This window comes from Oncorhynchus tshawytscha, linkage group LG04 (genome assembly GCF_018296145.1).
Source record: "Oncorhynchus tshawytscha isolate Ot180627B linkage group LG04, Otsh_v2.0, whole genome shotgun sequence".
In the NCBI taxonomy this organism is placed as follows: Eukaryota; Metazoa; Chordata; class Actinopteri; order Salmoniformes; family Salmonidae; genus Oncorhynchus; species Oncorhynchus tshawytscha.
Genome location: NC_056432.1, coordinates 25,963,711 through 26,107,889, shown reverse-complemented (window position 1 = coordinate 26,107,889; position 144,179 = coordinate 25,963,711). Strand labels below are relative to the sequence as shown.

Below are 144,179 nucleotides of genomic sequence, written 5' to 3'. Positions count from 1 at the left end.
GCTCTCTATTCTTCCCTGGGAGAAAAAGCAGTGCTCTATTATTCTCAGTAGCCAGACATGGAGACCATCAATGGATGGCCTGTCACAGCTCCCTCATTCCCTCCATGTACAGCAGGGTTTGTTATCACACATCTAATTAGAACTTGATAAAAAATATTTCCACAAAATCCAGTCATTAAATATAGTTTAAGGAGATGTATGGTCAAATATGTCTTAAAGATCTTTTAATGGCTCTGCTGACTTGTTAAGTTTGTAATTAATGATCTCCTAAATCATCCTGTAGTGTGATTTAAAGAGCACAATGAAATTTTGGAAATTAAGTCGTTTTGGAAATGGTGTCTGGGGATATTGAATAGTTCTGCTCAGACTGGTTCTCTATGAGGAACTGTGAAGTATGCTTTAGAAATGGTCTAACGCATCGCCCTCTTTACAAACATGGAGTCATTTGTGTGTTTGTGAACATGGCAAAGGACCTGATTTAAGAAACAGTTCCAATATGATTGGATCAAAGTCCGTATTATACTCTTTTTAGGAGAACCATGAACATACTTTAAATGGTTATACAGTATACTGTTCGTTGCCCGTAGCTTATGCTTACCCATACCATAACCCCACCACAACCATTGGGCACTCTTTTCAAAACGTTGGCATCAGCAAACCGCTCGCCCACATGACCCCATACACACTGTATGCCACCTGCCCAAACTGCAGTCATGGCAAGACCCTGGTGAGGATGCCGATTTAGCAGGTGAGCTTCCTTGAGATGGTTTCAGGGATGTAAACAAATTTGTGCACAAAATTACAGAAAAATTATATTTTTGTGAATATGGAAAACTTCTGAGATCTTTTATTTCAGCTCATGAAACATGGGACCAACACTTCACATGTTGCATTTATATTTTTGTTCAGTGTACAATGGACTTTTCATTGTAGCATTTCAACTGAATCAACTGTTTTGTCTCCCCAACACAAAACACTATAGGCCTCACCTCACCCACATACAGTATACTGACCTACACAGTGACGTGTATGAGCATACTCCGATGTGTCAAACTATCCAAAAGGCCTTAACTAATAACCATCACCTGTTTCACCAGGAGAGTAATGGAGTGCTTATTAGCATAATGAATGACAAATGCTGTGTCGGCATTGGTGGATTGGTTTTAGGGGGATGATGAATTGGTTGAGGCCCGGGTTAGTGGCTGCCAAGGAGGCCTCTCTGGCTGTCATCCCTCCTGCTTCCGCGCTGGCACCGCTCATTACTCACCATGTGAGGTGCCACTTTACATTGCCTGGTACTGTGAGCATGGAAAACTTAATAACGCCACCAACAACCTCGCAGGGTCTGCTGCTCTGCCCACAGTCCAGAGGGCAAGGCGCTCTGACAGGGCTAGGAAACGGTGTGAGCAGTACAGAATGGGGACCACCTCTTACTGTATTGTACAGCTGCTCTGATCACAATAGATCACACGTCACTCTCTGATCCTCTTCAGATCCTCATGGCCATGTGACCCTCTCTCCAGTGTTCTGGAGTGTACCAAGAAAGGTTTTTTGGGCACAACACATCCCTTGCATGATTACAGGTTAGTTTTCCCACAGATCCGCTAATTAAGAGGATTTGTGTAATTGTGCCTTCTGCTGTGTCCCATCCGGTGCATGCAATTTATTGTCAGCCCTCTGCCAGCTTTTACACTTGTCCAGAGAGGCGTTCCCCATTTATACAAAAATCCTGCTGCACATTTACCAGCAACCACAGCTGGGGCTCAATGATGGTGCCACTGTTAAGTATTTAAAGACAATGTGCTGCTCATCAAGTTTTTATGTTTATTCAATTCCCAGACTTGTGCTATGTGGTCCTCGTTGTTAGCCTACATTGGAAATGTCAAACTTTAACAGTGATGTTTGACTTTGTTGTGCAATTACCAATCACAATATATACAAGCATAATGTGATTGATCCAAACATTTTAATTGTAAAAATAGCATTTGTGAGAAGATAGGTCCTCTATGCATGATTGATCATTATGCCTTAGCCTCCATTTTATAGAATTCTAGGTGTCTCTTGTGTCATCATGTGCATTTAGTGTCCATTGCAGAAATGGAAAAAATATGGGCCCTCACGTAGGAGGAATCCTCTGAAATTAGACTGCCGCTCTAAATATCCACTGTTGTGCTGGAGTGTTTGTGGCCAACTCACTGTAGGTGTTGCTCGCTCTGCCCACTTTCTGGAAGACTGATGGACCAGCACCCTACTGGGACTGCCTCCTGGCTTCCAACCCAGAACCAGATTTCAAGGGCTGCTTGTCACACAGATGGAAAAATAACTCCACTCCCTCCTTGCTAAATGCTCCTCCATTTCCCCTGCTCTCTTTCTCTGTGTAAACCTGGGTGTTTAGCAACCCCACTGCTGCCCCTGAGGAGTCTACACAGACACTCATATAATCCACCTACTGTATACTAATGATCAGCTGCACTGAGACAGAGAACCATGCCCTCCAAACTATCTGGGCTTGCAGACCTCTCTGTTCAGTATAGGAATTGGCATTTCACAATTGTCTCCATTTCATGAATGTTTCTTTGGAATCTATTTTTGTTGACTGCATCTATTTAACTGTTAGGAGGGTTGCAATTCTGAATTAGTAAGTGCATTGAGCCAAATGCCATTTTGCATTTACAGTAATCATTCAAAATAGCACTTTTTTGCTTCTCCATGGGAGATTTTCAGAATTGCTTTAAGGAATTTCCCGCCCGATCTCCCCCCATGCAGCCTGGATGAAGGAAAAAAAGAGAAAGGAAAAAGAATGGAATTCATAGAGCCATAGTCATTAAAATGATCTGAGAATAGCAACGCGCCATCATCTGTTCTCATAGCACGGGTCAGGAGCTTTGACATCTCCAAAATTCCTCCTGTCAGGGTAGGGGGCCATTTGTATTCTCTCTCATTAGGCAATTTGACTAATGACCTGCCGTGGCTGCAGAACTACTAAGGGACCCTGCGCCTCACGCCCTCTCTCCTGCAGCAGCCTGAGCACACAGCCTCTATTGGAACGGCACAGATGGCATGCCCGGACGACAAAATAAACTACAATATGTCTCAGAGATGCTTTCGGGACTGGCCACTATTTCTCATGGCAGAGTCTGGGTAAGGGCTGTGAGTGGGCAGAAGAAGTCCTCCTCCACTTTCTTTATGTGAATCCACTCTCCATTTACCTTAAATGAGGCAGAGAGCATGGAAAGTAACCTAGAATAGAGTATTTGGACACTGGTGTGGTTGTGCACAAAGTTTATATTGTAGTGTAAGGATCAGAAAAATATGTCTAAAGGGAAGTCCAAGTGCTTGAATGGAAAGTGGAAACTCTTTCACAATAGAGTTAATAGAAGTAATAACTTTTACAAACTGAGTCTGTGATAGATTTTGGCCAACGGGGAAGATTCAGTTGGTTTTTCACCATCATATTTCACAAACTCGCTCCCGCTGTCCACTCACTGTATCTCAGCAGAATTACCACAGCAGTGGTAGTGTAACCCAAACATTACTGTACATGGATTCATAGTCACTTTCAAAATAGCCACATGCATATAAGATTGTATTGAGTAAATATTCAGTACTTACACATGATACAGGAGTCAGCCTGATTCAGTTGATAATTACACTGGTCACAGATCAGTGTAGTTATGTTGAATCATTTTTTATTCAACTTTTATTTAAGCAAGAAAGACCCTTGAGGTTAGAAACCTCTTTTACGATGGGGACCTGGCACGAGGTCAGCAGGAAGTTGTCAGCATGTACACATTACACAAGAGCACATTACATAAAAATTGCAATGGTCAACAACATTTTCTTCTATCAGAGCTTCAATCTCAGACAGCAACACCCTCTCCTCCAGTTGTAAAGTATTTTGTAGCTCATTCCAATACCAAGAGGCATTGTAGGATGATTTTTTTGCTTATTTCAGTCCTTGTCCTTGGAACTGTGAATTAGAACCCTGACTGAGAGTGGAGGCTGTAGGATTGTGATGTTGTTGCTAGCAAAGATATGTGAGGAGTAGCCCAAGCACTCACTGCCTTGTGCCAAAATACGTGCCAATGCCTTCTGGTAGGAAGGGAGGGCCACTTCACCATGTTGTGTAGTTCAGTCTGGCATTGGTTATGAACAGCACCGTAAAAAGGCAAAGCCCATAAAATGGACCCTTAAAAGATTCCTTTTGTTATCTGTCGAAACTCTGATTTCATGCCCTCCTGTGCAACACACTGGGTTCTGTCAGAGGTAGTTTTGGAACCAATCAAAAGCTCCAAAAATAAAATAATGTGTCTAACCTATGCAGCAGCAGATTCACTTCAAGTATGAAAGAAAAAGTTAATCAACATTATTTTGTTGTTGATAAGAATTGTGGTTCAAGTTGTATGAGGTACACTACTGTATAGTGTATGCTCGATCACCCACACAGAGTCTTCCATTAGTCAATGTCTGAGCATTTCCCAGTATTCTGTGTGTGTGTGTGTGTGTGTGTGTGTGTGTGTGTGTGTGTGTGTGTGTGTGTGTGTGTCAGCCATTGGCTGAATATTACCCTGTCGGCATTAATCTGTGTGTGAGTAGGTCGTGTGTATGTGCGTGCGCGCGCATGTGTGTGTGCATGCATCTGTGTGTGGGTGTGCGTTAGAGCCCTGGAGATGCTGTGTTTGGGTCATAACGGGACTGAAGCTGAGGTCCTCGGTGACAATGTATCCAACAATAGAAATATGAGGGATTAGTGCTCAGCGCAGTGTACGAGGAAGCCCTTCCGTCCTAAAACAGTCATTTGTCTGCACCAAGGGGCTGGAGATGACAATGCAGCCATTCCTCATCGCACCTGACGAGCCATTAATAAGGCAATGATCCACACGGGGCGCGTGCTGACTCCGTTCTTTACACTACCATCAGTCAGGTCACAGGGCCCTTACTCGCTAACACCACTGCACTCATCTTCATCCTCATTGTTATCATCTTCATCATTGTTATCATCATGATCAGCATCATAACATCATCATTTTCATTAGGAGAGTCATAATTTGAGCACCTGCACATTTTTGCATGGGCTCTGATTTTATAGAAATGGCATCTATCAAATACATAATCACTCTATAATGCACACATTTTTACTGCACCATTTACACAAATATAGATTGGACCACACGACCAATGATAAAATATTTAGAGATTCGCCAGCACAGACTGGAATATGTTCCGGGATTCCTCCGATAACATTGAGGAGTTTACCACATCAGTCACCGGCTTCATTACAGTAATAAGTGTATCGACGTTAACAATTCAGGACACGGGCTGTAACAGGGAACAGGGAACAGAACCGAAAACCAGAAAATAAAAACATTATTTGTAGGAACAGAACCCACACTGAAAACTAAAGTAATCTATACTGTTCCGGAACAGAACCATTAATTTGAAAGCATGGAATGGGTTAATAATGTTATTTTATGTTCAGGGCATTTTTTTTCGAGTCCCACAAAAATCGCAACAAAGCGTTTATGAAAAGCCCTTATTCTGTCAATCAAACTTATTGCAGCGCAGGCCTGCCAGCTGGAAATCTTTGCCAGTGGGTGTGCATATGTAGGCTACCTGCCACTAACCCTCTGAAGCATAGGTTACTGTAGCCTACTGATGACGTTACAAGTGTAGTTCAGAAATGCTAGTTAAGGATACTATAGTTATCATGTTTAAAATGAGATTTATTAACTACTACTTTTTAATTCTAGTGCTGCTCTGTACACACAAGCTTTTTAGATAGCTAGCGAGCAAACGTTTGCTCTGTTCCAACGTTAAACCAACTCAGAATTTCAAAGACATTAAAAGTTCCTCCATATAAGGATATATTATGTTCAGGGCATTATTTTTCGAGTCCCACAAAAATCGCAACAAAGCGTCTATGAAAAGCCCTTATTCTGTCACTCAAACTTATTGCAGCGCAGGCCTGCCAGCTGGAAATCTTTGCCAGTGGGTGTGCATGTAGGCTACCTGCCACTAACCCTCTGCCACTAACCCTCTAGTTATCATGTTTAAAATGAGATTTATTAACTACTACTTTTTAATTCTAGTGCTGCTCTGTACACACAAGCTTTTTAGATAGCTAGCTAGCAAACGTTTGCTCTGTTCCAACGTTAAACCAACTCAGAATTTCAAAGACATTAAAAGTTTCTCCATATAAGGACTAAGATCTAATCCTAATACGCCAGCTCTGACGCTCGTCGGATGTGGCAGGGCTTGCAAACTGTCATGGATTACAAATGGAAACCCTGCCACAAGCTGCCCAGTGACACAAGGCTACCAGACAATCTAAATGCTGTCTAAACTTGATTCGAGGCAAGCAACACTGAACCATGCATGAGCGCCCCCAGCTGTTCCGTATGCCTTTGTGATCTCACTCTCCATAGTATATGTAAGACCTTTAAACAGGTTAATAACATTCAGACGGATTACCAGGATGCATACTCAGAGCAAGCTCTGACCAGCTGGCAAGTGTCTTCACTGACATTTTCAATCTCTCCCTGACACATTCTGTAATAGCTACATGTTTCAAGCAGTCCACCATCGTCCTGTGCCCAACAACGCCAAGGTAACCTGTCTAAAAGACTATTGACCTGTAGCATGCACATCTGTAGACATGAAATGCATTGAAAGGCTGGACATGGCTCACATCAACATCATCGTCCCAGACACCTGGACCCACTCCAATTCGCATACTGCCTTAACAGATCCACAGATGATGCAATATCTATTGCACTACACACTGTCTTCTCCCATCTGGACAAGAGGAACACCTATGTGAGAATGCTGTTCAGTCACTAAGCTCATGACCTTGGGACTGAACACCTCTGCAACTTGATCCTGGACATCCTGACATACTGCCCCCCAGGTGTTGAGGGTAGGCAACAAAATATCCGCCATGCTGACCCTCAACACAGGGGCCCTTCAGGGGTCTGTTCTTAGTCCCCTCCTGTACTCCCTGTTCACCCACGTCTGTGTGGTCACGCACGACTCCAACACCATCACCGACAACAATGAGACAGCCTATAGGGAGGAGGTCCGTGACCTGGCAGTGTGGTGCCAGGACAACAACCTCTCCTTCAGCAAGACAAAGGAGTTGATCATGGACTACAGGAAATGGAGGGCCGAGCACGCCCCCATCCACATCGATGGGGCTGTAGCGAAGCGGGTCGTGAGCTTCAAGTTCCTCGTGTCCACATCACTGAGGAATTAACGTGGTCAACACACACCAACACAGTTGTGAAGAAGACACAACAACTCCCTTTTCCCCTCAGTAGACTGAAAATATTTGGCATGGACCCTAAGATCCTCAAAAATGTCTACAGCTGCACCATTGAAAGCATCTTGACTGGCTGCATCACCGCTTGATATAGCAACTCCTAGGCATCCGACCGCAAGGCACTACAGAGGGTAGTGTGCACGGCCCATTACATCACTGGGGCCACACTACCTTCCATCAAGGACCTCTATACCAGCCGGTGTCAGAAGAAGGCCCTAAAAATTTACTCCAGCCACCATAGTCATACTGTTCTCTCTGCTACCGCATGACAAGTGGTACTGATGCACCAAGTCTGGAACCAACAGGACCCTGAACAGTTTCTACCCCCAAGCCATAAGACTGCTAAACAGTTCACCAAATAGTTAACCGGACAATCTTAATTTACCCCCTTTTGCACATAAGAATTTTGACTCATCATATGCAGCTGCAACTGCTTATTATCCCTCCTATTCCTACTGTAGTCTCTTTACCCCTATCTAAATGTACTGTACATCTCTCCCTCAATTACCTCGTAGCCCTGCACATCGACTCGGTACTTGTACCCTGTGTATATAGCCAAGTTCCTGTTACTCATTGTGTATTTATTCCTTGAGTTATTATTTTTCTATTGTTTTTCTTCTTCTCTGCATTGATGGGAAGGGCCCATGAGTAAGCATTTCACTGTTAGTTTAGACCTGTTGTTTACGAAGCATGTGACAAACGTAATTTTATTTGATTGATTTGATATTTGTTTTCTTCACACAAATTTCTGAAACCTGATTCATTGCCCAGACAGACTAGCCCTGACCATTTATATATTTTTGTATGTTATATTTATCCTTCATTTAACTAGGCAAGTAGGTATTATTTATTTAACATTTGAGTATGTAGTGTATGCTTTAGACTGGGATTGTTTCAACCAGGAGATTGAACTAACATTACTTCAACACTTTCCACAACTATACTATGTGTCGCTGGTAAATTATCAATTTCTCGCCCAGTGCAATCAGCTCCAAGTTCCTCCATTCATCTGGGTGTGAGATGGACCCACCAGTGTGGATGGTGGGGGGATACTAAGTGAAATGCACCCCAACTAACAATAAAGAAGCACCCCAGCCTTCAGTTCTGGATTAATCTGTGTAGCAGACCCATCAAAAGGGCACAATCTGCACTTCCAATTGCTGGGTATAGATTCTAATGTATTCCCCCACGTACCTCCCTCTTTGCTCCCAGTGACACAGTAGCACATGTTTATTCACTTGTTTTTATGGGCTTAAACAAGCCATCATATCCACCCAATCACCCAGCCCTGCTGCTGCAGATAGCCCTTCAGCTAGCACTGCTGCAGATAGCCCTTCAGCTAGCACTGCTGCAGATAGCCCTTCAGCTAGCACTGCTGCAGATAGCCCTTCAGCTAGCACTGCTGCAGATAGCCCTTCAGCTAGCACTGCTGCAGATAGCCCTTCAGCTAGCACTGCTGCTAAATAGTCCCGCTCTGAGCGGGTTGAATCACACATGCCAGGGCTAGCTTTCTGAATGGCTATAGGATGATGGTAAATGAGGGCCAAAGGCTAGCCTCTCATCAGTCCTATCTCATGGTTTAATATTACAGTAGTGGCTTGTAAATGTGATGGTGGATTTCAGGGAGAGGTGATATTAAATGTCTTTTTCTCAGTGCTTTGTAGTCATTACATTATGTGAGGTCATGGGTAGATTACAAATATCTCATTGTGGCAAAATAAAAATCTAATTTCTGGGTGGAAAGTCCAGTGTCATGGATCCCTACTGTTGAGGTACACAAAAAGGCAGTCATAAGTGTCAGAATGAAGGATCATTCAAATGCCATTGTTTGAAATGCTGTTATTAAGTTGTATTCTCCACAGACTAATATCAGATCCAAAAATGACTCATGAGAAGCATTTGGTTACATTTATGAGTTCCTTTTCCTGTGCCAGCAGGTTGATGGACTATGGGTAAAATTTAAAAAACACCAGTTGGAAGGTTGGCCTCTTGATATTTGTGGCCCCTCAGAGAGAGAGAGGAGCTGGAAGAGGTGTGCCTCGTGATTTTGGAGTTTTTAAGTGTAGCCGAGCTGTGGCAGTTAGTTCCCCCCTCTCATCTGGAAAGGAACGAGAGCCTTTGTGTCCCCTGTCACCCTGTGTTAATTTGGGCCCTAATGTATTTTATAAACAAAGGGCTGCTCTCTAGCCTGACAGTCGTGACACTGAATCCTGTGCAGGCTGCCTGCAGTAAGGGGTTACACTATTAATAATCAACTGGCAGCCATCACACCATTTTAACCATGATCATTATGATAAAGGGCATACACTTAATTACAGGCCTGCTTAATTATAGCTCTGTTGAAGCTCATTTGTTTGGTGAAACGCTAATTACACCACCACGCTTTTGGCAAGTCTTCATTTCAATCCACTTTTGCCTGCCGAACACTGTGGCTTATTTTCATGCAAATCAGTATCCGGTGAATGTTTTGTCTCCCTTCTTTCCCCTTTTCCTGTGCGAGTGTGTCTTTGTTTAAGAGTGGAACATCTCTCCGACAAGACAGAATCAGGAATAATCAAGAGTAATTAAAGTGGAGGAGGGCGAGGTGAGGATTTTGGTAGAAGGAAGGAAGTGGGAGGGTGGAGGTACCCAAATACAGTGGAGAATAAAAAAGTATTTCATCTTCAAGCTATTGCGGAAGGGTTGAGGTGGGAGGGGGATTGTGGGGGGTTGTGGGGTGTTATTCATCTGTTATACTTTATACTCCTACAAGGTTGAGATGATTGGTTTTGTATGAAATGTATGATTTGTGTTGTCATGTTTTTATTCTCTTATGTTTCCACTGAAAGTTGTATTGTCTCTTTTCAGCAATGGTTGGCGTGCCCTTCACAATCTCTGAGAAATTTGCAGAAGTAAGTGTTTACAAAAAGCTTTAGAATTATGCTAACTAGAAAGACTTTTTTTTATCACATCTAATTGATTAAACTTAACTTCCTCTGCAGTCCTCTCCTCTCCAATCCTCTCCTCTCCAGTCATCTCCCTCACCTCCTCTCCTATCCTCTCCTCTCCTCCAGTGTAGACTGACTGATTAATACGTGCAGCCAGGCAGAGCTGGTTCAATGCAGTCCATTTGGCTGGCGGCAGCTGTCACTACAGCACCGTTTGTATTGACACAGAGAGAGAAAGGATGAAAGATTTTAAGCATGCTTACTTAGCCATGTGCCTAACCACCATGTTTCTTGTTTTTATCTCTCTCTCTGCTTTTGATTTCAGATGCAGTGACTCAATTTAATGGGCATTACAATCAAATCCTTGGCAGAGATCGAGGAGGAAGTGAGTAGGGGCTACAATGCTCGGCTGCCGCTGACGTCGTTGGCCCAGAATGTAAAGCAAACGTTCTTGGAGGTTGTAATTAAGTGTCTGAGATGGGCAAGAACCTATTGGCTCCTCTAAGCCCAGATTGAATTAGAGTACGCCCAAGCTGGGGCTGGGCAGCCACTCTCTCTGAGAACTGACTAGTTTCACTGTGGGGAAACCAAGGAGGCCATTGTGTCCTGTAATTGCCTGTAGGGTTGGGTAGATTACTTTTCTAAATGTAATCCATTAAAGTTACTAGTTACTTGTCCAGAATTATTATCAGTAATGTACATTTGGATTACCCAAACTCAGCAACATAATCGGATGACTTTCATTTACTTTTAGATTGCTTTCCCATTAAAAGAAGACACAAATGATCTGTCAAATGCATTTAGTGTGTCATCATAGTGGTCTCTGACTTGTGGTCAGACACTCAGGTTGGAACAAACTTAAACTTACACCTTTTTTCAATGCTGAATTGATTGTCATTGAGAAAACAGAAAGGTGTCATGATGTAATTTATTTCTCGCAAACATCCTTTCTGAATTTTTAAGTAATCAAGAAGTAATGATCTAGTTTCTGTAATCTGATAACAATGTTTTGATGGTAACATACAGTAAGTGATTACAGTTACCGTTTTTTGTCATCAGATTCCAGGTACCTGATTACATGCCTGCCAGAAATTCAGCCCTCTCACTATAGAAACTCATTGCCAGTATGAATCAAATCAAATTGTATTGGTCGCTTACATATTGTTAGCAGATGTTATTGCGAGTGTTGCGAAATGCTTGTGCTTCTAGTTCCGACAGTGCAGCAATATCTAACAAGTAATACCTAACAATTCCACAACAAATACCTAATACACACAAATCTAAGTAAAGGAATGGAATAAGAATATATAAATATAAATATATGGATGAGCAATGACAGAGTGGTATAGGCTGAGATGCAACAGATGAATAGAGTAAAAACATATGAGATGAGTAATGCAAGATATGTAAACATTATTAAAGTGCCATTATTAAAGTGATGAGTGTTCCATTTATTAAAGTGGCCAATTAAGTCTTTATGTAGGCAGCAGCCTCTCTGTGTTAGTGATGGCTGTTTAACAGTCTGATGGCCTTGAAATAGAAGCTGTTTTTCAGTCTCTCAGTCCCATCTTTGATGTACCTGTACTGACCTCGCCTTCTGGATGGTAGTGGGGTGGACAGGCAGTGGCTTGGGTGGTTGTTGTCCTTGATGATCCTTTTGGCCTTCCTTTGATATCGGGTGCTGTAGGCGTCCTGCAGGGCAGGTAGCTTGCCCCCAGGTGATGCAATGTGCAGACGGCACCACCCTCTGGAGAGCCCTGCGGTTGTGCGCGGTGCAGTTGCCATACCAGGAGGTGATACAGCCTGACAGGATGCTCTTAATTGTGCATCTGTAAACGTTTGTGGGGGTTTTAGGTGACAAGCCAAATTTCTTCAGCCTCCTGAGGTTGAAGAGGTGCTGTTGCGCCTTCTTCACCACACTGTCTGTGTGGGTGGACCATTTCAGTTTGTCTGTGATGTGTATGCCGAGGAACTTAAACGTTCCACCTTCTCCACTGCTGTCCTGTCAATGAGAATAGGGGTTTGCTCCCTCTGATGTTTCCTGAAGTTCACAATCATCTCCTTTGTTTTGTTGACATAGAGTGAGAGGTTATTTTCCTGACACCACACTCCGAGAGCCCTCACCTCCTCTCCATAGGCTATCTTGTCATTGTTGGTAATCAAGCCCAATACTGTTGTGTCGTCTGCAAACTTGATGATTGAGTTGGAGACATGCATGGCTACGCAGTCATGGGTGAACAGGGAGTATAGGAGGGGACTGAGCACACACCCTTGAGGGGTACGGGTGTTGAGGATCAGCAAAGTGGAGATGTTGTTTCCTACCTTCACCCCCTGGGGATGGCCCGTCAGGAAGTCCAGGACCCAATTGTACAGGGTAGGGTTGAGACCCAGGGCCTCAAGCTTAATGATGAGCTTGGAGGGTACTATGGTATTGGATGCTGAGCTATAGTCAATGAACAGCATTCTTACATAGGTATTCCTCTTGTTCAGATGGGATAATGAAGTGTGCAGTGCAATGGCGATTGCATCGTCTATGGACCTATTGGGGCGGTAAGCAAATTGAAATGAGTCTAGGGTGACAGGTAAGATGGAGATGATATGATCCTTAACTAGTCTCTCAAAGCTTGATGACAGAAGAGAGTGCTATGGGGTGATAGTCATATAGTTCAGTTACCTTTGCATTCTTGGGTACAGGAACAATGGTGGCCATCTTGACAGCAGACTGGGATAGGGAGAGATTGAATATGTCCGTAAACACACCAGCAAGCTTGTCTGTGCATGCTCTGAGGACACAGCTAGGGATACCGTCTGGGCCAGCAGCCTTGCGAGGGTCAACATGTTTAAATGTCTTACTCACGTCGTCCACGGAGAAGGAGAGCCCACAGTCCTTGGTAGCGGACCACGTCGGTGGCACAGTATTATCCTCAAAGCAGGCAAAGAAGGTGGTTAGTTTGTCCAGAAGCAAAATGTTGGTGTCCATGATGTGGCTGGTTTTCCTTTTGTATTCCGTGATTGTCTGTAGACATATATGTCTCGTGTCTGAGCCGTTGAATTGCGACTCCACTTTGTCTCTGCTGACATTTGGCTTGTTTGATTGCCTTGCGGAGGGAATAACTACACTTTCTGTATTCGGCCATATTCCCAGTCACCTTTCCATGGTTAAATGCGGTGCTTTGCGCTTTCAGTTTTGCTCGAATTCTGCCATCTATCCACGGTCTCTGGTTAGGGTAGGGTTTAATATTCACAGTGGGTACAACATCTCCTATACACTTCCTTATAAACTCACTCACCGAATCAGAGTATACGTCAATACTATTCTCTGAGGCTACCCGGAACATATCCCAGACCGCGTAATGCACCTACTGCATGTGCTTGGTTTCAATTAGCCTTACTTGATCTTTCTGACCCAATAACATAGCCAGCATACAGACAGTGGAGATTGAAGTTCATATAGAGCAAATTAAACAATACAAACAGTGTACTAGAGGTCTTTGCGGGTACAGCAGCATAAATTATGAAATATCTCTCTCTCTCTCCTGCAGCAGTCATGTTCAGATATGTACAGGTCCTTCCGGATAAGTAAGTTAAAATTACACATACCCGAGACCTGTGACAATCATATCAGATCCAACCCAGACCCGTGACAATATTTAGAATTCCGGACCCTCTGGGTCCTGTATCTGGTCTCGGGTAATGGTGGATCTGTGAAGACCTCTACAGTGTACTGTTACAGAGTGACTACCCAGCACTGACCCCAGGCATAAGCAACATAAATGATTGCTAGGGCCCCCCAACCAAATCTTGCTTAGGGCCCCCAAAAGGCTAAGACCGGCCCTGTGACTACCCTACAGACATTCTTAGTAAGGAACAAATGAGAAAGTGTGTGTGTGTGTGATTTTACTATCGTTGTGGGGACCAGACGTCCAACAAGGAAAGTTGGGGACATGTCGCTGGTCCACAAAAGGAAAGCTCCTATTTTAGGCTTAGGGGTTAGGGTTACAATTAGGGTTAGAATTAGGGTTAGGAGTTAGGGTTAGGGTTAGGGTTAAGGTTAAGATTAGGTTAAGACTTGGGTTTAGGGTTAGCATTAGGGAAAACAGAATTTTGAATGGGAATTAATTGTTTGGTCCCCACAAGGACAGTAAAACAAACATGTGCGTGTTTGTGTGTGTGCGTGTTTGTGTGTGTGCATGTGCGTGTGCGTGTGTGTGTGTGCATGTGCGTGTGTGTTCATTCTCGTGTGTGTGTGTTCGTTCTCGTGTGCGTGTTGATTCTCGTGTGTGTGTGTGTTCGTTCTTGTGTGCTTGTGTGTGTGCGTGTTTGTTTGTGTGTGTGTGTGTGTGTGTGTGTGTGTGTGTGTGTGTGTGTGTGTGTGTGTGTGTGTGTTTATTCTCGTGTGTGTTCGTTCTCGTGTGTGTGTGTTCTCACACTCTTATTGTGTGTGCACTAAAGAGAGTGACACCCCCCCACCCTCTCTCTCATTAGCACGATATCTGGGTATCAGAACTGCCAGGAAGTGACAGACCACTGTAAACGAACAGGTGCTGTTGGGTTTGAGATGTGTTACAGAGCAAACACTCCCTCATCAAACTGGGTGTCTGTTCTGCTCCCTGGTTCTGTATTCTGTCACATAGTATAGAAATCACACAGAGTCGCCATCTTGTCATCTGGTCTCTGAGAATGGAGCTCATTGTCATTGTCAACTCAGGTACTAATATTGTGTGTGTGTTTGGCCACTGTGGACTGCTGATGGAAACAGCCTGGCAGCTCGTCCCGTAGGCTCGCTCTCCTCTCAGAGAGTGTGATTAGCAGCAGGACACATGGCGAGCTGAGCCGGGGAAGTGAAGGGAAGGGCGCGAGGAATCATTCATTACCACGGTGGTAGCTGGAACTGATGAAGTAAATGTGAGATAGTGTAACACGCAGGATTTAGTGAAGTGGAGGACAGCACAAGATTAATGGTGGGGCCAGGTTGATGGGGATGAAGTCACAGCTTAGCTTCATAATTCGTTTCCAAGAGGAAACATCCCTCACCATTGTGTTATTTTTCCTTCTCTACTCTCGCATTATTATCTCGCTACAATATCTCTAGAGATGGGAAAATATATAATCTTTCAGTTTAATATTACACTTGCCAAATATATTTTCAGGACTTTTGGAGTGCATATTTTTGGTTAAATATGAAAAATATATGTCATATTTGAAAGTAGGGCTCCAAAATGTAGATGAGGGTTTTCTGTTCTATCATAATGTTGATCCTAAAATACCCAATCAATAAATGTGCTTACTAGTAACACCTGCTCAAACCAGTTGTTAACATATATTTACAGTTATCAAAAGCTTAGTAGTACTTGGAATATTCAAGGAACTAAGATATCTTTGTTTTCAGTGGATCAAAACCAATACCTCTATCAATGTATCTAATTAGTGTAGTATTTTGTGTGTGCAGCTTTTATAATATGGAGACACATGAACAGACCGTTCTTGTTCACTTGTGAGTGGTTTTCAGTTGTCCAGCAGAGGTCACTGTCAGTGTACACTTACTGGAGGAGTTAGCGTTCTCTCTTCAGGGAGAAGAAAGCCTTTACGGTATTAAGCACATTCTAATTGACTGATTTCGAATTTCATTAAAAATAGATACATAAAAGAGAGGTTCTTGGAGGTATTTATCATTCGCACATGTAATTGAGGAAAACTGTTGTAATCACATACAATGTTGTAGATAAGAACGTTTCCTAGGCATCACTTAAGCCATATTTCTTAGATGATGTTGGTTCCAGCAATTAGGCATTCTTTTCATTTCCCAAATGACTCGCAAAACTTGTGGAGATTTTAATTGCTTTTAGCCACGCATATCTAATTTGTGTCTTTTTAAGTGTTAATTAGTAAGAGATTTGAGCTGACGTCTTTATGTAGTTTGCACTGCTGAATTTTTTTTGTTATTGGCGTTTGGCTAATGATTTTCAGAGTTAGTGTGTGAGAGTGTGTCTGTTAGTGTGGATGTCTCTCCATATGTGTGTATGCATCTGGCAGCTCTTTTCATTTGCACGTTGTGTGTGTTTCCGAAGTTAACTGCGTGCGTGCCTGCCTTGGTGCATATAGTGTGTAAACGAGACAGACAGACAGAGAGAGAGAAAGACAGACAAGGAGAGAAGAGAGAGTGGGCGAGAGACAATGAGAAAGAGAGAGAGAGAGAGAGAGAGACAGACTGAAAAGGAGTGAAGAGAGAGAGAGACTGAAAAGGAGTGAAGAGAGAGAGAGAGAGAGAGAGAGAGACAGACTGAAAAGGAGTGAAGAGAGAGAGAGAGACTGAAAAGGAGTGAAGAGAGAGAGAGAGAGACAGACTGAGAAGGAGTGAAGAGAGAGAGAGAGAGAGATTGAGAAGGAGTGAAGAGAGAGAGAGAGACAGACTGAAAAGGAGTGAAGAGAGAGAGAGACAGACTGAGAAGGAGTGAAGAGAGAGAGAGAGAGACAGACTGAGAAGGAGTGAAGAGAGAGAGAGAGAGAGATTGAGAAGGAGTGAAGAGAGAGAGAGAGACAGACTGAGAAGGAGTGAAGAGAGAGAGAGAGAGAGAGAGACAGACTGAGAAGGAGTGAAGAGAGAGAGAGAGACGGACTGAAAAGGAGTGAAGAGAGAGAGAGAGAGACAGACTGAGAAGGAGTGAAGAGAGAGAGAGAGAGACAGACTGAGAAGGAGTGAAGAGAGAGAGAGAGAGACAGACTGAGAAGGAGTGAAGAGAGAGAGAGAGAGACAGACTGAAAAGGAGTGAAGAGAGAGAGAGAGAGACAGACTGAGAAGGAGTGAAGAGAGAGAGAGAGAGACAGACTGAGAAGGAGTGAAGAGAGAGAGAGAGAGACAGACTGAGAAGGAGTGAAGAGAGAGAGAGAGAGACAGACTGAAAAGGAGTGAAGAGAGAGAGAGAGACAGACTGAGAAGGAGTGAAGAGAGAGAGAGAGAGACAGACTGAGAAGGAGTGAAGAGAGAGAGAGAGAGACAGACTGAGAAGGAGTGAAGAGAGAGAGAGAGAGACAGACTGAGAAGGAGTGAAGAGAGAGAGAGAGAGAGAGAGAGAGAGAGAGAGAGAGAGAAGAGAGAGAGAGAGAGAGAGATCCAAATAGAGGTGGAATTGATGAAGACAACATGTCACATATTTTTGGCAGTGGAGCAGGGACAGGAAATGAAGCTCTGCTCATCTGGGTGACTGCCGCCCATGTTCTTCCGTGTCACTGTCCTGTCAGCCCGCGTGTAAAAGTGGCAGACAGTGATACATGCTCTTCCTGATAACACCCCATTCCCCCATCCATCATCCACACAGACACACGCATGCTCACACTTACTTCTATTTGTTTATTTATTTATTTTGCGAGGTGTCGTGGCTCAATTTAATTATAACTAACCGTCTTGTGACATGTGATGCGTAACTTACATTTTCCTGAAAGACATAGGGGTGTTGGTTGGACGTAAAGATCCCCAATACATCCATTGTGCTTAGTTGGAATCTTGGAATGTAGCTAGATATTAAAACATATGTTATGATGTTGCAGCATCACCTAGAGCTGTTCCTCAGTATTGCAGATTAGACAATTGAAGTGATGGGTTGGTATTTTGTGGAGCCCAATTATGGGAGCAAAAACATCTGTCTGGATTTATTCTTGGCAGGAACAGAGATACCTCTACAAGAGGCACTTCATTGTTATTGTTTGTCGGCTTGCTTGTTTTAGTAACATTCCAGTGGGCAGTTCAAGGTGGTACTTCTCTTTCAACAACCTTACTTTGATTCCTGGAGTTTAAAAAACAAAAACGTTTAATTGCATCCAAATATGTTATAAACTGATTTGAATTGCTTTCCTTGACTGCAATTTGTTTTTATTCTTGCGTGTGATGTGGCCTCAAACTAAACATAGAAATAGGAGATATTTTTTATCCTTTGAGAAAGCCTAGAAGAACAGTGTGCTGTATAAAATTAACACATCTGGGAGATGTTGTTTTCCCCTCAACCCATTTATGCACAGCTTCGCCTTGCCTTTTTGCATTATTTTCCATTCTCATCTTATTCCACAAGGAGACAGTATTTGCTCATATTTCTTCTTTCGGGTTATACCCAAACCCACACCCATCCTGTAATAGTAAAGGCAAAGTGCTCTGGTTCTGAGGGGACTGCTTATACGATGCTTATTCAAACCTTAAATGGTGTTTTCCTTGAAAAGATCTGTCAATGTGAACTAATATTACCTCACAACATATCTGAATGGGTTGGCAGAGGTGTTTTCCTTGAAAAGATCTGTCAATGTGAACTAATATTACCTCACAACATATCTGAATGGGTTGGCAGAGGTGTTTTCCTTGAAAAGATCTGTCAATGTGAACTAATATTACCTCACAACATATCTGAATGGGTTGGCAGAGGTGTTTTCCTTGAAAAGATCTGTCAATGTGAACTAATATTACCTCACAACATATCTGAATGGGTTGGCAGAGGTGTTTTCCTACATACACAATTTGTACTGGATATACTACTACTGTATGTTGTATCCTTCTATTCTTCTTTCGTGTTTCAGTATGAGTACAACTTCAGCATGGAGCACAGCATCAGCCCGTATCTGCCACCCAGACACACCCAGAGCCAGTACTGAGAGAGCCTTGCATGTGAGGAATGAGGAATGCTCTGGAGGGACAGGGTATAAGACTAAGGAACCTTCATGAATGGTCTCCCATTCCACAACAGCAAAGCACTTACTGGAATGATTTCTTTAATGTCCAGATTAAAGCACACATTCACAATAGTCCACAATATCAGAAGTCGACTGGATTCAAATATATCTTAAAGGAACAGGTAGGAGAAGCCTCATGAACAGGATGTGAAGTTTAATAGAATTCTAAATATTTTATATTGGAGAAAAATATTCTAAATGTGTCACGTTCTGACCTTTATTTCCTTTGTTTTGTATTTATTTAGTATGGTCAGGGCGTGAGTTGGGTGGGCAGTCTATGTTTGTTTTTCTATAATTTGGGTATTTCTATGTTTCGGCCTAGTATGGTTCTCAATCAGAGGCAGGTGTCATTAGTTGTCTCTGATTGAGAATCATACTTAGGTAGCCTGGGTGTCACTGTGTGTTGGTGGGTGATTGTTCCTGTCTCTGTCTTTGCACCAGATAGGACTGTTTAGGGTTTCACACGTTCCATGTTTATTGTTTTGTAGTGTTCATGTGTACATTTACATATTAAAAGAACCATGGACACTTACCACGTCGCATATTGGTCCTCCGATCCTTCTCGCCTCTCCTCTTCAGATGAAGAGGAGGAAATCCTTGACAGAAACACCCACCCAACTCGGACCAAGCGGCGTGGTAAACAGCAGCGACGACAGCAGCAGCAGCAGCAACAACAGCGGCCAGCATCACAGGACTCCTGGACATGGGAGGAGATATTGAACGGAGAGGGACCCTGGGTACAGGCTGGGAAACATCGCCGTCCGAAAGCAGAGCTGGAGGCAGCGAAAGCTGAGCGGCGGCGATATGAGGAGGCAGCACGGCAGTGCGACAGGTACGAGAGGCAGCCCCCAAAAATTTTGGGGGGGGCAGACGAGGTGTGGTACTAAGCCAGGTAGCAGACCTGAGCTCACTCCTCGTGCTTATTATAAGCAGCGCATTACTGGTCAGGCACCGTGTTATGCGGTTAAGCGCACGATGTCGCCAGTGCGTGCCCATAGCCCGGTGCGCTATAGGGCAGCCCCCCGAAAGTGCCATGCGAGTGTGGGCATTGAGCCAGGGCGTATGGTGCCTGCTCAGCGGGTCTGGTCGCCGGTACGCAGTTTTGGTCCAGGTTATCCTGCGCCGGCTCTGCGTGCTGTGTCTCCGGGCGCTGGGAGGGTGCAGTGCGTCCTCTGCCTGCGCTCCGCTCGTGCCGGGCAAATGTGGGAGTGGAGCCTAAGGGAGAGGTGCGTGTAGTAAGCACTAGATCTCCCGTGCTTACCCACAGCCCGGTTCAACCTGTGCCTGCACTCTGGAGGGTCCGGGCTAGAGTAGTTGTCCAGCCTGGGGAAGTGGTGCCAAGGTTGCGCACCAGAGCTCCAGTGCTCCCCCACAGCCCGGTCCTTCAGGTGCCTCCTAACACCAAGCCTCCTGAAGGTCTCCCCAGCCTGGTGGTTCCTGTGGCAGCCCCACGCACCAGGCTGTCTCTCTGTCTCCTCCCTGCAGGTGGTCCTGTCTGTCCGGCGCTGCTGCCGGGGTCTCCCCCCTGTCTGGCGCCGCTGCCGGAGTCTCCCGCCTGTCCGGCGCCGCTGCCGGAGCCTCCCGCCTGTCCGACGCCGCTGCCGGAGCCTCCCGCCTGTCCGGAGCAGCTGCCCCACCTCTGTCCCGAGCAGCTGCCCCACCTCTGTCCAGTGGGGTCATTGAGAAGGGTGGCCATGGTGAGAAAGCCACGGAGGCGGACAATAAGGCGGAGTAAGACAATGGTGAGGTGGGGTCCGCGTCCCGCGCCAGAGCCGCCACCGCGGACAGACGCCCACCCAGACCCTCCCCTATAGGTCAAGGTTTTGCGGCCGGAGTCCTCACCTTTGGGGGGGGGGTACTGTCACGTTCTGACCTTTATTTCCTTTGTTTTGTATTTATTTAGTATAGTCAGGGTGTGAGTTGGGTGGGCAGTCTATGTTTGTTTTTCTATAATTTGGGTATTTCTATGTTTCGGCCTAGTATGGTTCTCAATCAGAGGCAGGTGTCATTAGTTGTCTCTGATTGAGAATCATACTTAGGTAGCCTGGGTTTCACTGTGTGTTTGTTCCTGTCTCTGTCTTTGCACCAGATAGGACTGTTTAGGGTTTCACACATTCCATGTTTATTGTTTTGTAGTGTTCATGTGTACATTTACATATTAAAAGAACCATGGACACTTACCACGCCGCATATTGGTCCTCCGATCCTTCTCGCCTCTCCTCTTCAGATGAAGAGGAGGAAATCCTTGACAAAATGTGCATTTTCAATCTCTTCATAGCTCTATATTTCAGAGTTATGGTCAAATTTGGGAATGTGTGATCGCTTACGCTCATAGAATTATTTGTGCTCACTTATTGTTTGCTTGATAAGAGCCACAGTAAACAATTTATCTCATCAACTCAGCAAAAAAGAAACACCCTCTCACTGTCAACTGTGTTTATTTTCAGCAAACTTAACATGTGCATATATTTGTATGAACATAAGATTCAACAACTGAAATAAACTGAACAAGTCCCACAGACATGTGACTAACAGAAATGGAATAATGTGTCCTTGAACAAATGGGGAGGTCAAAATCAAAAGTAACAGTCAGTATCTGGTGTGGCCACGAGCGGCATTTAGTACTGCAGTGCTTCTCCTCCTCATGGACTGCACCAGATTTGCCTGTTCTTGCTGTGAGATGTTACCCCACACTTCCAACAAGGCACCTACAAGTTCCCGGACATTTCTGGGGGGAATGGTCCTAGCCCTCACCCGCCGATCCAACAGGTCCCAGACGTGCTCATTGGGATTGAGATCCAGGCTCTTCTCTGGCCATGGCAGAACACTGACATTCCTGTCTTGCAGGAAATCACGCACAGAACGAGCAGTATGGCTGGTGGCATTGTCATGCTGGAAGGTGATAAACGCAAATCCAACCATCACCCCTGGTGAGACAAAACCGCGACTCGTCAGTGAAGAGCACTTTTTTGCCAGTCCTGTCTGGTCCAGCGACAATGGATTTGGCTACATTGTTGCCGGTGATGTCTGGTGAGGACCTGCCTTACAACAGGCCTACCTCAGTCCAGCCTCTCTCAGCCTATTTCGGACAGTCTGAGCACTGATTGAGGGATTGTGTGTTCCTGGTGTAACTCGGGAAGTTGTTGTTGCCATCCTGTACCTGTCCCGCAGGTGTGATGTTCGGATGTACCGATCCTGTGCAGGTGTTGTTACACGTGGTCTGCCACTGCGAGGACGATCAGCTGTCAATCCTGTCTCCCTGTAGCGCTGTCTTAGGCCTCTCACAGTACAGACATTGCAATTTATTGCCCTGGCCACATCTGCAGTCCTCATGCCTCCTTGCAGCATGCCTAAGGCACGTTCATGCAGATGAGCCGGGACCCTGACCATCTTTCTTTTGGTGTTTTTCAGAGTCAGTAGAAAGGCCTCTAATGTCCTAAGTTTTCATAACTGTGACCTTAATTGCCTGTTAATGTCTTAAGCTTAGAGATCGGGCGTCCCGTCAACGGGACAGTTGTAAATCATGCAGTGCCCTGTGTCACGATCGCAGATGTTAGAGAAACAACAGATGTTGGTACATATACGTGTCTTATATCGGCTGAAAGCTTAGATTCTTGTTAATATAGCTGCACTGTCCAATTTACAGTAGCTATTAATGCTTACTGCTATTGTTTGAGGAGAGCTACTAACATCAAAACACTTTTTTCACCGAGATAGGTTTGATAAATTCACCTCTGAAGGTGAAATGTGTACTTACATTCTGAAATCTTGTTCTGATTTATCATCCAAAGGGTCCCAGAGATAACATGAAGTGTTGTTTTGTTATATAAAATAATTATTCCTATCCTAAAAATGTCCATATACAGTGGGGCAAAAAAGTATTTAGTCAGCCACCAATTGTGCAAGTTATCCCACTTAAAAAGATGATTTGCAAATATTTGCAAATAAATTCATTAAAAATCCTACAATGTGATTTTCTGGATTTTTTTTCTCATTTTGTCTGTCATAGTTGAAGTGTACCTATGATGAAAATTACAGGCCTCTCTCATCTTTTTAAGTGGCAGAACTTGCACAATTGGTGGCTTCCCGCTGCGCCTTGGTCTCATTACGATGACCGTGACAAAATGTGAATCACTTTAAAATATGTCATAAATGTCATTCCATTTTTTTTCTCCACATTTTCAAACAGTACATTTATATTTTCCAATGGGGCTATACATTTGTGAACGTTTAGCCTCGTTTTACTGCCAAAAATAAAATTAAACCATCTAGTGTTCAGCGAAATAACAACACAATGTCAAATACAGGTAGCCTAGTCAAATAATTAACATCCAATCACATTAACCGTTACTCTCTCCCAGGAAACCTTCACTCTTGCACAAACATTTAGAAATTAAACATGACTATTTGAAAAATAAGCCAAGAGTTTATTGAGCGAGAATAAAGACGACTTTCGAGCAGTAAGACATGTATAAAAGCAACAGATACCATTAATAAGAAGAGGCTAGAAGCGTCTTATATGGTGAGCTACTGAGTGGCTAGGACAGGCAAGCCCCATACTATTGTGGAAGACTTCATTCTTCCTGCTGCCGTGGAAATGGCTGGGACAATACTGGGTGAAAAGGCCCCAAAAATATACAAACAATGCCTTCATCAAACAACACTGTTTCACGACGCATCAGTGACATGGTAGGACATGTTTTGAAACAATTACTTCTTTGCATACAAACCAGTGAATTATATGCAATACAGCTGGATGAGTCAACAGACGTGGCTGGCCTGGCACAGCTCCTGGTATATGTCTGCTACGTTTATGGGGTGGTCAACATGTGTTGGTATCTGTACTGATGGCGCAAATGCCATGACAGGGAGACATAGTGGAGTAGTAATGTGCGTGCAAGCAGTTACTCCCGACGCCACTTGGGTACACTGCAGCATCCACCAAGAGGCTGTTGCTGCCAAGGGAATGCCTGACAGTTTGAAAGACGTTTTGGACATTACAGTGAAAAAGGTTAACTTTGTTAAAGCAAGGCCCCTGAACTCTTGTGTATTTTCTGCATTATGCAATGATATTGGCAGCGACCATGTAACACTTTTACAACATACAGAAGTGCGCTGGTTATCCAAGGGAAAAGTATTGACATGTTTATATTAATTGAGAGACGAGCTTAAAAATGTCTTTACTGACCATAATTTTCACTTGTCTGACCCCTTGCATGATGATGAGTTTCTCACACGATTGGCCTATCTGGGTGATGTTTTTTCTCACCTGAATGATCTGAATCTAGGATTACAGGGACTCTCTGCAACTATATACAATGTGCGGAACAAAATGGAGGCTATGATTAAGAAGTTGGAGCTCTTATCTGTCTGCATTAACAAAGACAACACACAGGTCTTTCCATTGTATGATTTGTTTGTGTGCAAATGACCTCAAGCTTACGGACAATGTCAAATGTGCTATAGCAAAGCACCTGAGTGAGCTGGGTGCACAATTACGCAGGTACTTTCCTGAAACGGACAGCACAAACAACTGGATTCGTTATCCCTTTCATGCCCTACCTCCAGTCCACTTACCGATATCTGAACAAGAGAGCCAAATCGAAATTGCAACAAGCGTTTCTGTGAAAATGTTATTTAATCATAAGCCACTGCCAAATTTCTGGATAGGGCAGCGCTCAGAGTTTCTTGCCTTGGCAAATCGTGCTGTTATGACACTGATGCCCTTTGAACCATGTACCTATGTGAGAGTGGATTCTCAGCCCTCACTAGCGTGAACACAAAATACAGGCACAGACTGTGTGTGGAAAATGATTGAGACTCTCTCCAATACAACCCAACATTGCAGAGTTATGTGCATCCTTTGAAGCACACCCTTCTCATTAGCCTGTGGTGAGTTATTCACAATTTTTGATAAACAAAGGCTTTATATGTAAGACGGCTAAATAAAGAGCAAAATGATTGATTATTATTATATTATTATTTGTGCCTTGGTCCTATAAGAGCTCTTTGTCACTTCCCACGAGCTGGGTTGTGACAACTCACACTCATTCTTAGGTTTTTAAATGTATCGTATAGTGTGTGTGTGGCAGGCTTACAATGATGGCTAAAAAACAACATTTGAGAGTGCGCTGACTCTGGTGCTGGAGGGGGTTGTTGAATGTTTGTGAAGGGGTACGGGACTATAAGAAGTTTGGGGACCACTGCAGTAGTGCATCTCCAAATATGATAATCTTTTCAATTTTTTATTTTGGAAAAATTGCCATAATGAGTTGGAACAATCAAATAGGCTATACACATGTTATATTCATATTCTTAACTCAACTCAAGTGTTATTCTGTACATTTTATACAGACATTTTATACAATGTCAAAGAATGAATAAACTGCTTACAATTCTCATGACTACCACTGAATCTCATTGTGTCTCCCTTTTGGTTGTCATACTAATATTTAGGATTGAGCCTGTGTACCAGTAGCAGTGATTGAGACTGCAGGGAATAAATGGAAGGCTGCAACACTGCTCTGCTCTCTCTGAGAGAGAGAGACAGAACCAGTCAGCTAGTCAGTTCTCTTTGAAGGTGTACTGTATGTGGAACAAGCACAGACATCCATCACAGAGTCCATCATGAGCACTGTGCAGCAAGAATGAGCAACGTTTCATGACATGTGTGCCCCCCCCCACCCACACACACAGTCCAGCAAATTGTATAATATCTTATCAAAACTGAAGTATTCCATGCCCCCCCCATTGTAGTCCAGTTTCACAAAGGACCTAACCTGTAATCTCCCTTTACCTCTCCACTCTAGAATCACACCTCTTTCTCTTTCCAAGGGCCAGTGCTTAAGTTTAAATGGTAGCATGTTGTCTCTTCATTTTACAACATTTTAACAACTGCTGAAATGTGTCATTCTGAATGAATGGAGATAGCAGAATCTATTTGCTCATCTCTGCAGATTTAATTTGTTTATGAAATTACATTAATGTAATGATTTGCTTCCTTAATTAGACTCGCTTGTTACCTTGATGAATTAGTGATTTCTGTATAAGCAGTGTTAATATGATTTCTACTGAAACTCCTAATGACTTTGGTATTCCCAGGTGTTTAGTGATGTGTGCAACAGATGACAACCCTCTGTGTTGTGATGGTCTGTCTCCTGTTCTGCTGTTCATGAAGGTGACACCCATCCCCCCATATCAGTGAAGCCCTAAAGCACAGTGACAGCCCAAGATCGCACTCTCACACACTCCCCCAATAAACTCCACAGAGCTACACTACATTCAATGTATTCATTTAACTTGGCAAGTCGGTTAGGAACAAATGCTTATTTACAATGATGGCCTACCCCGGCCAAACCCTAACCCGGACAGTGCTGGGCCAATTGTGCGCTATGGGACTCCCAATCACAGCCGGTTGTGATACAGCCTGGAATCGAACCAGTGTCTGTAGTGACGCCTCTGAGATGCAGTGCCTTGGACCTCTGTGCCACTTGGGAGCCCCCATGCACACATACTCTACACAAGAATACACAAACTCATAGGTTTCACTGTAGAGGTAAGCAGGGTTAAGTGTTTTACTGTAGAGGTAAGCAGGGTTAAGTGTTTTACTGTAGAGGTAAGCAGGGTTAAGTGTTTTATTGTAGAGGTAAGCAGGGTTAAGTGTTAATACCAACACATTCCTCTCTTCACAGTTTGAGACGCTCTCTATGCAGGTTGGGAGAAGGCAGGAGGAGCACTGTGTTATGTGACAGTGGAGCGACAGTAATGACAAAGGTGTGCTCTCCCTGTAATATGAGTGTTTGCTATCAGCCTGCCACAGTATCTGTTGTCTCACACTCTAGTCAGCATTAAACCTATGTTCACCTGATCCATCACATGGGAAGCATGTGTTTGACAAACAATGTGTGTGAAACTGGTTTTTTTTATGACCCCTTGCCCCCTTAAATAAGACTAGTCTTTTGTTGTCCAATCTTTTATCGATTGAAAGGTAATAATTGTAACACAGATCCAATTCGACCAGAATAGAAGCACAGCAGGTCAGATGTGATTTCAGGGCTGAACTTGTACACTTAGACTGTGGCGGCCCATGTCACTTGGGCAATTTTGTGGGGGCGTATTGCTGCTGAGCTGGGGACTGTGGCTGGCCAAGCCCACCAGATTGGCTCAGAATAGGCCCTCCTCCATAAGAACCACAGCTCCTTCACAAGCCATGCCCAGCGCCCCTTCAAAAAGCTGCCTCACATGGTTTCACTTTTCCCTCTGCTCCACTTTGTGATATTGAAAAATAATAATGATATTCAGAGACCACACTGTAAAATCAGAAAGGAATAGGTCTTTATTTTGTCCCTGTTTTGTGTAAACCCATGCCCTAGTTAAAAGGGTAGAGGCTTGCACATGTGTCTTTAGCGGATCTATTTAAAGGTATCTCTTTGTAACTTCCCTGCTATTTCTGGCACTGCTATATACAACCATTGGCATGGGGATATCTTCATTTTCAGCTACAATACATGTGAGAATTGATTTAAGGAAGTTCAACTGAACTCTGGATCAGCACTTCAAAGCTCCGCCTTCTGAGAGTGAGGCCAGATGCACCATAGTCATTTTTTACCTCACACCCAAGACCAGGAACAGTATGTAAGCATGTAGACAGAGGGGGATCTGCCAGTTGGAAATTGGAAAAGGAAGCCTGTATTTATGAGGTGGTTTGAGGGGCTGTGTTAAGACTGGCTTAGCCTCTCACTCTCCCTCTGACAGGCCTGCTTCCTCTGTGACCAGGGAGAGGGAGGTAAAGTGAGTGACGGTGTGAGGCTTGTCAGGGGCAGGCAGCCCGGTAGACCCAGGGCATACAGCAGGCAGGCAGGCAGGTCTCCTGTGATCCAGAAGCCCACTGATAAACTCTGCCTCCAATGTGAAAAGGAGCACAGGGAGCCATTAATCCCAGAGCATTTCGGTCTGTTTTTCTATTTGATGTGCTGCAGAGACCATGTCTCTCCCGCTGGCACAGATGGTCTGATCAGTAGCAACGGCATACACACAACTTCCACCGATACACCACTAATCTGATTATAGCACCGGCACACGCACAGCCCCAACACACCCAACCTACAATACGCCTCTACACCACAAATACTTTTTGCATTCGCAAGATATGGACAAGCAAGAAGTTTAGCTTTGTCTTTTATCATACTGTAGCTTAACACGTGATCTATGATCTGGTAGGTTAGGTTAGCAACACAGATATTATTACTATCTAGAAAATGTTTCCTGCTTTACGTGCAGCAACACGTGACACCTTAGTTTATTTTAATGGGCTTAGCGCTGTGTACCTGGATAGGGCCATCCATGGTAGAGGGAGGTGGTATTGCTCTAAGTGGTACTTCAGTACTGTTTGAAGTTCACCTAGAGGCCTCTAGTCTCTTTGTTGTTTTGTGAGTGTCGTCAGGTAGTGGAATGTCCCGCCTTTTAGAGGGGAGCTTGAACGTGTGGTCCTCCGTGCACCTCTACCTTAACAAGCCCCAACAGGACTCAAGGGAGAGAGGGATATCAAAACCATCTTGGCCAAGTACAGCAAGCGCTGTGGTGCAATGAGTGATCTCACAGAGGAGAACAGAGCCCCACGGCTCTCCTCTCCTCTCTGCCATGGCGTCTGGGCCGTGTGAGCCACATTACTGTAATTGAGCAAGGATGGAGCCGGGCGTGAGGTGATCTCCCTCTCCCTCCGTCTCTCTGATATTTCTCCATATGTGAGATGACCAGTCAGAATCTTTTTTTCCCTCCTGGGAGAGTAGGCCTTCAGCACAAAGTGCCTGTAACACAGAGATCAATTAACTCCTTTCAAGTGAGATCAAAGGGCCAATGTGCTGTGTCCAGACCTCAGCAGAACCTGCAGCCTCATTAAGCTCTTCTGATTGGACACATGAAGGGAGTTTGCTGCCATGTGTCTCATATGTGTGAGCTAGTCGTAAACAATGGTGATGTGATTGACTAGGACGGATGTTTGCAAACAAACCAACTTGGTAATGAGATTTTGTATTTCAGATTATTTAGATAATTCAAAATATGTCTACAACAAATGCGAACATCCCTTCAGACATATGTTTGCAATAATCAACAGTCACACAAAAATATCAAGGAATAATGTGTTTTCATATCTACTGGACATCAAATACTGTAGTGAGACGTTAAAACTCCCCTCAGTGGAAATGAGAGATTAGTTGATGTTATGTGGTATAGTACTACTATGGGAGAGTTAATGCCACCAGATGACATTGTATGACAAACAGGGAGGGGCTGGAGGTGGTGTGGTACAGCAAGGTGATGGACCATGGGGAGAGAGGAGAGACTTACTCCACAGACAGGTGCAATGACCCCGCACACCCCTGGAGGTGCTACATGCATTTTATTGGACATTTATGGCCGGGCAGCGTTTTTTAACACAGCCACCTGGATGCAATAAAGGGTCAGCTTCTGAGCTCCGGCTGCCCAAAGGATTTCCAAGCAACTCCTGTGGGACGCTTGCCCAGTTAAGATGTTTATTAAGCTGAAAGTGGTCCGGAGGGAAAACACAGAGCAGTACTGTGAGATTTGGGCAGCATTCTTCTTGTTAGTTGCAGCACTCTGCAGAGGATGGGTTTATTTTCCCTGCTGAACCCAGAGGCAGGACAGGGTCAGTTCATAGGGCACGAGGTTGCCAAAGTGGTAACTAGGCACATGAACTCCAGGAAGGAAATTCCAGCAGACCAGCAAGGTCACTTTCTAACAATCACCCTCTCAATTACTCCCACATTACTGAGGGGGGTACTTACCTACATACGACTTCCATGCAGACCTGACCCGTAGCATGTTCAGTGTACATTCCTTTAATTTTGACAAGATTTTTTGTGACTTGCAGAAACAAATTCTAAGTGGTACTAAATGTATTTTAAGAACCTTTCACATGAATAATCATTCAAATGTTATTAGCAAGAAACCCTGTGCTCTGTTACTACACTATAGATGATTGTTTTTCTAGTGACCTCCGTGAGTACCACTAGACCACTAGTTCAAAGCCCTGGTCTTCAGCCCCAGGTGGGGGCTCTAATAACTTCATTTAGCCTGTTAGCTCTCCTTTAAGGGGCAGAAAACATCCACTAATATATTCATTAGACTTTATGGTTCTCTGCTCTGGCTTTCTCATCTTGACAAAAGCCAGAGGGCCTTTTTCTCTCACTCTCTCTCTCTCTCTCTCTTTCGCTCTCGCTCTTGCTCTGTCTCTGTCTCTGTCTCTGTCTCTGTCTCTGTCTCTGTCTCTGTCTCTCTCACTCACTCTCACTATAGGTATATATAACTATTCAGTCAGACGTTCCAAGTATTTCTTTGTTTCTGGGAGGGATATGCTGAAGTTGTGGTCCGTCCATAAGGAGCAGCACGTTATGATGGAGAGGGGTTTTAGAATACTATGTCTAATGTTCAGGACAGATTGGAAATGTTCACTTGTGAGAGATGCTGTCTACCAGATCTACCCAGCGGATAAACATCTGGTGGATTTCTACCTTTTCTCTGAAGCCTTTTAATGGGAAACACACGCTCACACACACACTTCCACAAGAACACTGTGTTACACCTATGGACTGCACAAGAAAAGTGACGTGTTTGTGAAGTAATTAACTCAATTATATAACTAAAAATAATAGTTGAAGTACTTTTCTTAGTAACTCTGGCCCCTAAGCCATTGCACAGTAGGTGTGACTGTGCATTGCCTACACATATCTACTAAATGTTATGGACTTACATTGCATGTATAACTGTGCAATAAATGATGAAATCATGTCTAGTCTCTGTTTAGCATCATTTGTGATAGTATTGCATGCAATACTAGTAGTTTATGTGTCGGGGGGCTAGGGTCAGTTTGTTATATCTGGAGTACTTCTCCTGTTCTATTCGGTGTCCTGTGTGAATCTAAGTGTGCGTTCTCTAATTCTCTCCTCTCTTTCTTTCTCTCTCTCGGAGGACCTGAGCCCTAGGACCATGCCCCAGGACTACCTGACATGATGACTCCTTGCTGTCCCCAGTCCACCTGGCCGTGCTGCTGCTCCAGTTTCAACTGTTCTGCCTTATTATTATTCGACCATGCTGGTCATTTATGAACATTTGAACATCTTGGCCATGTTCTGTTAAAATCTCCACCCGGCACAGCCAGAAGAGGACTGGCCACCCCACATATGCTCTCTCTAATTCTCTCTTTCTTTCTCTCTCTCTGAGGACCTGAGCCCTAGGACCATGCCCCAGGACTACCTGACATGATGACTCCTTGCTGTCCCCAGTCCATCTGACCGTGCTGCTGCTCCAGTTTCAACTGTTCTGCCTTATTATTATACGACCATGCTGGTCATTTATGAACATTTGAACATCTTGGCCATGTTCTGTTATAATCTCCACCCGGCACAGCCAGAAGAGGACTGGCCACCCCACATAGCCTGGTTCCTCTCTAGGTTTCTTCCTAGGTTTTGGCCTTTCTAGGGAGTTTTTCTTAGCCACCGTGCTTCTACACCTGCATTGCTTGCTGTTTGGGGTTTTAGGCTGGGTTTCTGTACAGCACTTTGAGATATCAGCTGATGTACGAAGGGCTATATAAATAAAAATAAATTAAAAATTAAAAAACGCATGTAAACGCCTTTGGATTTGATGTCAATTGTCTCCAAGTACCTCTGTAATGGATTCTCCATAGTGTGGTGTTCATCATGATTACACAGCTTTCAGGACTCCTAAAACTAACATGGTGTTATGACACAGCATGGAGTCTGTAGATCCATTTAAAGTGTCTTTCAGTGCTCTAGCCACAAGGTCTGTAGGCACATATCATTTAGAGAGCTCATAGAGAATTTATGCGTCCCACATGAGAAAGATCTGCTTATGCCTGTTGTAAATGGCACATATCCTACAATCCTGCTGGGAACCTCCTACAGCCTTGCGTTCTGTCAAGGGAAACATTATTGTTCTGGAGGCATATCAAATGAACAACACAACCATTCGATGAAAGGCATTGTAAATCGTGCTCGAAGTTGAGAAACGTTTGCCATCGCTAGAGCCTCAAAGCAGGCTAAAATATATTTCTGCAGCTGTTACACACTTCTTCTATAATTATTTCCCAGGAAGGACACTCTATCGGTCCATGTTTGTGAGCAAATGGAACGTGTACTGTATGTTCTCTATTGTTTCAGCTGAGTAGTCTCTGCTCTGGTCTTTCTATCATCTCCCACTCACAGACACAACTCCCCTGTCTGTCTATTTGGCCTATTAACTTATCCAGATGTGGCTTGGTTTTCTATGTACTGTTCTACAGCTTCGTTCTGCACTTACCTCAGATGCTTCATGTTTCTTAGTCACAGCACTATGCATATGCCAGATGGATCATGACAGCCTTTTACCTACAATGGAATGGTCAACTATGGTCACAGCCATCTGGCTAGTGGCACGGAGAGATGTTGGGTGACTGACAGAGATTTGGTACTAGCACTGTTTTGGTAATACAACATCTTGCCATGTGTTTTGGGTATTTGATACGTTTTTGGTTGCATGAAGACGTGTTTTACAAAACCTTGTATATATGACACAACGCAGAGAAGAAAGATACCCATATCCCTGAAAACAAAGCCTTTTCCAATGCTGGTTTGACAGTATGTTTCATCTGTTGCTATCTTTCATCTGCTCTCTCCACAATGATTGATGTATAGTTTGGAGGAGGTCTTTTGATGGGGAAAGTTGTTTGATCTATGTGAATGGCATGCCATAGGCAGACACATTTTTTTGTGTTTTACGAAACTCTGCAGTAATGGCAAGTAGAACAACCCTTCATTGGCAACCCAGTATTCTTTACGGCATTATACATCATCGGTGATTGGATAACATGTGCCAGTCTTGAATTTAGTCATTTTTGATGATATTGTTATTTATTATTTTTAAATATTGCTCAGATTATATTACTCACTCATTATAATCAGATCCAAAATGATTGAAACCCTTAATAAAGATGAGCAAAAGGGACTGTATAAAATAAACAACACAAGTACTGAGCTATATTGTTATACTGTTACATATGCAAAAAAATAAAATAAAAATGGCCACCCTGTTCTATGCAACATTAAATTGCTGTTCACTGTAACCTTGTGTAGCAATTTGACATTCTCATTTGTTGTGGATAACACTTATTCAAGATTTTGGCATTATACATTTTGTGTATAACCTTATTATGATTTCTTACCATATTAAATTGAAAGTAGTTCTGGGGCAAAAAGAGTATCATATTTCTACAGTGTGTGGGAATTAACCATAAGTGAGTCACATGTAACTGTTAGAATGTACAGCAGGGGGCATCATTGTAGTGCTGATTTTCTCTCAGAGGGGATATATAAGGCTGGGGCTGTGAAAATTATAGAATTTCAGCACTGTTGTTTTGTTGTTCTTTTGTTGTTGTTGTTGATTATGTATGTTACATTATGTTTGTTTGTTTTTATTGATGTTGCCAGTAGAACTCCAGCATTCTCTTCCTTCTTTCTATATACTGTAACTGTATGAGTACATTCTGCTGTGAAAGAGGTCATGTGTTTGCTGTTTGTTCAGAAAGGAGTAACCAGTGTATTTTAAAAACTGGTGTGAAATGAGAGTGTCATTTTTGAGATTGCAGAATGATATACATATAATATGCACTCATATTTCAATATTTGTATTCATTTTCAGTGTTTTAATGGCTAATTATTTCCCTTTCTTATATTTAGTTTACTATTAAACGTATGTTTGATTAGGCTAAATTAAGGATGTTGTTTGTAGTTTTGGATATGAGTGTATCAAAGAGGGCATGATTGAGTTGCACGATAAAGGATTCTGGTGGTCTATACTGGCCTCCCGGAGTGGCTTTCAGAAATCAAAAGTTGAATAAACAACACCTAGTTAATAATATATTATGGCCATTTTGTGTGATATCTCAGAGATCATGTTCTGTGTACCTCAGCCTATGCTTGTAAGCAGCTATTTAAGCTACAGTAAGCCATATCTTGTGTGGAGCTCTGGAGCTTTTATCCTTGCCTTTAAAGACACATCATGGAGAGCCAGGGGTTTTGAGGAACATTCATTAAAAGATCAAAGTGAGTTAAACCACCAAAGTCCTCCACCACTGCAATTTACTGTATGTATCTGGTGTATGCCTTCAGTCTGGGCTTTTTCACTAGGATCTCTAGACTAAATAAGTCACATTTGCATTAAAGGGAAGTTTGATTTGCGTTCCTGTATTTGTATATCCTTTTGTAGCCATTGTCAATATTTTGGAATACTATTTATCTGACATTAATATAATCTGATCTGATGTATTTAATGTATAATTATAGTGTTTTGTAGAGTACAAGATTCCAGTAAAAAAGCTTGACAAACGTTTCCACAAAATGTACTCTCTAAATGGTTATTTTCATTATGTTGATTATTGATTATGTTGGATATGTTGAACGGAAAGCCAACCTATCAATTTTACTGATTTGACCAATTTTAACTAAATTAAACTCATTATGTATGCCCTGCAATGTCATCATCAATACTTAAAATCGTATTTTATGCCCCATGCACATTATTGAAATCGAAAAACGTTTATATTGGTGAGAGCAAACTAAATTGAGGTTGCCTATAGTTACCAGAAATTCGTAGGCGTCAAGTGTAATACAATGTACCTTTGAAATATATAACAATCAAATGCATGTTTATACTTGGCTACATTATACCACGATTTTAGGTTTTCTGTTTGTATTATTATTGTTATTATTTAAGGTAACAGTAATAACAGTAAATTAATAACTTAAATAAAACGATTATTTGTGTGTGTAATTCAACTAGTTATCACTATGTTTGAGACCCGTCATTATGATGGTGGTAAAGATATAAAGTTGATATTTGAATTGTTTTATCAATATATGATCTAAAATATATATTTGTATATAGTAGTTATAACCCGTGTTTAATTCCTTGTCGGTCTATTATAGAGGGATTGGCGATGAAAATAACAAGTAACAGGTTCTTCGAGCCGATAATGAAATAGGTATTGACCTGACCCTTCACATCTCGCTCGGTGATCTCACAAACACACACTCTTTGCCCCGGGCTCTGAAAGTTAACTGTTCACGGAGGGGAAAAACGTGCTGAATAAAGAATACGTCACATTTGGTTGTCATATCACTGTTGATCTATATATAAGACAATAAAACGATTTATATATTTAACGAATTTATTAGCAGTTTCAGTTTTTGTCTAGTGATTATTGGTTTGTTGTACTACAATATCGTCTATTTTAAGATAAGATAAATGTAATCACAATGGACACAATAATAAATTACAGTTTGTAACCAACAATTTAAAACTTTGACTCAAATTAGTATTAAAAATAGCAGTTTATCATTCGGTTACTTGATTCGTTCTCTTATGTCTTGAATGGCCTATTTAAAATATGAATAAAGTAAATGTTGTTGTTGCTATTTAGGTCTGCAACGAATTGAACTTAAGCTTGCATGCATTTAATTTAATTCAAACAAAACCTCTTGTCTTTTCGGTGGGTGCAATAGAAATGGGTTGTTTTACTGAAAACAGACTATTCTTTGCATACTATTGGGACGTTTCCCAAGGTGCACATGCAGCACACCTGCTGCGTGAAGTTTCTTCGAAAGTAGGACTATAGCAGGACGGGGTTCTCACGTAGAGACCATTAAACGCGGCGGGCAAAAACGCAGCTTTAGTTGGTGTTCATGATCATGGTGTTCATGATAAGCACGTATGAATTGTCTTGTCGATAGGATGCAATGAGAGTAACATGTATACCATCCCCACAGAAGGCAGATCAATCCCATAGGCCTACCGTTCAGGAAGCTTACTATTGTTCTATCTATTATATACCTATACTCTTCTATTGTACGCGAATGAACTATTTCTCTAAATTAGTTTTCTGAATATGACATAATGACATAATACCTTTGTCTGATGCCTCTGACATACAGTATATCCTATAGGCAAAGTAAATCCAACATTAGTCTCTGTTGAGGCAGTAGTTTTGTAAGAGAACCGCAGCATGTAAACAAATATATTTACCAAATCAAATCCAACTCAATCCAGAATATGTCTAAATAGTCATGCACGAATAATTATTGTCAAGACAATTCTTAATTAGACCCAGTCGTTAGTAGTTCTTCTTCTGAACGCCAGAGGGCATCGGCTTGAACATTGCAAAGTAGGCTACAGTTCACTGTATGGTCCACAAAGGATATCAAGAACAATATGGATACCAGGTAGCTCTAACCTAAAACTAAGACTACACACTGTAGTATCATTCGATCACGTGTAGAACTTTTTTCATAGGATTATGTTATGCATTTTATTTTCAAAACGGCATGTTTCATTTTGTAATTTGGCTTTCCTATTATTTTCTATAGGCCTATGTGTAACATACCTAGTTATATTTATATATGTGTAATATAGGCTGCCTGGTTATGTTTAATTCCTTTACTACGATTGTAAACGTATTATTAGTAGTAGTAATAGTAGTATTATGTTATTTTTTATTGTTGTTTTGGTTATTTTGTATTTGATGTGGTTACTAATTATTGTGTAAAATTCTATCGGATTTTAGCTCAAATAATTTGCCTCGGCCAACACATCATTGGCATCTATACCATATTTCTTATGTATTAGCCTATATGTATACATATCCCAACTTTGGCTTTGGTTGGATCAGCCCTGCAACAACATGAAGCAATATTATTGGAAATAAAATATGGGCTAAATGCAATAAACTATTACCGCCTGATTTAGGTCCTTTAAGCTATTTAAACAACGATGAAAATGTTGCCAGTCTCTTTTCTATTGCTGACAAGTCGGTTTGAGTTTGATCTAGTATTTATTTGACTACTTGGACATTTAGGAAATCCTTTGGATTTAGACGCGCGGCGATAAATAATATCTGATCCAAGTAATTAACTTAAGCAGAGGACGTCTCTTCCAACCCACCTCCTGCCCGATGTTGTGCTTGATCACATTGAGATTAGAATCACATTAAACCGCTGAGCTGAGGAATCTCCAGACCTAAAGCCATGCATGGGCGACGGAATGGTCAAACCCATGAAGGTGTGCGTCTATTAGCCAATTCGAGACTTTCTAGGCCTTTACTTGGTGTAGAGATATAGAGAGGGGTGAGGTAAAAGAGGTAGCCTTGTATCTCAGAGTGACTGCTTGAAGTGTCCTTATGCCTCTGAGGTACTGAATCCCTGGAGTTCTGCGAAAGGGGAGGCATGACGAATTATCTATAGCACCCTGTGATTTAAGCTACGGTCGACTCACATTCCTTACCTTTGCAGATAACTTAAAACATGAAGCCCGTATTGGAAAGCTAAAATATTTTACATGGCCTTTAAGACACATTATGTTATAGTCTATAGGCCTACATAATGGCAACTAGTTGCATCTAATAAAACATGGTTTCACATGGTATCTTTTTTACACGTGTATCATTGGTTAAAATTGGAAATAATTGAGGAGTGCTTCTTTTCTTTTGTGTGGGATACTATTTTCGATTCCAAGGCTTGCTTTTCTGAGCCATGCTGTCATGAATAAATCTGGTTCCAAGTCCTGTGCATCTCAATCTCAACCGAGGACACGTGCGATTGATAAAAAAAGATTAAAGGAATTATAGCCCTCTGCTGAATTATAATGAAGGCCTGTGTCCAGCACAGAACAGCATTGTGTCAGTATGAATAATTAGTATATCTACACTTGTTTGTTTATGATAAATGTTTGTTTGTTTATGTGAATAAAATGCAATTTTTTAAAACCAAAATTTGTTCCGAAAATTACACCACAATAATAATAGTTTTGATTCCTCGGGATGCACACAACCAAAAAGAGAAGCATGTCCAACCGCGTATAATAACTAGGCTTATGCAAATAGGTGCACAGCCAAACAGGTCGCATTCCATGATGTATTAGGCAACAATATTACTAACAATTTAACATAGGGCTATCGTTATGCAAACGATAGCCCTAATTTATTGAATGAGATAAAAAGGGTTCCATCCTGTTTTTAAAATAGATTGTATGTGCATAAGTTCTAGCAACATGATTAGAGGAAGAAAAAGTCAGTATAGGCTACTTTCTAGACGGGCTACTTTCAAGTATGTTTCAGTGGAAGCCACTCTCACCGTCGGCATCAAGGCTGCACAGTGTTCAGTTATCGCCACCCATCGCCAGGTGCATCGGCTGTACAGGAGTCACTAGGTTCGAGTCTTTGTAGTGCACAGTGGACACAATACCACAAAGCATGTGAACGTCGAAAGCGTAATGGTCCAATACTTAATTTCAAAGCTTTTACTAACCTATATGAAGACATGAAGAAGAAAAAAGAAGAAAAAGAAGAAGCATCAACAACAACAACAAAAAACAATAAAAACAACAACAATAGGCCTACTAGGATACTTATACTACTACTCTAATAATTACAATAATGTATGTATTATTATAATTATTATAATATCAATTGTAATAAAGAAGTATTATCTTAACAATGGTTCACTTTGAACTAAATTAAGATATATTGCAAATGGCCATAGCAAGTTAAACTACTTGATATACCTTTAGATTACAATGTACAGTATTTGAGTTGTTGTACACTGACTGCATTTTTGTTTCTCTCACCATATTGTGTCTATAGATTTGTTCAAAGTGATAGGCGAAACATAGTTCAACTTTTAGAGCGCACCAAATGTGAGCACCAATAGCATCTCAATGTCAGTAAATAGTCTAAAAAAGTGACGCGGCCCCAGAGGGGTGGGAGGAGGATCCATTCGCTTCAATCTCGTAATGCAGACTTTTCAAGCGGCAGGGATCCGTCCAAGGGGCATAGCATTTGAAGAGTTACCATTGGAACATTTCACTCATATTTTCTGGAGTTACAATTGTTGTTGTTTTAGTAGTTTTTCTTGGTAGAAACATACGACTCGAGCGGATAAGCTTCATCCTCCATAGAATTCTCTTCTGGTCACGCGCGGGTGCAAACAAGAAGATAGCCTACCTTATACATATTCAGTCCAAATTAACAGGTGACTGCTCCAAATAGTGTTTGTCAGGTTTATTGTCGCTTCTCATCCGATTCTGTGACATATGACGATTCTGCTTAGGATAGTCCTACAAACAGTGGCGTCTGTCTTAACATTGGGACGACTTTTTTTTATTTTTTTAAAAGTTAGCGATCTGGGAAAACGCATTGTTTGTGTATGTGTGTGCAAGTAGCCTCAGCAAATATTGTGGCATTTAGCTAGTATTTGAAGCGAAGAAAAGTCTGACAGTACATTGTTATGGATATTGCAACAGGTCCGGAGTCACTGGAACGCTGTTTCTTGAAGAGAAACCAATCCAAGTACCCAAGGATGTTAGACGGTATAAAGACTGAAGATCATCCCCATCGTCAAGCTACCCTTGGAGTCGTGCTTGGTAAGTCCGCATAGTTTCATCTGCATCTAAAAGAGCCCGGAGCACAGACATCACACACAATACGAGAAAGTTCTAGAATATACTTACATTGCTTGCTATAAATGTGTGTCCTGCAGCTATACGTGCAGACTATCCCCCCACGAGCCATAGGCCTCCTACATTTTACATTTTACACCATTTGCTTTAGTTATCATTTTAATAATGAATGTAGTGTATTTACTGTAGGCCGGCCTGTTTAGCAGAAATAATAGCACAATTATATAATTGTATTTAGAATCTCCCTATTACACTGACAAAACTAGCCTATTTCATTATTTTGTGAAATTATCACTATTTCAAATAATTGGATTACCGTTACTGCAATTGATTGCTGTTTTTTAGGCATATCACATTTAACAAATACTTTATTTTCACCGCAGGCGGATACCTTCTCTTTTCAGATGTTGTGGTTGTGGTATAGATAGCCAATTAAAACACATTGATATCTTTGGTTTAGAATATTTAGATAATTCCAATTATAAGATTAGGTAGGGCCTAAAACCGGGTCTTGTAGTGTGATATGGACTGTTTGTGTCTTTTTATAGTTACCTGTTTATCACATGTTTATCATCTATGACCTTATATTTATTAGCTAAACTGAACATTTACATTGTTTAGCTAATGAATATAAGGTTATATAGATTATAAACATGTCATAAACCGGTAACTATAAAAAAAGACACAAACAGTCCATAAAGTATGCATACTATTGTTAAAATATTTTTGCCCTTTTAACTTATTTTACATCCCTTTTAGGGACGGAATGCCATCACCAATCTGTATGTGAAGGATGCCAGCGTCCAATATCTGACAGGTTTCTGATGAGAGTCAACGATTCCTCATGGCATGAGGAGTGTCTGCAGTGCGCTGTGTGTCAACAACCTCTAACTACCAGTTGTTACTTCCGAGATAGGAAACTGTACTGCAAACATGACTACCAACAGTAAGAAAAATAATATTTACATATAGACTATTCTCTGGTTGTTTTACGCACAATGAAAGAACACCAAGTAGGCTAGGCCTGTTCACTTGGGACGCATGAATGTAATTATGTTTAGAATGTGTCCAACAATTGTATAATTCCAGCCAAATAATCCATTTCAATTTAACTTTATTCATCCCTTGATCTATCAGTAGGCCTACACTATAAGCTGATGTGTACATTTTTTTCCCAGTATTGTCACTCTCACACAGATACGCGCTCCGGCTACTTGTCAAGTTGCCAGACGCTCTTTAGAAAATATGGCCTACATTTATTATATTATATACATATAAGTGAGAACATTCTGCTTTTCAATCGTTTGTTTCTATTTGTATGGCATGTGATAATTCACTTTGGTGTTAACAGTAATACGTTTCTAACGGAGATGTGTTCTTATAGCCTATCCAGTATCGACGACTTAGTCAAAACTATAGTCAGTCACAAAACGATTGCTTTTACTGGCATTTAATTATCTGCAATTTTGTTGATATTTTGTGAATTGTTATGACAAGGATCTCTCGAGGCAAGGATCTCTTGGATTGGAGACCGATGATGGTCACTGCAGCATTTAGTGGAGTATTTATCCTAACCGCTGTGTATGGTACGTGGAAGGCACAATTGAACAATTTTAGATTTAAATGTAGATAGACCTTTTGTTCGTTTCAAGATAAAACAACAACCAACACATATCGACCCACCATTTGGAATAGTTTCTTGATATTATTTCGTTATTAATCCTATATCATGGTAATAATTACACACACACGAACAAAATAGAACTAGAGGGATCTATAAGCCTTTTCGAATATAGTGGGCCTATATGAAAATATTGGCTTTAGTTTTGTTCCTTTCTTACATTAGAAGAATAATATGTCAGCATTCGACCATTAAAAAAACTCCACACGCAAAGCAACAATGACATGCTAAAGATTTGTGGCCTTCGTGGTCTTCAAATGGTTTTACACTCTGAGAACTTAAACTATAATTTCTTGAACTTATTATTATTGTTATTATTATTATTATTTGGTCTTTATAACTTTTACTTCAGAAATGTTTAATTGGTAGACTAATAAGACTTGAATGGAAAGGTATTGTGAAATTATTACACAAAATTATTACACAATTTATTTGTGTAGTTATTTATCTATAACCAACAGTAAGAAGATGGGCCATTTCAGTTATGGTATTTTGCTGCCGATTAGCCGACATGCATGCTTGGAAAGGACAAGAGAGTCCCGGAATTCTATTGGCAAAGTTACCTTTGCGCGCATCCAATCAGTGCGCCTTGATAATAGTGAAACTCACTGGCTGGAGGCGTTTGCTGTTGTCTCGATGGGAGGCTTAAGTTTATTCTGCCTCACTGACTGTGTGCAACATGTGGCACTATGTCCCCACTCATTGTATTAGTGCTCTTCATGCTTGTCACTACATTTTAAGCTTTATGTGTCAGGGTTTTTTAACATTGCTACTTCAATCCCTGGGACATTCTAGCTCCCTGCTAGATGCCCTGCAACAAACAATGAGCTACATATATTGCTCTGCATCACTGTTTTTGTCAGCCATTCATCCTGCTCTGTCCGACATGACCATAGGCAGTTAGTGGTAACAATGTGGATTTCATAGCAGCAGCTCCAGGATGCCATTGCCTGGGAGATGCAGTCAGGAAACAGTGACATTGACAAACGTGTGGGGGGGGGCATGTTTAACTATATTTATGGGGACCAGAAGTCCCCACAAGAATACTAAACAAACAAAAAATGTAACCAACTGGGGACATTTTATTGGTCCTCACAAGGTCAAATGCTATTTCCAGGGGGTTAAGGTTAGTATTAGTGTTAGGGTTAGAATTATGTTTAAGTTTAGGGCTAGGAGCTAGGGTTAGGTTCAGGGTTAGGGTTAAGGTTAGGTTTAGGGTTAGGGGTTAGGTAAATAGGATTTTGAATGGGACTGAATTGTGTGTCCCCACAAGGTTAGTTGTACAAGACTGTGTGTGTGTGTGTGTGTGTGTGTGTGTGTGTGTGTGTGTGTGTGTGTGTGTGTGTGCGTGCGTGCGTGTGTAAAATTGTGTATGAGGTCTGAACAGGCAGTAATTTCTAGACACATTTGGGGTGTTGTTTTGGCCGTGAACTTGTTGTAACGGTGTGAGCTTTGAGGGTATCCAGAGCCTCTAAACAGCAACCTGCTGATTCCTGTCATGTACGCCCACACTATTATCCATCATTACACAATCCAGCCTCCCTTTCTTCACCTTCCATCAGTCTCAGGTCAACAACTAGCAGGGGGGTCCCATGTGTACACAACACTACCTGTATTTGTTTATTTCATTTGCATTGATGGGATACTTAGAGATGTAATTGGCACCATTATGATTTTTATGACACCAATTTAAGGTGCATATATCAGCCCACAAACTGCCATGACCTGCAAGGCAGACTCCTTGCCATACAACAGGAGAGGTGCCTAATTACATTTCTACATAAATCGATTCATGCCCCATAATCATTTCTGGCTACCGTAAATCAATGGATTGGCAAACATTTATTTTCACACCTTACAGCACAATTTACAACTGTATGTTCAGACAGAGGAGATTTGATGATTTTGTGTCCCAGTAAATTCTCCCTCCAATGTATTTTTACAAAACCTGTTATGCTGAATAATGTTATTTTAGAATTAGGGTACAATTTCATTCTATAAATGTTCAGAAGACCTGTTGATATTAACAACGGGATTGAGCATTTTTCCCCGCGTTATCGGTCTGCTAATATAGGACTAGTAAAGGCCCTTTGCACTACAAATACAAATACAAAAATTCCGATTTTTCAGAGGGTGCTGCATCACCCTCAGCATCCCTACTTCCCGTGACTATGATGTGTAGTAGTTTAGACTAGTATAGGTTACAATGTAAAGCCACTACTAACCAAAGTAAATAGTTATGGTTGGTTTGGTTGTCTGCTGGGTGGGAGCTGTAACCGTAGAAACCATGAGGTGGTCATTTGTCTGTCTGTCGGTCGGGGAGTGAGATGATGTGTGAGAAGTGTAGTGAAAATAGACCATCCCCCTGATAGCTGCTTCTGACCTGGTGCTGGGAGTTCAATTAGACATCATCAGAGGACACACATCTCCCTGAGAGGGGCATCTGGTCTGAAAAGACCCGTGTAATAAGGGTGTCACTCCACATGTGTTGGACAGTAGACTACTTTTGAGGAATGTTGAGCATTCTAATGGTCTGGCAGTTTTGTCAGTTTATGAGAATATTAAAGTGTATTATTTCTGAAGATATATTGTTGTCAACTATTATACTGTGATGCTCAGACAAGTGCAGATGGGTGGCAACAGATCTAGTGAAATATTAAAATTATAATGCATTTTTATCTATATTGCTAACCACTTAATCCACTATATGAATATACAGTATGTTGAAGCAGCAGTATTGTTCAATTCACTAGCCACATTATTTTAACAGACCACTGAACTCATAACACCAGAGCCCCCTTACCTTCACTCCTTCCCTCGTAATTCTCAGTGTTGGACGATCCCCTGGTGTGCTGATAGGTGCTTTTTATGCCGGATTGGGGTGTCCTCCTGTGAAATTGTGTTTTTTAATTAGCTGTGTTAGGGATGCGGGGCGGTGGATAGGCTACATGCTGACGGCTAGGTTTCTACATAAGCTGCACTAACTTACTGTGTTCCACTCACTGTAGTGTACGACACTCCCACATGGCCTTTGTTCTCGTGTGAAAAGGGATGCACGCAAAATGGACAAGGCTTTCTCCTGCCTCAAAGCTACTCTTACACATACATACTGTAGCTATGGCATGGTGTTTAGATGATAGGATAAAAGACTAGGCAGGTCAGAAACTGTGAGATGTATTTCACAAGAAGTAGTGTTCTTTATTCTCAAATTTTTCCAAAAGAAAGAGTGAAAGGGGGTGAAGAAGTAGCTACGGCTAGTGCTGGTGTCGAAGTAGAGGGCCCCTGCAGAAAGACAAATCTAATATTAGCTGGCGTAAGCTGGATAATATTGCTTCAGCTTGCCTGGATTCTTAGTGCACTGACTGGGTTAGCTGTATTCCTCTGTAAGGAAGTATTTGGTTCTGTGTCAGCATTGCCTGGCCTATCCTAGCAACATAAAATGATGCAATCATCTGTCATTTCATAATGTGCCAACCATTTCCCCCTACACATTGTGACCTGTTAAGGGTATTTTAGGGGTATTAATGTGTAATGCCGTGGGCACTTTGTATTCACTTGGTGCATTTCCCAGTGGTTAATTGAGTTTCTAATTATAAGCTTGTAGATGAAATGATGAATATTTTATTGAACAGGTCATAATACCCAACATAATATAGGCGTAGTCATTCGTAAACTAATACTTTACAAAATGGTGTGTTTAATATGTCTGCAACAACGTCTTGCTTAATCACAATGTGTGCGTGTGTGTTTGCGTGGTGTGTGTGTGTGTGTGTGTGTGTGTGTCTGTGTGTGTCTTTGTGTGTGCATGCGTGCTTGCACGTGTGCATGATAACAGTTGAAAAACAAAGAGCTTGCAGAATACTTTGGCAAGCCATAGAGGCTCAACCATGTTAATGCCCATCAACACTTAAGAGGCCAGGCTGATGGGTAGGGATGTGGGGCTACGCCTCTGTGGCTTGTTGTGGGGGAGCTGTTGGCCTGAGGAAGAGAGGAGGGGAGTCAGACCTGTACTGGGAGCTGTCTGGTGGGTTCACATTAGAATGATAGCAAAGGAAGCAAAGCAACTCAAGCATGCAATTTGTTAGTAGCCACAATAACCTCATCTCCTAAATAACCTCCTAGTTGTCTGTTAGGGATCGAGTGAAGGAGCCAGCGGGATAGGTCAGTCAGATATTAATACTCCTCAGCTATGGTAAAGAAACTAGTACATGGTGAATTTCATCAGCAGCTTCAACTCTTCAGGGGATCAAATGTATTTGCAGAGGATGACAACTATTCAAAACACACCGCAAATGTTTACCGCAATATGCTGCAAAAATGCAATCTAAAAATAACCGCTAGAATGAATATGAAGAAAGCTAAATATCCATTTCAAAACTGAGAGAGAAAAACAGAGAAGATACAATGAAAAAGGGAGAGAGTTAATGGCACATTAGTATAGGTGTCAATTTGGGAAAATATAGTAGGATTGCAGTTTTTCATTGATTTTATTGTGAAAAATAGATAAATAATTGGGATGCATTTTTTTTACAATGACGTTTTAGTGATGTACCTGCAAAATAGCATCATCTCTTTCCTTGCCTGTTCTACAAGCACCCCAGTCGAACGTGCATGTGGAATTGAGACAAGACCTCTTCTGGCTCAGGATTTCAGGGCTGGCCCCCTGCACTCTGTAAATGTGATCCAGCTCTGGAATGTTTTTCCAACACGTAGGCTTTTCACAGATACACAAGAAAGGGGTGGCATCAGGGTGGCAAGTGCTGCAGTCCGAGTGCTGTCTGCTTGTAGCTCACTCTCACACTAACGTCACACATTCTACAACCACATGGGGTTCTGGGCATACAGTGCATTCGGAAGGTATTCAGACCCTTTGACTTTTTCTACATGTTGTTACGTTACAGCCTTAATCTAAAATTGATTGATTGATTTTCATCATCATTCTGCACACAATACCCCATAATGACACAGTGAAAATTGATTTTTTTTTAAATGTTTGTAAATGTATTAAAAATAAAAATAAACAGAAATACTTTATTGACATAAGTATTCAGATCCAATGCCATGAGACTCGAAATTGAGCTCAGGTGCACCCTGTTTCCATTAATCATCCTTGAGGGGTGGCAGGGTAGCCTAGTGGTTAGAGCATTGGACTGGTAACCGAATGGTTGCAAGTTCAAATCCCCGAGCTGACAAGGTACAAAATCTGTCGTTCTGCCCCCGAACAGGCAGTTAACCCACTGTTCCTAGGCCGTCATTGAAAATAAGAATTTGTTCTTAACTGACTTGCCTAGTAAAATAAAGGTAAAATAAATAAATAAAAGATGTTTCTACAACTTGATTGGAGTCCACCTGTGGCATATTCAATTGATTGGACATGATTTGGAAAAGCACACACCTGTTTATATAAGGTCCCACAGTTGACAGTGCAAGTCAGAGCAAAAACCAAGCCATGAGGTTGAAGAAATTGTCTGTAGAGCTCTGAGACAGGATTGTGTGGAGGCACAGATCTGGGGAAGGGTTCCAAAATGTTTTACAACATTGAAGGTCCCCAAGAACACAGTGGACTCATTCTTAAAAGGAATAAGTTTGGAACCACCAAGACTCTTTCTAGAGCTGGCCACCAGGCCCAACTGAGCAATCAGGGGAGAAGGGCCTTGGTCAGGGAGGTGACCAAGAACCCGATGAACCTGACAGAGCTCCAGAGTTACTCTGTGGAGATAGGAGAATCTTCCAGAAGGACAATCATCTCTACAGCACTCCACCAATCAGGCCTTTATGGTAGAGTGGCAAGACAGAAGCCACTCCTCAGTAAAAGGCACACGACAGCCAGCTTGGAGCTAAAACTCACCTAAAGGACTCTCAGACCATGAGAAAAAAGATTCTCTGGTCTGCTGAAACCAAGATTGAACCCTTTGGCCTAAATCCCAAACGTCACTTCTGGAGGAAACCTGGCATCATCCCTACGGTGAAGCATGGTGGTGGCAGCATCATGCTGTGGGGATGTTTTTCAGCAGCAAGGACTGGGAGACTAGTCAGGATCGAGGGAAAGATGAAAGGAGCAAAGTACAAAGAAATCCTTGATGAAAAACTGCTCCAGAGCGCTTAGGACCTCAGACTGGGGCAAAGGTTCACCTTCCAACAGGACAATGACCCTAAGCACACAGCCAAGACAATGGAGGAGTGGCTTCAATGGCCTAGCCAGAGCCTGGACATCTCTGGAGAGACCTGAAAATATCTGTGCAGCAACACTCCCCACCCAACCTGACAGATCTTGAGAGGATATGCAGAGAAGAATGGGAGAAACTCCCCAAATACAGGTGTGCCAAGCTTGTAGTGTCTTACCCAAGAATTTTCGAGGTTGTAATCACTGCCAAAGGTGCTTCAACAAAGTACTGAGTAAAGGGTCAGAACACTTATGTCAATGTGATTAAAAAATGTGCACAAATTTCCATAAAACTGTTCTTGCTTTGTCATTATTTGGTATTGTGTGTAGATTGATGAGGGGGGAAAAACTATTTAATCAATTTTAGAATAAGACTGAAACGTAACAAAATGTGGAAAAAGTGAAGGGGTCTGAATACTTTCCGAATGCACTGTAGCATTAGGCCTAGCCTCAATCAGTGAATCTCTCTCTTTCTCTCTATCTCCCTGTTTCCATTTCTTCTGCCCCTGTGCAGTCTGTAATCATATTTTGTTGGGGAAGTACATTCACTGATAACTTATAAATCATTACTGTGTTACTTACACTCACTGATTAATTAAATCTGTCATGCTCAGTAGGAATGTCATCATTTTGGTGGATTTTGTGACTTCTTTGACATATTTACAATACCAGTCAAAAGTGTGGACACCGACTCATTCCAGGGTTTTTCTTTCTTTTTACCATTTTCTCTTATTGTATAAATAATAGTGAAGACATCAAAATGATGAAATAACACATATGTTATCAGGTAGTAACCAAAAAAGTTTAAAACAAATCTAAATATATTTTATATTCTTCAAAGTAGCCACCCTTTCCCTTGATGACGGCTTTGCACACTCTTGGAATTCTCTTAACCAGCTTCATGAGGTGGTTGGAATGCATTTCAATTAACATGTGTGCCTTGTTAAAAGTTAATTTGTGATATTTCTTTTCGACTTAATGCATTTGAGCCAATCAGTTGTGTTGTGACAAGTTAGGGGTGGTATACAGAAGATAGATCTATTTGGTAAAAGACCAAGTCCATAGTATGGCAAGAACAGCTCAAATAAGCAAAAACAAATGACAATCCATCATAACTTTAAGGTATAAAGAACTTTGAAAGTTTCTTGAAGAGCAGTCGCAAAAACCATCAAGCGCTATGATGAAACTGGCTCTCATGAGGACCGCCACAGGAAAGGAAGACCCAAAGGTACCAGCATCAGAAATTGCAGTCCAAATAAATGCTTCATAGAGTTCAAGTATTTGTATTTATTATGGATCCCCATTGGCAGCAGCTACTCTTCCTGGGGTCCAGCAAAATTAAGGCAGTTTATACAATTTAAAAAAAACATTACAGCACATTCACAGATTTCACAACACAGGCCCCTACTCCAACACTACTACATATCTACAGTACAAAATCCATGTGCGTGTGTATAGTGTGCATGTTATCATGTGTGTATACATGTGCCTGTGCCTATGTTTGTGTTTGTGCTTCACAGTCCCCTCTGTTTCATAAGGCATGTTTTATCTGTTTTTTAAATCAAATTTTACTGCTTGCATGAGTTACTTGGTGTGGAATAGAGTTCCATGTAGTCATGGCTCTATGTAGTACTGTGCGTCTCCCATAGTCTGTTCTGGACTTGGGGACTGTGAAGAGACCTCTTGTGGCATGTCTTTTGGGGTATGCACCGGTGCATTCAAAATGTCAACACCTCTCATAAATACAAGTAGTGATGAAGTCAATCTTTCCTCCAATTTGAGCCAGGAGAGATTGACACGCATATTATTAATATTAGCTCTCTGTGTACATCCAAGGACCAGCCGTGCTGCCCTGTTCTGAGCCAATTGCAATTTTCCTGAGTCCCTTTTTGTGGCACCTGACCACACGACCGAACAGTAGTCCAGGTGCGACAAAACTAGGGCCTGTTAGACCTGCCTTGTTGATAATGCCACTGGTTTTACTTAAAGCAAGTGGCATGTCATTAATGAAGATATAAAAAAATAAGGGGCCTTAACAGCTGCCCTGGGGAATTCCTGATTCTACCTGGATTGTTGGACAGGCTTCCTTTAAAGATCAGCGATAGAATCGTAGTACATTCGAGTGTAGCTTAGTAACGTCATTTACACAAGCTCATTGATAGGACATTGCTTTTGCACCAGGAACGGTCACATTTCTTACCATGGAGCTTCCCAAATCACTGCTGGCAAGAAGGACGAGGAAATCCGCCCACTCCCACACTTCACATGATTCGGAGAACGCTTTATGGACGGGCGAGAGGCAAGATAACTTGAGCCCGGCGCCTGGTGCAGGCCTCCAACAGATGGAGAAGCCCCGCTCGATCCAGGGCAGGGATGGAAGGTTGCCGATGTTGACTTTGAAATCTTAGTCGTAGGCACTGTGGCCGCGGACACAGGCACCCCCAGCAACAAACGTGCAGGAAGATCAGGCTTTAAGGAGGGCGAAACTATTAATTGTTTGTATCTGCTCCGGGCCTCTCATTGGGAGTGTAGACTGCTTTGCGGGAGGCCGCTGTCTTCGGTTTCCACAGCTCGTGACATGCGACCATCATTGATTGCCTTGCTCCTCTTGCTGTTCTCCGTCGACTCCGATATCAGATGGGGGAGCTCCGGGCAACACCGGCCATTAGGATAACGACAAACAACAAGGCAGAGATGTATCCAACAAGTGCAAACGCCGTCTAGCCACCGGCTTGGAAAATGTAAACATTCCACTCTGTGTTTTCCCCAGTGTCCTACGTAGACTGGTGACCTGCATGATCAAGGAAGCCACCTCAAGCCTATAATCCTCGGCAAGCAAACAATTGCCACATTGGAACCAGATCATTGGAGTGATCTGGTTTGTCCCAAAACAAAGCGTAGTAGATACAGCTCCTACGGCACTGGAACAGTTCATTTATTTCTTCAAATAAAGAGGGATCCGTTGTAAAGCTCATCTGGTACCAACTTCATTAGCTTGATGGCTAGCAGCTTTGCATCTCTCTCAAGCAAGCTTCAACCTGTCTGTTAAGCGGGAATCCGGGACAAGAAATAGCGGTCCTAGGTGTTAAAAGCTAAGCGCATCGCGGAATCCACACATTATTCATATTTAATGAATAGCGGTTTTGTTTTAATAAAAAATATCAAACCAAGTGTTTCCAGCATAGAATGTTCAGCTGCGCACTCAAGGAACAGACACATCTCAACATCAACTGTTGAGGATTGAGGAGACTGCGTGAATTAGGCTTTCATGGTCGAATTGCTGCAAAGACACCACTACTAAAGGACACCAATAATAAGAAGAGACTTGCTTGGGCCAAGAAACACGAGCAATTGACATTAGACCGGTGGAAATCTGTCCTTTGAGCTGATAAGTCCAAATTTGAGATTTTTGGTTCTAACCGCCGTGTTTTGTGAGACGCAGAGTAGGTGAACGGATGATCTCTGCATGTGTGGTTCAAACCGTGAAGCATGGAGGAGGAGGTGTGATGGTGTGTGGGTGCTTTGCTGGTGACTCTGTGATTTATTTAGAATTCAAGGCTCACTTAAAACCAGCATGGCTACCATAGCATTCTGAAGTGATACGCCATCCCATCTGATTTGCTCTTAGTGGGACTATCATTTGATTTTCAACAGGACAATGACCCAAAACACACCTCCAGGCTGTGTAAGGGATATTTGACCAAGAAGGAGAGTGATGGAGTGCTGCAACAGATGACCTGGCCTCCACAATCACCCGACCTCAACCCAATTGATAGGGTTTGGGATGAGTTGCACCGCAGAGTGAAGGACAACCAGGCAACAAGTGCTCAGCATATGTGGGAACTCCTTTAAGACTTTTGGAAAACCATTCCAGGTGACTACCTCCTGAAGCTGGTTGAGAGAATGCAAAGCTGTCATCAAGGCAAAGGGTGGCTACTTTGAAGAATCTAAAATCTAAAATATATTTTGATTTGTTTAACACTTTTTGGGTTACTACAAGATTCCAAAAACCCTTGAATGAGTAGGTGTGTCCAAACTTTTGACTGATTTTGTATGTACTCTGACACTTGAGCAAATGTCATTACTTCAAAACAAATTCTCTCTCTGCCACTCTTTTTCTTCATCTCTTAATGAGATTAGCTTCCAAACACTGTCTGCCCAAGCTGACTGACAGAGATCTGCACTTTTATCATAGACTGTGACACTAAGCTGTGGAGTGCTTTGTCCTAGGTAGAGGGCCTGACGGAAACAGGGGCTCCTAATCCCTTTACTTGTGTCAGGTCCAAAGAGGAGGAAGAATGGATGCAGAATAGGATGGGGCTCAATAATGCCTCAGCTCCAACTTCCCCCTAAGCCTTCTTGCACAGCCAAGTGAGCAGGAGACTGATCTTATGAGTCACACCCCCACACCTCCACAAACATTCAACTCACATCCATAGTTCAGTTATTTACGAAAAATGGTGTGTGTGTGTAGGGGGGTGCACATATTGTGCATGCAAGTGTGTGTGTGTACACTTGAGCACAGGTGTGTATGTGAATGAGTGCATGACTTGCAATTGCTGGAGGTGCAGCCCAGGATGAGATTAATAAACCTGGGCAGTTCCCTGGTAGAACCCCAACATAGGCTTTTGTCTGCAGTCCCCTGAGTACTGTGGGGCTTAAACTCCTTTGTGTGTACCCTTACAGTAATCCGTCTCCAGCAGGAGTCCCCTGGGGCACTTTATTTACTCATTCAACTGTTTGGAAGTCTGTTAGACTGCTGATCACATGCACTGAAACAATCTGATTACTTTAACCAGGCCTGCAGATTCCTCCCCAACCTCTTTCCTGTCTTGACTCATACTGTATCTGATGTAGGCTGCAGGTGGGCGGGTCACTGGCACTGCTCTGGCTCATCTCCCTGGCTCACTGACCTGTCCATCAGCAGCCTGTGTCTCTCAAGCCAATGGTGTACAGAGGTGTTCAATACGAATGCTGCCTGTAGAGTAGCCTCCAAGGTGTATTCACTATGAATGTTTAGACAATTATCACCTCATACAGTTACAGTATTGGCCTGCAAATAAAAGTGTTGGTTGATGTTGGTTCTTCTACAATCTATTAGTGTTTACAGGTCAGATATGTGGTGCTGGGGCAACTGAAGTAACAGTAACAGGTCTCTCAGAAATATGTTGTACTTTTTGGCTCCCCTGCTCAATGGGCCATAATTCAGTAACAACAAGAACGGCAAGTGATGTGTCACAGTGTAAAAACGAACAGCTCCGTTTTATTGGAAACCAGGAAATGTATTGTGTTCTCCATCTATCAAGGAGAGCCAGGGCCCTGGATCCGGGGCTAAATCCTGAAGCCAGGCACAGCAGGCTATCAGGGACTCTAAATATGCTTAGGCCTATTCCCCTGGAGCAGGAGGGGAGAAAGGTTTAAGTAAACTGCAACGATGACACTCAGACCAGCGAGGGCTTCCTAAACCTCTTCTTTGTTTGGGATCACCACTGATTGACCATCGCTGTCTTGGCAAGCCTGGATTGAAAACATTGCACCCCCCCACAACCAGCTAAAATGATTTGTGCTCAGGGTCCCGTAACCCATGGAAGCTTCAAAAAGCACTGAGGGGAAATATTTGGACGATATAAATGAGGGAGCTGGAGGAGAGGGAGAGGAGGGGGTGGTTGTGGGGTGTTGAGTGCTGATGACCAGTGTAAGACAGATGTTGAGGCTCTGTAGTACTGTGGTGATGACAGTGGAAAGTGTTTACTAGTGAACTGAGTGGCTGCCTGCCCTGCCCACCCTGTAGGACACAGACGCCATGCTTGAGAGCGAGAGCGAGAGAGAGAGTGAGAGAGAGAGAGAGAGAGAGAGAGAGAGAGGAGCAAAAGATAAGGAGAGAGAGAGAACTTGGATATAAGAGGCATTTCATCATCAGAGAGACTATGATACTGATCGTCTCTGACCCCCTCCCTCCCCCCGCACCTCACCTTCTCTCTCTGCTGGCTGGATCTTAATATTTCCCCGAAAACACCCACAATACATCTTCCTGGGACATTCCAGCACTCGTGAGCACTGCAAATTGACCCTGCACCTTGGAGAGGGCTGGATAAAGGGATGAAATATGGAAGATTTACAGAATGAGATAGAACATTGATATATTTTGTTATGAAGTGTTCATGAAGATTCATGTGTCTTAATTCTGTTGAAATTGTGAAAGACATTGAATAGGAAAAACACATCACTTCCTCCTTTAATTATTTATTGTTTCTCTTTTTCTCTCTCTGCATTGTTGGGAAGGGCCTGTAAGTACTGTTAGTCTCCATCTGTTGTTTACAAAGCATGTGACAAGTACAATTTGATTTGATATACTTTGTTTTTGTATGAGAACTGTCACTATATGGATTCTACAGTATAGTCTATGTTGAGAATAGTGTGAATCTTATTTATTGACCTCTGGATGATTTGATGTACTTACCATATGTTGTTTCGTTTGCTCAGTTATTGCCATATCTCATCATGGACAATACTTTTCAAAGAGTTTTACTGTACCCCCACAATCTCTTTTGATTTGTCTCTCTTTGGCCCTGTAGCTGTTTACATTTGTTTAATGCCAGTGCCTTAATGAGATTGTTATTTTGAGTCAGTGAGGTGGAAAACCCCATCGATGGAAATACATGCACAGTTGAAGTCGGAAGTTTACATACACCTTAGCCAAATACATTTAAACTCCGTTTTTCAGAATTCCTGACACTTAATCCTAGTAAAAAAAAAAACTTGTATTAGGTCAATTAGGATCACCACTTTATTTTAAGAATGTGAAATGTCAGAATAATAGTAGAGAGAATTATTTATTTCAGCTTTTATTTCTTTCATCACATTCCCAGTTGGTCAGAAGTTTACATACACTCAATTAGTATTTGGTAGCATTGCCTTTAAATTGTTTAACTTGGGTCAAACGTTTCGGGTAGCCTTCCACAACCTTCCCACAATAAGTTGAGTGAATTTTGGCCCATTCCTCCTGACAGAGCTGGTGTAACTGAGTCAGGTGTATAGGCCTCCTTGCTCATGCAAGCTTTTTCAGTTCTGCCCACACATTTTCTATGGGATTGAGGTCAGGGCTTTGTGATGGCCACTCCAATACCTTGACTTTATTGTCCTTAAACCATCTTGCCACAACTTTGGATGTATGCTTGGGGTCATTGTCCATTTGGAAGACCCATTTGCAACCAAGCTTTAACTTCCTGACTGATGTCTTGAGATGTTGCTTCAATATATCCACATAATTTTCCTGCCTCATGATGCCATCTATTTTGTGAAGTGCACCAGTCCCTCCTGCAGCAAAGCAGCCCCACAGCATGATGCTGCCACCCCCGTGCTTCACGGTTGTTCTTCGGCTTGCAAGCCTCCCCCTTTTTCCTCCAATCATAATGATAGTCATTAAGGCCAAACAATTCTATTTTTGTTTCATCAGACCAGAGGAAATTTCTCCAAAAAGTACGATCTTTGTCCCCATGTGCAGTTGCAAGCCGTAGTCTGGCTTTTTTATAGCGGTTTTGGAGCATTGGCTTCTTCCTTGCTGAGAGGCCTTTCAGGTTATGTTGATATAGGACTTGTTTTACTGTGGATATAGATACTTTGTACCTGTTTCCTCCAGGATCTTCACAAGGTCCTTTACTGTTGTTCTGGGATTGATTTGCACTTTACACACCAAACTACGTTCATCTCTAGAAGGCAGAATGCGTCTCCTCCCGAGCTGTATGATGGTTGCGTGGTCCCATGGTGTTTATACTTGCATACTGTTGTACCTTCAGGCATTTGGAAATTGCTCCCAAGGATGAACCAGACTTGTGGAGGTCTACAAAAAAAAAAATTCTGAGGTCATGGCTGATTTCTTTTGATTTTCCCATGATGTCAAGCAAGAGGCACTGAGTTTGAAGGTAGGCCTTGAAATACATCCACAGGTGCACCTCCAATTGACTCAAATGATGTCAATTAGCATATCAGAAGCTTCTAAAGCCATAACATAATTTTCTTGAATTTTCCAAGCTGTTTAAAGGCACAGTCAACTTAGTGTATGTTAACTTCTGACCCACTGGAATTGCGATATAGTGAATTATAAGTGAAATAATCTGTCTGTAAACAATTGTTGGAAAAATGACTTGTGTCATGCACACAGTAGATGTCCTAACCGATTTGCCAAAACTATTGTTTGTTAACAAGAAATTTGTGGTTGAAAAACTTGTTTTAATGACTCCAACCTAAGTGTATGTAAACTTCCGACTTCAACTGTACATTGTGGTGGGATGCAAATACAAAGCAGTTTAAAAGGCAAACTTGTGGTCTATGGCAGCCCTATGACAGCCCTATGGATGCCCTATGACAGCCTTATGGAAGCCCTACGACAGCCCTTTGGCAGCCCTGTGGCAGCCCTATGACAGCCCTATGACAGCCCTATGACAGCTCTATGGAAGCCCAAACTGTCTCCGGCCCCTGTGCTTGTCGCTACCTCCTCCTGAGAGCGGGCGGGTGAGCGGGCCCAGCCCCCTGGGGTGGGCGTCTGTCTGATGTCAGTCCTGCAGGACTGCCGCTGGGCTCTGCCCCTGCCGACACAGGGGACAGGCATCCCACCTCTACACCCCCTAGGCTGGGGTCCAGCTCTGAAACCCAACCCTCAGTCTAGCGTTGTGATCCCAGCTGGAGAGACAGCGCCTGCTCTGACCAGGGCCTCTCTCTCGGTGTGGAATCGGGTCACGAGTTGCCTCTCTCCCTCTGCTCAGTCTACTCTACACCACAGCAGTGTGCAGTGGGACTGGAGAGTCCTCTGCTTTACACAGACTGGTGGTATAAGACTTGTTATTGGCAGACTCAAACACAACAGACCGATGGGTTGTGTATCTATAGTAAATAAACAGCAGTTACTGTAGACCCAACAGTATTTGTTTGAAAAGTGTTGTATTTCACAATTGCTGTTTGAATATATATTTATTTTAGGGATGAAATATTTTTATAATTCTGGTGCCAGCACACATTTTCGACCTAATAACCAATATTTACTCGATTCTACAAGTTTTGACACTTAATTTCATTCTTTCACGTTCAAAGCCTCTTAAGCAGATGGAGGGGGGACAATATTGTAAGTATGCATGTGTGTATATTATGTTCATACAATGCATTCGGAAAGTATTCACACCACTTGACTTTTTCCACATTTTGATACGTTACAGCCTTATTCTAAGATTATTTCGGTTTTTTCCCCTCATCAGTCTACACACATGACTCCATAATGACAAAGCAAGTGGTATGAAGTACAAAAATACTTGAAAATACTACTTAAGTAGTTTTTTGTGGTATCTGTACTTTACCTTACTATTTATATTTTTAAACTTTTATTTTTACTTCACTATATTCCTAAATGAAATAATATACTTTTTACTTCACACATTTTCCCTCACACCCAAAACTATGTTTAGCAGGACAGGAAAATAGTCCAATTCACGCACTTATCAAGAGAACGTGCTCATCTCTACTGCCTGTGATCTGGCGGACTCACTAAACACAAATGCATTGTTTGTAAATGTTGGAGTGTGTACCTGGCAATCCTTAAATGTTAAGAACAAGAACATGATGCTGTCTGCTTTGCTTTATATAAGGAATTTGAAATGATTTATACTTATACTTTTGATACTTAAGTATATTTAAAACCAAATACTTTTAGACTTTTACTGAAGAAGTATTTTACTGGGTGACTTTCACTTTTACTTTAGTCATTTTCTATTTTCTATCTTTACTTTTACTCAAGTATGACAATTGGGTACTTTTTCCATCACTGGACAAAGCAGAAATGGAACAAAACTGAAATATCACATTTACAGAAGTATTCAGACCCTTTACTCAGAACTTTAAGGCACATTTGGCAGCGATTATAGCTACATGCATGGCACACCTTTATTTGGGGAGTTTCTCCTATTATTCTCTGCAGATCCACTCAAGCTCTGTCAGGTTGGATGGAGAGCGTCAGGTATTTTCAGATCTCTCCAGAGATGTTCAATTGGGTTCAAGTCCGGGCTCTGACTGGGCCACTCATGGACATTTAAATACTTGTCCTCGAAGCCACTCCTGCATTGTATTGGCTGTGTGCTTAGGGTCGTTGTCCTGTTGGAAAGTGAACCTTCGCAACAGTCTGAGGTCCTGAGTGCTCTGAAGCAGGTTTTCAACAAGGATCTCTCTGTACTTTGCGCTGTTCAGTCTCATAGCAAAGGGTCTGAATACTACTGTTTTTAATTTTTTATACATTTGCAAAAATGTCTAAAAACCTGTTTTTGCTTTGTCGTTATGGGGTACTGTGTGTAGATTGATGAGGAATATTTTTTATTTAATCCGTTTTAGAATAAGACTGTAATGTAACAAAATGTGGATAAAGTCAAAGGGTCTGAATACTTTCCGAATGCTCTGTATCTGCTTTTGTGTGGTATAACACATTCAGTGAGTGAGTGAGTGAGGGTGGGCATAATGTCTGTGTTTGTAGTGGATCTGTCCCGCAGCCAGGCATTGGACACGGTGTTGGCAGGCGACACAGTCTGTGGCTTCTCCTCCCGGTTGCGTGGCTCTGGAGGCAGTAAGCGGTGCGTGCCACCCAAACCACCACCCCCTCCATCATAGGCAGGCTGGCCCTCTCTCTGCTCTCCCTTTCTGGGCCCTGAGCCCTGGGCTGTGGCCTGTGGATGAGTGCTACATCCTGGCTGTCAGCACAGGGGTTAGCTGGGGATTCGCCTGCGGTGGAGATGTAGTATCAGGCCCTGTCTGTCAGCTCCTCGTTCTCCTTCCTCTCACCCCTTTGCATGGTCGGCCTGCAGTTGCACAACACACACACCCCTCCGGAAGACAGGACTGCAAGTGACTCAGATCTCTCACATGAAAATGAAAGGATTGCCATCAGAATAGGCATATTCATGGCCATGCCAGTGAAAAGAGGCTGTTTAAAACCCTTAAGTGCTCTGGTGTTGTGTTTTCAAACAGACCGGTAAGGCTTTGACAGATGGTTTACTATTTCACTCTGTATTTCATTTCAGTCCTTTTTTGCGGATACGTTCTAGCTTCAGGGGGAATGCACTGACCCAGAGCCTGTATTTGCATACAGTTGCTGCTCACTTGTGACCTGTTATTCTGAGTGGATATACACATTCATCAATTGACAAATGAATAGTGCATGCAAAACATCAGTCGAGGGAATGTTTGCATAAATGTTTCCTCCAGTCCAGGGGTGTTAATACGTGTGTGTGTGTGTGTGTGTGTGTGTGTGTGTGTGTGTGTGTGTGTGTGTGTGTGTGTGTGTGTGTGTGTGTGTGTGTGTGTGTGTGTGTGTGTGTGTGTGTGTGTGCAGTAAGTTTCTGTACATGAGCATTGTAACATTAGTGTAAATAGCTGAACAGGCTCAATAGGCTTTTGGAGAAAATGGAATAATCTTCATAAATATCAAAGCTTCTACTCTTACAGAGTTACAGTGTATCTCTGTCTCTCTATGTCTCTCTCTTTCACATATATACCCTAAACATCTTTAACCCACATGATCAGAGACACATGTAGGATTTGCGACCATAATCAGATTAATAGGTCCATCTACGCATGAAGGTGTCTTTTAGCTTTCAACTGGGTCCCAGTTACCATGGCACCAGCTGGATGGCCTGTAAGGTCAGAGCATGCTCTCTGACACGTCAGATCTAATGCAATAGATACTACATAGATCCCTATACTGTCACATGCCATTTTACAGTCTACCTCCACTCATATTTTGTATGTAATCAAATATTCTAACTAATTAAATTTGATCCATTCTTTGTAAGTTGTACATCTCCATATCCTTCTCTTTCAGAGACAGAAGTAAAAAAAAAAAAATACTGTTGGCCTTGAATAAAGTGCATTAGCTGAAGTATGTTTCTAATCCTTATTACCATTCTCCAAAGTCATGTATGAAATACAGGTTTGGTACCACACTATGCAGCACATGTTTTTCTTTTTCTCCACAACTATTTCTCAGAGAGAGAGATCATCTACACCCGCTGCTCTTCCTTATTTTATTATAGGTTTTAAGTTCACCATAACTCTGAGATGGGAATGAATGCAGAGGAAAGAAAAGTAAAACAGCTCTTTCCCCCTCACTTTCCTGTTCTAAATGCCCTTCATTGGAAAACATGTTTTAGTATAGCTATCAGGGCTGTGATGTAGTTGGAGCTAAGAGTTTTGAATTTTTTCTTATTGTTCATTATCGGTAGTAAAATAAAAGAGCACAACATCATTGAGGCGACTGCAGAGCTAAGTCTGTGAGCTCATGCCAACTGCGTCAGTCTTTCTTGTCTGCTTCCCAAATGTGCATAGTAAAGACTATAAATGATGTGTGTTTCAAAGGTTCCCTCTTGTAAATCACGTGTATGTGACACCCCATCGACATACCATGCAGTATTGAGCTCTTGTAATTACATCAATAACTACAGTACTTGCTGATATCATTAATAGGTGTGGTTTTATATTTACATAGGGGATCATCATGACTATAAAGTGCATTGTCAGGTGCAGTTATTCTCACGTCACAGTACTTAGTAGTGGAGTGATGTTGCATAGGGTTTGATGGGTATTCTTTAGATACTGTACACACAGCCGACCCAGAGATGTTCCCCTCCCTCCCTCCCTCCCTCCCTCCCTCCCTCCCTCCCTCCCTCCCTCCCTCCCTCCCTCCCTCCCTCCCTCCCTCCCTCCCTCCCTCCCTCCCTCCCTCCCTCCCTCCCTCCCTCCCTCCCTCCCTCCCTCCCTCCCTCCCTCTCATATCCTGGCACTAATAAACTCACACACACACCACACACCACAGATACACCCCTCAAAGAATACACGCATGCAGACATGCAGCACTGCTGGGTCCAGGGGAAGCGTGTGGCTTTGGAGCCTGTCAGGGAGTGATGTCCCACAGAGAGATGGGAGAGAGAGAGAGAGAGAGAGAGAGAGAGAGAGAGAGAGAGAGAGAGAGGCCAATCTACACAACAACATCCCACTATGACCCTGGGGGAAGAGATAGAGGAGGGGTGGCCATCTTTGCCTGGACAGATCCACACACCTTCTGTTGCATTGGCAGTTTATGTAGATGGTCAACATGTTAATGTACATATTATTTGGTAAATACTCAATTGACCAGATATGCCATATCTATTGATTAATATCAAGGATGAATTTGAGACTGAATCCACAGTAGAAATATAAGCAGAGTCAAAGCTGTAATGTACAGCAAAAGCCTTATTATGTCACAACTTTAGCTCTGTTTTTATGGGTTTTCTAACCAACAACAAAAAAAACAGAGAGAGCGAGAGCGACAGACTCTTGGCAGAGTCATTCTCTGCAGTTATAACTTTAGAAACCGCTTATAGTTTGCAATATTTGAGATGCTGAAGTGAAAAAGTAACTTTCTCTCCCAGACAATGCGTAATGAGGGAACTGTGGGGTGCGAGAAACAGCGAGTGGTCTCTGGAAGCGCCACTAACACAGGGATCAGCAACATTAAAAATGATTTACACCCCAGGTCCTTGAAACAGTTTTTTTTTGCTCAATAGCTCCTCTTTTACAGATATTTCAGGGAAGTAATAAACTGCTCTGACAAGCGTTTGAGTGGCTCTGAAACATCCCTTATGGGCAGTAGGGCTCCATTTCGGTTGCATCGGCTAATTATCGAGCTGCTGTGTATGGGGGCTTTGTTTGAGTTATTTCTTGTACAATATTACACAATTGTTATTTGAGTGACAGACATCCTTCAAGACTTCCAATCTTCAGGTTGGTTGCTTGGTTCAACATTTACCTTAAGCCATAAATGAATTCAGCTCTTATAGGAAAACCATAGTGGAACTAAGTTAGGAATGCTGCTTGGCTCCATGGTAGCCTCATACAGACTCTGTTTTTCTTGATGGTTTAGTTCTTTTGAAGCTGGCTCCACGGTCCAGAATGGAGCCCTGCACAGTGTAAGATGTCATACTCACACTGTGCTGACCAACATGTGCCCATAACATTTAATGGCGCCTTGGCAACTGCTAATGGAAACTTACTTTGCCTAGTAGCAATCACGTTTAGTTCCCCTTCTTCTGGTTGCATTTCTATTTTTTTTTTACAATAATTATTCCTTTGCTTCTTTGATACACACAGGCATGAACACATGGTTGAGAGAGGAAAAATATGCATATATCTGCTAATTATTAAGATTATTGATGGGATATATAAACCAAAACGAAAGGGAACATTTGTCTTGAGTAAGGCACGGTGCCCTGCTCGCTGTGCCCTCGGCCTGAATGTTTGTATTCTTGCTGGGAAAGAGAGGAACATCACAGAGTGTTCCTCTGGAGCTGTGTGCCTGGGACTGTGACAGGGGCTGGGAGGGCAGAGAGTAGGACGAGGAGGAGGAGGAGGTGGAGGAGGAGGTGGAGGAGGACCAGGTCATGCCATGGCACATGTGTCAGTGTGGGATGAAGAAACTTGTGAAACTCTAACAGGTTGAGATGTCCAAGACTGCTTGTGATTAGTCACTCTGATTCCTTTTGACAAACAATTCCTGTGGTCTTCTTCATGCTCTCTGCAAATGTACTTCCGCTTTCACTGTTGTGTGTTGTGTGTTTTGTTGTGGCATGTCTTTGTATGTGTGTGTTTGATTGTGTGTTATGAATAATATTCGATTAGTTATATTGGCCTTCAGATGTTTTCCAAATTTATGCTTGTAAAACTGGTTGTTTGGATCATGGATGCTAATTGGACAAGCTGTGTTCCAAGCCATTCTGGCATTGGCCATCACAAGCACACTATGCTTGCTAACAGTTGCTACCATCTGAAAATGAACACTGCACCCCCATAAGAATATAATGTTGCTGTTTGAATCATCTCTTGTATTTATCTCAACTCACACGTTATTTCACCTTGCTTCAAGCCTAGCATTTAGTTTGTTACAGCGGGGTTAATATAAGCATCGCTGTCTGCCTGTCGATCCTCAGAAACAATGTTTCACTTTTGATCTCTGTACAATACATAGAGTGACCGGTGCCCAGACGAGACGAGACAACTTTTTCTGGGCCAGGCAAAATCACGCATCAATGTCATTATCATGGACATATCCAAGTAAATGCCAAAACAAATGAAAATGCAGCTAGTGTACTGTCATTCCAGCCTCAGTTTGAGGTGACTGAGTTAGCTGAAGTTGTCTAGCTAGCTAGCAAGTGGCAAGAACATTATCCAGCCTGCGTAGCAACCATTTTGTTTAGAACAGACGACCAGGTCTTTTGCATTTACATGATTACATTTTAGTCATTTATCAGACACTCTTATCCAGAGCGACTTACAGTTAGTGCATTCATCTTAAGATAGCTAGGTGGGACAACCACGTATTACAGGCATAGTAAGTACACTTTTCTTCAATAAAGTAGCTGTTAGCAAAGACACAGCGTCTAAAGGGGGGGTGTAGTCATTTCATAATGTAGTCAAATGAAAGTGTTGGATCAGGAATGTATTTTTCGGGGAGGGGGGGTCGAGGAGATGAGAGAGGGAGATTATTTATTATTTAAAATACTATTTGAGAGGTAAGGTTTCAGGTGCTTTCGGAAGATGGCATGTTTCAGGTGCTTTCGGAAGATGGCATGTTTCAGGTGCTTTCGGACGATGGTCAGGGACTCTGCTGTCCTAGCTTCAGGGGGAAGCTGGTTCCACTTTTGGGGTTCCAGGACAGAGAAGAACTTGGACTGGACTGAACTGGAACTTCCCTAGGGGTGGGAGAGCCAAGAGACCAGAGGTGGCAGAACTTAGTGCTTGGGTTGGGGTGTAGGGCTTGAGCATGGGTTTGAGCAAAGCAGCTATGCAAAACGAATTAACGACTGGTTTGCATCTGTAGCAACATGACCGAAAGAACTAACAACCAGATTTTTGTCCGGACTATATCTTCTGGTAGAAGAATGAAATGGTATGAATTTACTTCTCAAAATAAAATGTAAAGCTGCAATATGTTACATTTTTGGTGACCTGACCAAATTCACATAGAAATGTGAGTTATAGATATGTCATTCCCATTGAAAGCAAGTCTAAGAAGCAGTAGATATGTTCTATGTAAGCTATTTCTATGCTTCCCGTTCTTAAGTTTCGGTTTTGTAACACCAGCTTCAAACAGCTGAAAATACAATATGGAAAAGACATTTCACAGTGGTTTAGATGGTACAATGATTATCTACACTCTACTTGCTTCTTTTGTCACATAAACTGAAATTAGGCAAACTGTTCTAATTTTAGCAACCAGGAAATGGTGGAGTGATTTCTGCATAGTGCATCTTTAATGAAAAGATGTCATTAATTGTTATTTATATATGTTTGTAACAGTTTTGTAAAAGTAATAAGGCACGTGAGGCAGTGCTGTATCATGAATACAGTAACAGGTAAATGGCATTGTTCGGCCCGACGCCATATACAGCACTGCCTCACGTGCCTTATTGCTTAATTAAAAGACAGTTAGTATGGTAGTATCAAGATCATGATTATGTTTAGGTCAGGGTCAAAACCACATTGTTTACAATAATGTGTCTGGTTGGCCATATCAAAGCCAGTCATGTCTAAACTGTCCTTTTGAATGTGTAGAGATGTCTCACGGCAGAAGGCGTTACGCTGGTTTTGGGGTAATTTTGTAATGCCTTTCAAAGCTTCAGATGAAGCTCTGCTCCTGAAATTGGGTGTAGGTGGCCTTTTGGTTGAGAGAGAAGCCAGGTATCTCTGCAGCACAGATGATATTCAAAGATTCATCTCCCTGTGAATAGCATAGCCTACTGTCACAACGAGAGAACATTTCATAAGATAAAACCTCACCACAACAGCAACGTCTGTACAACGTTATCTTCAGAAAGCAAGAACTGAAAGGAGTCATTGAATGCCCTTCATCTGTCAGCATACTACAATAATCCCAAGACATTTCAATAGGAGAGCCAGTTGTACGATATGTTCTTGTGCCTTGGGATGTTATCTGTTTCTGGACTTCCTTGCAGATGCCTGGCATCAAACCTCCTGGCACTAAAAGTGTCATGAGAAGGTACGTGTTTACGGTGAAGATCCATAAGGTTAGAGGGATCAAAGCCCTGTTGAAAGGACATTAGGCAAGGAAACAGGAACAAATAAACAAAATGGCCTTATTTTTGTCATCCACGGTTAATCATGCTATCAGATTTACAACTCATCCCAGAGTGAGAAACCATGCCGGGGAGAGGCCAATTTCTTTACTATATTTTTCTTTATTGCTGTGAAAAAAAGACGGAAAATAAAAACCAGACCACTTGAACATAAGAACAATAGCAGTTAAAAGTAGGGGAGAGGAAAAAACTCACAGAAAACAGTTGAACTGTCACACCACAGACATACAGTATATTCTGTTTTTGGCTCTTTTTTTTATTGCTCTGTAATATTTTATTTTCTCTGTCCAGGATTGAAACAGAACACTAATTGGATGAAAATTGTGTTTGACAGCATTTTCATTCTCAATGCATTTCTGGGTTTGTGAGGAAACGTTGAGCAGAACACTGTGTGAATGAAGCATTCATGTCAGACAAGAACCAGTATGTGGCTCGGTTCTGTTACTCAGCCGTTAAAATACTGGAATTTTCTGGTGCTCGTCGGCTAGAGAAGTCTAATTGATCTGACTGTTTTAGCACGGACTGTCTTTTATTCTTGAAGTCTAGCTGAGCTTGAAGCTAATGGCTGAAATGGTCTTCACTACTTTTAGACAAAAAACCCTGCTTAAAAATGCTTTGGAATAGCATCATCATTTTTGGGGTTGTTATTTCAGCATTGTGGTCAAAATGATAAATGATAGTTTCAGACCTGATGATGTAATGATTACATCAGTAGTAGAAAAAGTTGTATTTATTTTGTAAAAATTGTACAGACTGAGGACAGTAGGTGAATCATTTTGTAAGTGTTTCATACATCCTGACAGACAGCTCTGTATTAGAATGCATCTTGTGTGGCTTGGAGCAATTTCTTAACTGAATCGTGTTGTGTGTGCATTTGCGTGCACTCGTGTGAGTGCATGTGTGTTGGGTGTGTAAGGTGAGATGACAGTGGTCATAGTCAAACCTGTGTTAGGGGCAGTGTAGCCTACCACCCAAGTATCTGGACCTGCCCTACCTGGTCATCTACAGTGGAAAGACAAAGTATGTGAACCCTTTGAAAATACTTGGATTTCTGCATAAATTGGTCATAAAATTTGATCTGATCTTCATCTAGGTCACAACAATAGGCAAACACAGTCTGCTTAAACTAATAACACAAAAACAATTATACATTTTCATGTCTTTATTGAACACACCGTGTAAACATTCACAGTGCAGGGTGGGAAAAGTATGTGAACCCTTGGATTTAATATCTGGTTGACCCTCATTTGGCAGTAATAACCTCAGTCAAACGTTTTCTGTAGTTGCGGATCAGACCTGCACAACGGTCAGGAGAAATTTTGGACCATTCCTCTTTACAAAACTATTTCAGTTCAGCAATATTCTTGGGATGTCTGGTGTGAACTGCTCTATTGAGGTCATGCACAGCATCTCAATCGGTTTAAGGTCAGGACTCTGACTGGGCCACTCCAGAAGGTGTATTTTCTTCTGTTGAAGCCATTCTGTTGTTGATTACTTCTGTGTTTTGGATAGTTGTCCTGTTGCATCACCCAACTTCTGTTGTGCTTCAATTGGCGGACAGATAGCCTAACATTCTCCTGCAAAATGTCTTGATAAACGTGGGAATTCATTTTTCTGTCGATAATAGCAAGCTGTCCAGGCCCTGAGGCAGCAAAGCAGCCCCAAACCATGATGCTCCCTCCACCATACTTCACAGTTGAGGAATGAGGTTTTGATGTTGGTGTGCTGTGCCTTTTTTTCTCCACACATAGTGTTGTGTGTTCCTTCCGAACAACTCAACTGTAGTTTCATCAGTCCACAGAATATTTTGCCAGGAGTGCTGTGGAACATCCAGGTGCACATTTGCAAACTTCAGATGTGCAGCAATGATTTTTTTGGACAGCAGTGACTTCTTCCATGTTGTCCTCCCATGAACACTATTCTTGTTTAGTGTTTTACGTATCGTAGACTCGTCAACAGAGATGTTAGCATGTTCCAGAGAACATGACCATTTCTGTAAGTCTTTAGCTGACACTCTAGGATTCTTCTTAACCTCATTGAGCATTCTACGCTGTGCTTTTGCAGTCATCTTTGCAGGACAGCCACTCCTAGGGAGAGTAGCAACAGTGCTGAACTTTCTCCATTTATAGGCAATTTGTCTTACCATGGACTGATGAACATCAAGGCTTTTAGAGATACTGTACTTTTGTAACCCTTTCGAGCTTTATGCAAGTAAACAATTCTTAATCTTATGTCTTCTGAGATCTCTTTTGTTTGATGCATGGTTCACATCAGGCAATGCTTCTTGTGAATAACAAACTCAAATTGTGTGAGTGTTTTTTACAGGGCAGGGCAGCTCTAACCAACATCTCCAATCTCATCTTATCGATTGGACTCCAGGTTAGCTGACTCCTGACTCCAATTAGCTTTTGGAGAAGTCATTAGCCTAGGGTTTCAATACTTTTTCCAACCTACACTGTGAATGTTTAAATTATGTATTCAATATAGACAAGAAAAATACAATAATTTGTGTGTTATTAGTTTAGGCACACGTTGTTTGTCTATTGTTGTGACTTAGATGAAGATCAGATCAAATCTGATGACCAATTTATGCAGAACTCCAGGTAATTCCAAAGGGTTCACATACTTTTTCTTGCCACTGTATTAGACTGGTGCAGGTCTAAGTGGGACTTATTACTTGTGAGATAAGTGTGGAGATCAACCTGATCCTACTCAGGAAGATATATGAGGTGTCGACACTTCAAGAGTTGCACCTGATCAGGAAATGAATGGTGTGAGGGTACAATTGTGACCCCTGGCCCTCTTTCTTCAACCCACACTGCAGCACACTAGATCATTATCTGACTTACAGGGTAAGGGTAGCTTACACTTGCATCTTAAATTCATCCATGGTAATTTGTTTTCTTGTTTTCAAATGTGATTTTAAACAGAAATACAGTCAATAAGATCTGTTTTCTCAGTATGAACCAGTCATATTTTCCCTCTCTGATAAGGTATGTGGGGGAAACATTCCTGGTTGGTTGGTATGAGCCTCAGGGCCTACACAAGTCTACCTCCATCTTTTGAAGTTCCCCGTAATACTTCTATATCTCTCTCTGAAACATACCTCGGCCCTCTTACCTTTTTATTTATTAGACAATCCCTCACCTGTAAAATATGATGAAGATGACATATTAGAGGTCTTCAGGCAGATTGCTGCTGCTGCACATAGATTCATGGCATGGAGAGTGTTTTCTTAAGCACTTAAAACACATTTGAGCTTTACATTAGAAGATACTTACATGCCAAGAGTGTTTGCTCATTGGCCAGGTGCCAAGACATATTTATAAAAGTCAGACCAGATCACTTCGGTTCTGCATTTTAACAGTAACCGTACAACAAAACGATTACACGTTCATTACAGTACATGATATTAGTCATATCAAAATGTATGGTTACTTAACATACTCATCTGCCTTGACATTTAATAATAATGACTTTAAAATACTTCAGTTATTTTTCTGAATAATGTAGCATTAGTTTGCATCAGTTTGTTTTATTACAATTGTATAATGAGGAAGTTTTGGTGGACTAATCTCACGTGTCAGTGTCTGTTGGTCATCTGATGTGATAAAACGTCACCGGTTGTTCTTATTGAAGTGAGAGCTGTTGGTTTGACCCCGACATACAGAGAGAGTCTCCTAGGTGGCAGACATGATTGTCACTCAGCTCGGGTGGTTTTTTAATCATTTGATCTGTGGTGGGGACCTCTCCTGAGACACGGGCGACGTTTAGCAGTCTGCAGCTTAGGACCCCAGGGCTCGTCTAAGTCATGCCCGTATCTGAGCTGCCGTTATTAGCTCTGCTCTCGAGAGCGTGTGGCTCATCTCCCCCCCGAGAGTGGCTGTGAAATGGAGAGCGTCGAGCAAGGCTCAGCGGTGGAGGGGCATATAACAGTAATTACTCCATTGATATTCCTCACACAATAATGCTGTCATCAGTCATTTGCATAACCCCGCTCTCTTCACACAGGCAGATGAATGCATATGATATTGTCATGTGCCTCAGGGAGTTTATATTATTTATGGATATATGTTTTTCTCTCCTTTATGCTGCCAGTACTAGAAATACAGAAGCTATGATCAAACAGATGCTGGATTGTGTTTAGTTTAGCAGTGCAACACCATATGTTGTGTGTTTAACTGTACTGCCCTCTGATACTGGAATCGAATATAATTGTCCTTTAACAGGTTCTTTGTCTTTCTGCTGACACAATGGAATTTTTCCACAGTGTGATTTGGGTGATTGGGATCAGATTTGTTGGATTTCTCTTTAACACTTTGACTTTTGATGGGACATCTTGATAGAGAAAAAGAGGTACGATGCATTAGGTGGGTGGATGTCCGTGTGTGACACATTCTCCGTCTCTATAGATGAGGGCTGAGGGGGGTCACTGGATGCCATAGGGCTTTGCCTCAGCCCTCAGTTAATAGGCATTGGTCATAGGCTGTCTTCTCTTTATTTCCTTTGCTCTCCTGCACCTGTCCTCCCAGCCACGTCTCCCGCTGGAGTAGGGCCCTCAGGCACCACATCATTTGTTGTTGTGAAGAGCCAGGGGGGTGGAGGATGGGTCGACTGAGGAAGATGTGCTTCAGAGAGAAGCCATCGGAAGGGGTGGGAGAAGCAGGCGTTCCAGTCAAATCTCAGCTGTTGAATATTTAATGATGCCTGGAGTGTTTATTTAGTTAGCCTGTCGATTTTTACTGCTCTGTCAATAGAAGATCCCATGTAGCAGCGTGCTGATGATCTTTATTGTCTTGCCTCCCAGGAGAGGCCCGGCGCTAAATGCAATTATGGATTTTCTTCCACTGCAATGTGTTTGATATTTTTACTGATCTAATTTGCAATCTGGTAGTTTATTGTTTGGCATTTTAGTGGCGCTCAAGTGGCGAGGCAAATTTGATTTCCTCATAATTCTTTCTAACATCATTAATGCTGTTAGCACATTCACACAGATCTTAAATAAAGCCAGAGAATCCTCCCATAGATGAAAACATTCATTTTTTATTATCTCTACCCTATTTTCATTTGACTGATTCTGGTTCTAATTACAAATCATCTCGGTAGTTCAATGTCTATGTGAAATATGACATTATAATAGGATTGAATGGTGGGACCCATTGCTCCGCTAAAGGCATATACTGCAAGTTCAATAACATGTATAGAGCTTTTGTGGGCATAAGAGGGTGGAATCAAAACAGTATTTCTCTCCCTAACACATTAGGCCACATTCTCTGAGACAAATGAGGGCATTTCTCACGACAATCGATCTTATATTTTTAGAAGGCTGCATTGTGGTCCGGTTGTTTTTGCAACAGAGCTAATGCTGCTAGCATGTAGCTCTGTGAGTGATGTGTTAGTTAGAAGCCCAACATTAGAGCAAGCTAATGATGTTAGCATGTAGCTCTGTGTGAGTGATGTGTTAGTCAGACGCCCAGCAGTAGTGCTAATAGTGTTAGCGTATAGCCCTTGAGAGGGATGTGATCGGTTAGCCAATGATGGAATAGTGTTGTGTCACCAAGGCCTGCTTCCTCACTCGAGGAGCTGTCACCTTCATAAGTGGACGAGCAGAATTAGTGATGAAATCTGAGTCCTCCTAATCTGATGGTATGCTTGACACACAAAAGTGACAAAATAGCCCTCCCAACCAGTGATGAATGAGTAATGGCTACTATAAACAGAGAAGTCAAAGCTGTGTAAGGGAGAAGGGACTGATACTCATCTTTCCACCTCATTTTGAACCATTCAATATACCTGCAAATGCAAGTGGTACTTGTCATGTAGTCTCTCAAAGTGGGGGAATTTGGTGTCTCAATACTTAGGATTCGATTCCTATTACACTTTCTGGCCAGCTATGTCTTAATAGCTTGGTTGGTTCTAATCTGTTGCATAATCTGTAGCCTCTAGCCTGAGGATCTAGACATAAGGTTAGCTCATCCCTGCTTTATCCCTGTAGAATGTAATAGAAGAATGCACGAGAGGAGAGTGATGTGAGTGTCATGAAGAGCACACAGCAGCATACCACCAGTGGGGTGACAAGCAGGCCATGTCACACACACATACACACACACTCCACATATTCACGCCTGACTTTGTTTCCAAAACAAGCATTTGACACGTCAAAGGCAGACCCCGCCGTGTTCAGAGCACCACATCGCATTAGTGCAACCTTTTCTCACCTGACTGACTGACACACTCTTCAGCCACATAGCTAGCAGGATTAGATTGCTATAATTGGGAGCTATGTGTGTGTTTTATTTTCTTTAACACCATCAGATAGGAGTCTAGGCTCACTGAACCTATGACCCAAGGGTTATAGAGGCCACATTGAACAGGGACTGTACTATGGATGCTTAGGATGATATGACAGTGCTACATTTAGTTCTCGCCCAATATTAAATTACTTATAGTTATTTATTTCTGGTGTTGCTTTTCTCAAAGTATATATATTTTTAATTGGGGGAGATTATCTCATCAAAATGTCAAAGGTTTATTTGTTTAAACAGATTTGGACCAGTAGGCCTCAACCATGAAATGTGAAAGTAATACCTTAGAATGACATATGGAGTGCGATAATAAACATATATACAGCTATCTTAGAGAATGTTCTGATTTATTCACTGATACTGTTGAAATAGTCTAAAGCTCCCACACCCTGTTTTACTCTGAGCTCTCTGCCATATTTCTGTCTCCACTACCTATAAATTACTGGAATATTATAATCCCATTGAGTATGATGTTGATTCATATGAAGTACCCACCCTCTTAATATGAAGCTCTTTATTAGAGCACACCATGCTCCATAAAACAGTAAACACATTGTTTTTATTTGCAATAATCCCCTCAATTGCTACTGGTTAAACCCTAGCCTGGAACTGACTCCCCTTATTGTGTTGAGACATTCCTGACAAAAGACAAAGTCCTCTCTAAATCCTCTCTAATTGATCACTCTCATTAAATCATTGTGAACTTCCCCTGCTCTCATCTCATGTCGATTGCGGCTTGGGAAGAAACTCTAGTGGAGAATTCAGAGCCCCTCTCAGCCAAATCTGAGCAGAAACCAGTCTGAGAGATGAGCAATGTTTATCTTCCAGTATTTCCCCCGATAAAAAAAATCTAGTTCCGTTATCAGAAAAGGCGAGAAGGGGGAGAGAGCTAGAAGTAGAGGAGGATTTCACAGGGAGAGGAGAATGTCATCCCTACATAATAGTTTATGATTCATCCCTGCACCTTTGACTAAATAATGAGAGATGACAATTAGAGCAAGCCATGGGAGTAGGAGTCAAAGGGCTGAGATTCCTCTTGGCAGAGGCAGCCCTGTCTGAGTGTGCTCACAGCAAACTCAATCCAGATGTCACGGCCCGTGCTGCCATAAGCCCAAGCTGCTGCCAGAGCAACACAACAGAGCCTTTCTGCCATCCACCGATCCAATCTCTCAGCCTTCGTGCTGCAAACATGACAGGAGACTCTCCTGGAGAGAGCTGGGGACGGGCCCCCCTCCAGTCCAAATGAAAGAATTCCAGCTAGCCCCCCTAACAAAGCCAAGGGCTGCAAAGTATCATTTCTGCACATGCTGTGATTTATCTAACCCTTGGTTTATGTCTGTATCCTTCACCTCCCTCCCTCCCTCCCTCCCAGCTCTCTCCCTTCTCTCTCCCCTGCTCTGTCTCTATTTCTCACAACATACACATGGGAGATCAGTGAACAGATTTGAGGGGTGTGGGAAACACCATCATATACTGTAAGTCGGTCTATAATACATTTACACAGAGCATATTTAATATCATACATTTAATTCATCCTTATTCATCTATTTCTATTCAATTGCATGCTGAACATCATCTATTGCTCTATAACACATTTCAGTTATTTCAGCCAATACATAGCTGGGAATCTGATGAGTTCCTTTTTCTTTATTTCCTTCAGACGGGTTGGGGGGGTGTCTTGTCACTCAGCACACCGGCAGCATCAATGGGCCAGTACGGGAGAGAAAAGGCCAATAGAGCACTATTGATATGTTTAACTAATTAGCCGTGATGACGGCAGGTGTGATTGTGGGCATGGCAGTGGGGTCAGCTCGTCATATGGCTGTTAACAGACACGATATTGCACTGTGGCCTGATCTCTCCATTCCCACACAATGGCATTAGAGGCTCCCCAGGGAAATAAAGAGTCCCTCTACCCTATCCCCAGTGCTCCTCAAATTAACTCCCCAGAAGGTTAAGCTCCCGGATTCATAATTATTCAAGCCCTTTCTCCCCATCCACCCTCACCCCCTCTCTCTCCCTGCCACTTCTCCTGAGTGGCACTCGCCTTTTTTTGTGGGAAACCCTAGGAATTAGATTAGATAAGACTGACCTGTGAACATATAGCCAGATGACGGATCCAGCTTGATCTCTGCCTGTCTAGCTGTCTTTCTATCTAATCTAGCTGTCTATCTCTCTGATAGCATGTTATTGCTTGTGTGAAACTCCCTATGGATGAGGTGTTTTCTGCCTCACCTTTTCTGAAATTGCATAGGTGTGTGGCTCTCAGAGAGAAGGCCATGGTCATAGATCTAACTTGCATGGATATCTTTATGAGGACAAGAGATGGTATCTTTTGCTGGTGCTTTAGATGTGATAAATGACTATTTGTTCCTTTAGCATGTATCAGTGTCACAGACAATACTGTAGTACAGCCAACTAACTGAATGGCATGGTATGAGTATGATGTTACAAAAATCTAAGATGTATTGTAATATGTGATTTTTGTTGGCTCTTAGTAGGGTAATCATTTCTTCCTCATATTCACCATCTTAAAATAATGCTTGTGGTGCTCAGAAGTCAGGCACTGTACTGCTCTTTAAAGCAGCCTCATTTCTAATGTCATCCACAATGATTATGTATGGTTTTCAAGGATTTGACCATTTTGGAGCCATAATGCATTTCTTCCATACAATACTGTATGGATAATCCAGTAGAGGAGAATACCGGAACATTCTGATTTGCTAATAATTGATAGCATAAGAGGCTAACTTGACTATGTATGCAAACTGAAATATAGTGTAATTCTGCTGCCACTAAAGTCAGTTTTAATCTACAACTATATTTTAGCCTCTGCAATTTATCATTGCCCTTGTGGAAGTACACAGAGACATTATCTGAGAAGCAGAAATACACCCTTAATAGATGTTATGGTTCTCAATCAGTGTAAATCTACTTTGGGTAGGTACCTCTCTACTCCACCTCTGAAGCAGTGGATCTGTGTGGGTCTGAAGTCAATTGGGTTTCTCCAGAGGCCTCAGTAATGTAATGAGGAACTGGTCTGAGTCTGACTGAGGGTTGTTGGGCTCCTTCTCTTCTCCACAGTCACATAATTAATCTTGTGCTTCTACAATGCACAAGGAGGGAGAAAGAGCTCACCGTCTCCATCTCATGACAGATATGTTTGTACTTGATGCATCATGGTAGTGTTCTGTGGGTCCTGCATGTCTCCAGTTTTTAAATGGTTTATAAACCCATTCCTTCATGGCCTACAGAGGGTTAGTTACAAAACAACCATGTCCCTTTGGGCCCTATTAGGAGACCGAGAAAAACACACACACTTCTCAACCAGGTACTCTAATGATATGTATGTGGTTTAGATAATGACTAAGAGTGAGATAAACTGAAATGTGTATTACCGGTAATAGGATCTCCAATGCGCTACCCCTCTTAAGCATCAATGGGCTGTGTATTGTTGCTCTTGTTCCCCCAGTTTACCAGTGGGAGCATGAGATGAACTGCCAGTGATAAGTATGTCTCTTTAAGTCTTGTTGTAGTGCTGGCTGATTTCCTCAACCAGGAAGTTTAGGACTAAGGCCATAGACATCAACACAACCCACAGCAAATCAAAGCTGGCTTTAGATAAATAACTCCAGAAAACCCCTGACTTGTATAAACACCATGCCCTATATTGGAGAGGGAGGTTCTGCAGTGGCTGAACCCATCGTTTGTTCTCAGCTCTATTTTTCTTTGTGCTTGCTTTTTGGGGGGTTGGGGGGGTTCTCACATGCATGGTCAATTAGTGATAGATGACACATACCTGGGGCTGTCAGAATGATGGACTTGAGTGGGCTGTTCTCAGAGGTGGAGTAGAAGTAGCAGTCATAATAGGAGGTGTCAGGCAGGCCTGTGTGGAAAGGCTTGGGGACCCATAGATGGGTAACATTTCAGAGGCATGATGGAGCCTGGCTCTCCCTTTAAATAGATTAGCTGGCAGTGCTAGACCAGGCCCAGGTCCACCCAGAGGGCCAGGAGGAGACAGATATACACCACCCCATTACTGAGGAGCTGAGGATCCAACACAAGCTTCATTAATAATCTGATGATGAATCACTACCTTAATTAACTATTTATAGCTAGTGCCTGATCCCTAGCCTCCTCCTCTCAGCTGACTTCTTAAAGGTTTGTATACAACACTTCCTCATGTATTTCCTTTCTTTCGTGTAGATATGTAGGGAAACTGGTAAAAGAGATGGCAATAGTACAAATTGTACAACGGGTGGTTTGGAATTCCCATAGTTAGAGTCTACGCTGACCATAATATACTACACAACACACATGGCCACATTCATAAAAAAGTGGCAACCAATGTTACCTCTTAACTGCGCATAGGCGTGCAATAGACCCGAGACTGCTGCGCAACTCCCCTTGGGAGTTACAGAAAAAGTGTTTTGGATAGGCGAACTGTTGCCATTTTGAACCGTTTCATGTGTCTGAAGGTACAAACTCTGCCTTCCAGGTGGGCCCAGAGAGTAAATCAAGTGGCTCAGATTCAAATCGGATGGCTCAGATTACCATGTCTGCAGTAAAGCTACAGCTAAATTGATACTGTGAGTTTTCAAATCGTTTAAATCCATGACTAGAGAGAGACTGTCAACGAATACAGCAAAGCGCTGCTGTTTTTATGACTGAGTTCATGTTTACGTTCTTACTCAGCACTGTCAACACTTTGTATTCAACACTTTTATAAGCCACAAAATGTATGTTCTTCTTATTTCCACTCAGCGCAACAACAAGTACTGCAGCAGTAATGAATGAGTAGGAAAGTGTATCTATAGGCTTGCATGGCTGTTATTATTAGTGGCTTGCTTATTTTTTTAAATCAAGGAATATTTCACTTTCTCTGTTCATAGGAGTAACAACATGAATTGGTGCATGAGGCAGAAATAATGCTGTGCGACTCAGGTTTCTCCATCAGCTGGAAAATGGTGTCCCTTTTGGTCAGTGGAGGAAAGGGAGAACGGAGGGATGTTGAGAGGCGGACCCTCAGTCTGCTGCTCTCTCCATCTGCTGAGACTGACCATCAGAAGCAGGCAACATCAGCCCAGTAAAATACAAATCATTTAAATATATGCTCACTCAGCTGTGCCTCCCAAGTAATAAAACAAAGGATCTATTATCGGTGTGCACAAATAGCCTTCCTTAAATTTTTAAATATAATTTAAAAACATGGCCTAAACAACAATGCATTGGCAGGACTATTCAAGCAAAGCCAATATGCGGTGATAATGTACTGTATTGGGCCATAACTTACTGCACAAACCTCATTGCTACAGTACTGTTTTTAATTGGTTAATGTTGCACAGGCTTGTGTGTTTTAAGTGATGTTAAAACATCTGGCTGCTACTGTAGGCTGAATGATAGAACAGCTATTTCCATGTTAAAATGTTATGGGATGCATTTTCCACATTGTTTTTGATGGTATGCCACTCTGGTAGGCCTACATTATGATCAAATAGCCACAGTAGACTACTTGGCCACTGTTAAAACTGTAACTTAAAGCGGGTACAGCCTCAGTGTTCACAGCAAACGCGTGCTGGAAGTAGCACATCATTTTCACAAAATTCAATTTGCTTTCTAAAGTTTTGTCAGTGTCGACAACATTTTGAGGGAACATTGGTAGCAATGCACGACTACTACTACTACTCCTAGTAGTAGTAGTACTTTTACAGATCCACTGTCTTATTTGCCCAGTCATGCAACTTATAAACTTGATCTCCATTGTAAAAAGCATCTGGACATTATCTCCAACATTTGCAACATTGTTGCAAAATTGAAATTCAATCTCTGTTGTGTTGGGAGTCGGGAAGAGGCAGACAAGCAGCTTTTCTCAGCCTGTCGAAATCATGAATCCGAATAATTGTATGGATATATACAAAGAAATGTCAATAGAAAAACAGGTGAAACGCAACAAATTGCAGCTAGTTTGCCATATTTCCAGCTTCATTCTGAAGTGATTGTGTTAGCTGTGTAGTTAGCTAGCTAGCAAGGGGGGAAGAGCCTCCATAGCAACCATTTTTGTTGTTGCCATAGCTACTTGCAAAGTTCTGGAACTATCAACCATCGCTTGGGTAGTTTTGCTTTACATGGCAGTCAATACGAATAGAACTAACGACCAGAAAATGCCTAAAATTGCACTTGCCAACCTTTGTTAGTGAATGTAGCGTCATGTTTTGTAGAAAAATGTATGGTTTAGTAAAGAATCGTGCTTTTCAATGCTGGTAACCCATTGTGTAAAAGCAATAATACACTCGAGTCCATGTGTTATGACATTTTTATCATGCATTATTGCTTAAATGTATGATGCCATGCTTAAACAGATGGATGGAGCAGTTGGCAAATAAAGGGAAAAATATCTCAAATGCACTATACCTTTTTTACTTTTACTCCTGTGTGCTGTGGTTCTTTATTTTGGGGGTCTTGTTTCAAATATTTTTTTATCATTTTCACCACAATGTTATTTTTTTGCATGTGAGTACATGCGGGGTCAAATTTCTTAAACTCTTAACTAGATAAGGGAGGGGCTAATTAAATCAAATTCATTATCCTCAGCTTCAGAAATCAAGCAGTTGTATTGGAAATAAGGTTAGTCTCTCCCTCATCCATCATGCCCTAACTAACCAATTTACAGGCCAACCTTTTGCATGCAGCATTATTACCTTGTCATAAACAGTTACCTTTAAGATCCTTGAATCAAGCAGTGATAGCAGGAGCTTTTATCACATTAGTTTGTGCTACTGTGTCAGCCTCTTTCTGCCTAAGATAAAGTACACTCCAAATAATCCTATTACCAATGCTGGGCAGAGACAGTGCAAACGACCACTAGTTAAAGCCGTCTGATAATTCCCTATAATTAAGATATACTGTATTGTCTCCCACATAAATACTTTTTAAATTGGAATATGGTGCTATTTCACTAAACAACGACATCTTTCCCCCTTTATTTTAAATGTTTATGCAAATGTCTTTTAAATGCACAGAGTGTGGTGGATGGCTGTTCCCGCATCTACATCCTCACGTTTTCGTCTGACGTGTCAATCAGTGAATGCCCGTCTCATGTTGCCTTTTGGCTGTGTGGACTGACTGTTCTGACCACATTAGACACACACTCCCAGAGTTCTAATTCTGCAGCTGCATGTGTCAAGTCACACTGTGACCATTGTCTGAGGAACACAAAAGCCGCCAAAATGTATACTCCCAGCTCAATTGAACTGCCTCACTGTTTGTCTCTCATGACAAAACCAGAGGTTCTACCATCTATGAATCTTTGAGACACACACTAGAGTCTGATAACACACTAGAGTCACACTAGAGTCTGATAACACACTAGAGTCAAACTAGAGTCTGATAACACACTAGAGTCACACTAGAGTCTGATAACACACTAGAGTCACACTAGAGTCTGATAACTTTTTGTTGTTGTTTGGAACCATGGTGGTCACAGTATGGTCACAGTGTGTTGTGAATATTATTTATAAGGGTGCACCATAGGACCAGCAGCCCTTAAAACCCATTCAGTGATGAAAGCGTACTCAGAAGCACATGGGGCTTGTCTTCCACTCTATGCTGGAAAGTGAATTAGTGAGTGACAATCTGGAGAGGGAGAGAGGAATCAGATAATTGTGTGTGTGTGTGTGTGTGTGTGTGTGAGGGATAGGACAGGGTGGGGGGGCTCATCACTCAGTGTTTACTCACAGTAAATGGAGTTGAAATAATGGTGTTTCTCTGAGGCCAGACAATGGCCCAGGCCGCGGGCCATGGGCTCAGGCTGTGGCAGAGCTGGACCAGGGCACTTCAAATGAAAGAATGGGCCTTGGGCCATGGTAACACCAGTCGTGAAGCAGACGCCCCTCTGACAGGCACCTGGGAAGGACAGTGGGGCGAGGGGCGGGGAGGTAGTGTGGGGGTGACAAGGCCTCAGGGTTCTGTCATTAGGGTATAGAGGTGGGAGGTGGAGAGAAGGGTGACTGCCCTGAGGATAGGAGAGCTGCAGGCCCTGGTGGCACAGGGGGCCACACACCCCCTCACCCCCCTGGGACTGACCTCGGCTGGTGGGGCGCATCGTCCTTTTAGCCACCCAGCACGTCCCCATAACCTCTGGCTGGGTCTGTGCTTCACCACCCCTACCTGCTGGGTGCTTATATGCATATTGTGTGTGTGGGTGCATGTGTGCCTTTCCCCTTACTTTTCTGTGTGTTTCAGATGCTTTTCATTAGCTTTAAGCTCTGCGTCTTCCCCTTTATTTATCATTCTGTAACATAAAGTGCCGCCACTGCATTATATAAACAGCTGCTTTTTGTAAGCAGGTCCAGAGAATGGGCTGCTCCCAGCCACGATGAGGGGGCTGCACGTGCCCAAAGGGAGTGTAAAATTGGCTTGTGAATACACACCCTTTCACTAGCTGAGAGGGATCACCAAGGTTGTCAGTGTAGGAGGATACATTCACTGTCACCCTTTCTGAAGAGAAATCGAGATCCATATCAGTTGTTTTGTATAATGAATGGTGTTTGGTAGACAAGCCACATTCACTGCACATACAGCTGGTACAACGTCACATACCCTAGAACGGTTGGATCACTGTTAACCAGGATTCATCCTCTTACCTCACAGCTGATGGCACTTACAGGGTATGTTTAGAAAGAAGTCCTGCTGAGGTGTTTTTGGCCTTAAAAAAATACTTCTAACTAAATGGGTCAAATCCCTTGGTGGATAGTCAGAGGGGTAGTTTTCAGTCAAGAGCCATGGTTAAACCAGTGAGATGTGTTGTGGTCAGTGCTGGTAGGGAATGTTGGGAGTCAGTGTATGGGTTGGATTGTGGGGAGAGTGGACGTGCTCTGCCATGCTTTACCGTTCCCATCTGTGCCTCGAAGGCTCCACGTGAGAATTTTGTCCAACCTGTTCTCTTCCAGCTGGAGTGATTCACACAAGCACTCAGCCAACCGCATGAAAGAGAGCTGTGTGTGTGTGTGTACGCGTGTGCGTGCTTCCAACTCACATCCATAGTTCAGTGAGTTACGAAAATGTTGTGTGTGTGTGTGGGGGGGCATCTCAGACAGACAACTCCTTTGCCAGATCTCTGGAGGCGAAATGCATGCTTGAATACTTGAAGACATGAACAGAATAGCCTCACGGTAACATAAGATGGCAACAAGTAGGGTGGAAAAAACCCATTCAAGATGAAACACACAAAAATACCTCCAATTCAGATATACCAATACAAGTTTCAGCAAGTAAGGGACAACTCAGACAATTATTTATTGTTCTTTTGGGGTTGTTATTTGTTCCTTGCACAATGTCTAAATTGCAGTATGTTACTCTCATCGCTGTGATGCAGAGAAATTGCTTTTCATGGTTTTCTCTCTATATTGCAGCACATTTGATGTTCTGTATGCTGTTGTTTTAGAAACTGCTGGGCTCTCTGCACATAGTAAATGCAGCCTAATCAATCCAGTTTCACAAAGGGACAATACTACTGCTCAGGTGCTGTGGCATTTTCAAGATGGAAGGTTTAAAACACAGAACAGACCACATAAATAGTGTTGTAAATGTTATTTTAGGAAATATTGCAGGCTTGGTATGGTATACTGTGAAGCAGCAGAAATATTAAAGGCCCAGTGCAGTCCGTTTTCCTCTGTTTTGTATTATATTGTACAACAGCTGATGAAATTGTTACCCAGAAATGATTTGATATTGAGATTTAAAAAATGTCTGCATTGTGCCTTTAAGGCTTAATATGTGCAAACAAGGATTTAATTGCTAACCCTCTCATTGCCTGCAGTAACTTACCTCTTAATGAATCTGTGCAGACCTTTCCAAGTGATTTTATGATTGCCCTCTCGTTTGATGATTGCCTCTCAGGGAAAATGCTGAATATTCCTCTCTGATTGTCATCCCTTACTCCAATTACATAACAGTGTCAAATCAAATGCGTTAGCATTTGAAAATAACCCAATACCTAATAAAGTGGTATTTGAGTGCAGGATTTTCTTCCATCGTTTTGATTTGGAGTGGCACCAGACCAGTTCTGTGACTGTATATCTGTGTGTAAAACAAAACCAAGTCATGTCCATGTTTCAGTTGTATTATCATACCATAACTGACCTCGTTATGACATTGCTGGTCTATGCGTCATGCTGTGGCTTTGGCAGAAGGTCCAGAATGCTTTAGCTAGTCAGTTTCCTTCTTCCCCTAACATTCCAGAGGAATCCTGGGCCATCGCTCTATCTGATCTTATTCTCTGCAGTTTCCGTCTCTCTCTTTAAAAGCTCACAGCTCCCTGTCATTGGTGCAGTGATATATGAGTGACAATTCTTTGTCAACAAAATGAAAGCACCTGACTTCAGCCTTTATGTGCACATATGTCCATCTATTTTAGAACACAGACAATACGTCACAATGTCAATCTTCAGTAAATTGCATGTTTTGTGTGAATGCTTCACTTCATGAATTCACATTTTGTATTTAAATCTTCCTCAATTGGCTCCTCTCTCACAAAACATAGACAATACAGAGATAATCAGGCACTGAAAAGCTTTGTGATCTCACAATGAACATTTTCATTTGCCTCGGCCAAAGATACTTGATATTTATAGGTGGTCTGTAGGCAGAACAGCGGAGTAGATTATGCTTTTGGGGGGAAACAGCAGGTTTTTGGTTAGCTCCGTGGTGTGTGTGTGCCCCTCTCTCTGTCTGCCACATTCCAACACTGTCCCCCCTCTCCAAGGCTCTGAGATACCAGTTGGTTTCTATGGCTACGGCCCTACATTCATGCCAACCCTTCACACTAAAGACATATTTGTTTGCCTAGTGTAACTATGTCACACAAAACGTGTTTTAGCATAACACCTGCTAATCTTGGATTTAGTCTTTTGAAGGGGCCTGCGGATCAGAAATTCAAATATATTCTTTGTATGCTAATCTCAGTGTTAATCCCTGGCCTTTGGGTCCTGAAACATCCTGTCATTGAAAAATACAGTTTTTTTTCCATTGGCTTTCTCTATCCCTTCCTGTCCCACTTTCTCTCATTTGTTCTCTCTATCATTTTACATTGTCTGTGGCTTCATCTTCTACAGCTTTTGCTATCCCTGTCTAGAAAAAGCCTTTCATTATCTTTTTTGAGAGAACCAGAGTTTACAGAGGTCCCTTCAGTGAACTCTGTCCCTAGAAGAAGCAGCAATGGGATTTTGAGTAAACCTCCTCCTCTCCCATCAGCATCCCAGACATCTCCCTGGTTTTGATGTGTGCTGTGCTCCCTCCCTAGAACATGTATTTTAAAGAACACTGCCTCTGTGTCCTGGCTGTGGCAGGGATGCTGTGGTGTCATCACGCTGAGACCCTCCAGGACATCCATCACAAACATGTTATAGCTTCTGCCAATGTTGCCATGGCAACATGCTTACCCACAAAACAATCTTTAACCAGATCTTTTAAGAGCCTTACTACAGTATGGTTAAGTTGCCTGCCTGCACTCTGGGCATACCCTGTCAAAACCTTTTTGGAATTAATACTGCACATTTTTAAGGGAGTCTTTTGTAAATTGTATGACATTATGAAATTATATCAATCTGATACAATATCTGTATAGTAGATTTCATTTTACAGCCCAAATAGTTTTTCAGAGTCAACTATGGGAGTCAGATGAGCAGCTGTTGACTTTAATTCTCTGTGTGCTATGCTGTTCACAGCTAGGTGCCAACCTACAGTATACCTATTAAATGTGCATTTGTTTACTTAGCCAGACAGGAACATGAGGGCTGAAGGGGGATGTTCAATTCCGGACCATTGAGTGAAATATGAATGAAATATATTTTTGTGATAATTGTGCTGGAAATGTAACATTTGGTTTTGATTTCTTCTAATCAGTACTTTTCTGTAAATAAGATAATACCCAAGGATAATTACAGCTGATCTCCATCCAAAGTGATATCAAACCAGTGGATCGGAGCCGTCTGAGTTAAGAGGTTTACGTCGCTGAGAAAGACAGAATCAGTGGAGAGAGTGAAAAAGCAGGAACACAAACAGACCAGTGGACAATAGCTAAGCCCTGGCTGCCTGGGATTCTTCTCTTGTGACTGATTTTCGGCTTAGGCTGAATCGCTGTTGAATAAATTGAGCCCTTCACCCAACTATCCACCATCACAATAATCACCACCTCATTGCTGATCATTAAAACCTGGGCAAACACTTGTCTGCACCAGTATCCTAAAGATGAGCGGAAGCAGAGGGGCAAAACACACATGGGATTCTCTTCCAGATTGTCTGCCTCTCCCGCTCTACCTATTAATCCAGTGTCTTTGGCCATGGTAAACTCCACAAGATGGACAGGGCATGGTTTGTGGTAGAGGGGCAGGCTCCATTGGCCTCTGCATGGAGCTGTGGAATTTTTCATTAGTGAATAGCTGGGTCACAAGTGGATCCAAAGCCGTTTTAATATTGTGTTCGCCCACAGATTAGGAGCTGAGAAAAGAAACCAAAACGTGATGTTCTCCACCAGACCCTGTCTTTGCATATTTGCAGAACACTTCATATTACTGTTTGTTTTATTTCTTAGTCCAGGACCCTTTGGGGTCAATAGTAATTATAAAGCCCTCTGCTCCAAATGTTTATTTTTAACTATTTCACTGCTGAATGTAAAAGCTGATGTTCCATATCTATTTCCCCCCAAAATGTCCCAAAATATAATTCTAGGTTTTTGTTGTTAGAACCCCATTATTCAATACATTTAAACAACCATGTGCATCTTGATTCCTAGGAGTGCTTCTGTATTGTGTTGAGTTGACATTATAGAGTTTATCGTTTTTTTTGTGTCTTGAACATTTCGTCTTAGATTGGTGTTTGATGGAAGATCAGGTTATTCATCATCAAAGACCTCCATCTTTACTTACAGAGAAAAAGAACTGGAACTTTAGCCATTACTCTTGGTTTATTTTATGAACTGTACTTTTGAAGGATGATGTCAGGTCTCAGATGCAGTGGGTGGTAATGAGCACACAGGCCCAGAGCCTCCTCTGCCCTGACTGCTGCCCTAAGTACAGCAGGACTCAGGTCCACTGTCATAAGAGCCGACTGTATCTGTAGGCAGTTATAGGCAGCAGTATACTCCAAAACATCTTAGAACTATGTATCCAACTGTAGCTAGCCATCACCAGCTCCCTCTCTCAAAAGAAGCAATCACCCAGGATGCCTCATTGAGTGGGCCAAGCCCTTAATGGGGGGTCTGCTACACCTCACCTAGATTAGCTTGGAAGGGACAGACAGAGAGAGGCCCTCAATAGAGTTATTAAAAATATCAAATGGGTGCGGAGGAATTTACAGTGGCTTTAAATGGGAGCTGTCCCCAGCCCTCCCTCTGTTCTCGGCAGCTCTCATTTGCAGAGCATGTGCTGTTAAGATGTCAAATCTCCAGCAGGGCGGCAGGTGAGATGGGCCATACAAACAGTTTCAGTTACTTTCAGCTAGACTGACTGGTTTGGAGTGAGAAGAAGCAGAGCACTCTTAATACCAGTCTGGTAATTCACAGCCTTCTGCCTCATTTGTAGAGGAGTAAGTTCAGCTGTTTTGAATCCAAGATAAAGGTCCAGTTTAGAGACAGTTACAATTACATAATGGGCCTTAACCTTTAGACCAGGGATTGACAACTTTTATGGGGGTGGGGGCCACAACAAACAAAGTAAGTTGAAACAGTAAGTTGAGACCGACTGGGGAAATAAATACAAAATTGGAACTCAGTCGGTCTTCCCAGGGCCGCCAGTTACCTGCTTTAGACTGTCGGGTGATTACCTTGAATATTATGCTGTTAATTAGCAAATGTACATGTAGATGCAATACTCTATGTATCGTATAGATGCAATGTAGATGCAATACTCTATGTACAGTAAGAGTACCGCATTTGAGTGGAGTTTTTTTGTCACCCACTCTATTACTCAGAGTGAGTGATGACACTGTATGTGTGGATGAAGGGCTTGAATGTGATGTTGCATTGAGCATCCACCTTCAGAAACTACAGCTGTCCAAACAGCACTTGTGTACCTGGCGGCCTGCCCATCGGCTTAGTTGTGTACTCAGCCTCTTCTGCTGGCCAGCCATTTCACTGTCCTTTCACATTTCAACACTAGCTTTTCTCTCACTGTGTGCTACAGATGTGAGATCTTAATTTGATCACTCTTGTTGCTAAGAATTTTCCTGCAGCGCAGGAAGTGCAGATGAGCTTTGTGATTTGCATACATTCACTGAAAACCAACAATAACACATGGCTGTATTAACAGTATTGCACTTTTCATGTAACCTACTTTAGTCCAGCTAATACCCTAACCACCGATCAAGCAACATTATGGACTAAATGTTCAAATCCTGTTGCTGCAGAATTAGTTTGCTGTGAAAATATATGTCAAATAAAGATCTCAAACCTGTAGAAGTACAACTCTTTCCCTAACATGCATAGAACGTTATCCCCCACGCTCTCTTGACTACAGAGTGAAAAGATAGAGGTTAACTGTATGGTGTTAATTTGCTTCTGTTATAAACCCACGGGAAAGATGGTGATAACAACTCAACAACAACACCATGGGACTCCATATGTCAGACTTAAGTAGCCAACAGGTTGATCAATACTTGGAGGAATGTGGGTGTTGTTCTTGGCTCTGTTTTCTGATGTTTGGTGCCGCAGAATGTCTTGTAAATGATAGACGTAGCATTATGGTAGGCAGCAGTGACATGTCAGGGCCCTGGTTGATTAACTGTCTGACCTTTTCCTATAGGTGTGATGAGGCTCTCCCATGTCCTTTTATTCACCCACAGTTGACGGCCAGGTGGTGCCCACAGGTTTTACAGTGTCTGGGGATCCTGGAAGGCCAACATGCTATAGTAGAGTACACCTCCACAAACAAATTGCAATTTTAAGGAAACAAACAGCAGGTATAGAAGTTGATACATTTTGCCATATAAAGTGATGTGAAGACATTTAATATGGATACCAAAGACGACAACTGACTAAAAGCAGAGGACTGTTGTGTATAGTTGTGTAATACAGTGATATTGCCCAAACTAATATGACTAGTGTAACGGATGTGAAACGGCTAGCTTAGTTAGCGGTGCGCGCTAAATAGCGTTTCAATCAGTGACGTCACTTGCTCTGAGACCTTGAAGTAGTAGTTCCCCTTGCTCTGCAAGGGCCGCGGCTTTTGTGGAGCGATGGGTAACGATGCTTCGTGGGTGACTGTTGTTGATGTGTGCAGAGGTTCCCTGGTTCGCACCCGGGTATGGGCGAGGGGACGGTCTAAAGTTATACTGTTACATTAGCTGGCAGTCTGTGTGGCCAGAGGCTTGTCTGAAGAAATCTCTCCGTATTCCAGTACATAGGAAATCATGTTGTCATAGAAATACTGTGTTAATTTGAGCCAGACCGGCAGTGAGGGTAACACCTCCTCATCCCAGACTGTGGCTCATTATACTGTATAATGTTTTAAACATAGTGATATCGCAAAATTGGAATTTTGGGGCAGGTGCATATGAGTTGTCATGTAGCTTGCTTCAACAAGGTATCTTAGTAAATGCCAGTCTTGTGAGAGAGTTGTTACATTCAGCAGATGCTCTTAACCAGATACTTTCAGGAGCATTTAGGGTTAAGTGCCTTGCTCAGATTTTTCACCTAGTCGGCTCAGGGATTCAAACCAGCAACCTTTCGGTTACTGGCCCAACCCTCATAACTGCTAGGCTACCTGCCACCCGTTGTTGTGATGGAAAAGGCCCCTTTGGGCCATTAGTGGTGTGCACATTTTCCTCTAATGCGTTTTACTTTTACCTGCTGGGAGTTTAATTAAAAAACAGAGGCTCAATTTAAAGCCCATTACTATGCTAATGTATTAAGGGTGGGGAGGGAGGTGATTAAGCAGCTTTTAGAGCTGACTGGAGCTGGCCCTGGGGACTAGAAGGATGGCATTTCTTATTTGGCTTCATTACTTTCTACACGTATCTATTTACACCAACCTAAGATACTTGCCGAGATCTTACTGCTATTGAGCCATATCCTTTAGGATTATTAAAAGTAATGCTGCTCTAGACTACAATTGTGTGCTCTAGATTTGAAATTGGATTGAGAGTAAATGAACAAGTTTTGTGTTGAGTTGGTTATGATGACAGTCCATACTCTCCCATGTCAAGTCCCCCTCTATGTGTGTTTTGCAACTGTGGTTATCAATGTAAGCAATTAGACAAAGTAGGGTTGTAGTTCAGGCTGCTATATTTAGAGCATGTGCCTCTGTGATCTAACATAGAAGCCGCTGTATGTAGTAACCAGCACAATTGTACATGAAGTCATTTTCTAAAAGGTGAAATAAAGTTGAAAAGGATCGCCTTTATTCATCATTGCATGAAAATACATCCACAACCAGTAAATCTGTTCAACTGTAAACCTCATCCTCATATTCACGCTGTTACATGCTGACCACACTGCTCGCGTCGCGTGTGTGAGCATTGCAAAAGAAATGTACACATGTTTATTGAATCATTGCACTCACACTGCTTGAGCGTGTCAACGAGCGTCTGCGTAGCTAGGCACTAAAATAGAACTTGGTTGTATTTGTGACGCGCGACGCACTACAAGTCCTGCCTCTCCCATCTCCTCATTGGTTTTTAGGAGCATATACCCACGTGGGTGATTGAAAGATGAACTGAGGTCCACGCTCCAGTCCAGTTGGTGGTGGTAATGCACCTTAAAGTTTGTTGCCAACCGCCATATAAAGTTAGAAGAAGAAGAAACCTGAAGGAGGAGAGATTACTAGAAATTAACTCGGTTCACCGTTTTATCTGTGGATTAATTGTCGGAGTAGAGGACCTTGTGTATTTCAGGTAAAATAGCAACCATACTTAGCTAGCTAAATTGCCATAAATGTTTAATGTTTTTCAACCTGTCCCAAATTAATATAATTGGTTGATCAACGCGGACGCACCAGCGCGTGTGTTCTGGTCAGCATGTTACACTCCAGTCTTCATTGCAACAGAGTTACCATGGAGCTGCTGTTATTGGAATTGTTATGGAGCTGCTGTTTATCAGTAACTTTGGCCTCTGGTCTCCCCCTTCTCAAAACCTTCTCTCCATCCACCCATCTCCTTGGTCTCCAGGACACAGGCAGCTTGGGCTCTTGTTGGGCTGCAGTGGAGATGGATAGTTGGGGAGAAAGGTCAAGCCAGAGATGTAGCCTGTAAATAAATCAATGAACTTCCAGCCATGCAATGTTGACCAATCACTCCACAGGTCGTCAGTCTGCAATCAGTGTCCAGAGGCCTTCCTGTGGCTGTGACCCTGGCCCATGCACCTCATCTCTCACGTCTGGCTGATTGACATGGCTAGCCTCACAGGCCCACCCGCTTCCTAGTGAAACCAGGAGGATCTTCAAAGTGATAGTTTACAGCTGTTTCGTGGGTTAATCCTGATCCTCTCTTTCTTTTGAAGGGGATGCGGTGACATAATAGCCTGGGCTATTCTTCACTAAATTGTTATGCTATTTCTCTGGTTGTTCAATAGCAAAAGGGGAGTAGGTGAGATGGGAACATGTGTTGCTAAATGTACCTTGATTATCAAACCACAAACTCCTCCATTCCTCTCTCTCTCCTCTGGCCTTCTCTTTTATCTCACCCACTCACCCTGATCCTTATCACTGCGGTAGAAGCATTGAAAATAATGTCTTTAGTGGGAAATCATTGGCAACATGTGGTGAAAGCTTAAGATGTTGTCACACTTTAAATTGCCTGTAATCAGTTCAAAGGGAAAGTTCATACTTCTCCAGCGGGCTTTAGCAGGAGAAAGAAAGAAGAGGAACAGGGAGGTGAAAACCCCACGACTCCCAAGGCCGAGGCCTCTCAGCTGCACTGAGCTTAGCCTTTGACCATGCAGGGATATTTTTTTAAAAATATCTTTATCTGACAAAGCTTGTCAAAAAGTTTGGTCTTCTCCATCTGAAGAGGTGCTTTGAGGGTTCATAGCTGCACCATATCGAATACAACTATGCTGTAGTAGGGCATTGCTCTAACGAGGTGAGAGTCTGGGTTCTTGTGAATCTCAACTGATAGAATGTATACATGACAGAGAGAGAGGGAGAGAGTGAGGGAAGAGAGAGAGATGGTGAGAGATGGAAGGATGGAAGGAGGAATTGTGTGGACAAAGGATTGGAAGGAGATAATGATTCCCCTGGGAGCCCTCTTAAAGGTATCTGCTGATAGTATGTCTTCTTCTAGTGATTGAGGTCCAATGCTGAGAAGGCCTGGGTAAATGTTGACACTTTGCTGCTGGAATCGTGATCATTGATCCACACAGGAGGGTCTTATGGTCTAATCCGTGCACTCAGGTGTGGCAGGAGAGAAACACAGATCCTGACTGCAAATTAAAGGAGGGACAGACAATCCTGCTGGTGGTCCTTTTTTTGGTCCCTGCTCTATCTCTGTCCTCAGTAAACATACAGGACACCTGCTCTATCTCTGTCCTCAGTAAACTTACAGGACACCTGCTCTATCTCTGTCCTCAGTAAACATACAGGACACCTGCTCTATCTCTGTCCTCAGTAAACTTACAGGACACCTGCTCTATCTCTGTCCTCAGTAAACATACAGGACACCTGCTCTATCTCTGTCCTCAGTAAACATACAGGACACCCGCTCTCTCTGTCCTCAGTAAACGTACAGGACACCTGCTCTATCTCTGTCCTCAGTAAACTTACAGGACACCTGCTCTATCTCTGTCATCAGTAAACTTACAGCACACCTGCTCTCTCTGTCCTCAGTAAACTTACAGCACACCTGCTCTATCTCTGTCCTCAGTAAACTTACAGGACACCTGCTCTATCTCTGTCCTCAGTAAACTTACAGGACACCTGCTCTATCTCTGTCCTCAGTAAACTTACAGGACACCTGCTCTATCTCTGTCCCCAGTAAACATACAGCACACCTGCTCTATCTCTGTCCTCAGTAAACATACAGGACACCTGCTCTATCTCTGTCCTCAGTAAACATACAGGACACCTGCTCTCTCTGTCCTCAGTAAACATACAGTACAGCGGCTGACTACACAACAAACTTCCTACCTCATCTTCGAAAGGGGTTAATATTGGCAGCAGAAGAAACTGATTGATCTTTGGCAGATAGATTTGATTGAGTCAGTTGGTCATTTTTTGTCTTATGATTCATAATTATATTTATACGTTTGGATGAAAGTAATAATCTAACAATGCTGGCCCAACAACTCTTGCATCTCTTCCCTCTTGCCCCATTAGGCCTGGCCTACACTACAAACTGCAGACCCTGTTCATCTTATGTGTGGAGTCAGCACAACCAAGTTGATGTGTTTATTATAGTATTTTTATGGATCAGCGTAATCATCATAATCCACGTCTTTCCCTTGTCTCCCGTGGGCATGTTCTCCCCACCGCCTGGACCTCTATCTGCTAATCAGGTAATGTTAGGGAGGTTGAATGGCGTGCCTCCCCCTGGTCGGCCTTCACTGCTCACACACTGGTGTTGTTTTAAAGAGCATTCTTTAGGAGCTGAACTTGGAAAGGTATTAAAGCGGGATTAGGGTCCTCCACAATCCAGTGCTTGTGTCATTCAGGGAGCTGTGTTCTCTTCTCTGCACCGTGTCCCTCCACCCCCTTTCTGCTTGATTGTGGCTAGCCACAGGAGTCGGAGTGACTAGGCCTTTCAAAGGAGAGAGGTAGGGTTAAATCCCTAGTCCAGTGCTCCCTGCTAATTCCCCTTGTTCCTTAGAGAAGGATTTACTTCTGCTGCCAGCTTCTGAAAGGCTCTCTCTGCCCATCCGAAAAGTCGCCGTTGACTTCCTGTGGAGGTGTGGTTGCCATAGAAGGGGCGTCATGCATGGGTATTCCATCTGAACCCCACTGAGAATGGGGAACAGGGGCCAACAACAGGCTAGAAGTCCGGATTAGATCAGAGGACAAAGCGGGACAGGAAGATTCCAGAAGGGACAAATAGGAATTACAGCACCAAAAATAATGCAAAGTGACAGAGAGGGGAAATAGAAAAATAATGGCTTACAAGATTAGAATCAGAGAGCAAAAGAAAGAGAAAGAAAGAAGGGTCTGAATAAGAATGTTTTCATCTGGGTGAGAAGATTTGAGAGAGCGGTTGAAGGTGAATGTGCAATCCGGGACATATCAAACCATACTAACAAGTCATTTCCTCTGCCTTTATACTCTCAGACTAAGACGCCAATCATTAGCTAAACATTAGAGCTGGACCTCTCGGCTGGTCTCCACACATTCCTCCCCCAATGTCCCTCCATCCCAGCATGCAACAGTTAGACAGTCCTTCTTTCTAAAGCTATGAATGATTATTGATCTATCTTTGAAAAAGCAGGTGAAAATGTGGATTTGTGTAAACAGGGATAGGCAATTTTCCAAGCAACTGCATGGTTGATCCACGAGGGCTATCAGTGTTACTGATCTCTTTTTGTTTTACGCGTATATTTTTGTGGTAGACTTTGGATTTTGGATGTTTGATGTCCCTGCAATAATCTTTTGATACGCAATGTATTCATATTAGGTGATCATTAAGGTTGTATGAATAGTATATTTTGTTGTGATCACAGTAATTTCATTGTTGAACAGATGTGTGTGATGTAGGTCAGCAGGTTGTTTTCACAAGAAGTCAGCGTGTTTGCAAAAAGTACTTTTTTTAAGGGCTTATCCTCAAGGTTTTTCCATAGTTGAATAATAATCTTCTTAACGTATTGTAATAAATGACAGATTAAAGGATTTCATCAACCCTACGTGTGCTAATTCTGATATCTGTATATATGTTGTTTTTCCATTATAGTGAGAAAAGTTCCAATAGCCCAGTTGGTTGGAGCACAGTGTGGGAAAATTAAGGTTGGAGGCTAGTTTTCACACTCAGGTCAAATGTGTTCGCCTCTTTGGATAATAATGCAATATTTTGTATTAAACATTTTATTTGGAGGTTATAATCATTCAGAAAATGTCATAGTTGCTCTATTATCAATGTCAATGATCAATTTGGTGATAATACTGTTGGATAGCTTATAAAATGACCCATCCACTGGAGTAGAACCAGTCTGATCTGTAGTACAGTCTGATTTGTAGTACAGTCTGATCTGTAGTACAGTCTGATTTGTAGTACAGTCTGATCTGTAGTACAGTCTGATTTGTAGTACAGTCTGATCTGTAGTAGAGTCTGATTTGTAGTACAGTCTGATCTGTAGTAGAGTCTGATTTGTAGTACAGTCTGATCTGTAGTAGAGTCTGATTTGTAGTACAGTCTGATCTGTAGTAGAGTCTGATTTGTAGTACAGTCTGATCTGTAGTAGAGTCTGATTTGTAGTACAGTCTGATCTGTAGTAGAGTCTGATTTGTAGTACAGTCTGATCTGTAGTAGAGTCTGATTTGTAGTACAGTCTGATCTGTAGTAGAGTCTGATTTGTAGTACAGTCTGATCTGTAGTAGAGTCTGATTTGTAGTACAGTCTGATCTGTAGTAGAGTCTGATTTGTAGTACAGTCTGATCTGTAGTAGAGTCTGATTTGTAGTACAGTCTGATCTGTAGTACAGTCTGATTTGTAGTACAGTCTGATCTGTAGTAGAGTCTGATTTGTAGTACAGTTTGATCTGTAGTAGAGTCTGATCTGTAGTACAGTCTGATCTGTAGTAGAGTCTGATTTGTAGTACAGTTTGATCTGTAGTAAATGGCAGCTCAAAGATGGACCTAATATGAGATGTTGACACAAGAGACAGCAACCAAACATGTACTATCTTGTTTCAACCATGCAAACAGCTGCTCTACTGAACTGTGTGGCAGACAAACTCCCTAGCAGTTTTAAATCAGCATCTACAATAACATTAGCATGACAAAACCTTCCCTGGGTTACTCTCCCCTCATATTTACACATATTCATCACTATCGCTCATCCCTGTCCTGTTTCAGGAGCAGATTATGTCAATTGCTGTGCTCTCCCCCTTGCACAATGAAATAGATGTTCACCAGAAATAGATAGGCGGCTGCCAGCTGTCTTCCAACCCAACGCAAACAAAGAGCACGCTAGTAAATCCAGCTTCAAGGCTGGCCAAGATCAACCACACTCTCTGTTCCTTGCTTCAGCTAATGGGGCTCCTTCTGAACGACAACAAATGAATTAAAAACTCTCCCAGCAACCAATAATACAATACAAACAGTTTTACATCTTCATGAAAGGACAGAAAGGAAGATGGAGGCGTTGTTTGGGTACTGGTAATGTTGCAATGTACCATAGAGGCTGGTTTAGGATGGCCTAAGGTGTAACCTTAGATGAGGTCTGATATGTAGGAGGAGAAGAATAAACAGATATAGTGGGTGTAGAATAGAATGGGGAGGGGACATAGTGGGCATGTTCCACTTCTAGACATTAATCAAACGGACCATGCTGACAACCTATTGCAACAGTTACATAGGGCCAAATATATCAGATGCTAATCCGACAGAGAAACAGTGATTACGATAAACAAGTGAAAAGACATGTGTAGGGTTTTAATGTGTGGATTCTAATTGAGCATTATAACTGACTGATCCCCATGTTGGCCAGCTGTCTGAGGCTAAGAGGCATTTGGGTGCCCATGACCGAGCGCTGTTGGTGTGGCGTGGGGCTGGGGCAACCTTAGGCACTTTAACACATGAGCTCTAGTCAAAAGAATCACTTACTGGTACTGGCTGCCCACAGGATCAGCCCACAGCCTCCTGCCCCCTGCCCCCAAACCCTCTTAATCAAAAGCCCATGGTGACAGGCCAAGCTAGGGAGACTAAGTAGACCCCCTTGACTCTGTGATGAAATAATAATATTAATGTTACATACATTTTCAATGCATCAATTAGTAATGGTACCTTTTCTCTCATCTTCTTCCGTAGATTGTTTGCCACCAAGTGCAGTGGATGCCTGGAGAAGATCGCCCCCACAGAGTTTGTGATGCGTGCTCTGGAGTGTGTGTACCACTTAAACTGCTTCTCCTGCTGTGTGTGTGACCGGCAGCTGAGGAAAGGGGATGAGTTTGTCCTGAAGGAGGGCCAGCTGCTGTGTAAGAGTGACTATGAGAAGGAGAAGGACCTGCTCAGTTCTGTCAGCCCAGACGATTCTGACTCAGGTAGGACCAAATCCTATCCAAGATCAAATCCTATCTCAAAAACATATTCTGGTTGAGACACCCAGTCTTTTGTGATTCATTTTATTGTAATGGATATTATGGGCAGTGAGCAGAAGCCAATCTGTATTAATGGCTTTTAGGTTCTTGTGTGGGCGGGCTGTTGTGCTGGAAGGAATATAATCAGTGTATCATGTTCATTGACGGGAGGATTTGGGGTCTTTCTGCGGAGGGCCGAGCGTAGCTCCTCTTATCTGCTACTCTGTGTTCTTTGCATCCTCGCCTCGCCTCCACACAGTGAGGCATCTCGCCAAGCCTTACTGTTCAGACCCATCTGGCTCTCATTTAAACACACACACAAAGGCAGAGAATTTATCAAACCGTCTGTGCCTGTGTACACTTTTGTCAACTTATAGGAATATTTGTTTAACTTCCGCGCTTCGTTTTCTCCCAGTGTATCACACTGGTATTTTATGGCGGGTCTCCAAAATTCCAGAGTTGACATGAAGAGAGGATAACCTTGACGTATGCGGCAGACAGAATGTTGAAATCAACTGGAGAAATACCGTTTGGCCTACTACACCACACTATTTACAGTAGAGATGATCAGAACCAGATGACAGGAACCATGATGTGTGCATCTCTAAGCAATCACTGGAAGCCCACATCATTTGTTGCTTGAATTGACATTGCTGCTGCTTCTGAGAACACTGCCTTTCACTCACACAGGCCTTGTATTATCTTACTAATGTATTGGGGATATATTATTCAACACAGGAGTCAAAGCCATTGTGTTTAGTGTTATAATTATGATTATCTTTCTATTACACTGATATTGTTTATTAGATTAGCAGACTATTTTGATGATAAAGCAATTTAGCTAGTTTGTTAAGATAGCATTTAATGTGTGCCAATAGAGAGAAACATCAAGATCCCTTTATGGGCACATTTAATTACCATAGACAATAAAATCTACATCAGCTTTCCACCTTTTGGTAACTTTTGCAATTTGTCTCTTTATGCATAGCGTCCCTTCAGTCTTTTTGTCTGTTGGGACCCAATGTGTATTTTCCTTTTATTTTGAGTTTGTGTGTTTCTAAAATATATATTTCCCATTTCCTTTGATATCTTGAGTTAATTTCCCATGCCTTTTCATGATGGGGTGGATCTGCGATGTAGGATTCTTATCAAAGATTTATTTGGTGTAAAACAACCATTGTAATGAATTACCAATGACACAATGTCAAATCTAATGACAAATGTGCATTTTTCATTATGCTTTTCAGTCCTCTGAATGTCTTATCGTGCATGCGGCCTAATGTTTTTGTAATAAATTGATAAAAATGTATTAAAACCACATGTGTCTCCATTCATTATGGACACAGTTGTGGAGTCTGAATCTCTTGGAATTGAAAAGAACAGACCATATATTTATCAGTAGACTGTCAGGGATGTTGTCAGCTCAAACCCATGCTGATATTGGTGAAAAATGTCTGTCTATCTATGCAGAGAAAAGTGACGATGACGATGTGGATATCAAGCAGGAGAAAGGCACGGGAGGCCAGGGGAAGGGAGATGATGGGAAAGACCCCAGGAGGCCCAAGCGGCCACGCACCATTCTGACCACTCAGCAGAGACGAGCTTTCAAAGCCTCCTTCGAGGTGTCCTCCAAACCCTGCAGAAAGGTGAGGCCCTTTCATGTCCTTCACATGACCTGATCTCTGCCACAGCAGCTCTACTCTCACCAGACAGACAGACAGACACATACAATACCACTGTCTGCCTACTGAACACTGAACAGAGCTGAAAACTAACACTCTATTTAACCTCTTACACGAAGACAGCTGGCTGCAGTTTGAGCTCAAAAGTAGCTGAGGAACAAGTTTATGTACAGAAAATTACCTGTAAGAATGGCCTACATTGGAAAAGCTACTTGAAATGTCTGCATGGCTACATTATACACACATTGTGAACTGAAACCTGGGTTTTGTGAAACAAAATCAATCTTTTAAGCTTGCTTTGACGTGCTTTTGTGGTATACGGTCGATACAAATCCACACTAATATTTTAGAATATCCCTCTGGACATACTGGCATGTGGAGAATTGGATGCATGCCATGAGGCCTACAGTAGTTTTACAAATCAAATTCTCAAATTCAAAAAATCTCCAGCACCTCAGAGCTGTGCTTTGAAGTGGCAAGCAGCACTCTGGTCTGTGTTAACTGAGGTAGAGGGTAACGCAGCCCGCCTGCCCTGCGCCAAATGACATTCTGAGAGAGAGGAACTGCATTTAGCGTAGGCCCTAAAAGCATTCACTGCACTCGGTCCAGAGCTTTGAAGAGGCAGTAACCAAGCAGTCCAAAAAGACCGCCACATTAATTCAACATTTGAAATCAAAGAAAATAAAGGCAAGGAGCCCACTTGGAAATATGCCACAAAAAAAAATCTAAAAGCACATACGATTCCAATCTGTAGTTAAGTTTGTTTTCTTGTATGATGTTGAAATGCTTTTGTGTTGACTATTAAAGGTGAGGGAGACTCTGGCTGCTGAGACAGGTCTCAGTGTTCGTGTGGTACAGGTGTGGTTTCAAAACCAGAGAGCCAAGGTGAGAGCATAACCACCCCAAAGGCAGTGTTATTTGAGATAATGATGTTATTTGTTACTAATCAAGAGAACAAAGTAACAACAGCAATGGTGCACATGGATTGGCTGGAAAGGGCAAAACATTACTTACTCTAAAACAGCTATCAAATCACCACAGCTATCAACGATAAATTTAACTTTTTCATTGCATTCCTTTCAACTCTGTAAAGTTAAAGTGCAATGCTTGCAAATCTACCTCAGTCTTCCATTAGATGTCTCCACCCACTGCCTTTTTTGATATTATCTTCAAAAGCCTTTGATAATGAAGTACAGTCAGATATGTGTTCCTGTAGTTCACTCAGGGGTGAGCAACAAGGAGCATCATTTTCAAATTAAGAAGAGCACATGTTAGTTTGGGGAGTACATTAAAACTCTGTCTCCTTCTTTCAGATGAAGAAGCTGGCAAGAAGACAGCAGCAGCAACAGGAACAACAGAATTCTCAACGGCTTGGCCAAGGTACAGTACACAGCCTTCAGTTCAGCCTGAAATAGGGCAACACCCACTGTCCCAGTATCATTTTTAATAGCTGTTTCAGTAGTTTAAAAACAGCTGTTATTACCATGATCTTAGACAGTTATTTTGCATTTGACATGATGTTTAAATGGTGATCTGGGATTATCACATAGCAGAAATGAAAATTATGTTTCAGCCAGCTAAACGTGTAGCATGACCCTTCAATGAGAAGCACAGAGGCAGGATAATCACATACTGTACACCACAGCTCTGTGTGACCACTCTAAAACATGGCATTAATTGAGGAACATGCGAACCATGGGAGTAGAACGGTCGTAATGGCTTCTGCTCATGTGTGACCCCCCTCATATTATCCCTAGTGTCCACTGGTGTGCGGAGGTGGAGGAGGCTAGCTAGCGTCTGTGGTCCCAGTCAGGCGTGGTACAAGGGAGACCGTGTCTACTGTGTGTGTGGGTGGGGAGATTTACAACTCAAACCCTGTTAAGCATCCTTGTAAATTAGATGACCCGTTCTGTGTGAGTACTGTAGTCTGCATGCTGTAGCCAGGTCCAACTCTCGTGTCCCCGTTCAGATACTGCATCTCAGGTAGCCTAGTGGTTAGAGTGTTGGGCCAGTAACCAAAAGGTTGCTGGATTGAATCCTTGACCTGACAAGGTAAAAATCTGTTGTTCTGCCCCTAAACAAGGCAGTTAACCCACTGTTTGCTGGTAGGCTGTCATTGTAAATAATAATTTGTTCTTAACTGACTTGCCTGGTTAAATAAAGTTTAAATTAAAAAAAATCAAATGATGTCATACACACAGGAAGTTAGAGCCACACCAACACGTGTTCACAGACAATCTTCAAAGCAAATAAAAACAGAGGAAAATAAAGAAATATTGCAGATAATGCCATAGGAACACACTGCCAGGCAAAATACCTAAAGCAGTTGTAAAATGTTTACAAAGCATATTAGATTGGGATTTTTCAATTAAATGGTGGTAATGATATCATTCCAGTCGTAGACAGAAGCTTAATTGGAAAGGCATACATCCACTATGGAGGAAGCATCTCACAAAATATGGTAAGAAAACACAAGAATTATAACAGTGAGAAGGAAGAATCAAAACCAGGTATACAGTAGACATAAGATTCACGATTTAAGAGATGTTGCACTTGAGGAATGACAGTTTTACAAGTTAAAGGAGCTCTATATTTATTTTCTGTGGAAATCCCAAGGCTTACATTGACATTGTATTACTGAACAGACTGACATTGCCTTGGTACTGAAAAGCCATGAAGATCATTGAATCATTTTCAGATACAGTATAAACTTAATGTAATAATGCTTTCATTTTATGGACCAGTTTGTAAAACTGACCTCGTGGTGTGTTAATTTATGGACCTTTTGTCATGCCCTGAAATCCCGAAAAGTGCATACTGTGGATAGGATAGTATGGGAGGAGATAGGATTTACAGTGCCTTTCAGCAGGACAATAACCTAAAACACAAGGCCAAATCTATACTGGATTTGCTTACCAAGAAGACAATGAATGTTCCTGAGTGGCCGAGTTACAGTTTCGACTTTAAACTACTTGAATATCTATGGCAAGACCTGAAAATGGTTGTCTAGCAATGATCAAACATGTTTTCACTTTGTCATTATGGGGTATTGTGTGTAGATTGGTGATTTCTTTCTTTATTTAATCCATTTTGAATTCAGGCTGTAATAACAAAATGTGGAATAAGTCAAGGGGTGTGAATACTTTCTGAAGGCAGTGTATGTATTTAAGATAACAAAATCCACTCTGTGCTGTTAACATAAACAAGAAAACATGTCAAGAACATATAAAAGTTCTGGAACTAAAAATAAATGAATGACAGACAGACATCTTTTCACAAGGGCTCACCAATGTAAAGGAAAGTGCAGGGTGGTGAGCTCCAGTCTTAAAGCAACAAGGGCTGTGTGTGTGTCCCACTCACCTCTGAGTGAGTCAAGAGCAGCCTTCTATCAGGAAATGCTGGGAGAATCTCCATTGGCCACAGCAGAGCAGGGAGGGTTTCCATGGAGACAGTGCTTTTGGTCTAGTTTCTATATTAGATTTAGAGTCGATGGCTTTCCTTCCAGCTGAAAAATGCTTATCAGGTAAATGCCTCTTCCACAACAGTCTTAATGTAAACTCTTTCTCCGTGTGGTTGGCTGTGTTACAGAGGTGATGTCCAATCGGATGGAGGGCATGATGAACTCCTTCACGCCACTGGCCCCGCCCCAGCAGCAGCTGGTTGCCATGGATCAGAACGGCTACAGTACGGACCCCTTCCAGCAGGGCCTCACCCCCCCACAGATGCCCGGAGACCACATGAACCCATATGGTGAGCATCAGTCCCCCTGCCCCTCTACTCAACCTCACACCCCCAGTGTGGGACATGTGTTCAGGCCACAGACCCCTGGTTTAGGCATATCGCACAAAGTACAAGCACCCCCCACCCCCACATGAGATGACACAAACAGGCCACTGGTTTATTTTGAAGTTAATTTTGAAATCAATCCAACATGTTTTCTACTACCCTCCTACTCCCATCCCACAATCACTCGCTATATTCTCTCTGTGCATGGGGTTTGGTGACATGCTCTGGTATGTTATCTAAAAGTTTGCATTGCGGACCATGTGAAGAGCTTTTAGATAATCCAAAGGGCTTGCGGTAAATTATAATCAAAACAATGGTGTCCATGATGAGTATAGTAATGTGCCACAATGCAAAATAACAATTTTATGTGATTAATGTGTGACAATCAGAAGGTTGCAGCTGCAAGCAAGAAAAAACAAATATTTGAATCTATCTTGAATCTGTTGTTCTATTCTTCCCTTTACTTACACGGGGTGAAACGGGTAGAAGAGAATTCTGACCAATGTCTCCAACCCCATAAAGATAGCTTCTTCAACTTGATATCATTTTTTTAACCACCATTTTTTTCTTGCAATTGCAACACCCAAAGTCCCAGTCTCATCACACTCCCTCTATTTTTATGGGATAAATAGAGGGAAGGATGATATTGCCAACACATTAAACGATATGCCTCTTCATCACTCTGTCCCCGTCTTGTGTAACAGTGTCATTAAAATCTGGAGTGCAATAAAGTTAACAATTCCCGCAAGGAAAATAATAGGACAAGAAATGATGAGATGCATATTAAGTTCTTTGTTGACATGTTCTTCTCAGATCTATAGTAACTGTCCCAGGGAGGCAGGACAATGACTTCAGAGAGTTATTGTCAAAACAGTTATCAGAATTACACTAGTATGTAATAACAATAATTCAAAGTGGGATTCAAGACTAACAATTATTCATTTTCAAGACAGTCATAAATACAGTACATCATCAGTATTATCAGTGCAATTGGAAGTTGCAGTTTGCTTTTATTCAATGTGCCATGTTTAGTATTTATTTTTTATGTACATGATTATATTCTTGCAACTTATTTTTCTCTTTCTCTTCTTTACAGGTAATGACTCAATTTTCCATGATATAGACAGCGACACATCTTTAACCAGCCTCAGTGACTGCTTCATGGCATCTTCGGAAGTGAATATGCAAGCACGTGTGGGACCCATTGACCGACTCTATTCCATGCAGAACTCTTACTTTGCATCATGAAAGAACCACATACAGAAATTATGTTATGTAATATAGCAGATCATCCACAAAATCTGCTTCTCAACTTCCTCAACTGCCTCACATCAAGGAGTTTCCACACTGCTATGGACAAGACATAAGCAACAACCTCTTCCAGTGACTCCTGGATCATTTGCAGACAATGGACTCAAAGAGAGAGAAACTAGTTTCTCAACCGTGAAGATTCCCTGGGATGATTCTATTTTCTCCTCCTTTCTAGAGATTATTTGTAGCATATTTGTATAGTACTGTCACAGAAGTAGCACATCTTTCTTTGTCCACCTAAAGACATTTAATTGAGCCACTGATTTAAAAAACTCTTACCAAATACTACAAGCCTACCAGTTCTCATAATGCATGACTCCATAGTTAATCGTATGACCATAAAAGTGAAAAACCCTTAAAAAAATCATGTGAATTGTTGAGATGTCAGAATGTGGTTTTGAACTCCATGTCCTCTTTATAATGCGTTCAGCTTGATCACATTGATAGTTTTAGCCCTAAAGAGAAGATATGGTGTTCATAGTAAATAGACAGTGTGTTCACAAGAGAGGATGTGAGTGTGTATTTGTCCGGGCGTCGACATATACACCTTTTGAAAAATAAATATGGAGTGTAGTGTCTGTTTAGTGTAAATACATTCCCAAACAGATTGGTTGTGCATGTAAAAATGGAAAACATTCTATTTATTTAACTATAACATGCTCTTGAAGGTACTTATGAATCTGAAAAGCTTTATTTAAAAGGATAATATTTTGTTATGTAACTAATGAGTACCAGTGGAGGCTGCTGAGGGGAGGAAGGGTCATAATAATGACTGGAATGGAGTCAATGGAATGGTATCAAACACATAGGGTATCAATGGGTTTGATACCATTCCATTCACTCCATTCCAGCCATTATTAGCAGCCTCCACTGGTGAGTACATGATTATTAAAATGAATTTGTATGCCATTTAATTATGAACCAACCATAACCCTTTTTTTCAGCCAAGCTGTAAATGAGCAAAATTGTGCTATTTATTTTGTACAGATTTGAGACCATGTCAAATGTACATTTTTAATGTTAAGAAATTGCTAAATTACCAAAGTATATTGGTTCATTGAATAAACAATATTTCCATCTCCTGATAATAGCTTAATTCATGCTACACTAAAACATTGTTGTACTCAAAAGACTAAACCTCATAATAGCAAATTCAACATTGTATTGTGTATTTTCATTGTATAGTAATAGTTAAAGCGACTGAACTCAAGGTTTTTTTTTATTTTTTATTAAACTCTGTGAATGGATGAAATTTGCAATTGCAACCATGTTCGTTTTTGATTTTATTGAGAGAAGGAGCGAGAAAGAGAGAGAGTTGGGGGGAGAGAGAGAGCATTTTGTTTACGATCTATTTCACTTGCTTTGACAATGTAAACATATGTTTCCCATGCCAATAAAGCCCTTAAATTGAATTGAGAGAAGAATGAGGGAGAGGGGGGGGGGAATGGGTCATTTGGGTGACTGAAAAAGAGAGCAGGATACTGTAGCATGGCTTGAGTAGGCTCCAGACACACCCCCAGCAGCTGCTTGAATGTAGGCTAGATACCACCTGGGTGATCCTTCATCTCCCTGACAGCCCCTCAATGCGGTCAGGCAAGCTGACACTTCCTCCAGAGCCTTGCCTCCTGCTTACTGCCTACAGTCTCTTCTAATCTGAGCTCTATTTTATGATACTAAATGAGGTGATACTTCTGTCCATTCAATTGTATAGTCCTCCTCATCCTCCCATTCTATGTCCTTTTATGACTGCAGGTTGACATTCTGCGAACAGTAAATCACATGTGATTGTATATTTGTTTAGCTTTTAGCTGCTGTGGTCAGGATGTTCACTTCTATTTTTTTAAATCATAACTGGGTAGTAAATGCCCTTTCTTTTTTTTGCTGTGTGTTTGCTTCTGTGCTTCATGCACAGCGTACATGAGAGTGTGTGTCACGTTGGTATGAATGATTCGGGAGACAGGCGCAGGAAATGTGTAACCGTTTTTTTTATTAAGCCCAAATTATGGCGTGCCGTAAAAAGGCACGGGGACGAAGACCAAACAAACACTATACAAAAACACAGGGTTGAAACCCAAACAAAAGAGTGAGGAGTACCTCGAATAAATAACACATGCGCACAATGATTAACACACGGGACGAGACCCGTAATCATCTACCCAATCCAGAAGGGCACGAAAGCCCAAAACACACAGCACAGGTACTCACATGCACGAACAGACATAGTAACATTAATCGACAACCCAATGGAAACCAAAGGGCACATATATACAAATACTTATCAGTGGGAATAGGGGACAGGTGTGCGTGATGAAAGTTCCGGAGGGATCCGTGACAGTGAGTGAGTGAGTGAGTGAGTGAGTGAGTGAGTGAGTGAGTGAGTGAGTGAGTGAGTGAGTGAGTGAGGTATTAAATAAATGTCCACCTGAAGACAACTCCACAGCAGCTAGAACAATGCGTGCGAGATCTACTGCTGTGACGGTGACGACCGAGGCTTGGAGGGCTTGTGGCGTGAGTGAGCTGCTGAAGGCCTCCTCTCTCTGGGACAGTAGTATATCTCTTCCTTATCAACCTAGAGATCTGACATCTCACAGGTGTTGGAAGGTATAGGGTCGTTCGTCTTCCCCTGTCTCTCTGTTATTATCCTGCCACTCCTTAAAGGAGCATCACTTACATTACCACTTCAGCTCAAACACCTCAGTGTCTACAGATACAAATGACAGGGAAATGGGTACCACCCATATCACCTTGTTAATCTATGTGAGTTATGGCCCCTGGCTGAATTGCTGTCATTTCTCCACTATGACAGTCTTACCATAGCCAAATGCAGTTGCCATTTCTTCTGTACAATATTAGCTAAAATACTTTTAATATATGTGTGGTATTATTAGTATGTTAGGAATGATTTATTATAGATGAACTAAGACTCTGTACAGCTGTGAGGAGATACAGTATGTCCAGGGAACATGCCTCGTAATGTCTCCTCTCAGGAAGCAGGTTGAAGTGATGGGCTCAATGGGCTGAGTCGTGAGTACTGATTACAGAGTGAAAGCCACAGCAAACTGGGATGACAAAGGAGCCTCATTTACAGTAAACACACAGGGAGCTGGCACACCCACGGAGTGTTTGCATTTCAAAAAGACTGTTGGTCAGGACCTCACCTAGTAGACATCAGGCCAGGTGAACCCACAGTGTAGGGCTCTGACGACAACTGTAAGCTCAGTTACCAACAAACACAAGCATGTAGTGTGATATACTGTACTGTATAGTACTTTACTGTGCAGAGTTGACATCATGTTTATTCATGTTGGATTCCATTATTTGAAGATGTTATATCATATTAGTGAATATCACAATATTTTAAACCTTTTCACTCTTAGGCACTTCTGGATCTCAATAATGTACTGGTTGTTTAATCTTTTCCCAACCATAATTCCTTATTCCATCCACATGCCTTCATATCCTGTCATTTCAAACCACAAACTGCTTATTGTCATAAATAATGTACCGCTCATCATCAACACAAACCTGAGATTCTAGCTTCTCAAATGAGAGCGGAACTAACCAAGGCAAAACAGTGCAGGCAGTAGTTCCCTGTATCACTGTCTGCTGTGAGATTCAGCTCGCCCAGAGAAGTCCCTGGGACTAGTGGGGTGGCCTGGGCAAGAAAACACCACTCCTGAAACATGAGCTGACCTCTACCACTCACACACACCCTCGCACACACTCTCATACACACATTTCCACTCTGTTAACCGTTGGCCTCCGTAGAGTTTTCACACATTTTCACCACTGCCGCTCTGGCACCACATAGGAAATTAGTCCAGCGACAATATTTTCATTCGATTACCAAAATCCCCCATTTTCCACCTGAGAGACAGTTGTAGGCCTGTTTTTTTTCTTCTAGATGTTTTCTTTACATTCCGCCCCAAGAAAAAACATATGTATGGTCCTGTTTGTTTATCCAAAGTATTAAATGAATAGCTACATACATTTTTAGCAGCAGGCCTCTTAAGAACACAGCATGGCTGAAGACAATCTATAGTGCTACAGTATGTGTCAGTCAGTGACCTTACAACCATCCTCTCTCCATCACTCAAATCAGAAGAGGCCCTTCACAAATGAATCTACTGTCACAGATGACTGGGTTTGCTCTGAATATCCCACAATACATTGTTTTTATCTGACTATTGTTTTCATATCCACAGCATATTTTAACACAATGAGGTCCTTTAAGGCGTATTTTATCACCATTATTTCCCAACCTTACAATTAGAAGCGACCGAGACCACATTTCCCTCAGCCCAATTAATTACAGGCTGGGCCTAAGACAATCAGGCCTCTGTGGGCTCACTACTGTCTGGATCTCCCTGCTCCCAGCACAATCATCTGAGTTCAGCCAAGTCCAACTGGGGAGCAGAGGAGCTTCTCTCCGTTTTTGTTGAGCACTTTTCATTGCTTGTGGTTAACTGTTAGGGAGAATGGTGGTAACCAATATCTGACTCTGACACTTTCTTCAAGCCAGTCATTTTCTTGAAGAAAGAGTCTTGAAGGGCCCTGTACGTGATGAGCACACGACTGAGGCTGACTGACTGTGCTCGTAAACAAATAGAGAGGTCATAGCCTGCTATCCAGCCAGGTACCCCCCCAGAGAAGCTTTGAGTTCAGGCTCTCAATCCAAAAACACCACGCTCTTCCACAGATACTGTATGAAACTATTTGTGTCGTGGGAGGCTGGTCAACTCTGTGTCCTTTTGCTGAGAAAGAAATGGAATGTGATTTACCTCTCCGTGCCCAGAGGTGTAGACATAGCCTTGGATAGCCCCAGTAATCCTCCCACGCTATTGGACACCATCTGTTTTTTTGATTTTTCAGCATTATTAGTCCTTATTTGTACACGGCCGAGGAATGCAGTTTGACTGTTTGAAGTCTGAGGAGGATGGTGAGGCCAGGGGCAATGGATGTAGTAGAGATAACCTCCGGGGCTAACACAAGCCAGCACCCCTAACCTCCTGGAGATCCACCTTTAATGCTGCCCTACAATCCCCAAACACATTTTTGCCACAGACATTTTTGGACTCCCTCATGGGAATTGTATGTCTTGCAAACTAGAACAATAGATTGACCGGGGACCTCAATTTATAGAATAAGAATGACTATAGGAAGAGTTTTCCATTTGCTGCGTCTAATTAAAATGGACATACAGACAGTAGTATGCTCCTATTATGAAACCTAAGAAAGGCTATTCAATGTGGATAAAGAGAAGATAATTGGAAAACCTAATATCTTGCTTGTGGTCTTAACTTTAATTAGAGGTTTGTTAGAACACTATGCAGTGGCAAAGTTATTGCTTGCATGCAGGGTAAATATGTTGATTTATCTTTCACTATAGTGTTTCATAACCATGAAATGCAATGTAAACTGATACCTGTGTGCTTACCATTATTACATGACTTGACGTACCTTTTTGCAAATACACAGGACACTGACATTTACTGAGCTAACTTCTAACAAATTCAAGTTCACCTCTGCTGTTGTGTTGGATGGACATACGTCAAAAAGGAACACAGAATGAAACCTGTCACCGCGTTTTCTCTCTAGATAAGCTGTCTGTTAACCACAAGACTTGGAAGGGAGTGTGTGTCTGCAGTTTCATATTACTCAGGCAGTTTACAAACCGTCAAATAAAGAGCTCTATTTAAGTATTTTATTCCGTCTCATTTTCTTAAAAAAAAAACGGTTTCATGTAACGGAGAGACATAATCAGTTTCATTTGATAGCCTGTTAAAGCCCGATGCCTTCTGCACTCTGTGATCCTATCACACTTGTATAGCTGAAACTGAATAGGAGACAACTTGTCCAGGCACACTCAGGGCAGGGAGGAGTCAGATGACTGGCTCGCAGCAGACTGGGTCCCTCCAGACAGCACATCTAGTCCTCTGGGAAGTAGAAGAGACCTTTCAGTTACCCTGGGATGTAGCACAGGACAAGGTGTTTAGGCTCTCTGCTATATTTCACCCCATGATGTTTTGACAGAAATAGCCATTGGCTAATAAATCACAGGTACTGTAGGCATAGAACTTGCCGTAGACAGTAAATCCTAAAGTCAACAGCCAATAACTGGTAAACTAAACTGGCAGGAATTCTGCATTTGGCGCACATCCTGTCATGTACTTTCTATTTACTACATACGCTTAATACCTCCAATAAGAGACCCTTTTTCTCTGCTTCCTGTAGGCCATTGCTGACTTGTAAGACATACATTTGCCTCTGTTCTTTATGAGGGAAGTTATAAAAAGCAAGCCTGTCCTTAAGGTCTATATTTGTTTACATAAATGAGCTTAAGTTGTTGTTCATGCCCAAAGGTCTTTGACAAATAGTAAATCTGCAGAGTGCAAAACTTATTGAAGTGACACTGTGATAATTGTTCTCCTAATCTGTATCATTCAAATCAGCTGATGTCTCGAGTTTGCAGCATCTTTTGCACATATGTCATGAAATAATTTACTCTGATAGAATTGCAATGAAATAATCGACTTTTATCTTACTCTATATATTGACCATTTTTAGAAGAATGTCCTTAGGTCAGTATAAATAATTCAATTTCCTAACAAGGGCAGGAGGGATAGTTCTCTCACAGAGAGCGGTGAGGGTCTTCCTTTTCAAGCTTTATCACGTCAGTGGCAGTGTGAGCCATACTGTATGACATTCTGAGGGGACTAGCTACAGTAGTAAGGACCTTTGGGCCATGTTGAAGTGAAATGGTCCAAGGGATTAACTACACCCAGACAAGTCATGCAATGAATCCACAAAAATCTAATTGGCTGACCTCAATTATTTAAGCCCTCGTTAAACCCCACGCTGGAATCCTGCTTAACTCCAGTTGCAGTGACAAAGCTAACAGTGCAAACCTAAGGACTTTTGGGCTGGATTCTGGATCTTGTCACATCACCCTATGTGATCTATGTATGACCTAATTGACCTATCTGATAACGGGTGTTTTCTCAGAGAGGATAGAGGTCCCTACCACTGTCAATTGCGTGCCCTTCCCTCTGACCTGCTCTGAGATATTATGAATGCTCCGGAGTTTTTGTCAGGACAGCAATGCTATTATTTTAATGTGAATGTGTTTTCCATACATGTCTCATAGGATGGATGAATTATATAATGTAAAACACAATCATGATTCCTTGTGCCTCCTCAGAGAGTCTTCTCTCTATGTCTGTGTCCTCCCAGACCGTATTGACTGTATCAGAGGCCTGACTGAACCCCAGTACCTTCTTCTCTCAGCTTACCAACCGGAGCACCACACCAGAAGACCGTTATTCTCAGATGGGCAGCTTTGACTGGCTTTGACAGCTTTATTATAGGGCTTTAAACATCCCAAATAAACCTCAGATGAACAGCCCCGCCAAACTTTTCTTCAAAAGGTTAGGACATTCACTATATGGATTTTTATGGGCTTTCTTAAATGTCATGGTTTAATAATTAACTGTGGGGTCGTTTTGGAGAGAAATTGCACTTTTGCAATGTCTCTGAGTCTGGTGAAGTTAAGTGTTGCTATTGTTTGTCTTCTCCATATATATTTTTGGGGATTAACTGGTGGATGTAATAACATATTCATCTCAATAGATCCATGTTAATATTTAGACATAGAACACCACCACATGTACAGTATGTCAAATCATTTGACATGTCTTTGATCTCCATGTTATATAAACCTCAATCTCATTGATTGTTTACCTGTCAGTGTTGGGGTGGGGATGCATTATCATTTAATATAGTATATGTTTCTAGCCGGAGCAATAATCTCTGGTTCCAGATTACATCCTAGCACAGATATCAAAGGACGTGACCTCCCAGAATGACCTTTTTATGTATACGTTCTGTCGGTGTGTCTACTCATCCGGCTGCGGCCGTGCATGCATTTGTGTGTGTGAGGCTTGAGTTTCACAGACCCTCCCTCTAGTCCTACTCCTCCTCGCTTGGTGCGGTCAGACCGTCACATCAGTGAGGCAGAGCAGGCAATGGAAAGTCAAGGTCGTGATGGATCGGTTCCTCCCGGGCATTTACTGGTTCTCTCCCAAGGTGGAGGTACATGGGTTCACATGGCTCTGTTCCCCACCTCCCTGCATGTCATCAGACTCCCTGTACCCTCCTGATGGAAAGCTCTCTGTTGACTTCCTCTGCTGAAAGGGAGGCCTGACAAGCTATATGGCGTTGAGCGCTAAGCCATGAATTAGGATAAGTAACACACGGTTTTATGTCTTTATGTTGTAGCTTTTCACTAAATGAAAATGTTCTCAGAGAAGGGGTGTGAGAAAGATTTATTTAAAATGAACATTACTCATGCTTTGTAAAGCTCTCGTGTCATAGTTTTATGATGTCTGAATATTCCTCAGAAACAACCATTCTGTATTAGCTCCTCAAAACAACATTTGAAATACTTATTGAGCAGATCCAATCCTCTTGTTGAGATGCACATCGGTGGTGTCAATCACTGTGAAACTGGATCACCTGATTTGCCTCTGAGAGGAGGAAAACAATGTGATGCAGCAGCCTTCTGGGAGGCAGCAGGGGGCTCAGGTGAAGGCAGCAGGGGGCTCAGGTGAAGGCAGCAGGGGGCTCAGGTGAAGGCAGCAGGAGGCTCAGGTGAAGGCAGCAGGAGGCTCAGGTGAAAGCAGCAGGGGGCTCAGGTGAAGGCAGCAGGGGGCTCAGGTGAAGGCAGCAGGGGCTCAGGTGAAGGCAGCAGGGGGCTCAGGTGAAGGCAGCAGGAGGCTCAGGTGAAGGCAGCAGGAGGCTCGGGTGAAGGCAGCAGGAGGCTCAGGTGAAGGCAGCAGTGGGCTCAGGTGAAGGCAGCAGGGGGCTCAGGTGAAGGCAGCAGGGGGCTCAGGTGAAGGCAGCAGGGGGCTCAGGTGAAGGCAGCAGGGGCTCAGGTGAAGGCAGCAGGAGGCTCAGGTGAAGGCAGCAGGGGGCTCAGGTGAAGGCAGCAGGAGGCTCAGGTGAAGGCAGCAGAAGGCTCAGGTGAAGGCAGCAGGGGGCTCAGGTGAAGGCAGCAGGAGGCTCAGGTGAAGGCAGCAGGAGGCTCAGGTGAAGGCAGCAAGCCCTGACAGAGAGAGGGCTGTGTTCCCAGCCAGCCTGGAATGAGTTACCATCGCTCAGGGAGGAAAGGCTACCCACAAAACCCTTGCCTTTGGCTATACATTTGAAGGTGCATGTAATTTCTTGTCATGTTGCCCTGGAAACATTGGGTTGCCTCTTCACTGTCTTAAAGTTTGTGTTCAAACTGTCTGGAAGAAGATTCAAATGATAAGCTGTCTCAGTGTCAGGTGAGGAATGTACATGCTTTAATTCTTCAAGTCCACATAAACTGTTTGTAAGAGTAAAGTGAAAGTGTCCCTGCCCAACTAGTCCTGTCACAGGTCTGTTAGATAGCTACAGGTCTGACATACACTTACAGAATGATGTGTATCCCAAATATTTCATCCCTTACAGAGAAAAATAGATAATAACATTGTTTGTTAGTGCTCTTCTTGGTCTCCTGATAATAAATAGAACACCATCTAATCTTGCATTATCCCCGCAGTAGGTTGTATGCCAAACATAACTAGACTCACACTGCAGGGATGATGGCAAACATGAAATATTTGTGTCACCACAGCAATTGGAACAGAGCAACATTAATAGACCATGCGGGTGTTAATACAATTAAGCGAGAAATATGCAAAGTATATGACTGTACGACTGCCCTGCAGTATCTACATAGACAGGTGTCAGCCATCTTTAGTGTTTACGACAATGCTCCCCCAGCAAATTATGTCATTGTAGCCTAATTGAATTAATGATGTCTGGGAGCTTGGGTTTCAGCATGAGTTCAGCCTTAAACAATTTAAAGCTGTTAATGATCTCAGCAGGAGGAGCCCTGCTCTAAAACAATAAACTCATCAGCATTGGACATATAGAAACAACACATTACTGGTGCTTTAGGACCCAGTAGGCTACAAGTGTTGAGCGATGTCTTAATGGCTATTGGTTTCTCTTTTGCTTCCATGTTGACTGAACGATGAGGAAACGCTGATCTAGTATATTCATTATGACCATATCCAATAACCAATAACTTAAGTCTTTAGCAGCCTGCATTACTTCACAGTTATACACTTTGCTGATTCATTTGACGTATTGGGGAAAGAAAGGTCCAACCAGCATACATTTTGTACTTGTCTTAACATATTTCTTATGGCTCTACCCACATAAAAAAATACTACAGTTTACTATAGTATTTACTGTAGTGGATTTTGTGGACTGTAGTATTCTGTAGTACTTACTATAGAATTCTGTAGTAAACGGAATACTAAAGAGTACTATACATTGTAGTATCCCTCGATCATGTGTAGTACTTACTTTAGAATGTTGTTGTATACTGTAGGATACTACAGTAAATTCAACAGAATACTACAGTCCACAAAAACACTACAGTAAATATTATTGTAATGTCTGACAAAATACTATAGTCGGCAAAAACACTACAGTTTTTTAAACTATTGTCACATTTGTCGTAATGATGAGACCAAGGTGCAGCGTGATAAGGATACATTCTTCTTTAACAAACTAACAAAACCACGAACATGCTGCTATGATAAACCGAGTGCTGACATGCAACTACACATAGACAATAACTCACAAAACCAAAATGGAAAATGGCATCCTAAATAGGATCCCCAATCAGAGACAACAATAAACAGCTGTCTCTGATTGGGAACCAATTCAGGCCACCATAGACCTACATATACCTAGACATACCAAAACCCCATAGATATACAAAAAACCTTAAACAAGACAAAAACACACATACCACCCTCGTCACACCCTGACCTAACCAAAATAATAAAGACAAAGATAACTTAGGTCAGGGCATGACAACTGTAGTGATACCACAGTATTTAATTTGTATAAACACTGCCCATTGCCCCCCCCATATCCCAAGTTGTGCTACCCATAAGTGAGAAACCTACATGCCAAGTTTAGACAATGTGTTGTGTTTGTTACAGGTTAAAGAAAGGAGTAGAAGAGTTGAACTATCTGTTCAGACCCGAGTCCTACCTACCTACCTACCTACCTACCTACCTACCTACCTACAGTACAGGTTATGGAAAATTGGTTATTTTAGTATTTTTCCAGTAGGTTTCCTCAAGGAGAAAGAACCCACTTCTAAAGATAAAAACACTATAGAAAATACTACATTAAGGTTTGCAAAAATACTACAGTAAACACTGCACTTTACTACAATAATGTCCTCAAAAACACTACAGTAAATACTATAGTATATACAATAAACTATACAGTATTTATACACAGTAATAACTACTATAGTAGTTAAATACTATAGTATACTACTATAGTATTCTACAGTAATATCTGCAAAAGCACTATAGTACATATATTACAGTCAACAAAAACACCACCGTTTTTAGTAATACTACAGTATTTAGAAAATAGTAAACTATAGTATTTTTTCAAGTGGTTAAGGCAACCACAACAAAAAGCAAATAGACTAAAGACAAATATAAAGAATAAAGCAGACATGATTATCAGAAGGTTCTAGCACTTCATAGATGTATAGTAGTTAGAACCATGCAGTGAGCTGTCAGACAAGCAGTCTCAGTGATGTCTCAGTGATGTCTCAGTGATGTGACTTTACTGCCTCTGCCCAAGGATCTGTAACCCATTTGACAAGTATTGCAACCCCATTAGCACTGCTACCTCTGTCTGGACATGTGAAATGAGACTAAAAGTGTCGCTGTGATGAAAGAGATTCTCTTTAAGGGGCCTTCTAGCAAGGAGTGTCAGCAGAGGGGTGATTAAAAAGATTAGGGGGGAGGGCAGCATTTGTGTAGGTGTACATACATACATACATGCATACGATCCAGTGATCTGCTGGGGAAGCTGGGTTTTGTTAGCAGTAAGGTTGAGGTACTCTATCATCATCACAGAACATAGAAAGGAGCTGTTCACTTGATATCCATGCAGTGATCCCATGGAGGATTTGACATGAATTGTGATGTTCGCTGGACCACAATGCTGAATCAGTAACGGCATGGCAGGTGCATGCCCTCTTGGACCATGGTGGACAAAGGATACAGGAAACGCTGTTCTAGTTGTAGAAGAAGCACTTCATCTTCATCAAGTGGTGGTCATAATAGTTACGTTGCCTGACGCCGTCAAGTTGATGACAATAAAATCTGCATTATCATTATGAGCTAAATTGCACAGATTGTGTCACATTTTTAAGTAGGCTTGTTTGAAAGATTCAAATAGCATTGTAAGAAAGAGTTATTTTGGGTTTGTGAATGCCACTTTACTGTGTTTAAAAGTTTAAACAGGAAAGTATACTGTACACAGAAATTTGGATTGGGTTTAGACTTTTTTTTCAAGTTGACTTTTAATACAGAGAATGCATTAATAGCCAGCTTTTCATCTAATAAAAACTAGCCGTCTAGACAACTTCATTGTTGCCACTGTTTCTGTCATGCTAAATGTTGGACTTTCACATCTGTCTTTATTTTCATTTGGTTTTTCACTGTCTATCACTGTGTGGTTACCACATTTGCTGGGTGTTTCTCAAAATCCCCACACGAATCTTTCCAAGACTCTATAATACATTTATTATCATATTTTCTCCATGGTTAACCATATATACTTTATTCATTCCTTCAGATATTTTTCAATAAACAGTCAAAGAAATAAACATGTATCAATTTCTTATGGTCAGTATTTTTGTTGAAAACCATGAAATGCTCTCAAAAGCTAAGGCTTGGCATTACGCACATGGAGTAATACAAAAAAATATTGATATAAAACAAACTACTGTATTTACAAAGAAAGAGGGTCAAAGCCTTTTTTATACAACAATCATGCACAGCTATTGTGCCAAATGTCAAGTTATCCACCAAAATCTTTAACAGGATGGCTGAATGATGATTTTCTCATCTCAATAGACCAACATGTTTTTGGACCAAAGTATCTCAGTGTCCAGTCTTGTGGGCTGTGACCAGTAAGGAGTTAGTAGGATGAAAAAATGCAGTTTCTAGTGTCTTGGATTAATTATTGTATGGCGGGGAACTCCCTGTTCTGTTTGGAGGGCTTAGCTTGCGCAGGGTGATGTTTTCTTTTGGGCCTTTTCCACAGGGATAGGTTTGCCCTCATCTTTGATAGTTAACCCAGAGTGACCCCGTCCCGAGGGCCCATCCAGCTCCCAACTCCCACCTCCCAGCCCCCCCTGCTTCTCATTAGGTCCTGTCCACTCATGGGACCACAGTATATGAACCTCATGCCTCCTTCACAACCATCAAATCACACCAACATGGATTTAAGGTAACAAATACTGTCAGTCTCTTTTGTAGCTTCATAGCCACAGAAGGGAAAACAAATGGTAGTGGGTTGTTCTGGTTCCCTGCTTATTCTGAATGTTTCAAGTTTCAAGTTTTAGTGAAATGCAAGTACAGTGAAATGCCTTTCTAGCTTGCTCTTTCCCAACATTTCAATAACAGTAGTACAATAAAAAAAGTAAAGTAGAACAAAAACACATGAGAAATGGAAATAAGAAGAACACAAGAGAGTAAGTAAGCTACTGTATATACAGGGTCAGTTCCAGGGTCAGTGCAAATACCATATTTACAATGTGCCATTCTGCCTCGCTAGGAGAGACCAAAAAATGTCCTCCCACCAAAAAAAACTAGAATAGTCCCAGTAAGCAAAATGCAGTTGAAAAGACATGTAAAATATGTATTTTCTAGATGTGGAAGTTAGGTTCAATTTAGGTTCTGAATGGAAGGTGAAAAGACATGTTTTCAGTAAGTTTAAAATGCATATTTTGCAGGACGTTGAAAAGGCATCTTTTCCAAACATTGAAAATATGTATTTTCATAATGTTGAAATCAGGCAAATATTTTGTTCTGAATAAAAGTTTGAAAGACAGAAAGAATTTATAGACGTCTGTGTTTGGGCCAAATCAAGGCTTGCCCAGACCCGACAAAATCTGAACCAAACATAGACTTCTGTCCGTGCTTACTGGGGTGTAGCATGCCATGTTGGCTGCAATGGGCATTTTATGAATGCCCATCCATGTGGTAGGCTCACCATTTATAAAACAGGACGTTGCATTGGATTTCTTAGTCCTGATTCCTGTGACTAATCAATTTGGCTATTTAAGCTCTGAAAATCAGCAACTCAACTTTATCAGGTGTTATCGTCAGCCTATTTGCAATGTGTTAACACAGCAGGAAATGCAGACATATTTTATTTTTGAGTATGATCAGCTTGTCAAAAAAATCAAATCAAATCAAATCAAATTTTATTTGTCACATACACTTGGTTAGCAGATGTTAATGCGAGTGTAGCGAAATGCTTGTGCTTCTAGTTCCGACAATGCAGTAATAACCAACAAGTAATCTAACTAACAATTTCAAAACTACTGTCTTATACACACAAGTGTAGGGGGATAAAGAATATGTACATAAAGATATATGAACGAGTGATGGTACAGAGCGGCATAGGCAAGATACAGTAGATGGTATCGAGTACAGTATATACATATGAGATGAGTATGTAAACAAAGTGGCATAGTTAAAGTGGCTGTATGTATTACATAAAGATGCAGTAGATGATATAGAGTACAGTATATACGTATACATATGAGATGAATAATGTAGGGTATGTAAACATTATATTAGGTAGCATTGTTTAAAGTGGCTAGTGATATATTTTACATCATTTCCCATCAATTCCCATTATTAAAGTGGCTGGAGTTGAGTCAGTGTGTTGGCAGCAGCCACTCAATGTTAGTGGTGGCTGTTTAACAGTCTGATGGCCTTGAGATAGAAGCTGTTTTTCAGTCTCTCGGTCCCAGCTTTGATGCACCTGTACTGACCTCGCCTTCTGGATGATAGCGGGGTGAACAGGCAGTGGCTCGGGTGGTTGTTGTCCTTGATGATCTTTATGGCCTTCCTGTAACATCGGGTGGTGTAGGTGACCTGGAGGGCAGGTAGTTTGCCCCCGGTGATGCGTTGTGCAGACCTCACTACCCTCTGGAGAGCCTTACGGTTGTGGGCGGAGCAGTTGCCGTACCAGGCGGTGATACAGCCCGCCAGGATGCTCTCGATTGTGCATCTGTAGAAGTTTGTGAGTGCTTTTGGTGACAAGACGAATTTCTTCAGCCTCCTGAGGTTGAAGAGGCGCTGCTGCGCCTTCTTCACGATGCTGTCTGTGTGGGTGGACCAATTCAGTTTGTCTGTGATGTGTAGGCCGAGGAACTTAAAACTTACTACCCTCTCCACTACTGTTCCATCAATGTGGATAGGGGTGTGTTCCCTCTGCTGTTTCCTGAAGTCCACAATCATCTCCTTAGTTTTGTTGACGTTGAGTGTGAGGTTATTTTCCTGACACCACACTCCGAGGGCCCTCACCTCCTCCCTGTAGGCCGTCTCGTTGTTGTTGGTAATCAAGCCTACCACTGTTTTGTCGTCCGCAAACTTGCTGATTGAGTTGGAGGCGTGCGTGGCCACGCAGTCGTGGGTGAACAGGGAGTACAGGAGAGGGCTCAGAACGCACCCTTGTGGGGCCCCAGTGTTGAGGATCAGCGGGGTGGAGATGTTGTTGCCTACCCTCACCACCTGGGGGCGGCCCGTCAGGAAGTCCAGTACCCAGTTGCACAGGGCGGGGTCGAGACCCAGGGTCTCGAGCTTGATGACGAGCTTGGAGGGTACTATGGTGTTAAATGCCGAGCTGTAGTCGATGAACAGCATTCTCACATAGGTATTTCTCTTGTCCAGATGGGTTAGGGCAGTGTGCAGTGTGGTTGAGATTGCATCGTCTGTGGACCTATTTGGGCGTTAAGCAAATTGGAATGGGTCTAGGGTGTCAGGTAGGGTGGAGGTGATATGGTCCTTGACTAGTCTCTCAAAGCACTTCATGATGACGGAAGTGAGTGCTACGGGGCGGTAGTCGTTTAGCTCAGTTACCTTAGCTTTCTTGGGAACAGGAACAATGGTGGCCCTCTTGAAGCATGTGGGAACAGCAGACTGGGATAGGGATTGATTGAATATGTCCGTAAAACACACCAGCCAGCTGGTCTGCGCATGCTCTGAGGGCGCGGCTGGGGATGCCGTCTGGGCCTGCAGCCTTGCGAGGGTTAACACGTTTAAATGTTTTACTCACCTCGGCTGCAGTGAAGGAGAGGCCGCATGTTTTGGTTGCATGCCGTGTCAGTGGCACTGTATTGTCCTCAAAGCGGGCAAAAAAGTTATTTAGTCTGCCTGGGAGCAAGACATCCTGGTCTGTGACGGGGCTGGTTTTCTTTTTGTAATCCGTGATTGACAGTAGACCCTGCCACATACCTCTTGTGTCTGAGCCGTTGAATTGAGATTCTACTTTGTCTCTATACTGACGCTTAGCTTGTTTGATTGCCTTGCGGAGGGAATAGCTACACTGTTTGTATTCGGTCATGTTTCCGGTCACCTTGCCCTGATTAAAAGCAGTGGTTCGCGCTTTCAGTTTCACGCGAATGCTGCCATCAATCCACGGTTTCTGGTTTGGGAATGTTTTAATCGTTGCTATGGGAACGACATCTTCAACGCACGTTCTAATGAACTCGCTCACCGAATCAGCGTATTCGTCAATGTTGTTGTCTGACGCAATACGAAACATATCCCAGTCCACGTGATGGAAGCAGTCTTGGAGTGTGGAATCAGATTGGTCGGACCAGCGTTGGACAGACCTCAGCGTTGAGCTTCTTGTTTTAGTTTCTGTCTGTAGGCAGGGATCAACAAAATGGAGTCGTGGTCAGCTTTTCCGAAAGGAGGGCGGGGCAGGGCCTTATATGCGTCGCGGAAGTTAGAATAGCAATGATCCAAGGTTTTGCCAGCCCTGGTTGCGCAATCTATATGCTGATACAATTTAGGGAGTCTTGTTTTCAGATTAGCCTTGTTAAAATCCCCAGCTACAATGAATGCAGCCTCAGGATGTATGGATTCCAGTTTGCAAAGAGTCAAATAAAGTTTGTTCAGAGCCATCAATGTGTCTGCTTGTGGGGGAATATATATGGCTGTGATTATAATCGAAGAGAATTCCCTTGGTAGATAATGCGGTCGACCTTTGATTGTGAGGAATTCTAAATCAGGTGAACAGAATGACTTGAGTTCCTGTATGTTGTTGTGGCCACACCACGTCCCGTTAACCATGAAGCATACGCCCCTGCCCCTCTTCTTACCAGAAAGATGTTTGTTTCTGTCGGCGCGATGCGTGGAGAAACCAGCTGGCTGCACCGACTCCGATAGCGTCTCTCCAGTGAGCCATGTTTCCGTGAAGCAAAGAACGTTACAGTCTCTGATGTCCCTCTGGAATGCTACCCTTGCTCGGATTTCATCAACCTTGTTGTCAAGAGACTGGACATTGGCGTGAAGTATACTAGGGAGTGGTGCACGATGTGCCCGTCTCCGGAGTCTGACCAGAAGACCGCTTCGTTTCACTCTTTTACGAAGTCGTTTTTTGGGGTCGCCGGCTGGGATCCATTCTGTTGTCCTGGGTGAAAGGCAGAACACAGGATCCGCTTCGCGAAAGTCATATTCTTGGATGTACTGATGGTGAGTTGACGCTGCCCTTATATTCGGTAGTTCTTCTCGACTGTATGTAATGAAACCTAAGATGACCTGGGGTACTAATGTAAGAAATAACACGTAAAAAAAATAAAAAAAATAAAACTGCATAGTTTCCTAGGAACGCGAAGCGAGGCGGCCATCTCTGTCGGCGCCGGAAATGTATCGATGCAAACTTGAAACCACTGATCATGACAATGGGGTGAAACTCCTGGACAACAGTTGTGATTGTCCCTTCCATGTTGTCCATGTTACTTTGACCTGTCCTGTTTTTAGGACATGTTGTTTCTTAACATGACAGCTCATTTTATATTTTATTTGATTTAGGTTAGGCTATTTGATTGGAGAAACCTGCATGATGTTAAAATTGTCCGTCTCATTGCACTGTCATACATTTTATCTCCAGCCTGTAGGCTACAGAAAAGGCTGCATACTCTTTCTACAATATCCTATATCTGCTATATGATTTATGTTAGATACTTTTTTGATGGAATGTTGGTGGAGCGCCGCAGCTCTCTCCAACAGCACCCTGGACATTTTGCGCCCCTGCCTTTGACAAAGTCGACACTGTATCACAGGGCGACATCAGCGCTCACCTAAAAAGCCCATATGTCACTGGTTGAGAGAAATTGTAATTGCTTTTGGGCAGAACTATGTGAGGTGTTATGCGGCGGCCTACGGTAGCATTGCCTTAAAATTGTTTAACTTGGATCAAACCTTTTGGGTTGCCTTCCACAAGCTTCCCACAATAAGTTGGGTGAAATTTGGCCCATTCCTGCTGACAGAGCTGGTGTAACTGAGTCAGGTTTGTAGGCCTCCTTGCTCGCACAAGCTTTTTCAGTTCTGCCATCAAATGTTCTGTAGGATTGAGGTCAGGGTTTTGTGATGGCCACTCCAATACATTGACGTTATTGTTCTTCAGCCATTTTGCCACAACTTTGGAAGTATGCTTGGGGTCATTGTCCATTTGGAAGACCCATTTGCGACCAAGCTTTAACTTCCTGACTGATGTCTTGAGATGTTGCTTCAATATATCCACATAATTTTCCTCCCTCATGATGCCATCTATTTTGTGAAGTGCACAAGTCCCTCCTGCAGCAAAGCACCCCCACAACATGATGCTGCCACCCCCGTGCTTCACGGTTAGGATGGTGTTCTTCGGCTTGCAAGCCTCCCCCTTTTCCCTCCAAACACAACGATGGTCATTATGGCCAAACAGTTCTATTTTTGTTTCAGCAGACCAGAGAACATTTCTCCAAAAAGTGAGATCTTTGTCACCATGTGCAGTTGCAAACCGCAGTCTGGCTTTTTTATTGCGGTTTTGGAGCAGTGGCTTCTTCCTTGCTGAGCGGCCTTTCAGGTTATGTCGATATAGGACTCGTTTTACTGTGGATATAGATACTTTTGTACCTGTCTCCTCCAGCATCTTCACAGGGTCTTTTGCTGTTGTTCTGGGATTGATTTTGATTTGCACAGAACACATCTCCTTCCTGAGCGGTATGACGGCTGAGTGGTCCCATGGTGTTTATACTTGCATACAATTTTTTGTACAGATGAACGTGGTACCTTTTCAGGCGTTTTGAAATTGCTCCCAATGATGAACCAGACTTGTGGAAGTCTACACCTGTTTTTCTGAAGTCTTGGCTGATTTATTTAGATTTTTCCATTATGTCAAGCAAAGATACACCGAGTTTGAAGGTAGGCCTTGAAATACATCCACAGGTACACCTCCAATTGACTCAAATGATGTCAATTAGCCTATCAGAAGCTTCTAAAGCCATGACATGATTTTCTGGAATTTTCCAAGCTGTTTAAAGGCACAGTAAACTTAGTGTATGTAAACTTCTGACCTACTTGAATTGTGATGCAGTGAATTATAAGTGAAATAATCTGTCTGTCAACAATTGTTGGAGAAATTACTTGTAGATGTCCTAACCGACTTGCCAAAACAATTGTTTGTTAATTAACAAGAAATGTGTGGAGTGGTTGAAAAACAAGTTTTAATGACTCCAACCTAAGTGTATGTAAACTTCCGACTTCAACTGTACGTGTGAGCAAATGAAGTGTGTGTATGCGTGTGCGTGTGTGTGTTGAAGTGTCAGTGTCAGTGTGTATTAGACCTCAGGATAAGACCCAGATGCAGACAGTTCAGATCACATAAGTTTATTTGCGAAACAGGGGGTAGGCAAACAACAGGTCAAGGGCAGGCAGAGGTCAGTAATCCAGGGCAGAGTCCGTAAGGTACAGAACTGCAGGCAGGCTCAGGGTCAGGGCATGCAGAATGGTCAGAAGAACTGGAAAACCAGAAGAACTAGAAAACAGGGACTAAAGAGAACAGGGGTATGGAAAAACACACTGGTAGGCTTGACGAGACAAGACGAACTGGCAACAGAAGATGAACAGCAGAGAAGCTACGAATCTTATAGATGGGGAAAAGGCCAATAAAACAGCGCAAAAGTTTGTCCGGAGGGGCAGACCACGAATGGACAGCCATACCCTCGGCCTGAGACGATAGCGGGGAGCTGGGGTCCGGTGGCGGTCTGCCTATCATCGACCCCTAGAGGTAGTCTTGAGAAAAGCAGACCGGGCATCTTCCAGGTACGGCAACAGTGGCGGATGAACATCTGGGCCAAGGGTACGCTGACCTCTTCCTCTTTCTCAGGGAAGAGCGGGGGCTGATAACCCATCAACCACTTGAAAGGCGAGAGACCAGTGGCTGAGCAGGGAAGGATGTTGTGGGTATATTCCACCCACACGAGTTGCTGGCTCGAGGTAGTGGGGTTGGCGAAGACAAGGAAGTGAAGAGTCATCTCCAGATCCTGATTGGCTCACTCCGACTGGCTGTTGACTGGGGATGAAACCCGGAGGACGGACTGGCCGATGACCCAATGAGTGTGCAGAACACCTTCCAGAACCGGAACGAGAACTGCGGACCATGGTCAGAGACCATGCCCACCGGAAGTCCTTGGATCCGGAAGATGTGCTGTACCATGAGCTAGGCCGTCTCCTTGGCTGAGGGGAGCTTGGGGAGGGGAATGACCACCACCGTAAGGATCGTGGTGTTGACATCAGACGGAGGGAGACCAGTGACGAAGTCCAGAGATATGTGTGACCAGGGATGGTGAGAGACAGGAAGTGGTTGAAGGAGGCCAGCCGGAGCTTGCCAAGGACTCTTATTCTGAGCACAGGCAGTGCAGGAGGCGACGAACGCGGAGACATCAGGGACCATGGTCGGCCACCAAAAGCGTTGTTGAACAAAGGCCAGGGTACGACGAGAGCCATGGTGACAGGTAAGCATGGAGGAATGAGCCCAGTCCAGGGCCAGGGAGCGGGCAGCGTCTGGGACAAACATCCAGTTAGCTACCCCCCCGGGTTCCGGCTGGGAACGCAGTGCCACACGGACCAGGTTCTCTATTCCCCAGATGAGTGCAGCCAGCAGACATGAGGTGGGAAGGATGGTCTCAGGGTCCAAGGGTGTAACGGCGGGGCTATATCGGCATGAAAGCACATCTGGCTTCACATTCTTGTACCCTGGGCGGTGCGGAGATATTCCAGGATCTTGTGATCCATTCCCCTAATGAATGGATGTTCTGCCCCCTCTAACCAGTGCCTCCACTCCTCCAACACCATCTTCACCACGAGTAGTTTCATATTTCCCACATCTTAATTCCTCTCTGTGGCTTTAAGACGATGGGAGAAGAAGGCACAGGGATGCAGCTTAAGGTCCAGAGCAGAATGCTGGGACAGGACAGCCCTGACTCGAACGTCCGAAGCATAATCCTCCACCACGAAATGACGACACGGGTCTAGATGTATTAATATGGGAGCTGTGGTGAAGCAGTGCTTAAGGTCCAGGAATGCCTGGTCTGCCGCTGGTGACCATGTGAATGACACCTTGGGAGAGGTGATTGCAGAAAGGGGGGAAGCCATGGTGCTGTAACCCCAGATAAAACGGAAATAGAAATGGGAAAATCCTAGGAAGCGTTGCAGCTGCACTCAGGACGTGGGTTGGGGCCAATCCACCACCGTTCTCAACTTTCCGGGATCCATCTGCACATTACCAGTAGCAATGATGTATCAAAGGAAGGAGAGATGGAATTCGCAGACGATGGAGGACTTGTCGGACGTGGAGAACGTGTTCTTGAGCTGAGTGTGACAAGAAGATGTCGTCAAGGTAGACAAACACAAACCATTTCAACATGTCGCAGAGTACGTTGTTGATTCTAGCCATCCCGGATCCGGGATCGTGAATACAGCCTCAAGCTCATTACCATAACGCAACGTAAACTATTCATGAAAATCGCAAATTAAATGAAATAAATATGCTAGCTCTCAAGCTTAGCCTTTTGTTAACAACACTGTAATCTCAGATTTTCAAAATATGCTTTTCAACCATAGCAAAACAAGCATTTGTGTAAGATTATTGATAGCTAGCATAGCATTTAGCGTAGCATTCAGCATGCAACATTTTCACAAAAACCAGAAAATCATTCAAATAAAATCATTTACCTTTGAAGAACTTCAGATGTTTTCAATGAGGAGACTCTCAGTTAGATAGCAAATGTTCAGTTTTTCCAAAAAGATTATTTGTTTAGGACAAATCGCTCTGTTTTGTTCATCACGTTTAGCTATGAAAAAACCCCTTTTTCCAGGAGTGTAATTATCCCCGCAGCTCATTAGCATAACACAACGTTAACTATTCATGAAAATCGCAAATGAAATGAAATTAATATGCTAGCTCTCAAGCTTAGCCTTTTGTTAACAACACTGTCATCTCAGATTTTCAAAATATGCTTCTCAACCATAGCAAAACAAGCATTTGTGTAACAGTATTGATAGCTAGCGTAGCATTTAGCGTTAGCATCAGCAGGCAACATTTTCTCAAAAACCAGAAAATCATTCAAATAAAATAATTTACCTTTGAAGACCTTCGGATGTTTTCAATGAGGAGACTCTCAGTTAGATAGAAAATGTTCAGTTTTTCCTGAAAGATTATTTGTTTAGGAGAAATCGCTCCGTTTGGTGCGTCACGTTTGGCTACCAAAAAAAAATGAAAATTCAGTCATCAAAACGCCGAACTTTTTTCCAAATTAACTCCATAATATCGACTGAAACATGGTAAACGTTGTTTAGAATCAATCCTCAAGGTGTTTTTCACATATCTCTTCGATGATATATCGTTCGTGGAAGTGTGCGTTCTCCTCTGAATCCCATGGGAAAATGCCTCCAGTTGAAGATTACGCACCAATTTAGACAAAGGACACCGGGTGGAACCCTGGTAAATGTAGTCTCTTATAGCCAATCTTCCAATGATATGCCTACAAATACGTCACAATGCTGCAGACACCTTGGAGAAACGACAGAAAGGGCAGGCTCATTCCTGGCGCATTCACAGCCATATAAGGAGACAATGGAAAACAGAGCCTCAAAAATTCAGCTCATTTCCTGTTTGAAGTTTCATCTTGGTTTCGCCTGTAGCATGAGTTCTGTGGCACTCACAGATAATATCTTTGCAGTTTTGGAAACGTCAGAGTGTTTTCTTTCCAAAGCTGTCAATTATATGCATAGTCGAGCATCTTTTCGTGACAAAATATTGCGCTTAAAACGGGCACGTTTTTTTATCCACAAATTAAAAGAGCGCCCCCTATATCCAAGAAGTTAACCAGGGCTTGGAACACAGCAGGAGACCTCATGATAAGACCCAGATGCAGACAGCTCAAGTCACAGAGGTTTATTTACAAAACAGGGGCCAGGCAAATGACAGGTCAAGGGCAGGCAGAGGTCAGTAATCCAGGGCAGAGTCCGTAAGGTACAGAACGGCAGGCAGGCTCAGGGTCAGGGCAGGCAGAATGGTCAAAACCGGAAGAACTAGAAAACAGGGATTAAACAGATCATGGGTTTGACGAGACAAGACGATCTGGGAACAGACAAACAGAAAACACAGGTATAAATGCACAGTGGATAATGGGGAAAATGGGCGACAAGCACAAGACAGGTGAAACAGATGAGGGTGTCATGACGTTGGCCTGGGGATAGGTTTATGACAGTCATAAATACCTCTTCCCCCCTTTTTTCCTCTCTCTACCCTACTGATGTTACATTTGCAAAACCCTTGGTTAACATAGAGATTCTGGGAACATCAGAAGGTGGGTGGAAATGAACTATATTCTAGTAATCCGATCAATTGAACATATGCGGTGGTACTTAAAACCTCTTGCGTCTACCTGAGACGCAGACGTCCCATCTAGGCATCTGGAAATGCAAATGCGCTACGCCAAATGCTAATAGCACTCGTTAAAACTCAAACGTTCATCAAAATACACATGCAGGGCATTGAATTAAAGCTACACTCGTTGTGAATCTAGCCAACAAGTCAGATTATTAAAATGCTTTTCGGCAAAAGCATGAGAAGCATGAGAAGCTATTATCTGATAGCATGCAACACCCCGAAATACCTGAAGGCGACGTAAACAAAAGAATTAGCGTAGCCGGCGCTACACAAATAGCAGAAATAAAATATAAAACTTTCATTACCTTGGACGAGCTTCTTTGTTGGCACTCCTATATGTCCCATAAACATCACTATTGGGTCTTTTTTTCGATTAAATCGGTCCATATATACCCAAAATATCCATCTATGGAAACTGTGATTCAGAAAAAAACACAGTTTCGAAAACGCTACGTCATTTTTTAAAATTAAAAAAGTCGACGATAAACTTTCACAAAACACTTCGAAATACTTTTGTAATCCAACTTTAGGTATTAGTAAATGTTAATAATCTATCAAATTGATCACGAGGCGATGTGTATTCAATAGCTCCACGTCTTCAAATCATCTTCCGAAAACTCACTTCCAAAACTTCCTGTTGGAGACCGGATGGAAAGTGGTCTCTCTTCCTCGCTTGACCAAGAAACAACGAGAAGGCAATTGACAAGAGTGGTGACATCGTGTGGAAGCTGTAGGACTTGCAATCTCGGCCCCATTTAATTTCGTGCCCCTTGAACAATACATGCAAGTGGCGCATGGATATTTTTTTTTTCAGTTTTCAGTGATCAGTTTTTCTTGCGCTTTTCGATGAAACAGACGCTCTGTTATAGTCACAGCCGTGATTTAACCAGTTTTAGAAACGTGAGAGTGTTTTCTATCCACACATACTAATCATATGCATATACTATATTCCTGGCATGAGTAGCAGGACGCCGAAATGTTGCGCGATTTTTAACAGAATGTTCGAAAAAGTAGGGGGTAGGATCAACAGGTTAATGAATATGATGTCATCTGAGACATTCTCATCAATGATAAGATGACATAAACTCTACAGTGGAAAGTCTACACATCAGAGTTATCGGATTCACATGGAATTGTGGTTCAATTTAAATGTTTGAATATTAATTTATTTGTGATGGGATGAAATGTGATTTTAGCATCTAAAATGTGAGATTTGGGTTTTCATAAGGTAGGGCTCTGCTCAATCAGTGGCCCGTCCCTTCCAATATAAAGCCTTGACGACAATATAACCTCCTGTTCCGAGGATGTGAGGACGACGGTCCATTGTCAGAATGGTTCAGATAATAACTACAGAACGAAGCCAACATCAGCGTGAGCTTTGGTTGCGAATGGTATGAACATTGAACTCTTATTCACTACAGAAGTGATACCTCCTAGCCGTTGAGTTAGCAACAGCAGCTGCAAAAGCAGGTTAGGAAGGAACAGACAGAGTATCCCATCTACCACACAATGACGTTACTACAACATATCCAATTTACCAGCAGATACATTCTTCAAAGGACAAAGGACTCGGTTGGGCAACACGGCCTTCCATCTACCACCACCCTACCGAAGCGCAGTTCAGAGTAAATATTTATTTAATTTTTCTTTTCCAAATGGGCGGTAATTTAGAATGCATAAGATTCTGTATTTACGATAGCACAGCTTTGCCCTTTGTTCCTCAGTTTTCCTGCTCTTTCACTCAAACCCAGCCCTTTCTTTGGTGTAACCAGCTGTCATAACTGTTCCGCCCGCTAGGGACGTTTTCCTTTATGACGTCATTTGTAATCAAGTTAAGATTTATGTGTATGTGTAATTCTGTGTGATTAGTTAGGTATTTAGTAAATAAATAATTAAACCCAATTTTGTAATGCTGATTCAACTTGTTAGCCAGGGTTCATGCAGATAACCAAGAATTTACAACTTTCAGATGAGACTGAATTAAGATGACGATTAATATTGACTGCTATTGATGTAAAATATTACTAGGTCTTTAAGAGTTTATTCGGAAGATAACAGCTCTATAAATATACATTTGTGGTGCCCCGACTCTCTAGTTAATTACATTTACATGATTAGCTCAATCAGGTAATATTAATTAGGGAGAAATTATTTTATAGACTAGCATGTCATATCACTTAATCCGGCATAGCCAAAGACACGACAAGGGTGTGACAGTGTGTGGGTGTGAGTGAGTCTTTGTGTAGAGTATGCATAGAGAATAATCAAACAGAAGGTGAGACACTTCCTCTGATATCTGCAGATATCAGCTGTGAGAGCCAGTCCAAAGACATTACGTTCTTATGACATTTCAAACTGCATTATTGCTTGACACTTGAGGCTTTGTATGGGTATATTACTTCCTATTTGGGTTTAAGGCTTCATGTAAATGAGAAGAATATATTAATGCAAGGACAATATTTAGGCTTTGTTTAATTGTGTATTTATCACTCTTCTGTGTGTGTGTGTGTGTGTGTGCGCACACACACGGGCATGCACGTTGTGTAATACAGTCATCACTATTGATTTTGGTGACAGGGGATATTGACGCTCGCTGAGTCACTGCTATCACAGTGTGTGATGATGAGACATGAATTTGTCTGGCCTGCCCCACAGCAACACAAAGGGCTGAATAGAGAGCAGGAGGTTGGGATGGGGCCTGTGGCCAGACTGGCGGCAGGCCCATCTGAGGGCCAACATCCAGCCACCTGCATGGTACTGCTGGCATATTCTCCCTGGAGCTGCCAGCCTCTCTCTGCCAGGCCTCATCTACAGCCCAGCCATATCCTGTTCTCTCCTACTCTAATATCTTCTCATTCCATCTCATCTGTCCATCTCGTCGGCTGAGTTTGTATGTGACGAGTGTCATGGCCTCAGCTGTGATCTGGCTTCTTTTCAGCTTTCACAATAGGGTGTGATCAACAATGAGGCTAGCCAAGACAAGGATTAGCTGGGCATTTTGTTGTTTGCCGTTTGTTTGACTGTGCAACTTGTTTGTTGTCTTATGGCCTTTTGATCTTTTTCACTTTAGGCTTATCTAATATCCATACAATTTAATTTCATAGGACACAAAATGATTGCTTGTTTTTGTTAATGCAGTGGTGTGAATTGTGTTGATTGCCATTGTCTTCAATGAAATTATATAAGGTTTGCTACAAAACAAGAGAAAGTTACTGAATCTGTCATAGAACTATCTTGTACATTTTACTTTTCCTCCGACAATCATTATGTCCCCTCCTGTACTCCCTGTTCACCCATGCCTGCGTGGCGATGCATGAGTCCAACACCACCACTAAGTTTGCAGACGACACGACAGTGGTAGGCCTGATCACGGGTGAGGATGAGACAGCCTACAGGGAGATGGTGCCGGAAGAACAACCTCTCCCTCAATGTCAGTAAGACCGAGGAGCTGATTGTGTGTGTGTGTGGGGGGGGGGTGACAACTGACTGACACTGTATACAGTGTGTTTTTATTTCTCATGTGTTTTTGTTCTACCTTGTTGTTTTTAGTATTGCATTGTTATTGACAGCTGCATTGTTGGGTTTAGAACTTGCAAGAAAGGCATTTCACTGTACTTGTGCACGTGACATTACAACTTGAAACATGATGTGAATGTTTTATTAAAATCTTAGAAATGCTAAATCATATTTTGATAATATAATGAGCAGCGAGTGGAACAGAGGAACGTTCTTAGCTGTGCCAAGGCAGTCAAAAAATAAGGGTTGCTTTTATATTTGATTGTAGAAGCTGTGCGATGAATTTCATAAACAATGTGTCGAAATCATATGATCAAACTACACTGCTGCTCTCCCTCTCCAGTTAATTGAGAGAAAAGCAATTTAAATATATTTTCAAATATGCTATGCTCAACATACTGACACACACCCCTCATTCCTTCTTAAATCCAACTAGGCCTACCTTCTTAAAAGTACAATAGCTTCACCTGAAATGAGAAATACCAAAGAAAATATTTATTAGAACTACTTTCATGGTAGTTTTTGAGATCTAGTCTTAATTAAAGATGAAAGTGAAGAATATATATATATTTTTAAATACATTATTGGCACTGTGACACATTCTTGTCACATTGTATCTTCCAAGATTAGTTGACTTAATTTACCTGCCACGGGGAAGGTGAAAATAATGACCAATAAAAGGTCAGTGCTACACTCCAAAGTTGGTAATATAGTAAAGCCTGAGAACATAATTCTCTAGTAGGATTCTGTATGGGTGTTACTAATACAGTTTTCATGAAACAGTCCATTTGTGGGGAAATATTTGTGGTGATATTGTCTAAGCTATAGACAAGAGTTTGATTATTTACTGTCTTGTCTGCATTTTGCTACACCCGTGATCACATCTGCAAAATATGTGTAAGTGACCAATAAAATTTGATTTGATTTGTTCTGTGGTCAACCTGCGGTGGGGCCAAATTGATCTCTGCCAGGTTAATACTGCCCCCTGGAACCCATTCACTGTATTGCAATCATGTTCAAAATGGAATTGTGAATAAATTAAAAGCAGTTAGATAACAAAATGTAAGTGTCAATATTTTGTCATCCTTTAGTATTTAATCAATATCAAGTTAAAACCATATCTCTGAAATCATTCTTGAAGTAAGCGCACATGTAAAAATGAAGTGTGGTAACCTCTTACTGTCATTATAAACGCTAAGCACCAGACTCATAACTTTGTCTATGTGTTGATAACTTCATTATCCAAAATGATTACTGCAGTTTTTAATAAACTATGTTTCATCACCATATCATACCATACCAACATGCATGGTTCAGTATGATGATGGATCGTCTTAATGATTTTGAACTGAGAATGGTGATAAAACCCTGAATGCTAAAACATCCCTTTGCCTATTGAGGGTATTTATTCCAAGTAATATTTCCAAATGTAATTATGTAAATAATTACTATTTTAGATATTGTTGTTGTTGGTAATTTCCAGACCATAAATAGAAAGTTGCAACATGTGTTTATGTAATAAATCATTAATTAGCATACCTATATTTACCTTCACACTGCAAGACGCATTTGACAAATGTTTATTTCATACAAAATGAAACTACTGTCTCTTATGGAACTTAATCAGTACAGACACATCCTTGGCTGCATCAACTTTAAAAACTGGTGTAACATTTATAATTGTTTTCAACATCAATAGATTTGAATTCCATCAAGGTTCACCCTGAGAGGTGAAATATTAGCTCTGTTTTGTGCCCCTCCATTTTCCTGTAATGTTTCCGTTTGGTGCACCTTTGTTCTGGTGACATTCTAGATTTCCTCTGAAAGACAGACAGTGATATTTTAGGATTATGACCCCAGAGCCCCAACAAACAGGTCATCCAAACAGGTGATTCAGAGGAAGATAAAGGCAGAAGGAGCACACCAGGATCCCTGTCCCAGACAATAAGAAGCTGAAACAGAGGAGGAGAGAAATTTCCATCCCAGCTATAGGCCTTGTCGGATCCCCATCCTAAATTCCCGAGCTGTCTGAAGGAGCCCTCAGGACTGGTAAGCTGGCAGGGTGTGTTGTGGGAGTCTGGCCTGCTTCTGTAAGCCCAGGCGGGGGGTATGGAGGAGCTTTTGGGGATAATTTGATAACTTGTGCATTTTTGACCCCCTCATGGTCCCACTGTCTCTGCTAGAGGGGAGTCAGTCTGGGTTAGATGGAGCCACCAGTAGCCCTTCAGTATATCTTACACATTCATGCCAGTGATAATTCACAAACCTGTCATGGATTGGTCTCTAATATACACAGAACCAATAATGTGTGTCAACCTCCAAGGTACAGTGAAGACAGAGTTCATGAGAAGGTCAAAGTTGGTGTACTTTACTACTGCTCTGGCCTTGATCATCCAAACTTGTTTTGTGAGGGGCATGACGTAGAGATCATCAGCCTAGGGCAAAGACAAGGCTGGCAGGGAGACTTTCTGAGACTGTCTGAATGCTGAAAGCACAGGGATACAACCTTACTAAACAGGTTTGCAGATCCATGCAAGTACCAAAAGAAAGTAATTATCACCAGCCTGAAGGAGAGTCTGTTCTAGACTAATCTAAAGTTCCATCAAGATACTAAAACATAGTAGAATTGAAAACACAGACTAGAGTCAGATGTGGGGGGAGAATTCTGTTCTGACCTGATGGAAACCAAATCCTGTGCATTGCTGTTTAAGCAGAAATATCAAACAACTGCAGATAATATTTTTATGTGCGGAACTCACACTCAGTTGTTCCCTTTCTTTGATGTTCCAAGAGTTTCTGCACTACGATAAATAAACAGTAATGCGGAGGAGAGATTACAGACCAAAATAGCTGCAACAGGGAGGAAGCTATGAATCTAGTGAATGGTAATGAATCACATTCACTTGCATAAAGATACAAGGACTCAGCACTGTGTGTATTAGTCCAAAGTCATGTCTGTCATACTACATGAGAGTTGACCTGTTGTCATATGTGATGATTCAGGGGGATAGCTACTGCAGCCATAGCTCTACATGGCTCTCTGTGTGTGACCGGTTCTCAAAGGGGGGCGGCTGTGGCGGCTATCCATTATCAGTAACAGGTCAGGGTTGCACAATGGGGGCACTGTCAGATCTGTCGGGGATGCACTGTGGTAGGTACAGGGGTCACTTTGATCTCCATGCATATGTTCACTGGAGTGTGCCATGTCAGAAAACTGATCCACTCTGGACATTTCCCTCCAGTAACCATCTCAGAATCCATCTCTTGCAGATGAAAAAAACAACAACAAGAAATACAAAAATGTGTGTCTTAATTAAATCAAAGGAAAGTGGGTTAGATAAAAGGATGCCTGTCTGGTGTGTGTGTGTGTGTGTGTGTGTGTGTGTGTGTGTGTGTGTGTGTGTGTGTGTGTGTGTGTGTGTGTGTGTGTGTGTGTGTGTGTGTGTGTGTGTGTGTGTGTGTGTGTGTGTGTGTGTGTGCGTGCGTGTGTCTCAGATGGGAGCCAAGACTACCCTGTCTGTGTTTGTGGGCCTGAGTGACCCTGGTGGGTGTGTTCACTTTAAAGGGCTCAGTGAACTGTGAGGACCTGAGACATGAGACAGAGCCGCCCAGCTGGCCCAGGGCCCCGGGACACGGGTTCACCCAGAGAACGTGAGCTGTGCCGGGGAACAGGGCTGAGACTGGCTCCCACAACCCTCCACTCCACATGTCAACAGGCCCGTTTGAACCTCCCTATGTTTTTACTTGCTTGTCCCTGGAAAACTGGGTTCTGGTATGGCTACTATAAGTATACATTACACTCAAAGATCTTTCCTGAAATCGTCAGTTTTTGTGTTATTTACAAAAAGTATTTTAGAGAAGATATTAGAAACAGCCAGACTTAGTAATGATCAATGATTATATTGACTGGTTGATTGGTTGGTTGTACGTAGTCCAGCCCATTCATACTGCATTTACAGTACATAATAATTGAATGGCGAAGTAAGACAAACATTTTGCTAACCATTTCTCAACAGTAAATGTTATCATAATAAGCTTTGAAAGTTTAACATATATTTTCAGCCAAGATGTTTAAAGTTTGAAGAAACACTTCCTGCTGGATCATGTAATTCTGAAGAGAAGCACTGTACAGACAGTGTTATGTCCCAGTCACTGTCTGCCTCAAGCCGAGTATCTGTATTAGGTTATAATGTTTGCTGTTTTAAAGTGAGGATCTTCTTTTCTTTCTTTTCTTTTTTTGAGGACATTGAGGCAGACAGAGCCCGAGGGCCGTCATCCTGGCTGGGATCTTAGGAAGTTTCCAGATAACCATCCACCCTGTGGACCCTGATGTTACTCTGGGTGAGGTCTGGCGGATGTCAATTGAACCAATATTTAAATATTTAAGCAACAAACATTACAAGCTCCCCCTTGGGTGCAGTTATCAGGTAATGCTGCCGCAGTGCTCCCCAGAGCATCATGGTTAGAATTACAGTGTAAATTAAAGCTGACACTAAGAAGTGCTCCTCACAATGACCTGCAGAAACCAGCAGACAAAAGGCTCTATTATAGCGCAGGACAAAAGGGAGGTTACTGGAGATACCTGAGCCCACTCTCGCCTAGTCAGTGTGTCTGCTGGAGGAGGAATGCCTGGTGTTGCTGTACCACAACATGCACACACACACGCACACACACACACACACACACACACACACACACACACACACACACACACACACACACACACACACACACACACACACACACACACACACACACACAGCCACAGGATACACAAACACATCATCCACTCTTCCCGACAGCTTTCATTATTGTATATCATAAGATGTGATTTCTCAGGTTATCACACAGAAAGGTCAACAGTGATCTGTACCAGGTTTATAGTATGTACTGGTGTCATATTATAATGACCTGGAGGCCAGAGTCCTGTGTTTTTGTGTGAAGAAAGTAATATCTGACTATTCCGGTGTCAAGAGGTTAGAACAACACAAAATCTCTCTCTGTCTTCTCTTTCTCTCGCTACCTCTCTCTCTCTTTCTCCCTCACTCTGTCTCGTCATGCCGAAACCATTTGTGAATTTCAGGAGATTTTATCCTATCTCTCTCCATCTGCTGTCTCCATGGTCCTCAGCAGGCTTTTACCTCCACACTAATTCCCCACTTCATCTCAGAGTCAGGATGACAGGCCTGCATGATCCTTCTCCTCCCCCTCTATCTGTCTACTCTGCTGTCCCCCACCCTCTCTCTCCCCTGCACCCAGGTACTGTCAGTCCATGGACAAATTGGTCACCTGAGTTTCCCACATGACATGAAATGAATGACAGCAAATTTGTTTGAATCAGAGATATCCAACTGTCTTTTTTGAGTTATTGAAATAAAATGAAACAAGACTTAAAGGATTTCAAAAAATGTGATAGGCTGTCACGAGGCTGTCACAAACACAGAGATCCCACACATCACAGAGTTCTACCGTTTGTGGAATTATATGGTCACAAATACACCATCATTTCAACATTCCACTGCGTGTACTTGATGCTGGCTGTGTCGTCATACCGAATCCACATTATGAGGACAGCTTGGTGATTTTCAATAGAGCCCTATGGAGGGAGAGGACTACAGGGTTGTAGAGGTCACTGGAGAGATCAACACACAAGATGTTTAATAATGCATAGGGCCTTGCAGTGTTCACAAAGTGTCAGCTGCCAATACCAGTCTTGTCACTTCACCACCTTAGATTAGAGCTACATACAGCCATTACTGATAGATATCCCTATTGATTTTGGAATATTGTTCCCATTGATTTTCCCCCTTTGTCCCAGGTTGAATTGTTTTTAATAATTTATATGGTAGTACTATTGGCATCCATGTTCACACGTTTTTTGTTGTTGTTATTGTCACATGACCTGAATATGTATTGCCATACTAGAATATATATAGGCCTATATAAGCTGGTAATAAAGTCCAACAAGTCCAAGTCAAATTGTATAAGCTTGGTATATACATTCTTGTGTCATTGTCTGTAATGTAGCTCAGAGATATTATATTGCAAAGTACTGCAGGTGCCCCCAGCATAGGTTCAATATGATGGCAATGGTTCAGACTGAGGGGAAGGGACTGTTTGCACTTAGTTATTGAAAAGATAAGGCGGTATGAAATCACATACAGGAAGATGCATGGTGCAGAGACAGGTCTCAGACAGGTCTCAGACAGGTCTCAGATGGTAAAGGAAGGTTTGGAAATCCAGTTTAAGATGCACTTGTGCATCCAATGAAGACCCAGCTCTTATTAAAGTTGCCTTTGGATGTTTCAAAGGCTTCAATGGGAAGTTGTTAAGTTGGGAATAGAAATAACAAGCCAGGGGAGAGGACAGACTGCCATCTGTCAAAACAGAAAGGGTTTAGTGTGAGGATGGCTTGGGGCAAAGTGCTAACTAACTTGTGATTTTTTTTGTCTCGCTAAAGATGCATTTTATATGGTAGCCTTGAAATAAATACAACAGGCCCGAGAAGTTGTTCATTAAATTTATATCAATTAACACCACACTGTAAAAAAATGGCATCCAGTTACCTGTAAGTTATTATAAAGAAAGGCACAGTATGTTACCGTAAATACAAAACTGTTCAAACAAAGTTTCTTTATGGAATTTATCTTATTTTGCTGGTTGCCAGTAAATTACAGTGCAGGTGCATCAAGTCTCATAAGCCCACCAAACAAACAGTTTGGAGAACAAGGTGCAGTGCATTCAAAAAGTATTCAGACCCCTTCACTTTTTCCATCATTTGTTAAGTTATAGCCTTATTCTAAATGCATTAAATTGCTCCCCCCCTCCTCATTAATTTACACACAATACCCCATAATGACAAAGCCAAAACAGGTCTTTAGAATTTTTTGCAAATGTATATTTAAAAAAAACTAAAATTAAAAACTGAAATTAAATTTACATATGTATTCAGACCCTTTACTCAGTACCTTGTTGAAGCACCTTTGGCAGAGATTACTGCCTCGAGTATTCTTGATATGACGCTACAACAATGAGTTTCTCCCATTCTTCTCCGCAGATCCTCTCAATGTCAGGTTGGATGGGGAGCATCGCTGCACAGCTATTTTCAGGTCTCTCCAGAGATGTTCGATCGGGTTCAGGTCTGGGCTCTGGCTGGGCCACTCAAGGACATTCAGAGACTTGTCCTGAAGCCACTCCTGCATTGTCTTGACTGTGTGCTTAGGGTTGTTGTCCTGTTGGAATGTGAATCTTCACCCCAGGTCTAAGGTCCTGAGCACGCTGGAGCAGGTTTTCATCAAAGATCTCTCTGTACTTTGTTCCGTTCATCTTTCCCTGCTGCTGAAAATCATCCCCACAGCATTATGCTGCCACCACCATGGTTCACCGTATTGTAGGGATGGTGCCAGTGACGGCATTCAGGTCAAATAATTTAATTTTGGTATCATCAGACCAGAGAATCTTGTTTCTCATGCTCTGAGTCCTTTAGGTGCCTTTTGGCAAACTCCTAGTAGGCTGTCATGTGCATTTTTACTGAGAAGGGGCTTCCGTCTAGCCACTCTACCATAAAGGCCTGATTGGTGGAGTGCTGCAGAGAAGGTTGTCCTTCTGGAAGTTTCTCCCATCTCCAGAGAGGAACTCTGGAGCTCTGTCAGAGTGACCATTGACCGTCACCTCACATCAAATCAAATCAAATCAAATTTTATTTGTCACATACACATGGTTAGCAGATGTTAATGCGAGTGTAGCGAAATGCTTGTGCTTCTAGTTCCGACAATGCAGTAATAACGAACAAGTAATCTAACTAACAATTCCAAAAAACTACTGTCTTATTCACAGTGTAAGGGGATAAAGAATATGTACATAAGGATATATGAATGAGTGATGGTACAGAGCAGCATAGGCAAGATACAGTAGATGATATCGAGTACAGTATATACATATGAGATGAGTATGTAAACCAAGTGGCATAGTTAAAGTGGCTAGTGATACATGTATTACATAAGGATGCAGTCGATGATATAGAGTACAGTATCTACGTATGCATATGAGATGAATAATGTAGGGTAAGTAACATTATATAAGGTAGCATTGTTTAAAGTGGCTAGTGATATATTTACATCATTTCCCATCAATTACCATTATTAAAGTTGCTGGAGTAGAGTCAGTGTCATTGACAGTGTGTTGGCAGTAGCCACTCAATGTTAGTGGTGGCTGTTTAACAGTCTGAAATAAAATGACCAAGGCCCTTGTCCCCTGATTGCTCAGTTTAGCCGGGCGGCCAACTCTAGTAAGAGTCTTGGTGGTACCAAACTTCTTCCATTTAAGAATGATGGAGGCCACTGTGTTCTTGGGGACCTTCAATGCTGCAGAATTCTTTGGTACCCTTCCCCAGATCTGTGCCTCGACACAATATTGCTTACGATCTCTACGGACAATTCCTTCGACCTCATGGCTTGGCTTTTGCTCTGACATGCACTGTAAACTGTGGGATCTTATATAGAGAGATGTGTGCCTTTCATTATCATGTCCAATCAATTGAATTTACCACAGGTGGACTCCAATCAAGTTGTAGAAATATCTCAAGGATGATCATTCGAAACAGGATACACCTGAGCCCAGTTTCGAGTTTCATAGCAAAGTGTCTGAATACTGTTTTATATTTGTAATACATTTGCAAAACAAATTCTAACCTTTTTTTCGCTTTGTCATTATGCGTTATTGTGTTTAGATTGATGAGGAAAATGATGAACTTCATCAATTTTAGAATAATGCTGTAACGTAACAAAATTTGGGAAAAGTGAAGGGGTTTGAATACTTTCCGAATGTGCTGTATGCACAGTATATTCAGTCCTGTAGATTATATTGCTTTGTCATGAGTGTTTTATCAGACTCAAGGTATGACACAGTGTCTCTCTCTGGGTTGGATTAATAGCAGATGAACATGGTGTACATGTGCTTTCCAACAAGGGAAGAGCTACATTGAACAGTGGTGGTTACAATCTATTGATTTATGCATGTCCCTCGGTGCACTGTCATGCCTCTTTACCCTATGCAATGAATTATCTTTAGCATATAACTTGTTTTCATGTTCTCCTGCAGGGCAAAGCAGCTGTGGTTTGTTTCTGGTGAAACTGTTGTGCTTGAAAATGTTTGCAAAAACTGAAGTCAATATTTTGTTCCCTCCTCCTGTAGCCTATAATCCTCACTGGGGTTTGTATGTGTACATCGGTAGCATATGTTCTTGATATTTCTAGCAGTGATAGTCAATATATGTAATTGCCATTGTTCGTCCAATCTGACTAACCCAAAAAGGAAACCAGTGGAGCTCAGGCATCTCCGGTCTCCCATGATGAAGATGGAGGTTAACTTTGACCCACAGACAGAGTGGGCGAGGATACTTGTCTAATTGAATTACTGTCTTAATCACACTCCCAGCTTGTAAATATTGTTCTGAACTTCTCCCCCTCAGTGTCTTCAGTTCAGAGACTATTACACACATTACACATGATTTTACCTCAACTTTGAATTAGCAAAATAAGAACAGTAAATGGTCAAATAGTTTTTATTTAATGATATAAGCCCTATAATGGTATTTCACCTTATTAAGTTAAGAACTACAGTCTTGCGTAATTGGTCAGCTGCTCAATTAAGTTCTGGGACCATACATGTTAAGAGAAGGGATTAAGAGATGCTAGAGTGAGGAACAGAACCGGAACAAGGAGCTCCACCCTCTTTCTTCGCAAGTTACCTGCAAGTCTATGGGCTGAATGTCCCCTCCCCTTCAGACATTTGAAAGATGCTAACCCCTGCGAAATACAAATAACCAGTGACGAGAAACCCAAACAGACAGATTTTTCAGTTAACACGCAAAATCTGTCCAAGAGAGATTAGGTTTAAATAACTTCTTAGTTTACTATATTTAACAATTGCATTGGTTGCTTGTTTGTTGGACTAATGGACGAATGATTAGATATTTTGTTTTAGCTTTCTCACATCACCCCCTGATGGTATATAAAAATATAACACAGACTGTAAGTCACAGTACTGTATGTCTGAACATGTGGCACAGTACAGGCTTGCTCGGGTCTACAGTACAAAACAGTTGCTGTGTTTGGGCCCCTGATATATTCTATGTTGGAAGGCCTAAGAATATGTATCCAATTATGATGACCACATGAGGTCATACAGTACATTTTACAGTGTAATCTAGAGGCATGATTTAGGTGAGGAAGGACAGAGGCTTGGTGGAAAAAACACTTGTCTGTGAGTGTTAGTTAAGGCCACAGTCATGTCACTTATTACATCGTTCTGGAATGAGCTGCGAAAAAATGTCTGCCAACCCCACTCCCTCTCCAGCCCTTCCACCGAGGGCGAGAATTATGGGGAGTTTGAGCATGTTACACATTGTACTCTGCAGATCAAAAGCAGTTTATGGCTATTCAAGATTGGTGTTTTTTCCAAATCTGTTTTGTAGTCACACTGGCTTTACATTTCTGGTCCCAAAATGATTTAATTTAACTTATTTGTGATTTAAGACACTATTCCAAATTAATTTCCATGAAAGAACAATTTTTTCAAAATGGATAAATTAAATTATTTATTTTTCCTTGATTAGCCTTTGCCAAGTAATTTGAGAGCTTAAATTAAATTTCCAGTCTTTCATGTTCATTCACAAGACATCTTTGGGGAAGGAATTAAAAGTAACTGTTGGTTTCGCGCTTACTGCACAGAGCCACCTATATTAAAACTGTCACCTCAAAATGTCCTGGACAGACATTCGGATACTTGGATTATTACATTCAAAATATCTCAATCACCTTTCATGGTAGAGTATCTTAATTGATGTTATCCTTGTAGAGGGTAATGTGACAATAATATGAACAAGCTAAATGTGTTGGTATTCCTGCAGTAAGTCCGTGGCTGATTCCAATCTGCAGTTTAAAATGTATGGCCACCATTGACCCTCATTGCTTTGCTGGCTTCCTCAAGAGAACCTGCTGTGGGCTGTGTGCCAATCACTTTCAAATTTAAAGAGGTGATGAGGAAACTACCCAGAGGAGACAAGAAACACATCAGTTCTAGCACAATAAGACTTCTCTCTTTCTTCCATCTAACCTCTCCCTTTTAGCAAACCTCCTGAGCACTCATTTCCAGTCACTTTAACCTGTTCTTGTGTTGGGGGACTTATGTCGTCATGAGTCAGTGGAGACTTAACTAACAGTGGAGATTATGTTTAAGGAAAGCCTGGCTAAATTGATTGCACTGAGAACTGGGCATTCTGACTTAAATTTCACCAAAGCCTCCACTTACGAACAAAAATCAAGAATTTGTCAAAGCAAGCTGCGTATAATGAGGTGAAACAGAACAAATCCTTAGAGGTGGCAGTCACGGATAGTCCTGTGCTTCTATGAGGTGTGAACGACCAGCGGACTGTTCTTGGCTGAAGATTTCAACCACAGTATATGAGAATGACAACTTGTTGGAAACTGTATCATGGACAGTGATGGCACTAAGCAACATGAGCGGCCGCATAGGGCCCCGCGGCCACTAGTGGGCCCCCGACCAAAAACGAAAACAAGTCAGTCGTGGTTTCAACTTACTGTTTAGGTTTAGAATAATAGATATTCACTCAATTAGCCCATGTCAGCTAACATTTTATAGATTGCTAGGTAATTTAGTCAAGACAGCTATCTAAACCTTGTAGTAATCATGGCGTAATTACTGATAGGGTACGCAAGGCAGGTGCCCAGGGTCCCTGATTATGTTAGTCACTTTACACTATAAAACTGCAACGTTTTCTCTCCACCCCATAAAAGTGTTTTTAATTGCAGAAAATTCAAAAAGAAGGGAGCCACAAAAATGATTTGCCGCGAGGTAGGGAAGGCCCCCAACCAAACTTTGGGATACCAAAACGCTACAGCCAGCCCTGATCATGGATATCAGTATGTTCAGAAGGTTTGCTATGCGAGCATTAAGCATAGCTCTGCTTGTGGCTGCTCGGAGAGAGAAAAAAGAGAGCCAAAGGGGTGGGGGAGGGTAGCATAATTTTCTTGCAGGACACCTGCATGCTTGGTGGGCTCTTTTGATGGTTCTGAACTTGGGGTGAGTGTAAGTACAACACTGTATTTCCTTCGTCAAATCTGTCAAAATGTCACATAACTCTATCGCACCTGACATGCACTTTCAGGGATGGAGGGGAGGGAGAACAGACATGCCCCTGTGGGATCAATCACTAGATCATTACAACCCTTTAAAAAGAACTGACAAGTGACAGAGGAAACAAAACAATGGACAGCCTTATAGTGTTGGGTAGCCTATATTCTTTATTTCTTTATTTTACCCCCCTTTTCAAACTTGTCTCATCATTGCAACTCCCCAAAGGGCTTGGGAGAGGCGAAGGTCGAGTCATGCATCCTCCGAAACATGACCCGCCAAACTACTCTTCTTAACACCCACCCGCTTAACCCAGAAGCCAGCTGCACCAATGTGTCAGAGGAAACACCGCTCAACTGACAACTGAAGTCAGCCTGCAGGTGCCCAGACCGCCACAAGGAGTTGCTAGAGAGCGATGAGTCATGTAAAGCCCCAACGGCCAAACCCGCCCTATAGGACTTCCGGTCATGGCTGGTTGTGACACAGCCTGGGATCAAACCCGGGTCTGTAGTGACTCCTCAAGCACTGCGATGCAGTGCCTTAGACCACTGTGCCACTCGGGAGGCTATATTCTAAAAGCTCCACAAGTGCTGTGTATGTGGATAATCAATGAGGATAAGAGAATAACGGCAATGTTATAGCTGCTTCACGGCCCGGGCCTCTAGGTATGATATCAAAAAAGAACAGTAAAAAAATCTGCTGTTAAACATTAGGCCTTTTTTCTGCCTTTCTGTTGGAACTGTCCCTTTCATTTTCTGTCTGACATTGTTAAGCTGTTCGCTGTCTCAGAACCTGTTCAGCTGGCGAGTGAGAGATCCCCCTCCCGCAAAAACAGCTGGGTCTGATCTACTTAGTTAACTGACTTTCATTGAACAACAAAAAAAAACAGGAAAACAAACTGTGAGTGGGGTGTCTCGCTTCCTCTTCCGTCTATGATAACATGACAACACCTCCACATTGAAGTCAGGGATCAATGCAATAAAGGGATGTGGTCAACCTGGTTCACACACTACAGACAGTGGATGGAATGCTGCCCTGTAGAGCCTCCCTCCCTGTTAGCATTGACCACCACAACACGGCTCTCAACATGACTTTAACACGGGCCACTGACTGGTGGTTATGAAAGGGACCATCTACAGGAGGCCATTCTCCCCTGTAAGGGGGGGCACTGTCTAGTCCTCCCTGGGTTGACCTTCCACAGCTCCAATATTACTGCCCCCGGCCCCCTGCATGGCCCCTGGTCTGTAAATCCCCCATCTGAGTCTGCACATGGGGACGGATTGGGTTCCAGGGCCACCTCTCTCCCTGTACTGACCCGGCCCATAAACAGGGGCTTTCATAAGAGATCACAGGTGCTTATTTACAAAATGGCAATTTTCTTCATAATTCCATGTTACTGCATTACCAGATCTTATCACAGGGCCAGTATCATAATCCTGAAGTTTTAGACTTTAATGAAAGATGCTTTGCATCTGGCTGCAGGTGGCTAAACCAACTAGACCAGGACTTCTGCTGGTCTTTGTCAGGCAATACCAGAGAAAGACATGTGGCAGGTATGGGGTCAGGGACAAGGATAGGGATTTGATATGGAAATGCTGTGTTGCAAAATTTGTAAAGTGATGTGTTCATAAGCAACCAATCCAGTAGCTATATTTTCATTTCAGCTCTGTAATATTTCATTTCCAGGTTGGTTCACTTGTAAGATTGACAACATTGTTTGCCGGTTTCACTATAATATCTAATGTCTATATTTGTAGGCAAAACATTACTTTGTATTACTGTTTAGTTTTAATTGTAATCAAACTAGCTTATATGTTGTAAACATTTTTAAGAGGCACACTTCCTTAAGATTTTGGTAAATAAAGCTAAAGCCTGTCTTTTTACATGTTTTGGAAGAGATGTAATGTCAGCCAGCTATGGATCATTAAAAAGAGATCATATTAAATGTCACTTCTTGAGAGGGAGAGGGAAAGCGAGAGAGAAATAAAGAGGAGATTTGTCAGTCAATTCTGTGTGACCCAATCCCCTTAGCCTAACGAAAAAGAGGAGAGAGAGGGTTGAGGTCAGCTTTCTGTAAATTTGCAGATGAAATGTTGACAAAACAGCCAATTTTCTCTAATTTCATCGCAGCCTTCTTTCAACAGCCCAGTCACTCAGAACCCCTTCATTTAAAATAGCAACCTTTGACACGTACCTCATCCCTGACTTCTTTGGCCTGACAGAAATACGTTACAGTTGTGTCTTTCAGGTCAGGTGGATGCCGTTTAAGTCCTTGGCTTCATAAAGGCGGCCTTTGTCTCTTTAGCCTGCTCTCCTGGGCTCGAGTAAAGGGATAAGAAATGTAGTTAATAGGTCAGGATTGGCCTAATCATCAGCTGCCATTACTGCTCCAATATCAGCAGGGATGACAGACTTATCAATAACAAAGGCCCAGCTGAACCCTCCACCGGTCCGTCATCTTGATCTCTGCTCCACTAAGCAGGGCTTTCATTTGGGCTAAGCACCGGGCAGCACACCTCTCCTTCTCTTCATGGTGTGCCAGATATCACTCATCCCCACAGGCCTCTCTGTGTTTGCTGAAAGCCCAGACCATAATTTCCACAATTTGCCTTAATTTCTTAGGCAAATACAATATGATACATTTGAAGACAAAGCATTTAGAGCTTCATTATCATTTGTATTCACGCACCTCTAATTATGATTCTTCTGAGAGTAGTGTGCCGTACCGTTGTTCATCTTTGGTAGTTCAGATTTTCAGATCAAATTAAGATATCTAAGCTATTCATTTTCATCGAGGCGCCTAAATATTTAAAGGGACAGCTCAAGCACTAAACAAAAGATGCAAATGCATGGTTTTTCGTTTTAGAATCATTAGAATAATTTGCTCTAGTCTTGAACAATGACAGGGGAAATATGCGGTATGCTTTCTCTCTCTTTATAAATAATGGCAACATTTTCTTTGCTGATATCAGCTACAACCTCCCCCAAACCCTCAACGTCTTCAAGGAGTAACCTGAGAGGGCTGAGAGGTGCTCCCACACCTGGCCGAGCTGGCCCTTTCATTGACAGTCATGGTGAGGACCAGGCACTGACAGACTCAAACACCTGCTATTGGGAAATATGTTCTCCATCAGTGAACTATAGCTTCTCTCTGGACTAGAGGACTGGGAGGCCATTGTTCCTCCTGAGTACTGACAGCCAAGTTATTTCTGGACTCTTGCTGCACATGGAGAACAATGTGTTATTCATGTTATATTTACAAGGAGACAAATGGAATGTTCTCCATTGCTATTAAATGTTATTAAAGTGTAAACCATTTCCTTGCATGTCAAGATGTTGTAGTTCAATTATGTTTGATATTGAAAATTAAAGTGACAGTTGTATGACAACTGCTCAAGTTATTCTGTTTTTATTCTGAAACAAAGTATATGTTAAATTTTTTTTTTTTGGGGGGGGATGAATGTTCTATAGTCAAAACAAAACAGTAGAGCCCCCTATTCCTTCACACTGATACCTGAGATCATGACTTTGAACAGATCCTAGCAGCCTTTGCTCCCCAAAGATTTAAGGAGGGGGGTTATTGCGGAATTTGCTAAGTCATCTGGAATACTAAAAAAAGAAGTGAGGCATCTCAGAGCCTCAAGCCACCCCACCTGGAGCCTGATCCTTGCCACAACACCACTCAAACCCAGTCCCATTAGTTTACCGCCAAAAAGTTATTGGTCAAGTAGCCTAAATGGTACTGAAACAAACAAAGCCCTTTTTCAAGAAAGATTACAACTTCAACAGGAAACCCTTTGATTAGGAGGCTGCTTGAAATGTTATCAATACCATGATCACCCCTGCAGGTCAACAAAACCATT

General features: G+C 42.3%; 1 protein-coding gene across 2 annotated transcripts; it reads left to right on the top strand.

Moving 5' to 3' along the window:
* Positions 1–38,829: 38,829 nt before the first annotated feature.
* lmx1bb (LIM homeobox transcription factor 1, beta b) lies at positions 38,830–102,019 on the top strand. 2 transcript variants are annotated; one of them, XM_024419464.2, is made up of 9 exons: positions 38,830–39,053; positions 39,325–39,444; positions 40,240–40,426; positions 93,726–93,958; positions 95,465–95,640; positions 96,484–96,561; positions 96,990–97,056; positions 99,265–99,426; positions 100,559–102,019. In XM_024419464.2, the coding sequence occupies exons 2-9, from the start codon at positions 39,381–39,383 to the stop codon at positions 100,708–100,710; spliced, it is 1,119 nt and encodes a 372-aa protein (XP_024275232.1). In that variant the 5' UTR covers positions 38,830–39,053; positions 39,325–39,380; the 3' UTR covers positions 100,711–102,019. The 2 variants fall into 2 exon arrangements, with proteins under 2 accessions (XP_024275232.1, XP_024275231.1); XM_024419463.2 differs by having other exon boundaries at positions 38,830–39,444.
* Positions 102,020–144,179: the final 42,160 nt, after the last annotated feature.

What these genes read in the sequence shown, in the direction of transcription:
- lmx1bb (XM_024419463.2), top strand. Translation starts at nt 39,309, where the DNA reads ATGGATATTGCAACAGGTCCGGAGTCACTGGAACGCTGTTTCTTGAAG. An exon ending in TACCCTTGGAGTCGTGCTTG is followed by an intron (nt 39,445 to 40,239) that starts GTAAGTCCGCAT and finishes CATCCCTTTTAG; the next exon opens with GGACGGAATGCCATCACCAA. An exon ending in AGACCACATGAACCCATATG is followed by an intron (nt 99,427 to 100,558) that starts GTGAGCATCAGT and finishes TCTTCTTTACAG; the next exon opens with GTAATGACTCAATTTTCCAT.